At 42.2% G+C, this 144,179-nt stretch overlaps 1 protein-coding gene across 1 annotated transcript; it reads right to left on the reverse strand.

Moving 5' to 3' along the window:
• Positions 1 to 3,904: 3,904 nt before the first annotated feature.
• On the reverse strand, positions 3,905 to 74,514 carry EVX1 (even-skipped homeobox 1). Its single transcript, XM_063453128.1, is given in 6 exon segments — positions 3,905 to 4,666; positions 5,313 to 5,551; positions 8,682 to 9,245; positions 9,248 to 9,315; positions 9,317 to 9,387; positions 74,443 to 74,514. Coding segments are annotated over 6 exon segments (1,542 nt in total). The 3' UTR covers positions 3,905 to 4,138.
• Positions 74,515 to 144,179: the final 69,665 nt, after the last annotated feature.

The following is a 144,179-nucleotide window of genomic DNA, read 5'->3' on the forward strand; positions in this document are numbered from 1 at the left end:
CAGCTACAGTGATATACAGTGCACACTGCACCACATAGTATACATAGCTACAGTGATATATAGTAGAAACTGCACCACATAGTATACACAGCTACAGTGATATACAGTATAAACTGCACCACATAGTATACATAGCTACAGTGATAAACACACTGCACCACCTAGTATACACAGCTACAGTGATAAACACACTGCACCACATAGTATACATAGCTTCAGTGATATACAATGCACACTGCACCACATAGTATACATAGTTACAGTGATATACAGTGCACACTGCACCACATAGTATACATGGCTATAGTGATGTATAGTGCACACTGCACCCCATAGTATACATATCTACAGTGATATATAGTATAAACTGCATCACATAGTATATATAGCTGCAGTGATAAACACACTGCGCCACATAGTATACATAGCTGCAGTGATATACAGTATACACACCAATAGTATACATAGTTGCATTGTTGTACAGTACATTAAACACAAAGCAATGCCTGCATTATGGATAGTTCATACTACAACACACAATAAATAACCTCTAGACTGTAAGCTCTTTCGAGCAAGGTCCTATCAGCCTATTGTTCCTGTAACATTCTGTAATTGTCTCATTATTGTTAAATCTTACCCATTATAACAGAAGTAGCAGTCTCCTACAGGACACACTAATCCATATAGCCAATGCGGACAATATACACTAAATAAAAACTAGCAAAACCGAGACCTCAGAAGAAGTAACACATAGCTGTGTCTGTGCTACTGACAATACACTACAACAAACAACAATGAACATTAGGACACCATCGTAGCATTAGCCCAGAGTACAGCCCTGCCATACAGAGTAATGCATGTACTAGTGGGCAATGCACACTACAACACATAGTAATATATCTATTAATTTAATTATCACATAACAAGGTCTATAAAGCACAGTACACACTACACCTCACACACAGAGTGCTGTCTGATTAAACACTCCAACCAGTGTACACAGCAGCACAATCCCTACACTGCTGAGTACACAGAACCCAGTACACAATGTTCTGTCCCCATTCACTAACAGTGCCAAGCAGTGCACTCAGTGCTTAGCCCTGACTGTGACAGGCAGCAGATTGACTGCTGGGTTTATCCTGTAATGTGACATGTAGTTTGGGTAAAAGCTTGACTGATTATAGGCAGGGTATTTCCTGGACACAGTGTAAATTTAGTTAAAGCAGATTTCCACTGGGATGATAAATTATTAACCAGCTATTCTTACACCCCTCCCCCCCAAGTCTGACTTGGCTGTTAGCAAGAGCTTTATTCTAAACATGCACTTTGCAATCAGTTTGGTCACACTTACAAGAACACGCTTTAATAAGGCAATCAATCAACAGCTAACAACCAGGGGCTGACTGTGATGGAGCTGAGCTGTGCAGGGTAAAAGCTGGGATCATTGAGAAGATACAAGGATTCACCAAAATCTTCTCCAGCTCCCACTAGCCAAAATCTTCCCTCCATTAAGCTGGCACACAAAGCAGAGTAACAGTTCCCCACACCAAAAAAATAAATATGAATAGCTTAAATTTTATATATATAACCATATAACCCCCCCCCCCCCCCCCAACCTACATGCACCTTGTGATGCTAAGATCCTGTCCTCTATGTAACAAAAAAATCCTCTCCCAGCAAACCCATTAACCCTGTGCACGCTGGATGCAAATATTTAACAGCAATTCGTCCTTGTTTAAAATATTGTAATATGTTCCGCTTCTATTTGTAGCTGGTGGCTCAATTACCCAGAAAATACAGTCAATTAAAGGCTACTGATTGTACACTAGGGCTTAGCATTGATCGTGTTCATCCCAGGATTGCTGCAGACATCATACAACTCATTTTTGTCTTTGTTAAAGGGCATTAGTTCAACCTTCATATCTCCTTCAACCCAGTGTCTACTTATAACCTGCTATAGGTTATTTAGCTGCAGCATGACCCATGTGTGTGTTTGTATTTGTGTGCATAGTCACATTGAGTGTGTATATATATATATTGGGTACTATATCTACTATATTTATATATAGTATATTGGTGGGTACATTATATAGCTCGTGGAATCCAATTGTACAGCGCTGCTGTATATGTTGGCACTTACAGATAATAATAATAATAATAATAATAATAATAATAATAATAATAATAATAACACAAAATAATAATATTAATAATAATATTGCGTGTGGTTCTATTTGATTGTACAACCGATGTGTGTACGTACACTCGCCATTTCCTATATGTGTGTTTGGTTTAAACACCAAATCTTACATTGTCACCCTTTACCATAGTGGAAACTGATAGTGAGTTGCCTTCTCGCGAACATATTATTGTAATATATGATAAAATATGCAAATACAAAAATGAAATTATTGAGAAATGTTTTGGTGTATCTCCCCCTCGGATTTAAGATGATATTATTTACTTATTTTAGACAATTGATATATTTTCCTATAACATTGCAATTTTCTTGCAAAAACGCAATTAAATCCATTAAAGTCATAAAAAAAATATCGAAAATGTCAGATAAAAGATCTGCTAGTAGAACATATAAATATTTAAATGTGTTGCGTTTATAATATGAATTGCTCGTTATAAAATATCTGGACAGAATACATACTAATATTTACCAATTACCTGACACACAAATGAGGGCTGTTATAGATAGCCTGCCATTGAGAACGACTGAAAACCTTACTTCATCTAGCCTCATATGTAATTCAAATTATCAAAAAAATAATAATCATTTTGTTTTTAAACCATTTACAAAAATACAAATATTATCATTTTTCTTTTTTTTTTTTTTACAAGAAAACATTGTAACGATTTTTTATTTTATTTATTTTTTATTAATTTATTTATGGTTTTTTTTTAGACTGTGTTCATTATTTTCACAAACGACGCAAATTGCAAAGATTTTACAAACCCAGTCATGATCGGTTTTAAAATAAAGGCAAGTTTTTTTGTTTCTACAGAATCCCAGGTAGACGAATTAAAATCTAGCCCTGCGTGTGCAACAAAAGCAGAACAAAAAATATAAATAGTGTCAAATATTTCAAAATGTAAACAAGTTCCCTGAAACAAATGCGATAACAAAAGAAATGTAGAACAAAACAAACAAAAATTTAAAAAAATTCAAAAGATCATTTTTTTGTACACAGAAGAGAATACAAGGGGAAGAAAGGATTTAGGCGTGTATTCTAATTTGCAAAGAGGTGGCATAGAGCAGGGATTTGGCAAATATAATCTTTTTCCCTGTAGCCTTGTTAAATTCTGGCAGAGGGTTTACACCCTGAGAAAATTATTATACATTCAAAAAGTCTTCCTTACAGATACATCTCTAGATAATTTAATCACTGTGTGTGCTGTTCAGTAGCTGAAGATACACCACTTGCATTAATTGTACAATTTTTATAATTCCTCATTTAGCTCAGATTTTCACCCAAAATCCCAGTGTTTAATCCTAACATATTGTGAAAACGAAATCAAGGGGATGTGACAATTTGTTGAAGAAAAGAAAAATACAAATAAAATATTTAAAAAGTAAATATTACAGTAATTATGTCAAAGTAGAACTGCACAGCTAATGTATAATAATATGTTCGTGTTATAGAGCAATTTAAGAAATGGATAATACTGGTTGCAGTTGTTCTAGAGATTGTTCCACCTCTTACATGAAATGCACTCCTGCACTTTCTTATATATGACATTTCATTTTTTTCCCCTTTTTTTGTTATATATATGTATTTATAAGTTTTAGTCAATACAACATTCAAGTATTCCAGACTGGCATTTTTTTTTTTTTTTTTTTAGTCCTATGCATTTCATTTAAACCCAAATTGAAATAAATGGAGAAATGGTTTGCCCTAAAAAAGAATCCCTTTTTAAAAAGTAGTCCTATTTGTGGTGTAGTATCCTAGACATTCCATTCACTGCTTCCATAGCTTTCTTGGTTGCTCTGGTGAAGATATAACTTATGGCCTGGTACATTTCAATGCCACCATTCATCAAAAACTGGCATACTGGATTAAGACATCAACATGACGAAATCAGTTATACGATTGCGAAACTGACGCATGTAGGACAAGAATTATGTTTTTTATCTGGTCAGTGGGACCTCTTCTCTCTGGTCTAGCGAAACCGTGGAGGCCTTACTCAAGACTGAGGGAGTGAAGGTGATGAAGGAGTCTGATCTAGATGTGGAAGAGCAGTTAAAGTCAGAAGCTGAAGGTCTCTGTGCCAATCCATTGGCAGAGCTAGTGTGGCATGCCAAGCAGGAGCAGGGGTTCCCTCCAGCAGCAAGTCCATGGGCAGGGGAGGCATACAGAGAGGGGTGTCTGAATGCACACAGAAGTTCTGGCCTGGGGTAGGGATGGGAGAGGACTCTGAAAGTGTCCAGTGGTCTCAGAGGTGAGCTGAAGGGGGTGCCTGATGAGGCTGATGTTGTGCCAATTCCCATGTGAGAGTAGTAAGGAAGAGGTAGGTGAGATGGGAAAGGGTAAGGTAAGTTGCCAGTGGCAGCTGCGTGGCTCATCATGTAGGTATAGAATGCAGGGTCAGCTGGATGGGGCCAAGTCATGGCCAGGCGCTGTCTCTTGTCCTTCATCCTCCTGTTCTGGAACCATACCTTGCAGAACAAGAATGAGAGCTAGGTTAGCAAGGAAATGGGTCTAGAACTTCAAATGACTAGACAAAGACATCATGAAATTAAACCGAGAGAATTAATTGTTTTCTCTCTCAGTTCTAACTCAGTCCATTCCATGCATTAGGAGATAACTTCAAAGCATGGGGTAAGTAAAAACAATCACTTACAGTTAACATAAATTAACGTTTCTACCAGCAGTCTGGCTTTCATCAGCAAACATTTAACCTGACACTCTATAGGAGACCTCTGTCTGGGATGGCCCCTGTTTCCAAGACAGACCATGGTTTATAGTGTCTTCAAACCCATCTAACTGTGCTACTAATCCCTAAACTCATTACCTATACACCTCCCCCAAACACCACACTGTGAGCTGTATTCACTTAACTGCCAATTGCACAGATTTGAGGCCAAAATATTCAAAGTGGAGAAATAAATAATGAATTTGCGAATGTTCTCACATTTTCCCTACAATTTGCATTTCTTGGGTTATTTCACTACACATCCTAGTTTGGTTGGGGGGGGGGGGGGGGGTCCATTATGTGTGGTTCAGAAGCCAGTTAGCCCGTTTGTGCTAAAAATAAAAGACTAAAAATCTAAGCAGCCTTTTGGCACTTTGACAGGTACCTACCTTGATGGTGGTCTCTGGTAGGTTGAGGGCTGCAGCCAGTTCACACCGTCTAGGCCTTGATACATAATTTTCCCGATAGAATTCTTTTTCCAGCCTTGCAATCTGCTCCCTGGTGAAGGCTGTTCTGTACCTGCGCATCTGGTCCCCAGCACAGGACATGGAGCTCTGGGATGCACCGCTTCCTTTTGATAAATCGCTTTCATTCACAGGGCTGCTGCTCATAACCTCAGGGCAGTGACCTGTGTATATAAGAGTCAAGTACTAGCATTAGATCAGTACACGGTGGGTGAGTGGAGAACATGAAATATAACAAACCAGCACACAAATAATAGAAATTCCTAAAAAAAAAAAAAAAAAACCTTCATGAAACCATGATGGGTTATATGGATAAAGAGAAATTGTATCCAAGGTTCTAAAAGCAAATCCGTCGCCATGGAAACTAATAGAACGTTCCTGCTGATTGTTCCACTTTAGAACGTTGCCCCATAATTCTGCTTAATGCATATGACTTAATGTACTAAATGAATTCAAAATGCACTTAATGGATATTGGGATTAAAATTTACACCAAAACATATTTATGTCTCCTTTTCTGAAGGCTAAAACCTCCATGGGAGCCATATTTAACATGTTTTGTCCATTACCGTAAACTGGAAACTGGATTGTATTTTAAATCAAGACCTCAAGTATCTTCAATAAATACCTTGTCATAACATGTCTTTAATTTGTAGGGAAAATGGCTATATATATAATAATCTGAAAAAAATGCAACGTTATACTTACGATCAGCATACAGCAATTTAAGCTAGTTAATTTACATTTCATATGTGGTTGAAGTTCTCCATTTAAGTTAATCTTCCTCATTACAGTTTTTGTCACATTGCTTGCTTCCTTTGCAAATAGGATGACCTCTCATAAACGGTCAAGACTATGAGAGCAATCAGTTGACCTTCAAGGAGTTACTACCAGCACTGTCAGGGATGGAGCTTTGCACTGAGGTCCAAGTAATAACAAAATAAATCTTAGAACTCTGAGGGCATCTCACCTGAAACAGGCCAGCAGAGATATAAGGAACTATATATTTCCCACCCCAGGGTCACACTAATATTCACTCACATTGCAATAAATTCTAGGATATGGGAGAACAGCAGTTAGACTATATCGTTTTTCTATTGCTCCAAGTATATCTATTATTGCAATAATTAAGTAAAATAAATAAATAGATGTGCAAAAGTGGTTTATCTACAGAACTGGACCAATAGATATTGTCTTAAAAAGTGTTTTTATAAATTAAAAAAAAAAAATAATAAACACTTGAATGAGCAGATCTAAAGAATCCTGGCAGGTCCTACCGAAATGGAGGTCTGGCATGGCTGTGTCCTGTGGTCTGAGCTTGGTCCTTGCAAAGGACAGTTGTCTAATGTTCTACTAATGTGTCCAACCTGACTCTGAACCAGAAACATCTCAAATGCAAAGACAAGGGGCCCAAAGGCGGGTTACTATAAGATTCTATCGCTTGTATCCATTCATATTCAACCAGGGCTCTTTGTGAGGGACACCAAAGGACTTTTTTTTTTACAGATACAATTTCCTAGCTGGCGCCAGGGATGTAGAAAAGTGAGAAGATCATTTGGACCTACAACCAACATGCAAAGGAGCTCCCTGGCCGCACCTAGGCTAGCAGGAGCCTCCAGTCCCCTAGCCATTGTTTTATGGTCATCCAGGCGCTATCTGAGTCCTGCTTCCTCAACAAAATCTTTGATCTTGAGCAAAGGGGAAAGGTGTCAACCTCCCTACTGTGCTGATCACAGGGGAGAGAAAGGTAGACTCATTCATATAGCAATGTACAAAGACAGAGGTTTAACTGAGTCCCAGAAAGAGGAGTTTCATTTTACAGATACCAATACTAGGACTATGTGTGCAATAAAAGCATCTCCAAATAGTGATCTGAATTATTATATATACAAATAATAATAATTTAGCAGGCTAACCATCAAAACATGCACACATACACACACAAAAGCATATTTCCAATTGTCTGTACTGTTCTGTTGTCAATTGATATTAGGAACATCATCTAATGAATGCACAAATATTGTCTAGTAAATAGAACAATCCGGAGACATTCACGCTTTGTTTTTTATATACAGTAATCTACACAATGAAATATTCACGTATTACTCATTAAATAAATGGTCTGTGCATTCATTAAAATAACCATTCATTCATTAAGACCTTGTTATAGTTTAGTAAACTCAATGAGCTGATCACTGAGATATCTCAATATTAAAATGTTTTACATTATATAATGCATGGCGTTATTTAGCCATTGCTGTGTCTCTGCCTTCCTTATTATTTATTGTATCAAAAGAGAAATGTCATCTCGCTTAACAAATAAACCATTTTCCATAATATGTTTTAAATAGTACACAAAAGGAGATCTCCTCTTATCGAGTAGCAAATAAAAGTTGATGCATCCATATTGTTCATTAAATAAAAGGACTATCCTTATTTTTTTTTATAAACAAAAGCAGATCTCCCCATATTGTTTAATAAACAAAAGCAGATCTCCCCATATTGTTTAGTTAATAAGGCGATGTGGGCACTAAGCTCTGATAGTGATGTTTGCTGAATAGAGTGAGTGAGATGGAAGCTAGGTGACAAGCTGGCAGTGAGGAATGAGTGCCAAGGTAACTATGATTGCAGGGTGGCATGGTTACGACGAGTACAGGGTGTCATGATCGCAGTGAGTGCAGATTGGCATAGTAACTGCGAGTGCAGGGTGGCATACTGGCAGTGAGTGCAGGGTAGAATACTGGCAGTGAGTGCAGGGTAGAATACTGGCAGTGAGTGCAGGATAGTGTGCCGGCAGTGAGTGCAGGATGGCATGCTGTCAGTGACTGCATGGTGGCATACTGGCAGTGAGTGCAGGATGGCATGCTGGCAGTGAGTGCAGGGTGGAATACTGGCAGTGAGTGCAGGATGGCATGCTGGCAGTGAGTGCAGGGTAGAATACTGGCAGTGAGTGCAGGATGGCATGCTGGCAGTGAGTGCAGGATGGCAAGCTGGCAGTGAGTGGAGGGTAGTGTGCTGGCAGTGAGTGCAGGGTAGTGTGCTGGCAGTGAGTGCAGGGTGGAATACTGGCAGTGAGTGCAGGATGGCATGCTGGCAGTGAGTGCAGGGTAGAATACTGGCAATGAGTACAGGATGGCATGCTGGCAGTGAGTGCAGGGTAGTGTGCTGGCAGTGAGTGCAGGGTAGAATACTGGCAGTGAGTGCAGGGTGGCATGCTGGCAGTGAGTGGAGGGTAGTGTGCTGGCAGTGAGTGCAGGGCATGCCATGCCCGGGGGAGTAGGGGGCTGCCTGGTACCTTTGCTGTGCTGGTAGTCGGGGCCGCCTGGGTTGCAGTCCGGGGTGCAGCTGACTTCAATTTCCTCGTAAAAATCCGACTCGGTGTCCGAGCTGCTGTGCTGCCCCTTGGCAGACAGGGAGTCTGAGTGAGGAGCTGGGTGAGTGGGCGAGATCCTGCTGTCCGGCCCTGCTGCCATGTCCCCCTCCTCCTGGACCCTCTCCCGGGGTGTCAGAGGAACAGACCTGGGGCTCAGGCAGTTTCTAGAAATCATCTTGTCCTGCGGCTCCTGAATGGGGCTTCCCACTGTGTCCGACAAATTAGACAGCCTCTTGCCAACTAGAGTGCCAAGCTGACCTCCCTCCAGGAACATGACCATCTCCTTCCTGGTCTCCATTGTGTGTGAGTGAAGAAGCCAGCAAAAGACCCAGTGCAGGGGGCTGAGACAGGCAGATGAGCAGTGTGGAGATACAGGGTGATCCTGCGATGCATTCAGTGCTCAGAGCTGGACTGGCTCTGGGAGGGATCACCATTGCCCTCTTCTTTCTAAACTGTCATCCTTAATGGTGCAATCGTCATTACAGTACACTGGTGACGCCACTCATTGATTGCTAGGGGATAAATAGCAACCTCGCCACCTTCAAGATGAAAGGAAAGCCAGAGTTAATGGTTTATGGTGCTGATGCCCCAGATGAACACGGATGATGAAGAAAGTGTGAAGACAGATCTACATCAGGCAGCAAAACAGGGGCTTCTGATACATTGTATCACTCAGGGTTCCAAAGGGAACTCTCTGACAATTTTACAGCTATCTCCATTTCTAGGACCTGATGATCATTAGGAGAGCTTTTAGTTTTACTCTGCTTTGCCAGAGAACTTTGTTCCATAATAGATCACAAGATAATGGATGCTTTGCCTGCCTGGTTTTTGTGTATTTTTTTTTTTAAGTGTGAATATCTCTTGAAGCATTTGCACTTAACGTCCTTTTTATTTATTTTTTTATTTTATTTTTTATTTTTGGGGTATTTTTTTTAAGACACTAAAAACATCAACAGCAAAAAAAAAAGAAACACATTTTTAAAAATCTTGCAAACTTTGGTTTGGGGACAGAAATATAAGCAGGTCTCCCGATCTGATTTTAAAATATATCATTATTTTTTATTTTATTTTTTTAGTAAGAAGCCCAGGGATTTCATTCATAATAGTTAAAGCGGTTTTGTTTTGTTTCAGATTTCTGTGTGGACTGCTGGATCATCAAGGACTTGTCATCTCTCATGTCACTGAGACTTCAGCCTTTGAGGTAATGAGCTGATACCGTATTTTTAACGATGGGGTTCATTGTATCACTAAGTGCACCTCGAGTTGAACATTCCGTGTGCAATAATATAATATATATATAAATATACACATATACAGTGATTGATACCTTTATAGCACTATGTGTATGGAGAAGATTTTGATATATTTTATCCTAATTATAAAATATTTCAAATACAGTTTAGACACTGTTACACTTGCATATTTTATATTTTAGGATGTTTTATAATTATATTTATAGGATGTTTTATAATACATTATTGTATTTATGTGTGTAGATGTATATATACAGTAATATAATGCATAATAGTAATATATAAATATATAATATATTTCCTTCTCCCATAATTTGCCAGCAATAGACAGGATCTCAATGACAAGCTCCAGTACAATAAAAGGACAGGTAGAGAAATTAGAATTCCTTTTTTATCTCTGGGGATAGGAGAGTAACCTTTAATGGGTTTTACTATATCCGGCGGGTGTCATCTGGGTAATAGGGGAAGCAGATCTCTCCTGGTGAGTAAGGGGCAGCTGTAATATTTAATAAGGGGTATAAAATGACAGAGGAAACGAAATTAAAGCTGATGAAAAGAACTAAACAAGAATATATTATTCTTAAATATTATTAATAAATACTATTGTTTTTAGAGGAAGCTAGTTTAAATATTATTAATTAATATTAATATTACATTTTGTCAGCAGTTAGAGGAGACTATATTAATACATTTTTAAATATTATTAATACAAAGCTTTCTAAATTAGTATTATTTATGATTTTTTTTAGAGGAGTCTATGTTGAATAATAATTTAAATTAATAATAATAATAATAATAATAATAATAATAATAACAACAACAATAATATTTGCATTATTAATAATTATAATAATAATAATTCAACTAGCCATTAGTTTGGTAGTAATACAGTCAGCCCAGCTTCAGTTGCCTGGAGGAGATTTTAGGAACAGAGTTACAGAATGACCCCTGTGCTTTTTAAACAAGGTGTGCTTTTCCTAGTAACAGACATTTTAACACCTTATTAGCACAGGGCTGGATGTCTGGTGTTCCTCAAGCAGGTAATACATGTCTGCTTGCTCCTCATTGTTCTGGATTTTAAAGGGAATCTAAGTGGATCACGTGTTAATTGACTCATCTACAGCTGTATAGCATTTCTTGGGCTCCAGTTCCAACTTCCCCTATCCAGCTTGGTGTGATGAGAGTGTCAGTACTAGTAGATCGAAAATAAAGAAATACCAAGAAAGTCTGGATGTAATTGGAGCCAGATCAGTGTGTAAATAGAATGGGTTAATAAAGGCCAATAATCAGTAATAGACATTCTCTCCAACTCCACATACTGTGCATCTCCAGAGAACATGTGGCTGCCTGAGTGTGATTAGAGTTGTAGAATAAGGATATATGGGTATTTGGGTGAAAGCATCCTTCATTACAATATTTTTCTATTTACTAAAATGTCTTAACATTAACTATACATTTCCTAAAGTCTCATATCTGTTGGTACTCAGACAGATTAAAAGTTCATGTTTTTATATTTTTGTTGTTTTTGTTTTATTTATTTTTTTTACAATTTTCTCAGCTGCATCTGTTCTGATTCACACCCTCTTTTTAATTATTGCATTGTAAGTCCCAGTGCTACAATTAAGTGGTTTAATTGGCACCATACAGCAGTTTGCCTGTGATATGCCGAGCACAGAAAATGGAACATTCGTGCTAATTTTATGTTTTTGGAATTATTGGATGTATGGCAGAGAGAATATTAGAGCACACAGTAAAGCAGTGTTTGCAGTGAAATGACCAAATGAAAGAGCACTGACACCACACCATTTACTGGGAGTCAATGGGAACAGATGACCAGGACATTAGCACTCTGGATGCTCTGCTATTCCAGGTCTGTGGGGTGTATTCACTGAACTGCGAATTGTGGAGAATTGATAACGATAAATGCCCATTTTAGGTTATAATTTACAAGGTGGAAAAATAACCGGAGCTCAGTTTAATAAAACGAGCATTTCACATGTTAAGGCCGAAATAATCGAATTGGAAAAATTCTCCAAGTCATCTATGATGATTATTTACAGACCTGAGAATTCGACGTGAATTTCCAATTGAAGGCCAGAAAAGCCGAACTGAAAGCAGTGCTGATTGAGAGAATGATTCCAGTGCAGATAATTTGACTTTAATTTTGAAATTCACTTCAAGATCTCTATTTAACCATAATATGGCCTAAAATCTTATTTTTAAATATGAGTCAATTTCAATTAGTTTGTTGTATACCTGTGTACACATGATGTTCCATTTGTTGGCCAACATCTAATATTTTTTAATCGCAAGCTATGGTGACCAGTCATTTGTAAATCCTTTGTTTCAGTACATAATCACTGTATGCCATTTTATTCTACCAGTTTGCCATCCTATCTGCAGTGCTGCTTTCTGAAAAGTGATAACAATATAGACACAAATACCTAAATATATTAGTGGTTTGTATCCACAAATTCTAAAAATGTCTTATAAACTAATAAATATGGATCTTGTTTGCAGTCCAATCATTAGTAAAGATCCTAGCAGTTGGAGGGCCAAGACTGGACACCTCTGCTGTATATGAAGGAGCTCTCCTCCTGGATATGAAGGTAAATAATAGTATAATCTATTATATATGTGTGTTATATTAAGATATTGTTAAATCCAAGAGAACCATAAATTACTCCAGTATCTCTGTATTACACCCAAAGCTGTACATGCACATATATAGATAGATGGAATTTCTATGAAATGGGAAATACATTTCAGCAAGACAGGGTTTATGTTAGACATTGTATATTTATACTTGGAAGGTTCTATGTTCCAGATGACGGCTGTCTGTGAATTAACTCTTTGTGTGCCAAAGGAATGGAGATGTTTGGTTTGGTTTAGGGGTCTGTTCGCCAAACAGAAATTTATTTTGATCTGCGACTTGAGAAATTAAGATCAGAATAGCAGAGGTGGAATATATATTTATATATATATTGCTGATTTGTTTTTGTTTTTCTTATTCTCCCCAACTCGTATATACAATATTTTGGTTGTCAACTAATCACAGTGCGCTGTTTAGGCAAAATTATTTATCAATGTGCTCAGTATTAGACTATTAGTTTAAAGAGTCAATTAAGTCGTTGAAATAATTTAGTGATTCACAGCTATTAATGGATCTAATATGAGGGTGTTTTAAATAAACTGCTAGCTTGGTACCCATAGCTATAAGGTATCTATAGGTAAAACACTGCTGTGGATCTATGAGAATGGATCAGCCAGTGTTAATAAATCTGGTCTAATGCTAAGGCACCTCATTTAGGCCTGTAAAGTTCAACATGCCATAGCCACACAGGGCTGTGAACTATGTTGTTTTTACCGTTGTTATTATTATTATTATAGTCATAGCGCCAACGTTTACTGTAAAGCTGTACAATGGGTTCACTACAAATATAGATAACCAAGGTTGACCTAAAGGAACTGGAGTTAATGAGGGCCCTGCTCAAATGAGCTTGCAATCTAAAGGGATGAGCTCACAATGTAGACTGTGAATTGTTATAAATTCTAAATAATTTCACATTTCAGGCAAAAATCTAATAACAGCTGATTGGAGATTTTCCCCAGTTCTCATATTTTGGCTTAAAATGTAAAATCCGGGCTGTGATGGGAGTTATGCTATGGGATTCACTGAGCAAATAAAAACATTATATTTGACGTGAAATCCCTGTATTGGGATATGGCTAAATGTCCTATGATGCTCAGCCAAACAGTATATTGGCTGAGAGTTATGCAATGCTTCAGTAAGCCACTTATTCTACACTACATTAGCTGCACTAGGAGAGAGCAGTCACTAATTTGTTCGTATTTTTCACTAATCACAAAAACATTCAATTGAGTATACAATAAACCGGTTAATTGTAACAAAACACAAAGGTAGACAAGGAAACATAAACAGTGTTAAAAGGAAACAGGATAAATACTCTCAGTAAATGCACCCAGAGACCAACTTAGTCTAATCTCTGGACCCTTTGAAAGCAGCAGTTTACAGTCACCGATTAAGATAATCACTGCAATAGGATCTAAATTCCCCAGTTTCTACAATGTGGACTATTAACCATTTAAACGTCACACCCAGAGTGTATTTACTGAACAGAAAGTTGTGGTGAGCTGAGAATCCTCTTTAAACATTTATCCCAGCTGAACATTTTTTTTGTCTGTTTGTTTTTCCTATCCTGTTATTCTGAGCTCACATCATCACCCACTAATGTGAATTTACCTTTAAAGGTCAGGATGCTCATTGCTACCAACTGACCATTACAATGCCTCTCTGGGCAGTTGCCCTTTGCCAGGTTAACCTGTACACCCCTGATTTGTACCTGAATTATACCGAATGCCTAAATTATTGCAGTAAGTAGTTATACCTTTTATTGGACTAACAATACAGATAGAAAAACACGCTTTTATACATTTCCTGTCTTTCTCAGGAAAGAAGCAAAACTGTTTCTTTTATCAGGATTTACGTATAACTGAAGACGACAGGAAACCCTTGAAAGGTTGTCTTGTGATTAATATATTGATTAATTCACGATTTCTTTGCTTCTATTTAGAAACGATTTATTCTGTCAAAACTGTAGCAAGTAACTAGTATCTCGCCATCTGCTGGGGTGATGGGAGTTGCAGTTCACTGTAAACACAATCCCAAGGGTTAATATTATATCATCCCGATGCGCTGCTGTGCAGATTTTGTTTTTAAATAGTCCTATTTAATAAGTCAGTTCCATGCCATACACAGAGTTATGGGATTTTTGGGGGCCTGTCCCATTGCAAGCAATTAATAATTACCTGAAATTGCAGCGGTGGGTACTATTTGGCTGGATTATTTAATGCCCGTGGTTGTTGTGATCTGTTCATAGCAGTCTCATAGCAAAGTTTCTCTACCGGGACTGATATACAACCATTATGTTTGTAATGGCAGGGTTGTGTCTGCAAACACAGCCTTGCCATCTGGTACCCAGCAGGCATACAACAAGACTCCATGTACAGACGATAGGAACCTGTGGCAAGCAGATATGGGGTGTGCAAAACGCAGAGTGACGAATATAAAGTATTTTGTAATATATTTCAAATGATAAATGATAGCCTGATGTTTTAAAAGTAGTTTATATATATGATGAAACTGATTTTACTTCCTTATTTACTGACTTGTCTTCCAGCTGGCTCTGTTAAATGTGATTGATTGTGCATTTTTGAATATGAGGAAATAGATCATAATATTGATAATTAGACTAAAAAAAACTAAATTGGAAAAAAAAATATGAAAGTACCATCCATCCACTGATTTTCCTTGATTTGCTCTTTCAATGAGAAAATGTATTTTTCTTATGTGATATATAGTTCCTTGTATTTTCTAATGTGTGCTGATTGCTAATGATTGTTTTTATTTCTAAGCGGCATTGTGACAATAACAATTCTAGCGCAACGTTCTAAAAGTGGAACAGTCTCCATGGAAACAATGGAATGTTTGTCCTGACTGCTCCAAATTTGGAAGTTTTCCACAGAATTGCTGGTTAAGTAAGACTCTATTCTGATTCAATTCAGGTTATAGTGACAAACTGTTTACTAAATACATGTTATCACTTTAATGGAAACAGTGAGTCAAAATTGGATGTATCATTCATGTTAAGTTTGATGGGAGTGGGAGTCATATGAATGCGGATGGTCAAGATCATTTAACCGTGATGGCTAACATCATATAATTGCCCCCACGAAGAGTGTCTCATTTAAAGGGAAAGCAACAGTCTTCTACTTCCTCAGTGTAGACTCCAATCCCTTTCATATTCCGTTAATATACACTGGCTGAGCGTGATGGGCCTTTCTGTCATCATACAATCATTGCGTCAATTTGTCTGTGAAGAAGAAGGAACTTTGTGAAACTATCCATGACAGAATCTCTGTGATAAAGTATCAATATTAATTGTACTAATGTGTTAGCTTTGGAAATGTATTAGAAACAAATACAATGCCACATGGTCTATCTACCTCTGCCTGTCTGTCCGTCTATACAGGAGTGAAGCAAATTCCTTCTCGTGAATTAGTACTTGTTTGTTTTATTCTTTGCTTGTTCGCCAAATATACACCTACATACATACACAATATGCTTCTTGTATTTGGTTACATCATGTATGCATGACTGTGCGTATTCACCTATAGATACATCAAACATTGCATCATGTAATAATGCTTTTTTGGCTGGCTATTTTAAAGTGGGCTTTACAGTTCTAGAGGACCAATAATTAATCAAATCAAAAGCAATATTAATTGTGTACAGTGCAGTTCCATCTATCGCAGTGTAACTGTAAGGTATGACTTTACATTACTGTAAATAAATTAAATAGCACATACCCCCAGGGGTATATTTGCTGGATACTGCGTGAATGATCCGTTTTAACGACCTTTATGTCATCTGAATATTCATTCAATATCCATTCTCTGGATGTAAGTAAAAATGCAAATATAAAGAGAGAAAATAAGGGAATATATATATAGCACAATGTGTCTTCTATAAAGTCCAGGGAGATGGCCTTCATTATTATTAACTCTACTAGCAGGGCCTACTTCAGCTATTTTTTTTCCTGTTAATATTTTGTCATTTACTTATAGTCAGATGCCTGCATTCTATGATTGGCGCTACATAAATAATAATAATAATAATACTGATAATAATAATAACAGCAGCAATCATTGCAATAGTGTTACAAATCACAGGATAAGACTGTATGCCACTAGTGGCTAATCCTGGCACTGCAAATATTGGTGGACTCCATTTCCCAGCTGACTAGATGAGCATCACGGGAAATGTAGTCCCCAGATTCTTGCTGTGCCAGGTTAGCAGTCACAGATCTATCTATATATACAGGTGTGTGGTTATTTGAGTATCGGTTTACAAAACAGCCGAGTTGGAACAAATTGTATTTTAGCAAGTCGGTAGTCATTTGTTTGCGTTACTGTTTCAAAAACACCCAGAATGTAATATTTTGTTATTTTTCAGTGTATACAGATACAGTGTGGATGCATTTACACACTGAACTTTAGATTCTTTTTTTTTTTGTACCTAAATATATTTTTTAATATTGTAGCTATATTATGGGGGCAACTCAACAAGTCAAATAATATCTTTTTAAAAAAGGATCCTGTCTGCAAAGAGTTTCAAAACAATAGACTGAATATTACTGATGAAAAATGGTCATTTTAAATACGAACATTCGGCATATTGTGATAATTGTAATGATTGTTCAGTAGAATAAAACTAATATATAGAGAAGTTAATATATATATTTTTTTGCGTTGAATTAATATGATGATATTTTAAATATGATACAGAAAAATGCCACAGCGAATTATGATATGAATATGATATAAATCACTTCTTTGATTCATTGTTGCCTGTTGCATTTTTTTTCTATTTAGATATTTCTATCTGGGGGGATATGTGATTCACAAATAGATTGTCTGATACGTTGACATATCACTCCTACCCCTTCCCTAGTACAGTTCCTCCCCATATATAACAGATTCTCCAAGATTTATATATGGGGGGGTGAGCACCCCCTAGAGACGCCAGTGTACTATAACAGCCTCCTCTGTCCCTACTAAAACGATACCTCCCTCTCCAGAAGACAGACTAATAACAAAATAGACCTCTATTTTATATTATACCTTAAGGCACAAAAAGTAGCCAAGTCATTTGCCAGAATAAGTCAATTTTCATTGTGGTCAGTAAGCAAAAATAAATGTGTTTTAGAGAGACTTATGGACCTATTATACCTCTACAGTTATAGAGGTGACATGTCTGGATGGGGAGGGGGCGTCCCTCACCCCCTAAACAGAATTAAAAAGCAACCTAGTTATTCTACAGAGAACTCTGTATTATATTTAAACATGTTATTTATTTATTTATTTTTGCTACACTTCCAATTTATGTAAATTTAAATCCGAATTGTTGAAATAGCCAAGCCCTGACTTAATATATTCTTAATATATTTTTGCCCACAGTTTGCAATATGACTTTTAATTCGCAGTTCAGTGAATACACTATAGTGATATCGCCAAGGCAACACCGTTGACTTGTGTTTGTATAATTGTGTAAAAGGTGCACCGGTATATGCTTGCTTCTCATTTGGAATTTGAATCGCATTTATAAGTACGAAACACAAAGGTTATGGATCCTAAAAGTGTGTCTTCTTCTAAATTATATATTGTAATAGACGAAATACATTTTGTCGATTTTTTTTCCTTCTAATATTTAATTTATTTATTACCTGTTTTAATAGTTCAAATGTTCCATGTTATATAAGAAAAAACACTGTATCACTGACAGCATTACACGCAGGCAGTTTATGTTAAAAGCAATAGATTCGGATTTTAAACCGATATTTCCAGAAAAAAACCTTTTACGTAACAAAACATTGTATATAGGTTTTATTATATCTTATTATTATGTTATTAAAATAATAATTAAAACGTAATATGTAGTATATAGATATATATGTATATATACATGTTTTGTTACGTTTATAGTTTTTTTTTTTAAATGAACTAGCATTTTATTGTTTTTATAATATAACTTTATTTTATTTATTTTAATTAAAAAAATATCCACCCTGAGGATCACATGTGTCAATCTTAAATCGTGGAACTGCTGTTAGATTAGCGCTGATATTATAAAGGACACAGACAAACAGAGCAGACATCTAACAAGCTAATTATACAGACAGAAAGCATGAGAAAAAATAATGGAGTTAAACATTTTTTTCCTTTAATTTTTTTTAAATTAAAAACATAACAACATAATAAGCAGATTTTTTAATAAGTATTTGGGAACAGAGTTAATTAATTATTTTTAATACTTGGAACATGAGACAATATAACATGTTTTGAACATAAGAACAATAATAAACAATACAGACCATATTCTCTGTTATTATTGTTTTGTTATTAACCTCAATAATAAACAACACATACTATGTTATTTATTTATTTTTTTACTACTTATTCTGAATATACTGTCATTACGTTTGTGTTTTTACTATTTTCTATGACTTTTGTATTTTTGTAGTTACAAAATAGAAATCTATCTACTTGAAGTGTTTTCGTAAAAAAACAATGAGTTTGGGGAGAAATGATGCCTCTAGGAAGGAGATAGGTTTTAGAGCACATAGTCCATGTATATAATTGTTAACATTTTATTATGTGCTCTGAATAAAAGTTCCTTATAATCGATATTTTTTAATTTTCTTTTGCATGAATGGAAAAAAAATATTTTGAAAGTAAAAATATTTTGACAGTGAAAGTAAAATAAAGAAAATTACGTTTTCTCTGTGGGTGAGGCGGAAGAGTTTTTATAAAGTGTACAGTAAGTTTCAATCATAAAACTATACAGAGAAATGATTGCATTGTGCAGCCTTCACTTACTGGACTCAGAGAATGTCTTTTATTGCATAAAACAATGTTATCACATATTAACTTTCTCTAATCTTCTCTGCAAACTTGGACACAGCTAAGGTAATTCATTTTCATATCTTATGAAGAATAATCAAACATTTCACAATCACTTTTCCATCACCTGTTTGCCAGGGTGTGCCTTTACCCCTCATGTTTACATTAACACCTCTGAGTTGTATGTAGTTAAAGGAAACTATTGGTTAGCAAGGCAAATAAGCTCACAGTCTGCCACCTTTCTGGGGCATTAAATAAGTTATGAGTAAGTGTAAAAATTGCTGCCAGCCACTCTCTGTTAGACTTACAGTTGGTAAGTGGATTAACTGTAATCAGTTCTTGGAAGAGTGGTGTTTTTTTATATCTAACAATATTTTATATATTGGTAACAACCGGATACGTCTAAAGGAAGGAGGATCTAAAACAGGTATTGTTTGTGAAATGCCAAAGGTGTACTGAGCATGCAGTAACATTTAATGAAGTAGATTTGTTTATTGTAAATTGAGGATATGAAGCAGTTGTAAAAGTGGAACTATCACCATGGAAACCAATAATCAATTATAAGTTTACACTGATTTGCCCCAGAATCACTTTTGATAAATGTAAAAATGTGCCTTAAATGTATTTGTGTATATATATATATATATATATATAGAGAGAGAGAGAGAGAGAGAGAGAGAGAGAGAGAGATGACTTGCTATCAAACACAAAAACAAGTTGTTATGCACACACATGTCCACACATACAGATTTACAAACATACCTACTTACACACAGTCATGGGTCATGCTGAATGTCCTATAGCTGCTAAATAGGTAAATAAAGAATGTCTATTCACTAAACATATGTTGTGTACCAACCGTTTTGCAACAGTTTCTTCCAATTTATTCCAATTAAAGGTAATGTTGTCTTGTTTATGCAGTGTTTACATTACAGCCTTTATGTATGACGTGGCAATGCATGTAATACTAAATATGAGACAGAAATCTAAATATATTATACACATATATTACATAAATTCTCTCTTCTGGGTATATAACAAACCATACCTATAATAGGGTTATTTACTAAAAGGGAATTTCACGATGTAAGTTGTCGATTTGAAATAAATTCTCCAACTCAGCTATTCTTCAAGTCTGTTTTGGACTAAAAATCAGCTTGAGTTTACTGAATTCTTACTTTAGTGCATATGTCTTAAAGGGTTTCTTGGCCAGTGTATGAAAAACGCAAATTCGTAGATACATTAGTTATTTCTTCTTCCAAATATAAAATAAACCCACACTATTACCCAGACCGACAGACAGACATATATAATACCCAGCCCAAAAGACAGACACATATAATACCCGGACCGACAGACAGGCATATATAATACCCAGACCGACAGACAGACATATATAATGCCTAGACCGACAGGCAGACACATATAATACCCAGACCGACCGACAGACAGACATATATAATACCCAGCCCAAAAGACAGACACATATAATACCCGGACCGACAGACAGACATATATAATAGCCAGACCGACAGACAGACATATATAATGCCTAGACCGACAGGCAGACAGACATATATAATAGCCAGACCGACAGACAGACATATATAATAGCCAGAACGACAGACATATATAATACAAAGCCCAAAAGACAGACATATTTAATACCCAGACCGACAGACAGACACATATAATACCCAGACCGACCGACAGACAGACATATATAATAGCCAGACCGACAGACAGACATATATAATAGTCAGAACGACAGACATATATAATACAAAGCCCAAAAGACAGACATATATAATACCCAGACCGACAGACAGACACATATAATACCCAGACCGACAGACAGACATATATAATACTCAGCCCAAAAGACAGACACATATAAGTCAGTCAGACCGACAGACAGATGTAAGACACACTTGCTGTACATAAAACAATAAAAGTGTCTTTAATCCGATATATACTGAAAATGTGCCGTAACATCAGTAACCAAGGCTGGAACAGATTGGATATGATTTACTGTTTCGAGATTTATTTAATACAGTTAATAAATATGAATTCTGTGTTTATACATAGTACCCGTACTCTGTACATAGTGCATAGTATTCGTATATAAATACAAATATACAGGTAATCTGTCCATATAGCCTTTTGGCTGGCTGAGCTTCATGGGTTGGCAGAATATACACTCTAGCCGCGTGGGAGCAGAGCCTATCAATAAACAAGGCAATGATCTCTTTATATTCCCAGAATGGTACACATATTAGCAATGACTGTTACTTTGTGTACACCCCTCTATTACCCTCTCTGTGCTCACAGACTGTAAGATCTTCTGAGAAATGAACATTCTAAAGTAAAGCATGACCTGTCTGCCTGTGTGTTACCAGTAATATCCAGCCATTCCCAGCCTATTGTTGTTTAAGCCTCCTTTGGTCAGAGAGAGATGAACAATTTGCTGTCTTCTTGCGCCCCCCATCGCTGGTTCCTGTCATCAGGAGGGACGCCAGGTGAGACACTGAATCTGCTGGCTGTGTATGGAACAGCAATGTGGATTACTGCCTGCTTACTCACGTGTGCTTTATCTTTAACTCAACTGGGTTTTATTTTCCGTTCTTGTTTGGTTAAACTTTGCATTGTGATTTTTCCCTCAAAAGGATATTTGTGAAGAACACAGAATAAAAAAAATATAACATCCCTTAGAGGCCTTTCTTCCAGGCACACAGTTTTGTACAGACAAACTTGATACACTATGAAAAGACAGGGCATGAATGTCATTCTCAATTAGAGTGAATTATTGTAATGTTTTTTGTGTTCTGGGTACTAGACATGAGATTTTCTTTTTCTTTACATGTGTTTGGAAAATAAAGAAATCATTTTTTCCATCCTACTTAAACAACCCAAATTTACATTTCTAACAAATAAATATATAAAGGGGGATAAGATGGGGTTAACTCCCTTCCTGCTTTGTACATCCATGGGTAATTTACTTTTTATTGATTTAGTTCCCTCCAGGTGAACTAGCTATTTTAATGTAAAGCAATCTAACATGCTACATATATGTAACACTCTATCCCCATGGGCGTCCGTAGGAATTTTTCCGGGAGGGCGGGCATAATTGTAATGACATTCATGCTTGGTCCCTTTTTGACAGTGTCATGAAAGGGAAGGGGCATAGTCATTATCACATAAATCCAGGGTGAATAGCGTTTTCACAACTATGGTGTCAGGAATACATGTAATTAATTAAAGGACCACTCTAGGCACCCAGACCACTTCAGCTTAATGAAGTGGTCTGGGTGCCAGGTCCAGCTAGCTTTTACCCTTTTTTTTTTATAAACATAGCAGTTTCAGAGAAACTGCTATGTTTATTCTGAGGGTTAAGCCAGCCTCCAGAGCCTCTAGTGGCTGTCTCACTGACAGCCGCTAGAGGCGCTTGCGTGCTTCTCACTGTGAAAATCACAGTGAGAGCACGCAAGCGTCCATAGGAAAGCATTTTGAATGCTTTCCTATGCGACCGGCTGAATGCGAGCGCGGCTCCTGCTGCGCATGCGCATTCAGCCGATGACGTCGCGAGGAAGAAGAGGAGGAGGAGTAGAGCTCCCCGCCCGGCGCTGGAGAAAGAGGTAAGTTTAACCCCTTCCTCCCCCCAGAGCCCGGCGGGAGTGGGTCCCTGAGGGTGGGGGCACCCTCAGGGCACTCTAGTGCCAGGAAAACGAGTATGTTTTCCTGGCACTAGAGTGGTCCTTTAAGCAGGTTGGCTAGATTGGTCAGCTGACGCTCTAAGCCAATCGCTCTAAGCCAATTCTCTTCTCCTTGGCTCCTTTACCTTTCAGCTTCTTTTGCGCCCTTCTGCTCCTTGCAGATCCTTTCTGCTCATTCTCTTAGTTTACCTTTGTGCTCCTTGCTGTCCCTTCCTTTTCCTTCTCCTACTTTACCTTTGCGCTCCTTCTGCCCCTTCCAGCTCCTTGTTACCAATTTCTGCTCTTTCTCCTACTTTATCTTTGTGCTCCTGATTCTTTCTGCTCCGTTACCTCTGTGCTCCTTCTGTCCCTTCTTGCTCCTTGCTGCCCCTTTCTGCTCCTTGCAGACCGTTCCTGCTCCTTGCTGCCCCTTCCTGCTCATTTCTGCTCCTAATCCTACTTTACTTTTGTGCTCCTTCTGCCCCTTCCAGCTCATTGCTGACCCTTTCTGCTCCTTGATGTCCCTTCCTGCTCATTTCTGTTCCTTCACATTTCTGCTCCTTAATGTCCCTTCTTGCTTGTTTCTGTTCCTTCTCCTTTCTGCTCCTTCTCCTACTTTACCTATGTGCTCCTTCTATCCCTTCCTGCTCTGTGCTGACCCTTTCTGCTCCTTGCTGCCCCGTTCTGCACCTTCTCCTCCTTTACCGTTGTGCTTTTTCTGCCCGTTCCAGCTCCTTGCTGTCCCTTCCTGTTTCTTTCTGCTTCTTCTCCTACTTTACCTTTGTGCTCCTTCTGATTCTTTCTGCTCCTTCACCTTTGTGCTCCTTCTATCTTTTCCAGTTCCTGCTGCCCCTTTCTGTTCATTGCAGACCCTTTCTGCTTCTTGCCTACCCTTCCTGCTCATTTCTATTCCTTTCTGCTCCTTCTCCTACTTTACTTTTGCGCTCCTTGCTGCCCATTTCTGTTCCTTCTCCTACTTTATCGTTGTGCTCCTTCTGATTCTTTCTGTTCCTTCACCTTTTCCTGCTTCTGCTGCCCCTTCCTGCTCATTTGTATTCCTTTGTGCTCCTTCTCCTACTTTACCTTTGCGCTCCTTGCTGCCCTTTCCAGCTTCTTGCTGCCCATTTCTGATCCTTCTCCTACTTTATCGTTGTGCTCCTTCTGATTCTTTCTGCTCCTTTACCTTTGTGGTCCTTCTGTCCCTTTCGGCTCCTTGTAGACCCTTTCTTCTCTTTGTAGACCCTTCCTGCTCATTTCTGCTCCTTCTCCTACTTTACGTTTGTACTCCTTCTGCCCCTTCCAGCTCATTGCTGACCTTTTCTGCTCCTTGATGTCCCTTTCTGCTCATTTCTGCTCCTTCTCCTACTTTACCTTTGTGCTCCTTGCTGTCATTTCCAGCTCTTTGCTGTCCCTTCCTACTCCTTGCTGCCCCTTCCTGCTCCTTGCTGCCCCTTCCTGCTTTTTGCTGACCCTTTCTGCTTTTTGCTGACCCTTTCTGCTCTTTGATGACCCTTTCTGCTCCGTGCTGACCCTTCCTTCTCCTTGCTGACCCTTCCTTCTCCTTGCTGACCCTTCCTGCTCCTTGCTGCCCCTTCCTACTCCTTGCTGCCCCTTCCTGCTCCTTGTCCCCCCCCCCTGCGGAAGCCCATGACTATCCCTAAATGTATCAGTCAGTAAACCTTAGGCAGTTTCCCATACAGTCATGCAATTGGGATTTACTTTAGAGTTGATGTTAGCATTTTGGGTCATGTTTCCCATGATGCTCAAGTTAGCTGACCATCGTAGGAAATTTAATTCAGATATACCTGTCAATTATCTGTCAGTAACAGTAAGTAATAGCTTTGTGTTCACTCTCAGACCTCAGATCAGGTTTAGACCAGGTCACCGTCTAGAAATTGTTGATGTCAATCATTGTCAGCATTAAGCCTTCTGGCATCCTGTGCAGAAAGTAGGAATGATCCCCCTACATTGCCCACACTCATCATTTTTATCATGAAACACTAACATTATAAATACACATATGAATACATTATTAATAATATAAGTCTTACCATGAGAAGCAATGAGGACTCCACTGTCTAGGCATGGCAAATGACACACTGTGCCAACAGGATTCTGTTCATAGAGAAGCATTATAATATCTAAGTATACCAAAATAATTATAATGCTTCTTTTTGGGGAGAGTTAACTGGGATTGGCACCAAATGTAAAGACTTTGAGTATTTTAAAGTTTTCTCTATGAAGTGGCTCTAGCTGGTTGACAGCCACTAGAGGCACACTGACTAACTAATGTATAGTCAAAGTGCAGGGACAGCATCTAGGCATTAATTTGTAGTGGTTTTGGTGCTGGGCGTGTCTCTGTAATAGTAAAAGAAATGTATTAATATATATATATATTTATTGTAAGAGTGTCTTACTGGGTCTGTGTGTGTGACTTTATTTCATAAATCATTTTTGTAATATTACCAATTTAATATTGAAAGATAATACAGAAAACTTCCTCACAGGTGCAGTCAGACTCTATGATAGACAATTGGGAAAAAAATAAGGAAAATATATGAGCCAAGTCTTCAGCTAAAAAGGTGCAGTAACTTCAAGGACAGACAGTTTTTCAAAAACACTATTACAAAGGACTCAGAGGACCAAAAGGGCATTCTTAAAACAAACACACGCAAAAATAGAAGACACACGCAAACTTCCAGACATGTTAAGGCATACTCCAGCAGACAAACTCACAGACACAGTTATGTCCTTTAACAGAGACTGACACAGACTCATAAGGACAAACACAGTAATGCTGCAAGGGGGACACATATCATTGTGGAGGGAATTCAAACTTTAAATATAACTTTTGGTTTAAGCATCAATTGTTTTTACAAACCAAGGAAACATTATGGGCACCAGGTTCGACCCCAGATTCAGATACCTGGGGAGTGTCGGAAGAAGAATATTTTTGCCTAGAGCAAACGTGGAATGCAAACTTGACATGTATGATATATTATGGAGTCTTTTTTTCCCCTAGATTAACACAAACCAAATAAGTATGCTATTGACTATTAATTTCAGCATAACCAAGATAGATTTTTTTTTTAATTTCAGCATGTATATACAAGGGATTCTTTAAAACAAAAAAAGTTTCAAAGAAGTGGATGGCAAAATTTAATGCGAAGTTCATGCGAATCATGCATAAATATTGGACTTTTTGAGAAGTGCCGGCTCCTACAAGGTTTGGCAGGAAATTTATTTAATTTTATCACTTTTTTTAGGGTGCATTGAGCCTATAGAAACATAGAATGTGACGGCAGATAAGAACCATTCAGCCCATCTAGTCTTCCCAATTTTCTAAATACTCTTATAAGTCCCTTGCTTTATCTTATAACTAGGATAACCTTATGCCTATCCCACGCATGCTTAAACTTCTTCACTGTGTTAACCTCTACCACTTCAGCTGGAAGGCTATTCCATGCATCCACTACCCTCTCAGTAAATTAATACTTCCTGATATTATTTTTAACCCTTTGCCTCTCTAATGTAAGACTATGTCCTCTTGTTGTGGTAGTTTCTCTTCTTTTAGAAAAACAGATATTGCAACTATTTCTTTATCCACACAAGCAGGTTTTTATCAATGCAAAAACGGCATTTCGTGGAAACAATTGAAAGAATATAACAATAAGCAGTTCAAAAAATTCCAGGGACATAAGAAAGCGATCTTAAAACTACAAAAAATTGCAAAAAAAAAGTTGATATACATTTAGGATTGCCCATGTATCCCTAAATATGTAGGAAGAACAGCACTGTTTGTAAGTGTAAGAATTTAGGAATACATCAGATACATTATCGAGTTATACATGTTTCACAGTGTTTTAGTCCATTTCCAATTATGTCATCATGCAGCTATGCTTTAAATCTGGGATAAAAAAAAGTAAGCCAGAGCTGGAGTGGTGTCATTTTTATGCAGAGGTTAGGATAGGAAGAAAATTAAAACTGATCTGCATATTACATTATTCATTTGTGCTGCAACAAGCATAAATTAATATTAGTTTTGAGTTACATAATTTTGATAAAGCTAATTTATACAATTTTCCTTATATGGCTTACTTTTACGTTGCTTCACATCTTATAGCTTATCAATTCACCTTTTGTACATTTTTTAAATCAACATTTATATTGAAATGTTTTTGATTTTTCATGCTGATATCTAAGATTTAACTTTGAGGGACAATTACAAGTTGAATACTTAAATATTTACTACAAGACGGTGAATATTATGTACAAAAGTAGCATTTTAAGTATTATAACTAAGTAAATTGTACAGATGAAATAGAGACCTAGTAGGAATCCTTGTCTAATAGATCATCTCACTAGATGTCTGCAATTGTATGCACAAATGAAGGATATGAATATTCGGCATAATTAATCATAATAATTCGCAATTTTAATTTAATGCCTAGGTAGCAATAAAGCTATAAATGCATTGTTATTAAATCCATATATATTATGTACAAAGAAACGGTTTATATACATAGTCATTCATTTTACCTGCCGTTGTTTTATCACTGTATGCTAAATTGATTATCTATAACGGTATTTGGACTTGGAAGGTGTAATGTACTGAGATTTTAATAATACTCACTTTTACAATGCCAGCTTTTCAGCCAAGTAATCAGGTAGGCATTTTGGGCCTATGTATCAGTTTCCTTTTTGAATCTCGACAATTGTACAAACAGGAACGAGGAAATGAATGTTCTGCACTATAAAATACATATAAATGCTTGTTAATCATCATTTTTGAATTTACGTTTTAAATATTGACCTACACCTTTATAAATAAAAAAAAACTTATAATGTTGGTTTGTTCAGCTATTAAAATAAAAAAGTAACGTTTTGACACACTAGGTGCCTTTCTCAAGACCTATTTCTTTATTAACCTGTGCCTTGTTATAATTAGAATATTGTGAAAGTCTCTATGTGAGATGAAACAAGTCTAGTTTCAATGATATACAATGGGGACTCTGCCTTTGGAACTTTACTGGAGAGACAGTCTGTGTGTACACCATATCTCTCAGAAAAGGATTAAGATCCTACAGGGCCCTAGACAGGTTATAATTTTACCATCCAACTTTACTCTTTACCAGGGGTGGTTAATGGAGCCAAGCATGCTCAAGTATCTTAATTGCACCCTGGCCCTCTCTCTCCTGGGACCTAGGTTGTCTTATGGTTGATCTGGCTATGGCGGTGGTATGTGAGATATTTCATTTTATCTTGTAGGCCCTTTTTATTTTAAATATATGGATACACGTACACATGCAAAAATCCAGATGTAAAGACATAGTGCCCATTGTATTGCAAGCAAGCATAAATAAATGCCATGTGGCCTTGGGTAATACTTGTAGGATCATAGTACATATGAAAGCAAAGCTAGACAAGGTGAAGGATGTCAAAGGGTATTGCCTAAGTCCATCTCCATGGAGGGTATTGTAAATATAGACACTAAAGTAAATAAGCAATATACCTCTTCTACTTGATACCTGCATGGTCCAACATCTTGTTAACAATATGTATATCAAAAATGGTATTTGTCTTATTTTTATTTTAATTATTGGAAAAAAATGTCTCCAGGAAGTGTAGCATTAAGCAATTAGCATGACAAAAAAGGACGCCGATCGGATCAGCTGGCAGCCGTTGTGATTAGAAGGGGATCGGCATGGACACCGGAAATGTTTATATGCTTGTTCTCCGTTGCACCAAAGTTTTATTTTTGTTTTTATTGTATGCTTTACTCTGAATAGCAATTAATGGGAAGTCCCTGAAGAAGTCCGAGTGTTGAAACGTTTAGGGCATGGCCAGAACGTTTATCCAGAAGATTGGTTGACTTTATCTACTGTATACTATGGTGAAAATCTTTGGATACAAGTTTAATTCAATCCAATCCATTTTTTTTTTTGATATGGGATACAGAATGCTCTGCACCATCTTTTGTATACTTTATTTTGAGTGTGACATCAGGATACATACTGATTTGACATCACAATAAGAGGACTTGAAAATTTTTATGCCTGTCCCACCTAGTGGTTTGTGATTCCTATTGTGTTCTATTGCCTAGGCAGTGCTATACTATATCGTTTTGTTTGTTCTTTTATAGGTTGGCTGTATCTCGTGCAAAATTACGGTTGTGTGTTAGCAACAATAGTGAACTTAGAAACGGCAACACATGTGGGCTCCCATTCATCATGAACTAATGAGCTTTCTACTTGAGCATGGCCCTAAACCCCTCTGTTCCTGTGTGTCGAACTAATTTTGTTACAATTACGTGTTTGTTAGTCCACCCATTGTACAGCTCTATAGATGTTGTTGGTACTTTATATATATATATTAAGGTACAACCTCCATCTTTGGTTTGGAACACTGAAGCAAGAATTCCATCTCATATCTTGGAGGGTGTAGCGGTACTTACCCTCTCCAGGGGCCGGCCGGGGTCCTCTCTTCTCGCCGCGCGCGGTCCTGCTCCTGCACGAGCCGCGCGCGGCTCAGCCAACGAGATAATCAGTCAGGCGGGCAGTGACCGCGAGAAGCGGTCACGTGTCCCGCCCGACACTAAGAGCGCGCCGCGCGTCTCGGGCGCGCTCTTAAAGGGACAGTGGGAGACTAAATTAGAATCAGTCTCCCATTGGCCCCTGTCAGGCCACATTCCCCATACACTCACATTTTGGGGGCGTGGATATGACAGGGGCCAATCAAAGTGAACCTTAGGGTATTTATACTCACCTGTTTCCCTTGCTCCTTGCCCTATCGTGGTTTCTGTCCAGTTTCCCTTTAGTGCTTGTATCGTTCAGTTGGTTTTTTGGTGCTTGACCTTGGCTTTGTTCCTGACTCCGCTCTCTCTTTATCCTTGCTTGCTTATCCGCTATTTTGTCCTCTGTGTACCAGTCCTCGGCTTGTTCTACGTTACGCTGTCTCTCTGTTCCCTTGACCTCGGCTTGTTCTAGACTCTGTCTTGCTTTTTCTCGTCAAGTCCGGCCATTCTAAGGTCCGGTAAGACGAACCCTGGTTTCTTGTCTCCTGACTATCTGTACTATTCCTGCGTGTTGGGGTATATTACCGTGACATTACGATAGGGCCATGGACCCCGCAGGTTTAGGTCAACAGATGGCCACTCATGAGGCTAGATTCGCAGAACAGGATCACCGTATGGATCAAATGGCTCAAGCCATCCAGACACTGTTATCCAGATCAGCTCCGGTACCTGTACCTACGCCTCCTGTAAACCCTATACCGGACACAGCTAATATGCCTAATGCTTCTGCACATCTAACCCCGCCACCTAGGTATGGAGGGGACGCTAAGACATGTAGGGGATTCCTTAATCAAGTGGAATTCCACTTTGAAATGTACCCACGTTCATTTCCCACTGATAGATCTTATAGATATGATAGGTTTTCTTATGCACCAGCTTACGGATAAGGCACTAGAATGGGCAAATCCTATTTGGGAGGCTAATGGGCCTATGGTACACGACTTCAATAGCTTCCTCACAGCGTTCCGTAGAACATTTGACACGACTAAAAGGTCAAAAAATGCCGCCAGGGCATTAATGAGAATAAAGCAAGGATCTAAATCTGTAGCCGATTATGCTATTCAGTTCCGGACCCTTGCCTCACAGGTAGATTGGACTAATAATGGGCTTACTACCGCGTTTATGGAAGGTCTGTCTGATACTATGTTGGATGAGGTAGCAGCTAAGGACCTCCCTGTACCCCTGGAGGACCTGATTGACTATCTTATCGATATAGATAACAGGATCCGTGACAGGTTATATACCAGGTCCAGAAATAGACATTTTGTTCCCTTTAACTCCCCTAGAGCTGAGACTCCCGAGGGATCTAAGGGTTCTGAGGAGGAACCTATGCAGTTAGGGGTTGCCAAACTTACTGACGCTGAAAAGCTTTATAGGAGAAAGGAGGGACTTTGTCTTTATTGTGGTAGGAGGGGTCATATGAGACAAGACTGTCCCGTGCGTCCGGGAAACTATCGCACCTAAGACCTTATAGAGGACTGGCCTTGGGTGTGACATCACAGTCCTCACATTTGCCTCTTAATAAACTACTTCTTCATGTTTCCCTGCACCTTGATAATAACTGCATAGCAGGGAATATACTAGCCCTGGTTGATTCCGGAGCGGCCGAAAACTTTATTGATTCCAGTTTTGTCAAGGAGAATAACATACCCACCAGAGAGAAGGAGACACCCTTGGCCGTTGAGGCCATAGATGGTAGACCATTATGCTCTCCAGTTATCACACATGAAACTGTTCCACTACATATGTCTACAGGGGTGTTACACTCTGAGACCATTCGGTTTCAGATCATTACTTCTCCTTCCTCTCACCTCGTGTTAGGGTATCCTTGGTTACGTACTCATAATCCCACCATTGATTGGGAGTCAGGACAAATAGTTTCTTGGAGTGATTCTTGCCAAGAGTCTTGTATTGTTAAAGTCACCCCTTTGAATTCTACTAATATTCCTCCCGTGCCTACGGTCATACCCTCTCAGTACCTGTCTCTTAAATCTGTTTTTGATAAAAGGGAGGCTGAAAGATTGCCACCTCACAGGCCTTACGATTGTGCAATTAATTTGTTACCTGGTGCAATGCCTCCCAAAGGGAGAATATATCCTTTATCTCCTCAAGAGAATCTGGTTATGGAGGAATATATTAAGGAATCTCTAGAGAAGGGATTTATAAGAAGATCCTCTTCCCCGGCAGGGGCGGGTTTCTTCTTTGTATCTAAGAAAGATGGCGAATTAAGGCCTTGTATTGACTATAGGGGCCTAAATAAAATCACCGTCAAAAATGCGTACCCCATACCTTTGATCACAGAACTATTTGATAGGCTTAAACAGGCCACAGTTTTTACTAAATTGGACCTTAGGGGTGCTTACAATCTCATACGTATCAAAAAGGATCACGAGTGGAAGACCGCTTTCAATACCAGGAGTGGCCACTACGAGTACACTGTGATGCCCTTTGGTCTTTGTAACGCCCCAGCAGTTTTTCAGGAATTTATTAATGATGTCCTACGTCAATTTATACATACATTCGTTATAGTATACTTGGACGACATATTGATTTATTCTACTGATTTACAGACTCATCACATGCATGTTAAATTAGTGTTGAGAACTCTTCTGGTTAACGGTCTCTATTGCAAACTCGAAAAATGTTCATTTGATCAATCTGAAGTCCAATTCTTGGGTTATATAATCTCGGCCAAGGGTTTTCGTATGGATCCCAAGAAACTGTCTGCCATTATGGAATGGCCTCTACCCCAGGGGTTGAAAGCCATTCAGCGTTTTCTGGGGTTCTCTAATTATTATAGGCGTTTTATTAAAGGGTTTTCTGCCATTGTTGCGCCTATAACCAGAATGACCAAGAAGGATGGTAATACTCATGTCTGGAAACCAGAAGCACTCGAGGCCTTTGAATTCTTGAAGGCTACATTTGCCTCTGCTCCTGTTTTACAGCATCCTGTCCCTTCACTGCCCTTTATTCTTGAAGTTGATGCTTCTGAGATAGGGGTAGGTGCTATCTTGTCTCAAAGAGATTCACCTGAAAAGCCGTTACACCCTTGTGGCTTCTTTTCCAGACAGATGTCCAAAGCAGAGAGGAATTATGATGTAGGCAATCGTGAACTCCTTGCTATCATTTTGGCGCTCAAGGAATGGAGACATCTGCTAGAGGGTACTAGGGATCCCATCCTCATTTTAACGGATCACAAAAACCTCTCTTACCTTAGTGAAGCAAAAAGATTGTCTTCCAGGCAGGCCAGGTGGTCTCTGTTTTTGTCTCGTTTTAATTACATAATCACTTACAGACCGGGTGACCGTAATACTAAAGCTGACGCTCTGTCCAGACAATTCGAGACTACTGACAAACTCGAGGTCGATGTTACCCCTGTCATTCCGCCTGACAGAATAATAGCGACTACTGTTCTTTCCATTTCGTCTTCTCTCTTACAAGCTATTCAGGCTAAACAACACTTGGCTCCTGGGGAGAGGCCTGCTGATAAGCTATTCGTTGATATACCGGAGAGACGAGACATCTTGTCATTATATCATGACACTAGAACTGCTGGACACCCTGGTATTTCTAAGACATTCTCAGCAGTTTCTAGATATTTCTGGTGGGCTTCCTTGCGCAAGGACGTCACCGATTACGTTAATGCCTGTAGCACTTGTGCCAGTATGAAGTCCTCCCACAGAGTTCCTTGTGGGTTGTTACATCCGTTGCCCATACCCGAGAGACCGTGGTCCAATATATCCATGGATTTCATTGTTGAATTGCCTCCCTCTAATGGTAAAACTGTCATCCTAATGATTGTGGATCGTTTTTCTAAGATGGCTCATTTTGTGTCTCTTGTCAAATTACCCTCATCCAGGGAACTTGCCTCTATCTTTGCCAGGGAGGTGTTTCGGTTGCATGGTATTCCCACTTCGATCGTGTCCGATAGGGGTAGCCAGTTTATCTCCAGATTCTGGAGATCGTTTTGTACAGAGATGGGTATCTCCCTCTCGTTTTCCTCAGCCTACCACCCCCAGTCTAATGGAGCTGCTGAACGTGCCAACCAATCTCTAGAGCAGTATCTTCGTTGTTTCGTGTCCCACCATCAGAACAATTGGGCTGACCTTCTTCCTTGGGCTGAGTTTGCTCGTAATAATGCTGCTCATGAATCCTCCGCTAACAGCCCTTTTTACGTTGTTTATGGCCGGCATCCCGTGGTTCTTCCAGCTGCATTCTCCTTACAGGGCATGCCAGCTCTGGACGAACATTTGGCTAGTCTACGTAATACTTGGGAGCAGGTTCAGTGTTCTTTGGTGGCCTCAGCTGCTCGTCAGAAGGTTCAGGCAGACAAGCATCGCAGGGCGGCTCCATCCTATGCTGTGGGAGACCGGGTTTGGCTTTCTACTCGCAATATTCGTCTTCGTGTGCCTTCTATGAAGTTGGCCCCTCGTTTTATTGGTCCTTTTCGTATCTTGCATGTGGTTAATCCTGTCTCGTATGCATTGGATCTTCCAAAAAATTTACGCATTCCTAACGTGTTTCATACCTCCTTGTTAAAACCCCTCCTGTGCAACCGTTATACTCGGCATGTCCCTCCTCCTCCTCCGGTTTCTGTGGAGGGCCATGAGGAGTTTGAAGTGGCGGCTGTAATTGACTCTCGTTTGCTTCGGGGTCGCCTCCAATATCTGGTACATTGGAAGGGCTATGGGCCTGAGGAACGCAGTTGGATTTCCGCTGACGCTGTTCACGCTCCTCGCCTTGTGCGTTCTTTCCACGCTCGTTTTCCTGCCAGGCCTGCTCCTCCCCGCCCGGTGGGCGTGTCTTCAGGGGGGGGTACTGTAGCGGTACTTACCCTCTCCAGGGGCCGGCCGGGGTCCTCTCTTCTCGCCGCGCGCGGTCCTGCTCCTGCACGAGCCGCGCGCGGCTCAGCCAACGAGATAATCAGTCAGGCGGGCAGTGACCGCGAGAAGCGGTCACGTGTCCCGCCCGACACTAAGAGCGCGCCGCGCGTCTCGGGCGCGCTCTTAAAGGGACAGTGGGAGACTAAATTAGAATCAGTCTCCCATTGGCCCCTGTCAGGCCACATTCCCCATACACTCACATTTTGGGGGCGTGGATATGACAGGGGCCAATCAAAGTGAACCTTAGGGTATTTATACTCACCTGTTTCCCTTGCTCCTTGCCCTATCGTGGTTTCTGTCCAGTTTCCCTTTAGTGCTTGTATCGTTCAGTTGGTTTTTTGGTGCTTGACCTTGGCTTTGTTCCTGACTCCGCTCTCTCTTTATCCTTGCTTGCTTATCCGCTATTTTGTCCTCTGTGTACCAGTCCTCGGCTTGTTCTACGTTACATTGTCTCTCTGTTCCCTTGACCTCGGCTTGTTCTAGACTCTGTCTTGCTTTTTCTCGTCAAGTCCGGCCATTCTAAGGTCCGGTAAGACGAACCCTGGTTTCTTGTCTCCTGACTATCTGTACTATTCCTGCGTGTTGGGGTATATTACCGTGACAGAGGGATCATACATAATGCCCTCTAAATAGTGCCAGGAAATGCCCATAAACAAATCTTGCTCCCTTTATATCTCCTGATGCACGCAGGCTTTGTCTCAGATTACATCACTGCACAAAATCCATGTAAAATAAACAATTTTAATGCTTACTAGCAAACGTCCTAATGAAATGATAAAAAAAACATTTGCATTAGCCTTGCTCTCAAGGTCCAAGCCCTCTTGGGTGTCTGCATTAGCTGTAGTATACAATCCCAATGTATATACGAAACAAACCATAAAAGCCGGAGACATGCAGCGTCTGTGCCTTTATGAATTTGTGTATAGCACCAGTGTGTATGAGTGCATGGCTTTGTAAAGTGCATGATTCCCCCCCAAAAACAATTTTTATTGTGAATACATGATACAAAAATACGGCACGAATGACAGCAACAACTTCCAGGACTGCCAGATAGCTTTGCATCCTTACCTCATGTGTACATAATCATTTAGTAGAGTAGCTAAATCTCTCTCCTGAGATGCAACATATGTTTTCTCTCCCACATCTTTCAAAAATGTCTCGAGTAAGTGATATCCAACATCTTTTTCTGTGTACACAATCATTTTACTTAACATTTATAGTTTTGTTTTCCTTATTAGCTGTGAGTGGTATGTGCAACTGTGTGAGTAGCCATGAGTGATAAGTTTGGGCCACTGTGAGTTATGTGTGTGGAAATGTGTGAGGTGTGGGAAATACATATGGGAAGTAGAGGAATTTTCATTTAGTACAAGATGGGAAGGGAGACACAGTGTTAGCTCCCCTTCAGCCAGTATAGCTGGGGGGGCAGGAACGGGTGCTGTATTGAGGGTTTAAAGGCAGCAGTCAGAGATAGAGGCTGTAGTGATGGCATAGGGGCAGTAGTGGATGTCAGAGGCTGAGGGGGGGAAGGTCAGGGCCTTCAACCCTGCAACCCTCACTGCAGTCTGTGTGTATTCAGCAGATTGTGTGTATTTAGCAGTCTGTGTGTGTGTGTGTGTGTGTGTGCAGGGCCGCCATCAGGGGGTGACAATCATAACGGTTGTCACGGGCCCGGCGGCCCTGGGGGGCCCAGCCACCCGGGCCCCATGTGTGGGGCCCATCGGGTGGCCCACACACTTAGGGCCACCAGATGGGCCCCCTCCTTCAGGGGCCCGGTCAGCGGTGTGGCCATGGTATAGCGCGACCGGGCCCCTTTAAAAAAAAAAAAAAAGGTGATCCAAGAGGTGACATCAAATAAGTTAGATCACACACCGAAAACACTTCTTCTCAAAGCCTTTCCGGACCATATCCCTAAATCTATGCGCAAATTAATTTTTTTATTACTATCTATAGTGTCAATTCTTATAGCTAGAAATTGGAAAACTACAATCTTACCTACAATAGATGAAATCAAAACATTAATGTCCCTGACTACAGATTATGAGCTTACCATGTGGAACCAGACTAAAATTGGGAAACTAAGTTTAAAAGTAGCTAGCTGTTGGAAAACTTAGAGACAAAGATAATAACCGAATAAGCTTAACAGACATATGGGGTATATATTTAGAATAGGATGTGAGAAATTAAACCTATTCTTTTAGTTATTACCAGAACATAACTCAGAATATAACTGAGTAGGAATTAATGAAATTTAATAATAACCATTAAAATTTTGGCTTAGCCCCTTGTGGATCGATCTCTTGGAATGAAAGCGAGTTGAGACATATCACATATCATGAGTGCCGATGAGGGGTTAACTGAGTCTTCACTATTGGCCTAGGTCAAGCTTTAACACAATTCAAGATATATACAACTAACAGGACACATAATTTATCCCTTTTCTTAATATTACGCAACCAAACCAAATATAAGTTCTTACTGGCAGACTAGTTTAAATATATGAATGTCTAGGAGAGACTTTTCTCCTTTTATTTATTTTTTTTTATATATTTTTTTTTTTCTCCCTTTCTCTCTTCTTCAGTAGTTGTTAACATATCCTGAGGGGAATCTTAGAGTGGACATATTGGTATCCAATAGGGTATATGTAATAAATTTGGACAGGATTTATATATTATATATATTACTTAAAGGCAATATGACTAATGCATAATATTGTATAATAAGTGTATGACTAAAATGATCTAACACTACTGACTGTACCCCAATCCCTTTTTTTCTTTCTGTACCCCTTGTTTGGTTTCTGTTTTTTTTTTTTTTCTCCTCTTGAAATCTTTTGAAAAATAAAGTAAAAATACAAATTGTAAAAAAAAAAAAAAAAAGCAGCCGCAAGTGCTGCTGGGAGGAAGTGGTCACTTCCTCCCAGCTCACTCCGCACGGGAGGAGCGCGCGCCCAGTCGTGAAGAGGGAGAGCCAGGCAGTGAAGAGGGAGCCGCGCCGACTCCCATCATCCCCAGCCACCCGCCTGGAAAGAAAAGGTAAGAGACAGGAGGGTGGCTGGAAAATGAGCTGTGTGTGTGTGTATGTGTGTCTGTATGCATGTATGTCTATGTATGTATGTCTATGTATGTGTATGTCTGTATACCTGTTTGTATGTATGCCTGTATGTCTGTCTGTCTGTATGTCTATATGCATGTATGTCTATGTATGTATGTCTGTCTGTATGTATGTCTATGTATGTCTGTCTGCATGTATGTCTATGTCTGTCTGTCTGTATGTGTATGTATGTATGTCTGTGTGTCTATGTATGCGTATGTCTGTATGCATGTCTGTCTATGTATGTATGTCTGTATGTATGTCTGTATGTATGCCTGTATGTCTGTCTGTCTGTATGTATGTATGTATGTATGTCTGTCGGTATGTCTGTCTGTCTGTATGTATATGTATGTCTGTCTGTCTGTCTGTATGCATGTATGTCTATGTATGTCTGTCTGTATGTCTATGTATGTATGTATGTATGTTTGTCTATGTCTGTCTGTATGTCTGTGTATGTCTGTATGCATGTCTGTATGTATGCATGTATGTATGTATGTCTGTATGCATGTCTGTCTATGTATGTATGTATGTCTATGTATGTATGTCTGGATGCATGCATGTATGTATGTCTGTGTGTATGTCTATGTATGTCTGTCTGACTGCATGCATGTATGTATGTCTATGGATGTATGTATGTATGCATGCATGTTTGTCTATGTATGTATATATGTATGTCTGTATGTCATTATATATGTATGTCAGTATGAATGTATGTCTGCATATCATTATGAACGTATGTCTGTTAGTATGTGTGTATGTCTGTCAGTATGTCTGTATATATGCATGTATGTATGTATGTCTGTGTGCCATTATGAATGTATGTCTGTGTATATCTGTATGCCATTATGAATGTATGTGTGTATGGATGTCCGTGTCTGTATGTCTGTCAGTATGTCTGTATGTATGTGTGTGTGTGTATGCATGTATGTATGTCGGTGTCTGTATGTATGTATGTATGTGTCTTTATGTCCTCATGCATGTGTGTCTGTATGTATGTTAGTATTTGTCTGTCTGTCACTATGTATGCATGTGTGTATGTCTCAGTATGTGTGTGTCAGTATGTATGCCTGTATGCCTGTATGCATGTATGCCTGTTTCAGTATGTGTGTCTGATAGTATGCATCTGTGTCCTTTTGTATCAGTGTGTGTGTTTGTGTCTGTGTGTGTATTCCTGTGGGCGGTATTTGGAGGCGGACCCAGCGGGCGGTATTTGGAGGCGGGCCCCAGACCCTGAGCTGAGTTAGGGGCCTCAAAATTTCTGGTGGTGGCCCTGTGTGTGTGTATATAGCAGTCTTTATGTATTCAGCCGTGTTTGTGGGTGTATATTCAGCAGTCTGTATGTATTCAGCAGTGTTTGTGTGTGTATATTCAGCAGTCTGTTTGTATTTACCAGTCGCTGTGTGTGTATTTTCAACAGTCTGTGTGTGTGTTGGTGTGTGTGTATGTATTACGCAGTTTGTCTGTGTGTACTCAGCAGTCTGTGTTTGCGTATTCAGCAGTCTGTGTGTGAATGTGTTCATCAGTCAATGACTGTATTCAACAGTCTGTGTGTATGTATTGTATGTATGCATTGCATTTATTGGAGGTGGCAATAAATATAAGGTTAATTTTATCGATAATTTACATTTTTATTCCTGTGACTTGTTGTGTAGGCAAGGCCCCAGCGTACTGCTTTGCTCGGGGGCCCATAATGCTGTTAAGATGGCAAGGGGGTAAGGGGCAGTAGTGAAGGTCAGAGGCTGAAGTGGGGGGATGTCAGGTCCTGTAGTAGGGCTTCATGACATGTAGTGGGGGCTCAGGAGCAGTTGTGGGTGATCAGAGGCAGCAGTGCGGGGTTAGGGGCTGTATTGGGGGCTCACGGCCTGTAGTACGGGATCAGAACCTGTGGTGGGGGTTCAGGACCTCTGGTGGGGGGTGATGGACTGTAGGGGAGGGTCAGGACCTGTAGTGGAGGGGTCAGAACTTGTAGTGGGGGGGGGGGGTCAGGCACCATAGTGGGGATCAGAGGCAATCGTGGGGGGGTTGGGGCTGTAATGGGGGTTAGGGGCTGTAGTGGGTGATTAGGAGCAATAGTGTTGGGTTAGGGCCTGTAGTGGGTGGTTAAAGGAAATAGTGGTGGGTTAGGAGATGTAGTGGGGTTTAGAACTTGTAGAGTGGGGTTGGGGCAATAGTGTGGGGTTAGGACCAGGAGAGCACTGGACTGTGGCTCTGCCTAAAGCTGAACATAGCCTGGTTCGCTAAACAGTGTACTGGACTATGTTAAACTAATAGCTGATGTGGTACTTGCTATCAAGTGTTTAGAGCAGTTTCAGTTATTTTAAATATATATACAGAATGTGAGTATCTCACACACCTGTCTTTGTGTCTCTGTTACCCCTTAGTTCAGGGTCGTCCTGTGCATTGATCTCGATGGAGCTGCCTCATGTCTCCCAGCCCCTAGCATGGTGCTGCTCACACGGTGTCTGCTGCCCCTGTTAGCAGTATCAGGGGCTGTCAAAATGCAGAAGATGCCCACACACAGGGCCGGTGCTAGGATTTTTAGTTACACAGGCGAAGATGCATTTTGGCGCCCCCCAACCCTCATTAAAAAAAAAATGCATCTTCACCTGTGTGTCTTTCCTCCCAAGCCACAGGCACACAGGCATAATTTTTCAGTCACACAGTCAAAGTCATACAGGTACACTGTCATACAAAGACAGAAATAATCATACAGAGACATACAGACACATACAGTCAGAGACATACAAGCAGAGATATACATGCATACAGAGACATGCAGGCATATAAAGACATACATGCATACAGAGGCATACCGTCATACAGACACATACATACAGACAGGCATACAGAAACATACATACAAAGACATTCAGGCACATACATACAGACATACAGGCATAAAGAAACATACATACAGAGACATACAGGCATGCAGACACATACATACATACAGAGGCATACCGTCATACAGACACATACAGAGGTATACCGTCATACAGACACATACATACATACAGAAACATGCATACAAAGACATACAGGCATACAGAGACACACACATACATACATACAGAGACATAAAGGCATACAGTTACATGCATGCATACAGAGACATATATACAGACATTCAGAGACAAACATACATCCAGTTACATACATGCATACAGAGACATACAGAAACATACGTACAAGACATACAGACACATACATACATACAGAGGCATACCGTCATACAGATACATACATACAGACAGGCTTACAGAAAAATACATACTCACACACACACACAAACTCACAGACACATACTCGAACACACACACACTGACAGACACACACACACTCACTGACAGACACAGACACACACACACTGACAGACACACACACACACACTCACTGACAGACACACACACACACACACTCACTGACAGACACACACACTGACAGACACACACACACACTCACACACACACACTCACACACTCACTGACAGACACACACACACTCACTCACACACACACTGACAGACACACACACACACACTGACAGACACACACACACACACTCACTGACAGACACACACACACTCACTGACAGACACACACACACACACACACACACACACTGACAGACACACACACACTCACTCACACACACACACTGACAGACACACACACACACACACTGACAGACACACACACACACACACACACACACACACAGATACACACACAGTAATTAATTATCTAAATTAAATTTAAATTTCCCACCCAGCCTCCGTACCTGGAGTGCTGGCGTGGGTCTTTCATTGGTGGTCCAGTGGGGCTGCTGAAGTTGATTAGGAGGCGGCGAGGGAGCTCTCTGATCTCTCTGACCGGCTCCCTCGCAGGCTGTTTTCTGATGCCGCGGGAGCCGGAATATGACGTCATATTCCGGCTCCCGCGGCATCAGCAAAAGGCGCGCGAGGGAGCCGATCAGAGCTCCCTCGCCGCCTCCTAATGAACTTCAGCGCCGCTCCGGGGATCCAGGAGGTGACCAGGCAGGAGGGAGCACTTCCCTCCTGCCGGTCACTGGAATTTTGCGCCCCCAGAGCCGGTGCGCCCTAAGGCGGCCGCCTGTGCCACCTTATGGACGCGCCGGCCCTGCCCACACAGCCCTCCCCGGCGGAGCCTGGAGTGGGCGGAGCGTGTGACATCACATCCCTAGACCCTGCTAGAGGATCACCGAGCAGGCAGAGCAGAGAGAGGCCAGATCATCCCTTGTCAGCCACTTACACCACTAATGGTAAGCAGCAATGCTTTATTTATTAATTGTATATGTAGCACAGAGCTCAATCATATATTTTATGTGGAGCTCTGTGCTTTATTTCTGCCACCGTGCCACCTTATTTTCTATCCCCCTTGTGCTTTCCTCTCTCTACCCCCATCACTATCAGCCATTCCCATATCTGTCTATCACTAGCAGCCATCCCCCTCTATCACTAGCAACCATCCCCCTCTATCACTAGCAACCACCCCCCTATATCCCTATCACTAGCAGCCAGCCCCCTCTATCACTAGCAGCCATCTCCCTCTATCACTAGCAGCCACCCCCCTCTATCCCTATCACTAGCAGCCATCCACTTTATCCCTATCACTAGCAGCAATCCCCCTTTATCCCTATCACTAGCAGCCACCCACCCATCACTAGAAGCCACTCCCCTCTATTACTAGCAGCCATCCCCTCTATCCCTATCATTAGCAGCCACCCCCTTTCTCTTTCACTAGCAGCCATCCCTCTTTCTCCCTATCAGTAGCAGCAATGTCACTCTCTCTCCCTATCACTAGCAGCCATTCACCTTTCTCTCCCTTCCCTATCACTGGCAGCCATCCCCTTTCTCGCTCTGTTACTAGCAACCATCCTCCCTCTCCTTATCACTAACAGCCACAACCTCTCTCCCTATCTCTAGCAGCCATTTCCCCATCACTAACAGCCACCCCTCTCTCTCCCTATAACTAGCAGTCATCCCTCTTTTTCCCCTACCACTAGCAGCACTAACATGCACACTTTCTCGGCTATTATACATTAGTAAGAAACATAAATGGTCTATAAAAAAGCACACATTGGCAATTTCACAGTTTTCTTTATATAGCCCATACCCTCAAACACAGGCCCTATCTCACCCACATCACAGCTCCTATTTTATTAATTCCCATATTTAAAGGACAAAAATACATGAATCATACACAATTCTGAAGAAGCTGCAGGCAAAACGCGTTAAAGGAGCACTATATGGTCAGGAACACAAACATGTATTCCTGACCCTATGGGGTTAAAACCACCATCTAGCCACCCTGGTCCCCTCATGCCTCCCTAAATATAGTAAAATCTTACTAGGATTCAAGTCTGGAGCTGCTTGCTTTGTAACTGATTCCTTTTGACCTGCACACTGCCTGCTGACATCATCAGAAGTGGTTGCCTGATCCAATCACAATGATTCCCCATAGGATTGGCTGAGACTGACAAAGAGGCAGATCAGAGGCAGAGCCAGCATGATTCAAACACAGCCCTGGCCAATCAGCATCTCCTCATAGAGATTAATTGAATCAATGAATCTATACGAGGAAAGTTCAGTGTCTGCATGCAGAGGGAGGAGACACTGAATGTTTGGATGCATTTTAGGCAGCCATGACCCAGGAAGGATCTCTAACAGCTATCTGAGGAGTGGCCGGTGAAGTTATCACTAGGCTGTAATGTAAACACTGCTTTTTCTCTGAAAAGACTGTGTTTACAGCAAAAAGCCTGAAGGTAATGATTCTACTCACTAGAATAAATTCAATAAGCTATAGTTGTTCTGGTGATTTTAGTGTACCTGTACGTGTTTTTTTGGGAGGGTAACGGGGGCCAGCATTTCATCCTTGCAACCGGGCAGCACAATGTCTTGGGCTCTGCCTTATTTGGTCACCATCACTCCACTTCCTTCTCTCCTCATCCCCCCAGCTGTACCTATGCCTCAATTAACCATTTATTAACCTCTTCTTCCTCAATCCCACCATTTTCTGCTCTAACTTACCTCTCGCCTGTGTCTCTTCTCTCTCTCCATCAGCCCATGAGCAGCATGCCTCTGCAGTAATCAAATCCACAGAGTTTCCTCCTGCAGGCAGCTCCTCCCAACAAAGTTTACCACACTGCTGGGGGCACTCAGCATGTGAGTAGATCAGTGTTAATTTTAAGTTAATTTTGTCAACTAACAATTATAGTCAAAGTTAGTCGACAAAACCTTTTGAGATTTAGTCGACTAAAACTAAAACAATTCAGATGACTAAAATATGACTACAACTAAAATGACTTTTTAGTCAAAAGACTATGACTAAAACTAAATTGAAATTTGCCGCCAAAATTAACACTGCACAGAGGGGTTGTGGAAGGCGCAACAGAGACAGACCAGGGCTTGGGAGAGAGAGAGACACCTAGAGAGGCTGTGAGAACACAAAGAGACACAGAAGGGCTGGGGAAGGTGCAAAAGAGACAGATAGAGGCTTTAACAAAACCCATTTTTAGTCGTGTCGACTAAAATCTACTGGAGATTTAGTCGACTAAAACGAAAACAATTGAGATGACTAAAAGAACACTAAAACTTAAATGGCTTTTTAGTCAAAAGACTATGACTAAAAGTAAAATGAAATTTGCCGCCAAAATTAACACTGGAGTAGATAGAGGAGGGTATGTGATATCACTACCCCTTCCTCTTTATTCACACTGAGCACTCCTCCCTGCACACAGAAAGCTAGACTTGGTAGGAAGACGTCTAATACTGCCAGGTCTAGCACTATAAAGGGACAGAGAGGGGCCGGACGACAACTTGCCAGTCAGGGAGATCTTTTGATCTCCCTGCTTGCTCGTTCAGCAGCAGCCTCTCCTCTGCAGCGCCCCCAGTGAGCTGGCGAGGGGAGCTCTATGCTGTGCTGCTCTCCTCCAGCCAATCTGTGTAGCGTGGCCCAGCGGACTGCAGTCTGACAGGAAGTACTCACTGAAGAGCATTTTCTGTCAGACAGGGTTCCGCGGCGAGCAGGTACAGGAGAGGAGGGTTGAGAGACATATTGAGGGGTGGGGGAAAGGGAATGAGAAACATGGAGGGGCTGGGGGGAGAGGGAATGAGAAACATGGAGGGGATTGGGGGAAAGGGAATGAGAAACATGGAGGGGATGGGGGGAAAGGGAATGAGAAACATGGAGGGGATGGGGGGGAGGGAATGAGACACATAGATGGACTGGGGGAGAGAGAAGGAGACACATGGAAGGACCGGAGGGCAAATGAAACACATGAAGGGGTGAGGGGATGAGACATATGGAGGGTCTGGGGGGAAGGATGAGACACCTGGAGGGGTTTGGGGGAGGAAATGAGAAACATGGAAGGGCTGGGGGGAGAATGAGACACATGGGGGGTCCCCAGGGCAATTTTCACACCAGGGTTGTGCCGCTAGTTTCTAGTTATGCCTCTGGGCGAGACACCATCTCACCATCTTTAGCAGCAGGCATTACATTTAAATTATGACAGTTAGTTCCCCCAGCAATCTGCAGACCCGCCCCTTTCTGTGATGTCACTCAGGCAGTCATCACATCTCCCCCTTTTTAATAACAACAATTTTTTTAAATTTTTTTTTACAGACAAAACAAATAAACAGAAAAAGAAATAACTATGCTATAATAACTATACTATCTTGGACATCAGGGAAGACTACCCTAGTCCACAGTAACTAGACACTGTGCTAATCTTGGTAGCATGCTGGAAGCTTCACAACTCTACCATTCGAAGTCATTTTGCATGGCCTTCCCAAAGTCTAGTGGAGTGTGTGACGGACTGCCTGGCACCCCGACTGTGTACCTCCGTCAATCGATGCTCCTAGTGCTCACCGAGGGCTCCAAGCACTCCACCAGACACCATAAGCACTGTAGACCCCACAAACTGCCGCAGCTTGGTTGGAGTCTCGCTGTCTTCCACCCACCCTGGACCCAAGACCAGGATTTAGCTTCCAGTGGGTAGACCTCTCCTAGTCCAGAGAGCATAGCATAAACAGCTCTTATAAGAGCTAATTATTATACTCCGGGGAGTATTGTGATATAGCAATCCCTAGAGTGTATGTAGTTCTCCAATCCCCCAAACATGAGCCACGACTTCATGAAGGGGTAAAGCATTCTCTCTTTAATGGAGCCACACTTGACTTTTTATGACAATCCCCATGCAAGGTGTACGCCCACAGGTACCTTGTTGGGGACTCTAACACAAAGACACAGACCAATAAGAGCAGTGATTAAATGCACGACACTCCCATACACAGCACACAATCTCTCCCATCTGATTGGGAGATAATTGGATCCGTAACTGTACTAATTCTAATCCAATTATTTCCAAGCACAGAAAAAACACACTTTTTAAAAACACCCCAAAAGTAGCCTTAGAATACATAAAACCCCACAAATGTTACATCCCCTGATAGCCCTGATCTGGGTGACCAACATAGCCAACAATCACCTAGATCAGTTCGGGGGTTCAGGAATTTCCTGGAAGTCTTATTTTTGACCCACAGTGCACAAGGTCCCATGCCCAAAACAGTTCCAGAGAATTAGGGCTAACACTCGGTCTCTCTGTCTGGAGTACAAAAGTACATACTTCACATGAACAGAGCCTTTTAAAGTGGATTGAGCAAGGTATATTGCAGGGCCCATAATCCTGAGGCAAGAGGCTGGCCAATAGGCCCCTCAAAGAACCAGTGACTAGGCTACTTTCGTCACAGAGTGGTTGTGAGGCAGCACTGTATCCACACTGGACTCTTGTCTCGAAGGAGGTACACTTCTCATGACCGGGGATTCCACCGGCTGTGGTTCCTAATTCTCAGCACCTAACTCCTCAGGGACTGGTTGAATGTGCATTCTATTGCAGCACGCAACAGTCCTGGTGTCTTCCACCTCTTTTCGACAACCAACCTGACTTGGACACTGTGGCCCGGGTACAGCTCAGGCAATGGGGTGCAGAGTGTCTTCTATTGTAAAAGAATCTGTAATTCTGGTTTGCCTCCTCATCCTTCGTCCAAATGTCCTCTGGAAGACTATGGAAGGCATGTTGAAAAGCCCCCATAGAAGGCAACGTGGTACGAATCTGTCACCTTAACATGAGCTGTGCAGGGCTACATCCTGTGGCTTTAATTGACATTGTCCTGTAGACTTGGTGGTTTGAACCAATCTCTCAGCCATCCCATTGGCCTGTGGGTAATGCAGACTGGAAGTAGAGTGAAGGAAATCATACTCTCTACTGAAAAATCTGAACTCCAAGGAAGTGAACTGCATCCCATAGTCACTCACCAACTCCCATTATATATCTCACCTGGCAAACATGCTTTTAAGATGGGTGATGACAGCCATGCTTGTTGCCTCATGGAGTAGTAGTCTACAACAATCATATATTTCTTACCATTGAGTTCACACAAATATGCAGCAATATTCTGCAGGCAGTGTAGTAGATTAGAGACTTCTCTCCTCTGTGTAGGCCAACATTCGCGGCAAGACAAACATCTTGATATGTATTTTGCAATGTCAGTGCTGATTCCAGGTCCACCCACCGCCATGACTCTACACTTTTCGACTTAACATTTCTCGCCGTATACTGGCAGGTATGACAGTACTTTCTTAAAACAGCACTAAACCATCCAGTTCTGTGAAATGCACTCACTCTGACTCTCAGCGGCATCCACACTGCTCGACTCTCAGGCCAGCCACTCTCTATGTAGCTAATAAGAGATCATTATCCAGAAGTGTCTCTTAATCTATTCCAGTTTTCCAGACGAGATGGACTTGGATTCCAAAATTGAATCCACGTACACCTTTACATCTGATTCTGTTGACGACTCTTCCGCGGGGAGCAACCACCAGTTGCTTACCTGGCACATTCATTGCCCAAACAATGAATCTTAGTAGTCTCATCAAAAGTTTCTGGCATCTCAGAGGTGCCTTGTTAATGTCATGCGTGTTCATCAATGGAGCTAGTGGTTTGTGGTTAGTCTCCAGAGTGAACCTTTCCTAGCCCACCAGATAGCACTAGAAGCGCTCACAGGCTTAAACTCCATCCAGACACTCCTTATCAATCTGAGCAGATCTTGTTTCTGCCGCTGTCAGTGTATGAGAGCAGTAGACAATGGGCTATAGTTTGCCTTCATTCGTTGCAACAGGACCTCTCCAAGGCCATAATTGGTAGCATCTGTGCTAACCCCTGTCTTTTTAAAAGTGTCATAAAATCATAGCGAAGGTGCAGACCCTGACATTAACCTGACCAGTGCAAAGGCCTCCTTCTGTGAAAAAAAGAAAAATGACAGTTCCCCCAGCCACCTCTGACTCCCGCCTCACCACCTTTCTATAATGTCAGTCAGGCTCTCATCACACATACCTTTGCCATAAACACAATATACAAAGACCACAAGCAACCACCCTAAACACCCCACACACCGCAAGCAGCTACCCCACACACATATGGTCCCAGAAACAAACATACACATGCTCACAGAGACATACATTCACATACAAGAATACTCAGTCAGAAACACACTCTCAGGCATATTCCCAGGTAGACAATGCCAGACGACTCAGAAATACACACAGCTAGATACACATTGTGACTGTATTTGTCAATGCAATGTGTGTGTCTCTGTGCATCAGTGTGTGTGGGTGTGTATGCATTTGCATGCATCAGTGTGTATATGTGTTTGTGTATGTGTGTGTGTGTAACAGTGTATGTGTGCATGCATTAGAGTGTGTCTATGGCTGCAATGTGAGGGTGGTATGGTATGGGCAATGTAAAGGTAAAGAGGGAACATATAATATACAAAACAAGGAGAAACAAGTAAAAGATAATATAAATGTAAAAAGATTATACAATGTGTAGGATAAATGTCCATGGCACTGTTATCTTATTTGTAACTTTATTATTTGGTATGTATGTGACACTGATAGTTTTGTTGCATAACCTTTTAAATCCACCTCACGCCTAAAGTGTAGGTGGTTTAAAAAAATAACCCTCTCAGTCTCATTATAGATTTTGCCGTGTAGCTGAAAACAGCAAGTTGAATTGTTACTGTAGGACATACCTAAGAGGTTTTGCCTTGACGCGGCAGATGAGCTTACACTTAAACTCCAGTTATTTAAAGGTACATAGGGTACATTATTATTATTTTATTATTTATACAGCACCAGCAAACTCCGTAGCGCTGTTCAATGGGGATACGGGATACTGCGCAAATAAAATTTTTCTTTGGATTTTAATGTGTAAAGTCTATACATATTACTTTAGGCGTGAGGTGGGTTTAAAAAATTACGCAACTATCAGTGTCACACACTTCATGGAGACAAGGCGGGTATGGAAGGAAGACCACTAAAGTCACCCAGACCATTTTATCTAAATTAAGTGCCCTTGGTGCATTGGTCCTGTATGTTTAACCTTTCAACGTAAAACATTGCCATTTTGTAGAAAGAGCAATGTTTACCTTGAAGGATTGAAAATAACTCAAATGACTGTTATACTAACAGCCACTAGAGGCATTTCTGCTGTCATTTCTAATATGCAGCCCCATCTCAACAACACATATTGTTTTTATTTCAGTTTTTGGTACACTTAGTTGATTTTTTATTTTCTCCTCCAATTTATTAGCAGCACCTCCTGTGCACTCTACCTTTAATAGTAGCACTTACCGTGCACCCTTCCAGGATGAAACAAGTCTGGTTTATTGGCTTCATTGTCACACTTTTATACCTGGGTCCCCAACAGGGGTCACCAGGAGCACAATGGCACAATACCTGGCACCTAGGTGTCTGTACCTGATCAGATTACTTTATTAGCGGCCAGACACCTTGGCACTGAATAACATTTTTACTGGGTTCCTGTGCCTGCATCTCCAAACAAATGCCATCCAAAGCACTTAGATAGTAGGTGTCTAGCCCGAGTTATTTGGATGTACATTTTTGACCGAACCGCCAGTATCCTCCAATCTGGCCCAGAGTTCCACAGCTGTGTGGGAAGTCCAGGTCACTTTTAATGATGGTGCTTTCTATTGGTACATGGAGCACCTTCAAGTCCTTGGTACCTTTCAATGCCTCACCACCTCCTCTGTCACCCCTCCAAAAAGTGCCCTGTTTGGTGACCCTCGGACTGAGTGAAACCTTTGGGAAGTTTACAGGATCGCTGCAACTCCATGATCCAATTAGTACTTTCAGGGTGTATGTGGGTGGCTCCCTGTCATGCACAATGTGCCTCTATGGGTTTCCTTCCGGTCACTGGCATCTCTTGAACTGTTGGAAAGGACACTGGGTTGGCAAGAACAATCTGAGGGGCATAGTAAGTGATCACTGTGCTTTTTAGGGGGAGGTGTGCTTGGCAGTACAACAGCATGTACTGCATAATATGTATATAGTTGGCACAGTAGAGTCTGTTTGTATATGCATATGAACTTGTTGGTAGACTTACAGGAAGGAAGTTCTTAGTTTTTCACTTGCTCTTTGTCTCTCTTCCTTTTACATTTCACCCTGCTGGCTGCTTTTTCAAGTAACTTATATGTTCTAAATGTTTACTATTTTATCCACACAAGTAAAGCTTCATATTGCTTCATCACAATCTACCAGTGTCTCTTTTGATGCATAACCAACATGGTGGTGGCTGGAGCCATGTACAAGTCCTTGGTAAGCGGGTGGTCTGTCATATCGCAGCACCTGCCATGCACTGTACCCTTAATATCAGCACCTCCTGCCCACTGTACTCTTAATAGCAGCACTGTACCCACTTCTGGTCTCAGCTCTCCCTCACCTCTATCCTGTGTATATATTCAGAGCTTGACATATTGACCCAAATGCAACCCTAATGTTCCTCATCACAATTATTCTTTACTCTGAGACTCTTTCCAAAATACATCTCACCCATCCATGTCCTCATTTGTAAACCCGAGCTATATTATATTAATTCATCTCCTGTTCATTTCCCGCAATCATATTTCTTCAAGTAATCTCCCCACGGTCATGTATTCCTTCAGACCATGTCCCCACAGACACATATACTCCCCCTTTCATCTCTTAGCAATTCCATCTTCAACTCCAGTTCATCAATTAGTATACAAAATCAGAAAACCGTCATACAATGGTATAAAAGCGCTCAGTGGAGGTTGTTAAATGAAAGGTAAGATTACCTTACTTTGTTTTTAAGTGCTTTTGTAACCGATTCTGGCATGTAGAGCATCTGACTAGTGTGAGCATCTGACTAGTGCCTTTGACTGATCATAAATACAATATTGAAACACCAATGAAAAATACTGGAGTGTATACATATTGTTTTCTTCTGTTAGAAATACACTGCATTACAACCATTATTGTAATTGTGACCATAGTATGTTAATTATATCTAAATTATTCCCTGTGAGCACCCCCAATGTCCCGGGATATTAGTGACCGTTCTGAAACGGGATTACTGTCATGCTTCTCCTCTGAACTGGGTCCATGAACTCCGCTGTTGGTTGGCATGTAGAGCTGATTGTCAACCTGGTATACATGATTTTGCATCACTGAAACACCCATACACCCGGATCTTTTTACCACCCCCTCCAATGCTGATGTCACATCTTTCAATAGGCTTTTTTTCATACACCAATCATTAATGGAGTTGTAAACCCCTAAAAGTACTGTTTGTGTTGTTTTTTTATTGATAGTTTTTAATGCAATTTGATTAATTTGTAAAAAAATCTATTTTCATTTTCCAGCAAGGAGTGCTGTGCTATGTCCAGGTACTGTCACTAGAGAGCTATAAATATAAGCAGCTTAGCATATACAAATATACATAGGTGACATACTTTCACCACTAGAATGCAGCACCGGAGCACTGTCCATTGATGGATGTAAGCAGTCAGCTATCTAAAGGATCATTCACTAAAGTATGAATTGCTTCAATGTGAATACAAAGTGAGTTTTAAGTTTTATGCCAAAATAACCAAATCTGAATAATTTCCAAGCCAGCTATGTTTTCATTTCAGCTACGTTGCCCCAAAAAATCGAAACGTACAAGTTACTTTGAATTCCCAACAATTCCCAAACTAGTGAATAACTCTGATTGTGTGTTTGAATGCAGTGTGCAGGACGAGAGTCTGCATGTTTAGGGCACAGTGTTTGCCAACTCACCAATGTGGGCTCGGAGAATTAATGATTTCTTTAGCTGACTAAAAAGAGTCAAAAAAAGAAAATGGAAAAAAAAATTAAATAAAGAAAATAAAAATCTTAAAGTGGTTCTGTCAACCCTTCCACTCCCCATTCTCTCCTCCCAGGTCGATGTAGCGACAGGAGCTGAAGACCGAAGATGGTTTTGACTGCGGGGGACAGGTAGATGAATATAACTCACCATAGTTGCAGCCCAGGGTCACGGCACCTAAAGCGACAATGTCACCATCGAGGGTCTTTACAAAATACACATAAGACCCCAGAAAGTGACAGAGCTGCTTTATTCTCACAGATTCAAGTTTTGCTCTTGGCATGAAGCAAATTAATGGTCATCAGAAGGATAACTGCCATCATCATCTGGCATGAACAAAATACATATAGCAAAAGCCCTAACCTTATAAAAACTTAACTGGGTAAAAACAATCAGACAATAACTCCCTGCATAGCATGTTTTAGAAATGGTAGACTTTAATTTAAGAAATCATGAAAAATGTCAAGTAACACCAAAAACAAAGGTAGAAAGGTAGGCAGACAGCTGTCTGTGCTTGCGGCCGCAGGGAGAGTTGTGCTGTCTCTGCTCTGTTTCCCAGCGTGCAGCTTAATGAGACCGGGGCCGGAATATGACATCATATTCCGGCCCCGGTCTCATTAAGTAGCGCACGAGGGCGGGGGAGCAGAGCAGAGACAGCACAGCTCCCCCTGCAGCCCGCCATCACAGCTTCCCCTGCGGCCACCAGCACAGACAGCTTTCAGCCTGGCCCTAGGTGCCAACGACCAGGAAATTTCCCAGTATCACGGTGGGCCAGTCCAGCCCTGGATATCAGCTTCTTAATCACCCAGCCATCCAGGCCTAAATTGGTGGATCTAATGGTAGATACACCAAGCGGATCCACATCATCAAGAGGAGGATGACCCAGAACCAGAGGAGCTTCAGCCACAACCCCGAAGTGGCAGAGTGGTTCCCCAATGGCAGCCTGACCCGCAGTGGGCCACAAAAGCAGACATCACCGCGATGATGACGGAGATCAAGGCCTACATTGCATCGGAAATGGCGGTCCTGAAAACAAACCTCAGCACTCTGGCAGGCAGGATGAACTCCATGGAGGAAACTGTCCACAGCCTCGGCATCAAACAAGACACCACAACAGCATATTGTGGCAAAGAATATATATAATTTATAAAAAATTAAAAAATTTTATAAATTTTTTATATTTTAAAATAATTAATTTTTTATAAATTATATATATTCTTTTTTTGTTTTTTGATCCTTTTTTTAAAAATATATTTTCCTTATATATTTTTTTTTATATATTCTCTTCTTTACATTCATTCATTTTATTTATATATTTTATATCCAATTATGGTTTATATACATACTTATTCGTAAGGTATCTTTTTTTATGTATTTATTTGCATTTTTATATATTCAGTTGTCCTACTCTTTGATATCATGTTCCCCACCTCATACACATATATTGTGCTATGTATACTTATTTGTTATATCTCTGTATATACACATCTCCTTTTATGTATGTGTCTCCCATTTCTCCATAAGGACTATTTGTGAATATTTTGCATGCCTTGATACTAATTATGTGATATACCAAAGACTGCACACTATTACTATCCTGTATGGTATATATTTCTTTAAATAGATTAAAGCTTGTTATAATTCGATCAATTTATATTGCCAATTTATAGCTCCTTAGCTTCTTTAATAACCATTTTTTATATTCACTTGTAATTTTAATATAAACCCGTATGCAAAATTGTTTGCATTCCATGGATGGAACGCATAATTAGACATATCCATACACTTGCGTTCCACAGTTGGAACGCATATAGTCAGATTGATTTCCGTAGTGCCGCGTCACTTCCGGCGTGCCATTTACTGTCCCCCATTCAGACTGATATTTAAGACTATGCATGCTCGTTTATACTTTTTAATATATGTAATATATGTAACCTGTTATATTCTATTACCCATCTCCACCGGAACGCAGTGCTGCCATTCTGGTAGCATTTGCGTTCCATTGGTGGAACGCATAGCAAATTTCGATGTCTCCATGCCGCGTCACTTCCGGTGTGACGCGTGCGGTTCACCAATGGATACAGGAAACAGGAAACTTCAATCAAGACACACCAGGACGGAATTTACATTTAAGAATGTCATATATAAACGGACTCTTTCAGGACATACCCACACTTCTGAAGAAGCCTTTGTGATAGGCGAAACGCGTTAAGTGGACTTTGAAAGACTTTTTATAGTATATCTTTTTATCTACTTTTATCTTTTTTGTTAAATAAATTCTTTGTACTTTTACATTTGAATTTTATTTCATCCATCCTGGTTATCATCCTGTTCCTTGGTGGGGACTATACCACCTATGCCAAAAAAACTAGAGCAAGTTCTGCTCTAGTAAATGTGAGTATTGATTTTATATTATTTTATTCACCTTCTATTTTATTATTCATATTGCACTATCCGGATTCTCCTGTCTCCCCACATATTATTTCATCGGAGACGACTGGGACCACCACCACTTCGCATATATCCTTAGACGGGGATTGTTCCGTCCAGGCGTACTAACAGCAGAGCTCTAAGTTAGCTCTGGTATATGTAAGTGGATAACTATTAGCACTATCTATTTATATATCTATTGTACCAAACATACTACACTATTATTTTGTGTATATCCCTTTTATTTCGGAGGTCATATGGTATAAAAGAATCATCACTACCAGTTTCGGCCACCATCCTGCTCCTTGGTGGGGACTATACCACCTACGCTATAAAAACTAGAGCAAGTTCTGCTCTAGTGAATGTGAGTATTGATTTTATATCACTTTATTCACTCCTCATTTTATCAATACATATTGCACTATCGAGATCCTTCTGTCTCTCCACATATTATTCCACCTGAGACGCTCGAGACTACGACCACCTCACACATATCCACAGACGGGGATTATTCCGTCCAGGCGCACTAACGGCAGAGCTCTAGGCTAGCTCTGGGATATGTGAGTGGCAAATTGCTATTACTCTTCACCTATATACTCATTGTACTAAACATATTGCACTATTATCCTATGTATGTTCCTTCTTTTTGAGGTCATATTGTATAAGAAGACCACTACTTCCAATACTGTGTACGTATATATTTTTTTCTAGATATTCACTTAGTTCTGTACACCTAAGGCGCGGTTTCCTACCCCCTCTTTTTCACGTTACTCTCTCACAAGGTTAGGGTCCTTGTATTGGTTACTGCGGCCTATTATTTCATATAGTGAGCGCCTAATCCATCCATCTTTTTATCCAAGATATTTGAAGCTGCTGGTGCCTCTGGAGTCCCACAGACATCAAGGTGTAGAGTCCTCCAGAGTCTTGCAACTGTGCATAAACCTTCTATTCGGCCACCACTAACCAATGCTCACAAGCAGAAACGGCTGCATTGGGCAGAAAAATACATGAAGACTAATTTTCAAACAGTCCTGTTCACTGATGAGTGCCATGCAACCCTGGATGGTCCAGATGGATGGAGTAGTGGATGGTTGGTGGACGGCCACCCTGTTCCAACAAGGCTGCGACGTCAGCAAGGCAGTGGTGGAGTCATGTTTTAGTCCGGAATCATGGGAAGAGAGCTGGTTGGCCCCTTTAGGGTCTCAGAAGGTGTAAAGGTGACCTCTGCAAAGTATGTGGAGTTTCTGACTGACCACTTTCTTCCCTGGTACAGAAGGAAGAACTATGCTTTCCGTAATAAAATCATCTTCATGCATGACAATGCACCATCTCATGCTGCAAAGAATACCTCTGCATCAATGGCTGCTATGGGGATAAAAGGAGAGAAAGTCATGGTGTGGCCTCCATCCTCCCCTGACCTCAATCCTATTGAGAACCTTTGGAGCATCCTCAAGCAAAAGATCTATGAGGGTGGAGGCAGTTTACATCCAAACAACAGCTCTGGTAGGCTATCCTGACATCAAATAAGGGGTCCTATGTTAAAATGTAATGTGACCTGTTAAAATGTTTAAAAAGTTAAAATGCTGTTATAAGTTAGATTGAAATAGCTTTTGATTTCAGTAAATATGCTGCAAACACAACAAATGACAATTTTCAGTTCTTTACAACATATAAAGTGTTTTGAAACTTACTGTGCGTAATAATTTGGAACAGTGCATTGTAATTGTAGACAGCCACTAGAGGTGGAGTTAACCCTGCAATGTAATTATTGCAGTTGATGAAAAACTGCAATAATTACACTTGTAGGGTTAAGGGTAGTGGGAGTTGGCACCCAGACCACTCCAATGAGCAGAAGTGGTCTGGGTGCCTGGAGTGTCCCTTTAATAGTTGATAACACGAGAATTATGCTGACTGTTATTTACATCAATTATTTAGGTAAATGAGAAAAATATAATTTGCATAATAATTTGGAACAGGGTGTAGTGCTTGTGAATTAGAGCACAGTACATCTTAGTTTGTATTACTGTTATTGAACTCCTTACCTTCAATCAATGATATATATAATCTCTTATGCAGGTTACCTCGTGTTTAGACCACAAGTAACAATATAAAAATTGGGAGTTAATGCTAGACAGAAATGTTAGCTTCCTCTCTAATGCGTATATATATTTTTGTCTATATTTACTATGCTGTTCTACCACACCTGCAAAAATAGAGAATTGTAAAAAAATAAAATAAAGTGTCAGATTAGCATCACATAATAAGTTACACATTTTAAAATAATAGCAGGAAACAGCACATTAAGAGTATAATCGTATGCAATACCATAAAATAGTAAGATTGGACATATAGTCGATCATACTAGCATGTGATATAAACCCATAGGGAGTTCTAATGGTACTGGTAAAGCTTTTAAATCAAAATTTCAAGACTTCAAATTATTATTATAACACCCTAGTGAAGGGCTAACATGGCACAAACAGCGAAGAATCAGCCTATGCCCAGTCTATTTAATGATATAGCACCCATGTGAGATCCAAGTATCAGAACGCAGCAGCGGAGCTCAGAGAAAACATAATGGCAGCCCTAGGCCTGTGTGTGAGCCCGCAACATATCACCATTGACCCTGTAGCAGTTATTGTCCAAGTCCTTCTTCACAATGGGGTTGTACAGAATCCTAGGAAGCAGACCTTTTGCATCTCCATCGGATCCTCCCGCCGGCCTTCCGTATACGTGTGGGTAGTACTAATGGGGCTAGCTCTTTAGAATAACTCTGTGTGAGATGGTGACTTTGCCCGGACAAGCCTCCAAGACTTCCTGCTGCCTGGACACATTGCCCCGTCCAAGGGGTAAGTATTCAGCTGAACCCGAACCAGTCACTGAGTCAGCCGAGCCCAAAACTGCGCACAGAGGTAAGCACAGACGTATTCCCATAGACTTTGTGCTTGTGGACGTTAAATAGGATTCAATATTTATTTAAATAGCTGAGGAGCTCTCTGACTATGTGACATTCCAGCTTGGCAGTCATGCTCTACCCCTCAATTATATAATATTTAATATGTGGGGTAACAGCTTGTTGATCCAAGGAGAAAACTGACTGCTATTTTAAAGTCAACAAAGATATCCAATTTGTGGCAAATAGGTTTGTTCACATTTTTCTAGATCAGCAGCAGAAACAAATATATGTAGAGGCTGAACTTGAAGGACATGAGTCTGTCTTTCTTTCAGCCAATAATACTACATAACTATATTATTATTATCGCCATTTATGTAGCGCCAACAAATTTCTTATATAACTACATAAGCAATTCTGGAGGCCTCAGATCTTTACATCAGAGACCTGGGTGCATAGCCTGAACACAATGGGAGGAGACAAATGAACATGTGGGTTTGAAAAAAAGAAGGTCCAGAATACCTACTTCTTCAAAATAATTCTGGACTTTCTACCTTGTATACTGATAAGGATGGGCATAGTTCATATGAGACTTCACTCTAATATACCATTTGATTCACCCTAAATGTATAACTTAGCACAGATGTAATTGCTCACTAACAATAGATATGTGTTAAAGCATTGCCATCTTAACAACATTATGGGTCCCCGGGCAAAGTTGTGCACTGGGGCCCTGCCTACACAACCAGTCACAGGAATAAAAATTTTAATTATCGATAAAATTACGCTTATATTTATTGGTACCTCCAACAAATGCAATACATTCATGCAATACAAAGACACAGACTGCTGAATACACACAAACACACACACACAATGCAGAATACACACAGGCGGCTGTATACACACACAGCTTGCTAAATACATACACACAGACAGGTAAATACATAAACACAGACTGCTGAATACACTCACGGACTGCTGATTACACACACACACAATGCAGAATACAAACACACACACAGAATGCAGAATACACACAGGCTGCTGTATACACACACAGACTGCTGAATACACACAGACTGCTGAATACACACACACATACTGCTGAATACACACACACAGACTGCAGAATACACATAGACTGCTGTATACGCACACACGGACTGCTGAATACACACACACAGAATACTGAATACATACACACAGAATACTGAATACATACACACAGACTGCTTCTGAAACTGTAGTATAACCCGCACGCACATTTCTTGATATTTTCCATTGTCTCAGTTCCTTATCACAGCTAGTTGGATATTGCCTGTTTTTTCTTTCCTCCCTTACCCTCTAACCTAATTGTTCTTATTTTACTTATACTATAATAACCCTGCTGTAAATTGCCTATACTCAGGTTTATTACTGCTACCTCTAGGAAATAATGTTTTTCTTTATGATTCTTTGCAGAGTTTAAATATTTTTAAATCCTATCCTGTATTGCACAATTCACACTTTAACTTTGGCACTCAATGGGCCTTCTGTTTAAACTTTGATTTCTTCTGAACTTACCTTTCTAAATCCTGTGTTGTTACATATTAACCATCTCAATTATTACCAAGTTCCTGCTTATCATACCATTATACCTGTAATATGCTTGCACTCTTACATTTCTTGCTAGCTTCCTTCACTTGACCTTGCTGCAGCCCTTTCCCTTATGGGAAGATACTTGGAACTTCATTATTTAAAGGGACACTATAGGCACCAAAACCACTTTAGCTTAATAGAGAGGATTTGGTTTATAATTCATGTCCCTGCAGTCTCTGTGCTCAATTCTCGAGGTGGTTGGATGGGTAGTTAGGGTCAAAGTTGGGCTTTTTTAGAATCTAGCTTATGGTTAAATGCTTGAAGGATGAAGGAAATATGCCAGAGGAGAGGGAGAGATTGAATATTTTAGTGAGAGGCAGAGCAAGAGAGGGAGACCGAGTGCAAATGAGATGTGAAGGAATGGGATTGAGGGAACAAGGGGTGGGGGTGGGAGAACCAAAGAAAAGCAGAGACCTCTTCTGGTTTTGTGAGCATAGAACAGAGGAGGGAGTGGGGTAGGAGGAAGTATTGGTTGAGGTAGGAGAGTGATTAGCGATCACTTTCCTGATTGCGAAAACCTTATCAGTGAAGTGAGTTGCAAAGTTTGCAGTGGTATAGTTAGTAGGTGGAGCAGCAACAGGGCAGAGAAGAGTGTTAATAGTGTGAAAGAGAGGTGCTTGGGTTTTCGGATGAGCGTTGTTATGAGGGTATTAAAGTAGTTTACTTATGTAGAGGAAAGAGCCAGACTGCATGAGTGTAGCATAAATTTATAGTGGAGGAATACAGATGCAGAATGAGACTTCGTCTAGCAGCGTTCAGCAGTTCGGGAGCAATTTTGGAGGTATCGGGTTTGCTTGTGAGGACCACGGCCTCCTGATGGGTATAAACTGCATCAACATTTTCCCGTCCACGTGCCACTCACTCTCCCCCAAGGCCCTGATGCTATAGTTTTTTGGCAGAGGGCGTGAGGCCCAGTCAGTAGTGATGTCCCGAACGGTTCGCTGGCGAATAGTTCCTGGCGAATATAGCCCCCCATCATCATTAAAGGACCACTCTAGTGCCAGGAAAGCATACTCGTTTTCCTGGCACTAGAGTGCCCTGAGGGTGCCCCCACCCTCAGGGACCCCCTCCCGCCCGGCTCTGGAAAGGGGAAAAGGGGTAAAACTTACCTTTTTCCAGCGCTGGGCGGGGAGCTCTCCTCCTCCTCTCCGCCTCCGTTCCTCCCCGTCGGCTGAATGCGCACGCGCGGCAAGAGCTGCGCGCGCATTCAGCCGGTCACATAGGAAAGCATTCATAATGCTTTCCTATGGACGCTTGCGTGCTCTCACTGTGATTTTCACAGTGAGAATCACGCAAGCGCCTCTAGCGGCTGTCAGTGAGACAGCCGCTAGAGGCTTTGGGGGAAGGCTTAACTAATTGATAAACATAGCAGTTTCTCTGAAACTGCTATGTTTATAAAACAATTAGTTAACCCTAGCTGGACCTGGCACCCAGACCACTTCATTAAGCTGAAGTGGTCTGGGTGCCTAGAGTGGTCCTTTAAGTAAACTATGACCCTGTACCTCACAGTCAGCAGACACATTCCAGCCAATCAGCAGCAGACCCTCCCTCCCAGATCCTCCCACCTCCTAGACAGCATACAATTTAGATTAATTCTGAAGCTGCATTCTTTTTTTTTATTCTTTTTTTTTTTTTTTTAACAGAAGTGTGTTATATTTGAGCATGCTAGGCTGAACGTGCGTATATCATGGCTAGTTGCACTGGGGGTATGAGTATGTAGCAGTACATTGTTGTGAAAGATGGCTGTCATGTTTAGGGTGTAGCTTGCACGTCAGAGGCGGCTCTCTAATTAGGCGGTTTAGGCGGCCGCCTAAGACCTCGCGCTGGCTGGGGCCTCGGGGCCGCCTAAACCGCCTGTGGGCAGACTGTGTCAGGTCCTCGCTCACTGACCGAGGACCTGACACCAGGAGGGGGCCCGGCGGCTTGCCCGGTATGCCGCCGGGTGCGAGGCCCCTCCTGGCTGCCCGGCCAGCCACCGCAGACACAGGTCTATAGCTCCGCAGTGAGCAGAGCTGCAGACCATGTGTCTCGCGAAAACCAGCCAATCAGAGCGTTGCCGCGGGTTGCCACAGCAACGCTCTGATGGTCTCGCGAGATTACATGGTCTGCAGCTCTGCGGAGCTGCAGACCGGGAGCAGTGACCACCGGACCACTAGGGAGCCCACTGGACCACCAGGGACTAAAGGTAGGCTCTCTCACCCCCCACCACACTCAGCCTCCCTACCACCCTCCCCACCACCCTCAGCCTCATCACCCTCCCTACCACCCTCAGCCAGCCTCCCCACCCTCCCGACCACCCTCAGCCTCCCCACCCTCCCCACCACCCTCAGCCTCCCCACCCTCCCCACCACCCTCAGCCTCACCACCCTCAGCCTCCCTACCACCTTCAGCCTCACCACCCTCCCCACCACCTTCAGCCTCACCACCCTCCCCACCACCCTCAGCCTCCCCACCACCTTCAGCCTCACCACCCTCATCACCCCACAATCCTCAGCCTCAGCACCCCCCACCACCCTCATCCTCAGCACCCCCACCACCCTCAGCCTCACCACCCCACCACCCTCAGCCTCCCCACCCTCCCCAATACCCTCAGCCTCACCACCCTCCCTACCACCCTCAGCCAGCCTCACCACCCTCCCGACCACCCTCAGCCTCCCCACCACCCTCAGCATCATCACCCTCCCTACCACCCTCAGCCTCCTCACCCTCAGCCTTCCCACCCCCCTCAGCCTCCCTACCACCCTCAGCCTCACCACCCTCAGCCTCACCACCCTCAGCCTCCCTACCACCTTCAGCCTCACCACCCTCACCACCACCTTCAGCCTCCCCACCCTCCCCACCACCCTCAGCCTCCCCACCCTCCCCACCACCTTCAGCCTCACCACCCTCATCACCCCTCAACCCTCAGCCTCAGCACCCCCCACCACCCTCAGCCTCAGCACCACCCTCAGCCTCACCACCCCCACCACCCTCAGCCCCCCCATCCTCCCCAATACCCTCAGCCTCACCACCCTCACCACCACCCTCAGCCTCACCACCCCACCAGCCTGAGCACCCCCCACCACCCTCAGCCTCAGCACCCCCGACCACCCTTAGCCTCAGCACCCTCAGCCTCACCACCACCCTCAGCCTCACCACCCCCCACCACCCTCAGCCTCACCACCCCACCACCCTCAGCATCACCCTCCCTCACCACCCTCAGCATCACCACCCTCAGCATAACCCCCCCACCCCAACCACCCGCAGCATCACCCCCTCACCATCCTCAGCATCACCCCCCTCAGCCTCACCCCTCACCACCCTCAGCCTCTCCCCCCACCCTCCTCAGCCTCACCCCCCTCAGCCTCACCCTCTCACCACCCTCAGCCTCACCACCCTCACCATCAACCCCCCTCCTTCACACATCACCCCCTCCTTCTCACATCACATCACCCTCCTCACTCTCACATCACCCCCCTCACTCTCACATCACTCCCCCTCACTCTCACATCAACCCCCCCTCACTCTCACATCAACACCCCTCCTTCTCACATCACCCCCCTCCTTCTCACATCACCCCCGCTCACTCTCACCATCACCCCGATCTCCCTTTCACCATCACCCCCTTTCCCTCTCACCATCACCCCCCTCACACCATCACCCACCATACACACAACACACTTCAGTCTCAGACAAAAATGCAAACATGCTCACAGAGACATACATTCTCACACACAAGGATACTCTCTGTCAGACACACTCTCAGGCACATACACAGGTAAACTGTGCATCAATGTGTATATGTGACACTTTTTTGTTATTGGGGCCTCATGTTTCAGTTTTGCCTAAGGCCTCATAAAGTCTAGAGCCGCCTCTGTTGCACGTTATCAACTGTGTATTTATATCAGCAGCTCCACCACTAGTTATAAATCAAGTGTGAGTCGCCCCATGAGATGAGACTAGTGAATAACATAATACATGAACGGTTAAGGTAAAGGCATGTAAGGAACTACGACAATAAACTCTTTAGGAGGTGAAATAATGACATGTTTAAACGCTTGCTACTTTACGATTAGTTAATGTGCAGAGAGCAGTTCATGTGATCAAAGGCATGGTGTGGAGGTGTCAGGGTACCTGTGGTCTCTACCTCCGAAAGAGGTAGAGACTTAGCTGTTCCTCCATCCAGACGGTCTGATGGCTCCCTTCCCCGCGGTCTATCCGGTCATGCTAGGCCGGCCGCGAGGGAGTGACTGCCTTTTACAGCATCTAGGCAGGAAGTAGTCATCAGGACACTCCCCCGGAACGACCTGTCAGTCAATTGCTGCAGGACCAATCAGGACGCCTCGGAGGCGTGGTTACTGCTCTGAACAGGGTATTTAACAGAGCTTCTTTCATTAGCTCATTGCCCTGTCGTGGTTCTAGCTTGTTCTAGTCACTCAGTGCTTGTGTATTCTATTATCCCTTTTGGTTTTGACCCGGCTTGTTTACCTTACTCTGCTTATCTCTGTTACCCTTGATTCGGCTTGTCTCTCGCTTACCTGTCTTCTGTTACCCTCGACCTCGGCTTGTCTTTGACCATTCTATACTGTACTACTTACGTTAGTCCGGCCATTCTAAGGTCCGGTATACGTATCTGGCTACTGTTTGTACTCTGCGTGTTGGATCCCTGTCCCGATCCTGACATTACGACAGGGCCAATGGATCCTGCAAGTACAAACAGTCAGCTGGCTGCTCCTGATCCTAGGTTTGAAGCCATGGATCACAGAATGGATCAGATGGCGCTTGCGCTACAGGCTCTATTAGCTTGTGCCAATAACCCACCAGAGGAGATACGTAATACCCCTGTTTCTCCTGTCAGTTCAGGTCTAGAGGTAGCCACAGTGGGTGCTTCTTCTCGCATTACCCCCCCAGTACGCTATGGTGGGGCTCCTGAGAAGTGTCGTGGTTTTTTAAACCAAATTAGTATCCACTTTGAATTGCAACCTCGCTCTTATCCTACAGATAGGGCAAAAGTAGGATTTATTATCACACTACTAATTGAGAAAGCTCTGAGATGGGCCAACCCACTATGGGAGAACAATAACCCATTAGTTTATAACTATAACGCATTTGTAGCTGCTTTTAGAAGAACATTTGACCCTCCAGGTAGAAAGGTTAATGCAGCCAGATTACTGTTGCGCCTGAGACAGGAGAACCGAACACTGGTGGATTATGCACTAGAGTTCAGGTCTCTGGCGGCAGAAATCAAGTGGAATGAGCAGGCGTATATGGATGTATTTTTGAATGGCCTATCTGATGTAATCCTTGATGAGGTTGCTACCAGAGAACTCCCTGAGAATTTAGAGGATTTAATTTCGTTCATCTCTCGTATAGATGAACGTCTAAGAGAGAGACAGAACACTCGAGAGAGGAACCAGAGACCTTCTTTTAGGTTAGCTCCTGTTTTTCCAAGTCCTGACTCCACGATATCTTTGCTTACTGAACCTATGCAGATAGGGTATACCCGCCTCTCTGAGGAGGAAAGACAGCACAGGAGAAGAGAGGGTTTGTGTATGTATTGTGGAGCCAAGGGTCATTTACTCTCGAACTGTTCTAACCGCCCGGGAAACGCTCGCACCTAAGTCTCTCTAGAGGACAGGCCTTGGGTGTTTCTATTTTGTCCTCTACTCCTAATTATAAAGATCACAGGCTTCTGCTACCAGTTTCCTTAACTTGGGGGAAGGAAGTAGTAAGGGCTATGGCATTGATAGATTCCGGTGCTGCTGAGAATTTTATCGACCAAGCCTTTGCTAGTAAGAACAATTTCCCATCCCAGCTAACGGAGACACCTTTGGCCGTTGAGGCCATAGATGGTAGACCACTACTAGACCCTGTTATCTTTCGTGAGACCATACCCATTGATTTAAATGTTGGTATCCTACACGTGGAGAATTTATCTCTTATGCTCATTTCGTCTCCTTCCGTTCCCATAGTTCTGGGGTACCCATGGTTGAAAAAACATAACCCTATTATCGATTGGGAGTTAGGAGAGATACTCTCGTGGGGCCAGGGCTGCCAGGATCGGTGTTTGTGCAAGCTTTCTCCATTAGCTAATATTAACATACCGGAGAATCCTACTCAGTCCACAGAAAGACAAATACCAGACCTTTACCTAGACTTAAGGGCAGTGTTTGACAAGAAGAATGCCGATTCTTTGCCTCCACACAGGTCATTTGACTGTAAGATTAAGCTTCTACCCGGCACTATGCCTCCGAGGGGCCATGTATATCCTTTGTCTGTTCAGGAAAACTCGGTTCTAGAGGAGTATATTCGGGAGAATTTAGAAAAGGGATTCATCAGGAGGTCTTCTTCTCCGGCCGGGGCTGGGTTCTTTTTCATTAAGAAGAAGGATGGCACGCTGAGACCTTGTATCGATTACCGAGGCTTGAATAAAATAACTGTCAGAAATGCCTATCCTATCCCACTGATTACCGAGTTATTTGATCGTCTTAAGGGCTCCAAAATCTTCACCAAGTTAGATCTCAGAGGGGCTTACAATTTGGTGAGAATCCAGCAAGGTCACGAGTGGATGACGGCATTCAATACCCGGTATGGCCATTACGAATACACTGTTATGCCATTTGGACTATGCAATGCTCCTGCAGTATTTCAAGATTTGATTAATGAGGTACTTAGGGAGTTTCAGCACGATTGTGTTATTGTTTACCTGGACGACATACTAATACACTCTAAGGAGATTGAGACTCACCATAGACAGGTCAGAAAGGTATTACACAAGCTGCTGCAACATGGTCTATATTGCAAATTGGAGAAGTGCAGTTTTGATCAGTCTCAGGTAGACTTTCTTGGATACGTGATTTCTGGGGAAGGTTTTAAAATGGATCCTGTAAAACTCCAATCTATTTTAGACTGGCCCTTGCCCAAAGGACTCAAGGCTATCCAAAGGTTTATTGGTTTTTCCAACTACTATAGGCGTTTCATTAAAGGATACTCCTCTATCATTGCGCCTATTACCAATATGACCAAACAAGGGGCTGATACTAAGTTCTGGTCTAAGGAAGCTCTTGGTGCTTTCAAGACTCTCAAGGAACTTTTTGCCTCGGCTCCCATTCTAGTCCATCCTGATACGACTCTGCCTTTCTTGCTCGAGGTCGATGCCTCTGAGACAGCAGTTGGGGCTGTTCTGTCTCAAAGGTTAGGGGTGGATAAACCGTTACACCCTTGTGGTTTCTTCTCTAAGAAATTTTCTGGGCCTGAGAGCAGATATGACATCGGGGAAAGGGAACTGTTAGCAGTCATTAAAGCCTTAAAGGAGTGGAGACATTTGTTGTAGGGGACCCTACACCCTATTACGATTTTGATGGACCACAAAAACTTGTCCTATATTGGGGAGGCTAAGCGCTTATCCTCTAGACAAGCTCGTTGGTCCTTATTCCTGACTCACTTCAATTATGTACTGACTTACAGACCTGGTTCTAAAAACTCTAAAGCCGATGCATTATCTCGCCAATATGAACCTTCTACTGTACCTGAACCAGTTCTTTCTAATATAGTTCCGAAATGCAATATCATTGCTAATACGAATCTCAGGATTCATTCTCCATTACTGGCCGAGATCATTAAGTTGCAACATCTAGCACCTAAACAGACTCCTGCGGGCCGTCATTTCGTTCCTCCTGCTCTTCAACTGGAACTTTTACAGTGTTTACATATTAGCAAGATGGCGGGACATCCTGGTATTCGCAAAACTTACGCGTTGATCTCTAAGGACTTCTGGTGGCCTGCTTTACGGAGGGATATTGAGGAGTTCATCGCTGCATGTGAAGTTTGTACTAAAACCAAACAACCCCATACCCTTCCATGTGGATTCCTGCACCCCTTGGAGGTTCCAGAAAAACCATGGTCCTGTTTGGCCATGGACTTTATTGTCGATCTACCTATCTCTAAAAGACAGACTGTTATCCTCACCGTGGTTGACAGGTTTACTAAGATGGCACACTTCATTCCCCTGCCTAAACTCCCGTCTTCTCCCGAATTGGCAGAGATATTCGCTAAGGAGATTTTTCGCCTACATGGGATACCCTCTCAAATTGTATCGGACAGAGGCTCCCAATTTGTTTCCCGCTTTTGGAGGTCCTTCTGCTCTCAACTTGGTATTAAATTAAACTTTTCTTCTGCCTATCATCCTCAGTCTAACGGAGCTGCTGAACGTACCAACCAGAAAATTGAACAATATTTACGATGCTTTGTTTCTGAACACCAGGATGATTGGGTCGGTTTGATTCCTTGGGCGGAGTTTGCACACAACAATCTCGTTTGCGATTCTACTCATTCAAGCCCCTTCTTCATGAATTATGGTTTTCATCCGTCTATTCTTCCTTCGGATTCTCCTTCCCAGGGGGTGCCGTCGGTTGATGTTCATGTTGCCAATTTGAGGAAGTTGTGGGATCAAACTCGACAAATCCTTGTGCACAACTCTATGTTGGTCAAGAAACACGCTGATAAACGCAGAAGGGCGGCTCCGGTCTTTGTTCCAGGTGATAGGGTATGGCTGAGCACGAGGAACATCCGTTTAAAAGTGCCCTCCATGAAGTTCGCTCCTCGTTATATTGGACCCTACAGGGTGCTGACCCGTATCAATCCAGTTGCGTATCGTTTAGCTCTTCCTAATACCTTACGCATTCCGAACTCGTTTCACGTTTCATTGCTGAAACCACTCATATGTAACAGATTTTCCTCCACAATAGCCCCTCCTCGCTCCGTTCAGGTGGAGGGTCAGGAGGAGTATGAGGTTAACTCTATTATTGATTCTCGAATCTCCCGGGGGAGAGTACAATATCTGGTTGATTGGAAGGGATATGGTCCTGAGGAGAGGAGTTGGGTACCTCAGGAGGATGTTCATGCTCCCCGTCTCCGCAGGGTGCATCACTCTCACTTCCCATCTCGTCCCGGTTCATTCCGCCCGGTGGGCGTATCTGAGAGGGGGGGTACTGTCAGGGTACCTGTGGTCTCTACCTCCGAAAGAGGTAGAGACTTAGCTGTTCCTCCATCCAGACGGTCTGATGGCTCCCTTCCCCGCGGTCTATCCGGTCATGCTAGGCCGGCCGCGAGGGAGTGACTGCCTTTTACAGCATCTAGGCAGGAAGTAGTCATCAGGACACTCCCCCGGAACGACCTGTCAGTCAATTGCTGCAGGACCAATCAGGACGCCTCAGAGGCGTGGTTACTGCTCTGAACAGGGTATTTAACAGAGCTTCTTTCATTAGCTCATTGCCCTGTCATGGTTCTAGCTTGTTCTAGTCACTCAGTGCTTGTGTATTCTATTATCCCTTTTGGTTTTGACCCGGCTTGTTTACCTTACTCTGCTTATCTCTGTTACCCTTGATTCGGCTTGTCTCTCGCTTACCTGTCTTCTGTTACCCTCGACCTCGGCTTGTCTTTGACCATTCTATACTGTACTACTTACGTTAGTCCGGCCATTCTAAGGTCCGGTATACGTATCTGGCTACTGTTTGTACTCTGCGTGTTGGATCCCTGTCCCGATCCTGACAGGAGGATCGGCTATAGTGGGACATGCTTGGCAGGCTGCTGTTTACTGCTTGTGCTCATCCGATCCCTTCTGGGCGCCAGGTGCAGACCCTGGGAGTCCCTGATACCTGGAACAACAAAGGCAAGTCTCTGGCTGAGTGCCGGGTTTGCGGCTTGAGGTGGTGGAAGCTTGTTTTGTTGGGTGGTTGGATCTGTCCCTGTGGTGCTTCACGTCCGGTGCGGGATTGTGGTGGCTTAAGGTGGAGGCGAGTGCTTGACGTGGGGCAGGCTCTGCATTTCTGTTTGTGCCTCCGGTCCCGTCTTCGACGCCTTTTGCGTTGGTGGATTTTAATGGGGACTGCTTCGCTTAGCTGTGGTGGAGCTTGTTGGGGCTGTGGTGGAGCTTTTTGGGGCTTCCTGCTTGTTATTTGCTTCCAAAATTGATTAAAGAGTCTGTCCAGCTTAGACTCAATATCCTGCCATGCTTTGCTGGTATCAGGAGGACACGCGGCTGCCGCCATATTGGGAGAGTCGCAGATGAGTATGTCAGCCTGGGCGGCTGTGCTCTGTGCGTCCATTAGCTCCAGACAGCCTCTCAGGGGTGGACCGGGATAACCCCCACCGGTCCGAGGGGCAGGGTAACGGAGCTCCTGTCGGGAAGTAGCTGCTCCTGGGCATCCCAAGATTAGGAGATCGGCCGCCTCTCCCGCCCGGTGAGCACCAGGGCACACTTGCCACGCTTGCCAGAGGTAAGTAAGACTCTGTCGAGTTGCTGACCGCTATTAAGCATGTCGGGTCGGTCAGGTAGGAGCAACATTGCTGGGTCATCCCCTTCTGGGGTGAAATTCGCTTGTTGATAGCTGCTTAAAGTGAGATATTGAGGGAGCTCACACGAAGTGCGTCTTTCCTCTATGACAGCTAGGCCCCGCCCCCCGGAGGCTGCATTCTTAGTGAGAGGAGGGACAATGTAGCTGCTGCTGATTTAATAGGGAAATCGATAGCTAGGCTAGTGTATTCAGTGTCCACTACAGTCCTGAAGGACTCATCTGATCTCTGCTATAAGGACAGCACCCCAAAAAGCCCTTTTTAGGGCTAGAACATCAGTCTGCTTTTTTTTTTTTTTTTGTGTAGTCTTATTGCAGTTGCCTGCCTGCCAGCGTGTGTGTCAGGCTCACAGCGTATACTGTGCCCACTTGCCCAGTGCCACCACTCATATCTGGTGTCACAATAGCTTGCATTTAAAAAAAAAAAAAACTTTTTTGACTGTAATATAATAGCAGTCAGTTTCCGTCACACGTGTGCCTTTCAGGGCCTGCCAGGGCACAGTGTCACACCAGTGCAACTCATATCTGGTGTAACAGTAGTGTACATTTAAAAAAAAAAAAACTAGAGGGGGCGGGGCCTGGGCTTCATGGCAGCTGGACGTGCTTCGTGTGAGCTCCAAGCTCAATCCTCCCATGCAGCCTGATTAACTGCACACCAGCCAGCCCGGACCCTCACAAACGCCAGAACCAAGTCTTACCTACCCCAGGAACCAGCCAAAGTGCCCCGGGTCTGCCGCCCGCGGGTGCACGGAGCGCCTATCGAGGGTGACGGGAGTGAGGCCTAGCAGCATCGCCGGACGGGTGAGACGGCCGATCCCCCGCTCTGTGCGACCTAGTGCCCTCCCAAGCTTGCAACACAGCCCTGTTCCCCCCCCTCTGGACCAGCGGGGGTTATCCCGGTCCGCACTAGCCTGCACCCGGCATCAAACTCACTCAGACTTACTGAGACACTGCCCCAGCAGAACTCCACAAAATGGCGGCCAGACTAGCCCTGAAAGGCGCCAACTCCCAGCAACCCGAGCCGGAGCCTCTAAACTCAGCACAGATCACCCAAAGGAGGCTGGATGAAATCTTCACCCACTTCTGGGCCAGGTTGGAGGCACGACTAAACGCACCAAAGCTCCAACATCAGGAGGACGACCGGGAGGCTGAAGGCCGGATGGTGAGTGGGCCCCCTCCGATCACCCAAGTCCCCAAACCACACAAACCTCTCCACAAGAGATCACCTAGGCCGAGGGCCACCTGGGGCAGAATCCCGCGGCACCGTCCACACAGGCGGAGGATCAAGCGCTACAAGCGGCCACCTACCACCACAACCTCCTGCCTACCCCCCCAGAGGGGAGGACTGGGACACCAAGAGTCCCCAAGTCCGTGGCATGAAGATGCCGGCCTATCAACCGGCCTGGGGCTGGAAGGATACCCATCAGAGCCGTCAGAACGCTGCAGCCACCCTCGTCCTCAACACACAGGACTCACGGTTCCCACCCTTAGGGATAGGCTGAAATCAAGCTTGCTGCCTAAAGCTGAAATGCCATTATGGGACTAATCACGGACAACAGTCACCACTGCTGATCCCTGACACAGAGAACATAATGTAGTATACTCACATGTTTTTTGCCTATAATGTGGACTCTACGTATATCTTAAGCTTTACAATGCTCAACCTGCATGGCTAATGTTACCAGGTTATATTGTTTATTCTTCTCTGACAACAGCTGAAGTTTGCACATTCTTGCTAGCCTAAGTTTTCTCTGTCCTTTTTCATTATTTAAATTCACATTACTTTAGCTGGCACTAAGTTTCCCATGCCTGCATTGTTATAATTAGGCTGTATCCGGTATATCGCCCAGCTGGCAGCCATAGCATGCTTGTAAAAGGCCTCATATGCTACTAAGCCTACCTACGCTGCAGCAAACGTGTACTTAATATTAGAAAATGACTACAATAGGCTTAACCAACATGTTTAAAGCTCCTTTAGTTCACTGCTGCTTTGCCCTAATTGCAAGGGGACATGTCTCACCGCACTAGCTTTATCTACAAATTAGCATTTTGATACAACATTTATTGTACTGTTACAAGCGTTGCCTCAGTATTGTTTCAATGATGATTTGTGGTTACATAAGCGAAAATCTACACTGTTGAAATATTCTTAAAAACTTCAAAATGTGCCTGACTAACGTATGTCACAACTTGTATTGCAAATGTTTTTCAACTTACCCTGATATCGCTGTTGTGGCGCACCAGGGCTACCTGTTACATTTGTGCACAACAAAAATAAAGAATAAAAAAAAAAAAAAAAACTAGAAATTTGACTGTGAAATAATAGCAGTCAGTTTCCTTCACACGTGTGCGTTTCCGGGCCTGCCAGGGCACAGTGTCACACCAGTGCAACTCATATCTGGTGTAACAGTAGTGTACATTTAAAAAAAAAATACAGGGGGCTTGTTGTCACCTTTCGGGGCCCTTGGTGTTGTACGTGGCTGGGTGGAGGAAGAGACCTTCAATGACATCAGTGAGGACAAGGAACAGGACATGGCTAGCTTGGTATCCAACCTTGTGCAAATGGGGAGTTTGCGGTTGTGCAAATGGACTGTTTGCGGTTGTTTGCGGTGCGTTAAACGGGGAGTTTGGTCTGTCACTGTGAAGCGGGCGTAACCCTTACACTACCTGATCGATACAACATCATACCTGATGTTTTAAAGCACGTTATTCGAAACAATTTAGGAATGTTAGGTGATTTATGCCCTTTATGGATTAAAACCAGACTCTGCATCAACTATGTAATTTTCCATGGGAGTTTTGCCATGGATCCCCCTCCGGCATGCCACAGTCCAGGTGTTAGCCCCCTTGAAACAACTTTTCCATCACTATTGTGGCCAGTAAGAGTCCCTGTGGATTTTAAAATTCGCCTGCCTATTGAAGTCTATGGCGGTTCGCCCTGTTCGCCCGTTCCCGAACATTTGCGGAAGTTTGCGTTCGCCGTTTGCGAACGGAAAATTTTAAGTTCGCGACATCACTACCAGTCAGCACTCCGTCACCCTCTTACCGTAGAGCTAGGTGATTCTCCGGCTGCTCCTCCTGTGCCGCAGACCTCAGAGACTCGCTCATTAGGCCACCTATGCTGCCTCCTAATTAGAGAGCTTCAGTATTTGATTTTGTTTGTGCCCACAAGTCGGCTGCTGGTGGAGGTGAATGGGGAGAGAGGAGGGAGACACTTTTTTTTAATTCTTTATTTTTTGTTTGTCGTCGCTTTCATTGCACATATAACAGTACAAAACACTAATGCATTCAGATTACATAGCATGGTTACATATATGAGGTTATACAATAGTTGGTATTGGTTCTTTCATCTTATTGTTGCCTGATGAGTTGGCTTCCCCTCAGTCTATGCATCAGTATATTGTGCCGACAAGTTTTTCATTTTGTTGTTTTAATAACATGAACGAACATAATAAACATTTCCCTTACACAGCTTGTTTGGGAGCTGCTGGATATAGGGGGAGAAAAATGTGGGAATGGACAGGTGGTTCATGTGTGGGGAGGTTCCTGGTTCAGAGGTCATGGTGGTTGCCTGCATCAGAAGCAGGGGTCGACATTAGTATATATAAGGGGTACCCCAGGATTGGCCAGTTCCCGAAGTACCACTGTCCCTCCAAGCTTCCGGTCCCCTAATCCCCCCAGTCTCCCGCCATCCACAGTTCTTAAATTTTTTCATATGCTTTCACTGTGCCCCTAATTTGTGCAGTCAGGTTGTCCATAAGTCGTGTGTCTTTGATTTTATGGATAACCATGTTTATGGAGGGGATATCAGGTTATTGGAGCTCAGGTGGGCATAAACTAATGTAATGCCCCCTTTAGAGGTTTTTTTTTTAGGCAAAGCTGAGGCCAAGCCTTAGGAAAAGCCAGTGAGCGCCTTATGGGCTGCTTCTTTCACTAAGTTTTGTTAGGCAAAGTCCCTTATCTGGAGGTACCTGAAGAAATCAGGAGGTTTTTGTGAGCCCTTCTCTTTCAGTGCCTTGAAAGTAATGATCTGGTCACCGTCATAGAGAAGAATAGCACTCTGTAACCCCTGTATATTCTATGTTTTTTTACACATGTGCTTTCATGCCTGGGGAATGCCCTTTTTCTCAATATTGACATCAATGGCGATGGTGAGGAGGTCAACCCGTATTTCAGTGCTGTTTTGTCCCAGAATCGGAGGAAGTTCAAAATCGCTTGGCATTGTGTGCGTATAAGTGCTCTATGTTCCATGGGTAACCAAATATAACATTGAGGTAGGTCAGCTCCCATCATGCTAGATTCCAGATCTGCCCATCTGCGCTCGTCCGGTGTAGAGTGCTACATCGCTATCTGGGCTAACTGTAACAGGTTAGGAAGGTCTAGGCCACCCCCTCTTTAGGTCTGTAAAGGACATTCTGCAAGACTCTGTGTCTCTTGTTCTGTCAGATAAAGTCTCCTATCGCTTTTTGTAGAGGTGCCAAATCAGACTTGGTGATAGGTATCGGTAGGGCCTGAAAATTAAATAGCAGTCTGGGCGATATGTTCATCTTTATCGAATAGACCCTTCTGATCCATGAGATTGACTTGTCTACCCACCTATCAAGATCTCCCTGTAAGGTCCCGAAGAGGGGTACATAGTTAGTGGCGTACATCAGCTTGGGGTCGGCTGTCAACTGAATACCTAGATATTTTATTGCCTTATGTTTTATGTGTATACAATATTTGTCGCCGATGTGTGCTGTGTCTGCCACCGACAAAGCTATGGGAAGTGCACTGGATTTATTCAGGATTGACCTTGTAGCCCGAGAGCGCACCATATTCTTTTAGTTCATATGCCAAGGCTTCCATTGATTCCTTGGGGTGTGTGAGGGTGAGCAGAACATTGTCCGCATAACTCGACACCGTGAATCTCTGTCTACCCACCGTGATACCCTATATCAGTTGGTTTGTGCGTATGGCGTGCAATAGTGGTTCGAGGGAGAGGATGAATAGTAGCAGGGACAGAGGGCATTCTTGTTGTGTCCAATTGCTTAGTGAGAAGGGCGTGTTAGGGGCTCCTGTGATCCTGATTTGTGCTGTGACATTAGTATACATGGCTCTAATGGTTGTGATGTATGTCTACTGGGAATTTTAGGTGTGTCAGTAATTGAACATATACGTCCATTTTACCCTGTCGAAGGCATTTTCAGCGTCCAGGTACAAGATGAGAGTCAGTTTCTGGGTGGAGGCCTGTTTCCACATGAGGTCTATATTCTGTCTGGTGTTTTCAAAGAGCTGGCGCCACGGTACAAAACCCACCTGGTCTGCGTGTATCGGTCCCGTCAGGAGGGGGTAGAGTCGTTCAGCTAGCACTTTGGCAAGTATTTTGGTATAGTAGTTTATTAACGATATGGGCCTGAAATGTTTCCGGACGGGAGGCGTCTCTTCCCGGCTTCGGGAGTAGCACTATGTTAGCCAATGACATGTCTGGATCTGGCATCCCCCCCCCCCCCCCCCATCAGGTTATTAAATCAACTTGTCATGTGTGGTACTATGTCGTCACGAAATGTCTTATAATATCATTCCTCGAATCCGTCAGGCCCCAGGGCTTTATGTCCTTTTAAAGTTGATCTAGCTCTGTCTATTTCATCTATGGTAATTTCGCCGCCCAAGGTTGCCCCATCGGCCGGGTCTAGTTTCGGTAATGTTAGCTTGTATAGGTATGTTTGTATGGCTTCTGTAATGTCTATTGGATTGTCATCTTCCTGGGCAGTGTGGTTGTACAGGGCCTTATAGAACTCCGTGAATACCTTTGCTATATCGGTTGGTGTTGTCATAGATTTACCTCTGTGGTCTTTGATAGTGGTGATGTGAGGCTGATGGGGGCGTGGGTGCAGTGTTCTGGCCAGCATAGTGTCCATTTTGTTTGCGTGTTCGTAGGAAGTTCGTTTAGACCAAACCATGGCTCTGGCGGTGTCGTCAAAGAGTGTTTCCCTTATGAGATGTCGCAATGTCTTTAAGTCATGGAGCTTGTCAGGGGATGGGTCCATCTGTTGTCCGATGGTTGTGCCGCTGTTCAGACTTTTTTAAGGTCACTGAGGAGGTTTTTTAATTTTCGGGTTTTGTCTTTCTTTTTCCTAGTTGCTTCCCTGATTAGGGCTCCCCGAATTATCTTTTTGTGTGCGGCCCATATAGTCACGGTATCAGTTCGGCCGAGGAATTTAATTGGAAGTATTCCTTAATTTATTTTTGGATAGTTGCTGTAAAGTTCGGGACTTTAAGCAATGATGTGTTTAGTTGTCACGTCCATGGAGACATTGTGCATAGGTTATCAAGCTCTATAGTTATGTCAGCGTGGTCTGACCTTGTGATGAATCCTATCGATGACCTTGTTATCTTATTTCCAGCTTGGTCATTTACTAGGAAATAGTCAATGCGCGAATATGTGTCGTGTGTTGCCAAGTAGTATGTGTAATCCGTGTCGCCTGTATAGTGCGCCCTCCAGACATCTATCAGCCCTGTTGAGTGTATAAATTTATGTGCCAATTTGTCTTGGCTGCCTCTGCCTTGGGAGCGTATTTGTCTACTTCTCGTGCTCCTGTCGACGGCCGGACACGGCAAAGCATTAAAGTCCCCCCCTGCGACGACCATACCATAAGGTAATCTCTTTAGTGTGGCTTTGAGATGGTCCCAGAATTCCGGAGTCGGCTCGTTAGGTGCATATATGTTAATGAGGTGTATAGCTTTCCCGAAACGATTATATACTGTCCCTCTGAGTCTGGTTCTACACGCGTCACGTTAATGGGTCACAATTTGGGAATAAGTATTGCTACCCCATTCCTTTTACAATGTGTTTTGGCTTCATGGCTATTGGTGTATACGTTTAGGGAGGTGATTTTTATAGGCATCTTAGATACGTGGCAAATGAGCTATAACCGTTACCTTCTATGGCCTGTCCCCGTCTCTTCCTATTTGTCAGCCCTCGACAGTTGCATCCGGTACCCCTCACCATCTGCAGTTGTCTCGTCCATTTTGTCACACTGTCCCCAACATCCAGCGAGAAAGTATCAAAGCATATAAGGGATAAAGTAAAGAAAAAAAGAACAAGTGAACTATAACACTAACAATTTCTGGGCTTACTAATTGCCAGACTTTGTTGGAGCACATGCACCAGAATGCCCTACCCGATCGAGTACGGGTTGGGGTACATTTTGTTTAGATGTATCTCCTTGTAAAACCTGCAATGTAATGTTTATACTGTTATTTTATACTATCCTCATTTGTACATGTCCCAATGTCCTGTGTTATTAGGAAACTTTCCCTTGTGTTTATATACATATTGATAACAAATATCTCTCTTTATATGTATTTATACACACAAAAAGAAACATTGAGCTCATGATGTACTATATGACACTTTTGGGCTTCTGGTTATTTTTAACATTAATTTCAGGTATTCAGACAAGTCATAATTTTTTAATAACTAGACCTTTCAATATCAGAAAATTTTATTTGATTGGTGATGTGCCGAGGTATCTCAAGAAGCCACAACCCAGAATTAGTAATTATTATTTGAACTTGAATGATACTTTCTCACTGAGATATATTTTAAAATTGGAGCAATTGGATTCGTAATGAATCTTTTATTACCTCCTGAAGGAAGTGAAAGAGACTTACGAAACACTTGAGAATTTATTGTTTCATTGTAATTAGTTTATGACACTGCCAAGTTAACAGCTACTACTGTGAGATACTGAGAACTGATTTCGATGCTTTATGTCTGTAATTTAACTACACAGTAGAAGTTTAGTAAGAACATAAATACAAGTGTTACTATAAAGTAGATCAACGTTTTTAGATCTAGTCATTTTTGCATTTAGCAGTTTTGTGCTGCTATTCACTGGCCAAGCTAGAACTATTCTGCCCCCTGGTCTTATTAATCAATTTTTTCATTGTACCTGTGTGCATCTTCTGTGACCCTATGATCTGACTCAAATCTGTTGTTTTGTTCTGCCATCTTTTTCCTAGAGGCCACTTCTCGTGTTCGTTCTTAGAGTCTATCATAATGTTTAAGTAACTAAACAGTGCAACAGATGTTTGAGATCCCACATTGGAGGATGTACTGACCGAATAGCCTTTAGTGAGGGCGACTGGGCGAGTGGCAAATCAAGCCCTCTTTAATGAAGATGGTACTGTTCAAAACATTTCAGCAGTGCAAGTGTCACTTAAAACACATGTAGACTTCAATTATACTCTATCGGACAAAAACAGCTGATATTTTTTTCTGCCATGTTTGGCCTAGTTCCTAATAGGATACAAGGGGTACATCCTGTTACCCACATATGTTGTGCTGCCCTTTTCTCCAATTGTACAGTGGTGTGGGCTATGTTGGAGCTTTATAAATGCCAGTAATAATAATAATATGTTAAAAGCATTTTATTACGTTCATGATGTTTTACACTAGAACAGAACTTTGGTATACTGGGACATTTTGTGTATGGGGGATGATATGTGCACTTAATGTATCTTCAAACTATATGAAATTCTCAAGCCACCTATAAAGCAGAACTAGGAAACAAGCACTCTGGTTCTGCCTATCACCAGACCACTTATATCCTGGAGTGCTGCCTGTTTTTCTATTCTTCTTATAAAACAGAACTGTCATGGTGACCCTTTCTACTTACATTATGGCACCCAGCACTACAGTGTCATGTCACAAGGGGTAATCCAATGAAAATGTTGGAATTAGGAGTGGGTAAATGTGGAATGTGGGGTCGCTGGTGGATAGTAACTTCTAGGCCTGGCTTGTAGTTCAGGACATTTGAACAATGCTTACGATATAGCCAAGTGTGGCAAAGGTTAGTTGGAAATGCTTGCAGATGTTGTGCAAAAAGAGAAAAGCCCCCAGTTAAGTAAGCATAATTTTCCGAACCAAGGCTTGATTATCCAGTCATTGTTGCTATGTTCCTCATTCCAACTTGTTCTAAGGAGACACCTGGAATTTGTTGATGTATTTTAACCCAACTTATTAGGTGTTTCATAATCCATTGAATCAATTAGATTGCAGAGAGAGGAAGTATAGATGGATCAGACCAGGGGCCCAATGACAGAACCTGGTGGTTCTCCCAGCAACAGATGCTAGTGGGGAGGAAGAAGTGCCTGAGAATGAAACAAAACAATAATTTGAGAAATTTGATACTAGCCAGTAAAGGGCAGTACCAGAGAAGTCCCAATCCCCAAAGGAGTGAAGAATTTGCAAATGTACTGGGTAGTCTACAGTGTCAAAGGCATCAGACAGGCCCAGAAGGAAGTGGAGTAGAGAGGAGTGGTGCTTAGATTTTGAAATTTTGATTTGACAAGTCATTCTTTTTATTTTTGTCAGTGCACTTTCAGTGGTTTGTTGGAGACAGAAGCCACACTGCACGGAGTCTAGTAGGAATATGACAGAAAGTGGCATAGGTGATTTTAGACTAGCCTTTCCAGTAACCTTAAAGCTATTGAGAGTAGAGATATAGTGAATGGAGCTGTAGTTGTCTATTGAGGACTTCTTTAGAATGGTGCAGGTGTATACTCAGTGGTAAATATGCAGTGGAAATAGACATGTGGAAGATGTGCGTTAATGTAGGGTTAGGACACTAGAGCGAAAAGCAAGCAGGTGCGAGGCAATAAGGTCAAGTGGACAGCTTGTGTGGTTGTAAGAACGGAGAAGAGAAGACCTTATCTTTAGTGACAGGACTAAAACAGCTTAGTGTGATTGTGCATGTGGAGATGGTATCTCTTTTACTTTTGCATGGGAGCATATTTTGCCTGATTGTGTCACTTTTAGTCTTGCCAATGCAGTGGAATTAGTCTATAGAAGAAGTACTGGATGAGAGAGTCAAGATGAGACTTTTGGAATCGCGAGCAAAAGAAGCAATAATTAAGGTGAAGAATGTTTGATTTGATGTTTGTTTTAAAGGGCGCAAAGCAGAGGTGAGCGAGTGAGTATTTACTTTTATGGGAGAAAATCTTCTAGAGAATGCAACTTCTTCCAAAGTTGCTCAGCATGAGAGAATAGCATTTTAAGGAGGATTTAAGGGGATGTCATAAAGCTGCAGAATAGAAGGTTTCAATCAGTAAGAAGGAAAAGAAGTTTGGAGCTGAGAGATAGCAAAAACGTTTGGAAGATGAGATCTGTAAAGTTACCATCTCTGTGTTTTGGGGGTGATATGCACTATGTGAGGCCAAATAAGCTGGGGAAAGAAAGATTACGGTACATGTCATCTTTACATATGCGAGTTGCAGTGAATTTGAGGAAGAGTGAAAACATTATGGAAACGTTGCGTGTATGTTTATTGGATGGTTAGAACAGTGGTAACCTCACTGCTTTATATCCAGAAAATGCAGGTTCAAATCCTGGGCTAGACTACTTTACCAGTAATTGTCCCTTGCATATCTATCAATATATAGCTGCCTACATTGTAAGCTTGTTTGTGCAGAGCCTCCTCCACCACTTCCCTTTTCTATAACTGCAAATTGCTACAGAGTTTGTTTGGCGCTAAATTACATTCTTATAAAAGATAATTTTTTTAAAAGTAAGTGCCTGCTTAAAATCCCAAATTGAGATGGTGCTCATGACTGGTTGCTGTTGTCTTTTGGTTTCCTCACATTTCAAGGGACACGACAGTCACCCAGACCACTTCATTTCAATGAAGTGGCCTAGGTGCAGTAGTTTTAACCCTGTTTGCAGGATTAGGGCAATCTCTAGTATCCGTCATACTGTCTGTGTCAGCCTCCAGTGTGTAATTAAAGTTCAAATTCAATTCAGAATAATGAGGATTAGGTTGGAAACGACTATTTAAAATGGCCTCTGCCAAGTCTGCTTCCTAGCTGCGTTCATGGAACCTGGAGCACTTTAGACCCAGTAAGCAGGTTGAATGGGGTAGCTGAAGACCTATCCCACCCTACACCAGACTACAGTGACTTTAGCTCTGGAGACCCTCTCCCCTATAGAGCAGTGATTATAGCTTTCATATAGAGTCTTTTCCCACACACATTAGATGATTCTGAAGGTAGAACAGATCTTTATTGCAAGCACATAGATATTTATAGGATGCCATGTTGACGCTCCCTGCAGGGGGTCTTTCATGCAATACAATGTACTGCACAATTGTCTTTACCTTAATCACATTATGCCCAGCTAACACAATAGGCTCCCTGCTGAGCCCTCACAGTCCTAAGGCACAGTATACAAAACGCCCACACAATATATATATCCCAAGGAAGCTTGTCACCGAGCACCCTTGCTGTCCAAATAGCATCCTGATAGGAGAATCTGCGCCTGAGATATAGGATATCAATGTTTTACCAGGTCGCGGCTGTTGTCCGATCTGGTGATGAGTTCCAGGCATTGGTAACTGAAACTCTGGGGAGGGGGGTGCTCTCAAGCACTCTCAAGAATCAGATTGATTCTTGGATCAACAATTACTATATTTATAAATATTCTGTTTTTGTTTAACACTCTGAACAGAATATGAAATAAAATGTCTTCAGGCAAATAATTCCACATCTTTATTGTTGCCACTGTAAACAACCCTTTCCTCTTCTTTAAGCTAAATCGTCTTTATTTTTAAGTGTCTAAATGTGTAACGGAACAGAATAGTGTTAGGAATACAAACCTGTCCCTCGTTGTATCAATGCCCCCCCCCCCCACCACCATTTGCCATAAAAATTAAGAAAATAAAGGATTTACTCACCATTTTCCAGTGACCAGGTTCTCTTTGAGCTGCTTGCCTTACCACCTCCCGTTATGGTATGGTTTCCTTGGCGATGGTCCTATCTAATGCTTTTCATAGAGGAGGAGCATTGGAGACCTAACGCGCATGTGCTACGAGCACCATGCGTGCATTCATGCTTCCTCAGAGGAAAGCGTTGAATTCAATGTTTACCTATGGGCTTCAGCATTATGTGACCAAGTTTTATTCGGTCAGAGCAGCGGAAGTTCTTCTAGTGACTGTCAGTTTAATAAAACGGCAGTGTTTTACATTGCAGGGTTAAAAGAACAGTGACACTGCACTCTGAACACTTATTTGCGATGAACAGTTTACCAGAATGCTGTTTCAAGTGTGCCTGTGTATATTTCATTCTATTCCTATCTCAATCCCTTTTTCCTCACTTTCCAATCTCATAATTTCATTCCTGTACTCCTCTCTCGTCATCCTGTCCTCTCTGCCCACCTGATACTTTATATTTTTTGCACACCTGTTTATTTCCCACCTGTGCCAACTTCCTAATGTATTTTATTTCTTGTGCGTTATATAATCTCACTTCCCACTGCACTCAACTTTCAGTGCTTTTTCACACTGTTCAAAGCATGGATTTAAAAAAAAAAAAAGTATGGGTGTTGGTCTGATGAACCAGTGCATGTGCAAAAATTACTTTATAACTGGAAATATCCCACAGAGTTGCCCGTTTTCCCCAATGTAAGCATTTGCTAGTATTTAGAGTGCCGGTGCTTTTAATAATCTTAGATTGCTGAGTCAGCTCTTCTTCAGGACACAAAATAGCTGGGATGTCTGAGAAAGTTATGCAAGTGGTTACAAATTACTTTCAGTACTCGACTATTTATGATTTGGGAGGACCGTGCACAGAGCAATGAATATAACATTCCTACGAGGAAAGCATTAGATAAGCAATGACTAGAGTGGATGGGTTAGTAGACTTAGATATTATTAATAGTATTAGTAGGCTTGCAAATTTACAATCTAGAGCAGCATTTCCCAAACCAGTCCTCAAGACCCACCAACAGTCCAGGTTTTGTTAGTATCTCCATTGGAATAAAACAGGGAAATACATAAATCCTGGACTGTTGGTGGGCCACGAGGACTGGTTTGGGAACCACTGATCTAGAGGAACAAGGAAATAAGACAAAGAGTTGCAGGGGGATTTTAAATTGATGACCAGTATAATGAGCAATTACTTTAGTTAAACATGAGAGAAATTGGCTTTTATTTTAAAACTTTAGTATTTATGATTACATGTTTCCCTTTATACATTAATATGGATATTTCTGCTTAACTGACCCTTTTCTCTGCAGGAAATCAGTTTTAGATTGTTGGATCTCCCATTTATGTTCTAAGGGAGTTTCCTGAAGAAACAGGCCATGCTAATTTAAAAAATAAATAAAATAATTTTTTTGCAAATACACATTTTGTGATTGTGTGTGTTTTATTTGTGTTTGGTGGTATTTCTCTTTTTGGTGACAAATTTCACTGACACCTGCAAGAAACAGAAAATTGGGCAGCCGTTCAACTTCCAGTGTCAAAATTCCTCACACTTGAGGTCAGATCATAATAAACAGTTCAGCTTTGACTCAAAATATAAAGATGGCAAAAAATATAATGCATTCATGCAATCTATAACCCAACACATTCAATATAAGCTATAGCAATCCCAAGTTCATTGTAGACAAATCTCAAATAAAAATAAGTGATGAATTCTGCCCCATTGACATAAACAACTTTTTATATGACCTTCATAACATAAGTTTTATATACTCAGTATTTACCATTATACGGTCAATACATTGTAAATGTATTTGGCCTGCAAACCTCTTGTTGTATATAAACCATCATTATCCACCCTCTATTATCATATTGCCATTCCTAATGTCCTCTAACATGTACCTAACTTTTGCACAGATTTTAAAAATAAAACCTGGTTTATCACATTGTGAAAAAGTAAAAAACGCCAGTAAATATGTTGCATACTCGGATATAAACAGGGTCACTAAAGTGTGAACTGTTCAATTCAAAATATATTCAAAGTGAATTTGAAATGTTGTAGGTCTGTAGCTGAAAAGGAAAAAATATCTAAGTCAGCTATGTGTTTAGCTTCAAGAAAAGGTGTAACTGGAGCAAACATTGTGCAAGATACAATGTGATAACTGCAATCGACATAAGGTGTCAGTGCATATAAGATTGGTGTACTTCTACCTTAAGAAACAGCACATTTTCACAGAAGCCTAAAAAGAAAAAGAAAAAGGCATATATAGTGTAGCATTTTTTAATGATTTAAAATAAGATACAAAAGACAATGGACTCCTACTCACAAGAATGAAGCACAATACAAAATTGTGCAAACTGCGTTTTGGCCCCGAGGACAATAAGCTTCTAGATAATCCCTCAGAAAACCCAACACCGCTTTGTAAACTTTGTAACATCAACGTGAGTATTGATGTTACAATTACTAAAATTAGTAATACACATTCTATTCATTTCAGAAAGATGAAAGACTGAATTCACCCTGAGGCTAAAATGGGTACTCCATATAGACAACGTGGTTTGGTTTTGAATGTGCATTTTCCTGTTGGCCTCCTGCTTGCAGACATACAAGTTATCTGCTGTTACCAAAACGGCTGCCTTTGCAAATTGAGCCTCTGGATATTGGCAGCTAACTGTAGCATGGGGCCAAACAAGAGTCTAAAACATAGAATTTAATGTCACCAATGAAACACGGACTAGAATAAGTACTGGAATACTTTAATGTGTCTAGCAATTAATTCAATCATGAGATATCCCTTGGACAATAGATTCACAGGAGACCTTGAATAAAATACACAAAAAAATTGGAATAACCACAAAAGGTCCTGCTTCAAATCTCTCAAGTCTATTTGAATATGCCTATCAAAAATGGACACAACATTTGGCATATTGTGCAATGTCAACCACAGTGTCAAAATGTAACTATCAATGGCTCTAGAGTGGACCTTTGATAAAATGAGACCCTTTACCGCCATGTGCGTGCGTATTGATGGTCCCACAGTGTGATTAAAATTATTTTATTTACATTTTGTGAACTGAGTATATAGAAAAGGCAATGTTCAGCCTCCAAATTTTGGTACCTGTGCCATTGTGCCTTTAGTCAAAGTCCCTGCTCCAAGAGTTCCACAATGTACCCAAAGCAATAAGAATGTAGCACTCTAAGTAGCACTCATGGTAATTCAAACCATGGCTTGATAAAGACACATATCATGTCAACATTTTGCCTGTTTATTTGGATGACTCTGTAAACCCACATTTCACCTTAATTTCCAATTGCTGCAGTTTTATTTCTTTCCATTTTAGAGAGACAAAATGGACCAAAGCAACACTTGGATTCTGAGAAAGCATGCAAAATACTAAATATGTTTAGCAATTTAATTTCTGCTGGGACATATCAGCCAAAATGTGTTTTCAGATCCCTAAATTGGGTGAATAAAGATTTTTCTTTTGGAATACATTGGATACATTTATTCTGTGTCTGCCAACAGCAAATTACTCCTTTTATAAAACTGCACTGTGGCCCTAACATCGCAGGAGCCACTTATAGGAAAAGCCAGACTCACGTTACTATAATTATACTTTACTTCCGGTTCACTTGTTAAGAAAATGACTTAATCAGCACAAAAGGCAAACTATTTTTGAATAAGTGCCAGCATTAATATCTGGATTCCTTTATGTCAATTAATAATATCTAGTAAGGCAGCTTAGTTAGAAGTATGCATATCTCTCTAGTAGAGCTGCAAGTTAATGTGATATTTATAAGCTGACAGTGAATGCTAAAGAAATGGGGGTTTTCTTTTATCCAATTGAAGGAAGCCTTAGTTCAGAAAAGGTTAAGAAACCAGTGCACATGCTAAAGATTCTTGTGGGTTTGGAGGCTGGGTGATATAAACTCCTCCACATGGCTTCTTTAAAGAGGAAGAGCGCAAAATACTGAGGCAAAAGCGCTGCATTCCTGACCTCTGCATATCCATCAGGGTTATTCAGTGAAGTGAGAATTGTTGGGAGTTCAAAGTAAATTCATAGTAAATTTCAAATTAATGCCAAAATGACCAATTTAGAAAAAATTCTCCAAGTCAGCGATGATTTAGTTACGTTTTCTTGGCCATTAGTGAATAACCATGTGCATGTGTTTGTATATGGCTGTTTTGAATTCTGGAATATGTTTGCAGCCACTTTCTGCTCTTGATGGGAGTGACAGTCATAGAGTTGTCAAATACACTGACAGGGATACACAGGCACACGTAGGAACACAGGTGCAGAGTCAAACAGGCACGCACAGTCACACACAGGTACAGTTAGGTACACACAGGCACACAAGGACACCAACAGGCAAGTACACAGGGGCAGAGAAGCAGAGACAGGCAGACACACACACACACACACAGGCACGGATAGGTACACAGAGACAGACAGACAGTCACAAGTACGCACACACAGGCACATATAGGTACACTGAGGAACACAAAGACACAGACAGGTACACACAGGCATAGACAGACACAGGTATGCATACACAGGCGCACGCACAGAGATAGGCACATACAGGTGATAAAAAAGTGAGCAGTTTGGATTAAAGAATGGTCTGGTTATAGATCATTAATATTCAGTGTTATAATAGAGAACCTCTGCTGAGAGTTGCTTTGTCCCCAGAATCCCTTAGCTACCAAAGAAAGAGATACACTAGAGTGTCCTTGGCTGAATTCTCTGAGTGCTGGAACAGGGCGAGCAGACAACACTGCAGGGGAGTCCAAGGAGAGCAGGCAGCCATGTTCTCAGCATGCCCGGCAGGCTGCACTTCTGCCGCCATTGCTATCAGTGACTCCTACAAGAGAAGCGGTTACGCAGAGCGAGCTGCTCTGTGCTTCCTGCCTGCCGCTCATGGTCTCCTCAGTAAGACTCAGCCGGGAGCTTTGTGATAGAGACACTGCACTGCTTAGAGACACTATCTCTATCACTGCTTTACTTCCTCTCCCGGGACGGCTCCAAGACTCACAGAGGAGACTGGAAACAGGCAGGGAGAGCAGAGCAGATAGGGAAAAAAGGTCCAAAACTGTTGACCCCCCTCATTCGACACCGCTGCTCTTTTCCAATAAACATATCTTTACCACCCACAAACTTAAAGGGACACTATAGTCACCAGAACAACTACAGCTTAATGTTGTTGTAGTGGTGAGTAGAGTCAGTCCCTGCAGGCATTATCATGTAAACACTGCCTTTTCAGAGAAAGGGCAGTGTTTACATTGCCCCCCTAGGGATAACTCCATTGGCCACTCCACGCTCTGCATAGAGATACTGAACTTTCCTCATAGAGATGCATTAAATGTTTTGAATCTCTATGAGGAGGTGCTGATTTGGCCCAGCCCCCTTGACAATCTCTACAAGAAAAGCATTCCATTGTCTGAAATCATCAATTCTGACCCAAGCTGCCTTTGAAATAAGTTAAGTTTTTTTACCTTTTAAGGAGGGAAAGGGGAGGGCAAGTGACCTAAACGGTGGTTTTAACACCATAGGGTCAGGAATATATATTTGTGTTCCTGACTCTATACTGTTCCTTTAAATTCCTCCTCAACTAGGCTTATAAGGATTAACTATATAGCATCATCTGATTGTAATCTAGAAACTGGATACTATCTAAATGTTTCTTTAATAGGACACTCAGGAGCCCTTACATACTTTAGCTTGCTCAAGTGCTTTATGTGTGAAGTGTCCTCTTTTCTTTTTTAATTGTAGATTATACTAGCTTTAGTGCAACTATAATCTTAATTTTATTAATGACAGGAGGCGAATATTTGCTTAAGTCTCTCTTTACTAGAACTCCACAGCAGCACATTAACAGAGAGATAAACACCAAAGACAAAAACATAAAGGTATCTATATAAGGCTCCTCCTAAGCCACCATTTCCTCTTTCACGCTGCGACAACGTAACGTACACAACAATGACAATAACTAAATAAAGAAAAATTCACAACATAACGATGAATGTCATCTGGAAAAACTTCGGATAATGGATGAACTTGATCTTTATCCCGCCAAACGGCCGATCCTATGAACTGAAGTCGAACCATTAAACTGAAACGAAATAAACAGAATCGAAAACACTGATTAGTGAACGAAATGTACTGATAAAACATAAATCCCACGATCCAGTACTGATAGAATAAAGACACAAAATCCATACTAATGACCGTCAATACAGTATAACATGCACTTCCCACAACATCACCCCAGACTAACCAACCTAGCCCAGATAATCAGACAAATCAACAGAAATACAATCAATGCAATCCATCCAAAATAAGGGGGGGGAAAAAAAATCAAATTGGGTGGGAAATATTCGCCTCCTGTCATTAATAAAATTAAGATTATAGTTACACTAAAGCTAGTATAATCTACAATTTTATAGCATGACAGGAGGCTTCATATTTGCTGTTTTAACGTTCCGACAGCAAAGCAAAAGAAGCATGTTCCGACGGTCTAAAGTAAAATAGGCGAAAAAACTCTACACGGGACCCGTCCGCCGAACGCAGAATGTCCTGAAGGGAAGCGCTCGCCAAAAAAGCTCCGGAAGCTGCGGCGCCCCTAACCAAAAGCGCTCCGAAGGTCGCATCCACGCCCGCCAGAGCCAAAAGACATCTTATCCATCGCGCCAGTACCTTCGCTACACGAAGCTTAGGCGAGTCCTAGAAGTAAGGGCATGATACAACCGTCGATTCCGGCTTGGTACGTCTAAGCACCTTGACGGAGACCCCCTCTGGAGAAAAACGAGAAAGCGCCGACATCGAAGGCCCGGACATCCGAAACACGTCTGACCGAGACCAGACACAACAAGAGGGCAAATTTCGCTGAAAGCTGGCAAAGAGAAAGGTCCTGGTTATCAGGCCAATTCCGAAAGAACGCCAAAACCAAACGCACGTCCCAGAGGGAAGAATACTTGGGCGCCGGAGGGCGCACCAGTCTCATTCCACGCAGGAGCCTGCAGACTAGCGGATCCTGGCCGATGGGGAAAAAACCCGAAGCGGGACATGTGCCGTCGAGATGGCTGATCTAACCACGATAACCGAGCGATATGACCGACCCAGGTCAAAGAGATGAGACAAGAAATTCAGCACGCTAGATACCGGACCCGTAAAGGGATCGGTATCCCGTTCCAAGCACCACCGACACCAGGAGCTCCATGTTGGGAGATAACACCTCTAGTGCTCGAAACCGAGTGGTTGATGTATTGCACCGCCGAACCATTGTCCATCCGAAGGAGCACGCATCAGTCCGACAGATGCTTCGCCAGGCTCCGAATTGCCAACGAACCTGCAATCAACCCCAGGCAATTGATGCGGGATTCCGATCTATTGTCCGACCACGGGCCCCCCGTGGACCTAGTCGTGCACGAGGCACCCCAGTCCCAAAGACTCGCATCCGATTCCTACACGAGATCCAGGGTCATCCCGAATATCGCCTTGCTGTTCCAGGCGGATATATGCAGGCGGCACCAGCTCAATCCGGCCTGCACGTCCGAGGCCAGGGAGATCTGGCGTAGAGAGTGCGCCTTCAGCCGCTGCATGGCCCTGTAATGTAGTGGGCCCGGGTAGAACGCCTGTATCGAGGCCAAGAGGAGACCCGCCACGCGAGCCAACCTCCGGAGGGGAGTTCGGTCTTGTCGAAAACACGTCTGATCTCCTTCCGAATGGCCGTTATCTTCGCCACAGGCAGGCGGAGAATGCCGTCTTGCGCAACGACTACGAAAGCCAAGAATTCCACCGTCTGCGCAGGCTCCAAGGCAGATTTCTTCAGAATGACCACGAACCCCAGGCATTCCAACGAGGAAAACGCAGAGCGCGTCCGAAATCTGAGCCCGGCGGGGTCCTCGCAAAGATAAGCAAGTGACATAACTCCGCACTGTCCCAAGGACCCATACGTCTGAAGGTAACCGTGGGCGGAAGACCTTCCCGATCGAAGACTTTGCTTTATCCCGGGAGGTAAACAGAATAACCTGTTTCTGCAGTTCCTCAACGAAAGGCTCCCTGAACAGCAGACCTTTAGCCAGGGGACCCACATCTTCGGCTCCCAAATCCGACAGCTTGTTGTCCATATGGAAGAGTGCCGTCTTCCTGGGTTCCGTGCAAAGGGCCACAGTGGCATTGCCCAGCAGGCAAATGGAACGAAGTGCCCAGTCCCTCATGGTGGCTGGGTCCAGAGCCCTACCTTCTGTGAAGGCCTCGTCTGTTAGGGCCAACATCCAGGGTAACCGCCACCCTGTCCGGCAGTACCGGTCTGGGGCATTGCGCCAGCAGCTTCTTGCAGGCCTCACTTCCAAGGGGTCTACAGACCCAGTAGCGCACAAATTGTGCCAAGTGGTCGGGCAGTGACTAGTCCGAGGACCTGGGGCCTCGGATAGATTGAGGCTCTAACAGAGGTTCTCCAGTAGTGCCCAAAAGGGTATCGTCCCCCAACATTGTCGTGGGGGCCCTAGTCGGTGGCGCGTCTTCCTCTTCCCAGCGGCCACCGGGACCCTCGCCAAGGTCCTCAACCCAAACATCTTCTCCATCTGAGGGAGGCTGGTCTGCCCGCCACACATCCAGCGCGGCCAAGGTGGGGGGGTAAGGAGGCCTCCTCCCCTGCGCCCGATAGGCGGTGGCGCCTGGCCGGCGAGGTTATCAACCTCAAACCACATCACTTCGCCGGAGTCTAGCCCGTCCGGGAGCGTGGTTCAGGGTCTTCACCCTTTCAATAGCGCGTTTGCGCACTTGCCTGCTCTCGCACCTGAGAGTCTGACTCATCCGAGTCTTCTGCCAACTGAGGGGTTCCACACACACCCCTGTCCGTATGTGGTTGAGGGAGGGCCCTAGCCAGGGCTATTTCAACAGATGCGGTCACAGCCGCATTAAGTAAAGCCTGCAAATTCTGCTCCTGTGCAGAGGCGTCCATAAAGTCTGAGTCTATGATACTTGATACCTACGAAGCTAGAAAACAGGTATCATTAGCAGGCAAAAGGGGCAGCACCCCTAGTGTTGGCAGAGGCAAGTAATCATGCATGCAGGCTCAACAAATCGTTATCCAGGGTATGGAGCCACCAGACCAATAGCATGCATAGTATGGCACAGACAAAGCAGGCCAATCATGGGGCACAGACAAAGCAGGCCAATCAAGGGGCACAGACAAAGCAGGCCAATTATAAAGGCACAGACAAGGCAGGCCAGTATAAGGGTACGGGCGGTACCGACCCAGAGGTATAATGCAGGCGGAAACCTAGATCCTTTAGACATGTAGTAGAATCTTGACTATTAGGGTGCAGGGTAGAGACGAAGCTGGGTCCTTATAGGCAAGGTTCTTCAAGATAGCGAAACACTTTAGTTTTGATATGGTTGTGCCTAATCCATTAGGCCACATAATACGAGTGCCATGCTCAACCACTTTGGACGCCAGTGCTACCTCCATCAGGAAACTGAGGCTTGATTAGAGCAGTCCTAGTTCAATAACGGGTAAGGACACCAGGCAGGGACACCTGCAGGAGGCACGCAGTGCCATGTGGAAGTCAGGAAAACCAGTAAACCGTAAAACCATGTCCATAGAAAAACATGCAGGGCAAGCACACATGCAAAGATTCGAAAACTAAAGTCTATTCTTAGTTACTTGGAGAGGTGAGGGGGATTGAATCTGCGACCCTCATATATGGGGCATAATTTATGATGCAAGGGCTCACAGAGCTGCCTCACATGGACAGAAAAGAAAGCTGTCACCAAAAAATACGCACCCCCAAACCGCCCAGGAGATGGGGAAACACACCGGACCAGCTAGTCACTGTACCTTTAATAAGGCAGTGACGCGCGCGGCAAACTCAGAGGAGAGCCGCGCACCCGCTGCCCGACCACGCGGTCGCGGGGAGGGTGACCGGGAGCGGAGGCTCCCGCGGCAAATGAGTAGATCCCTGCTCCGTCCCCACTCTGACAAGTGTTAGCGAGTGAGTGGGGACGCGGGCAGGGTAAAGAACAAAACGGGGATTCCCGCTCGGCGGACGAAGCCGGTGGGCGGGAATCAAAGGCAACACACGAGGGACCGCAGGAGTCTTTCTCCGCGGTCCCGGCGGTCGGCACGGGGAGCGGTCGGAAGACCGCTTCTCGGTGACCACCACGGCCAATAAGCCAGAGGAAACCGAACAAACAATAAAGCCAACAGGGTAAAACAAAACTCCCAAGGAGAAAACAGGCACAAAGAAATAAACACATGGCAAACTACCAGAATCTGAATAACTAACCACATGGCAAAACTACCAGTAGTCTGTATAACTAACCACATGGCAAAACTACCAGTAGTCTGTATAACTAACCACATGGCAAAACTACCAGTAGTCTGTATAACTAACCACATGGCAAAACTACCAGTAATCTGTATAACTAACCACATGGCAAAACTACCAGTAGTCTGTATAACTAACCACATGGCAAAACTACCAGTAGTCTGTATAACTAACCACATGGCAAAACTACCAGTAGTCTGTATAACTAACCACATGGCAAAACTACCAGTAGTCTGTATAACTAACCACATGGCAAAACTACCAGTAGTCTGTATAACTAACCACATGGCAAAACTACCAGTAATCTGTATAACTAACCACATGGCAAAACTACCAGTAATCTGTATAACTAACCACATGGCAAAACTACCAGTAATCTGTATAACTAACCACATGGCAAAACTACCAGTAATCTGTATAACTAACCACATGGCAAAACTACCAGTAATCTGTATAACTAACCACATGGCAAAACTACCAGTAATCTGTATAACTAACCACATGGCAAAACTACCAGTAATCTGTATAACTAACCACATGGCAAAACTACCAGTAATCTGTATAACTAACCACATGGCAAAACTACCAGTAATCTGTATAACTAACCACATGGCAAAACTACCAGTAATCTGTATAACTAACCACATGGCAAAACTACCAGTAATCTGTATAACTAACCACATGGCAAAACTACCAGTAATCTGTATAACTAACCACATGGCAAAACTACCAGTAATCTGTATAACTAACCACATGGCAAAACTACCAGTAATCTGTATAACTAACCACATGGCAAAACTACCAGTAATCTGTATAACTAAGCACATGGCAAAACTACCAGTAATCTGTATAACTAAGCACATGGCAAAACTACCAGTAATCTGTATAACTAAGCACATGGCAAAACTACCAGTAATCTGTATAACTAAGCACATGGCAAAACTACCAGTAATCTGTATAACTAAGCACATGGCAAAACTACCAGTAATCTGTATAACTAAGCACATGGCAAAACTACCAGTAATCTGTATAACTAAGCACATGGCAAAACTACCAGTAATCTGTATAACTAAGCACATGGCAAAACTACCAGTAATCTGTATAACTAAGCACATGGCAAAACTACCAGTAATCTGTATAACTAAGCACATGGCAAAACTACCAGTAATCTGTATAACTAAGCACATGGCAAAACTACCAGTAATCTGTATAACTAAGCACATGGCAAAACTACCAGTAATCTGTATAACTAAGCACATGGCAAAACTACCAGTAATCTGTATAACTAAGCACATGGCAAAACTACCAGTAATCTGTATAACTAAGCACATGGCAAAACTACCAGTAATCTGTATAACTAAGCACATGGCAAAACTACCAGTAATCTGTATAACTAAGCACATGGCAAAACTACCAGTAATCTGTATAAATAAGCACATGGCAAAACTACCAGTAATCTGTATAAATAAGCACATGGCAAAACTACCAGTAATCTGTATAAATAAGCACATGGCAAAACTACCAGTAATCTGTATAAATAAGCACATGGCAAAACTACCAGTAATCTGTATAAATAAGCACATGGCAAAACTACCAGTAATCTGTATAAATAAGCACATGGCAAAACTACCAGTAATCTGTATAAATAAGCACATGGCAAAACTACCAGTAATCTGTATAAATAAATACATGGCAAAACTACCAGTAATCTGTATAAATAAGCACATGGCAAAACTACCAGTAATCTGTATAAATAAGCACATGGCAAAACTACTGTGATGTAATTCCAGTAAAATACAAGTTTAGCAGGCTAAGATTGCCACAAGGCATATGTATGTATATGTGTTTGTAGTACACGTAGCTAAGATACTGTTATCACTGTACTGACCAGGTGCAGGAATGTAAGAACTGGAATTACGCGTCCCTCTCCTTTGTATCAGATGAGCCACGTGGTTAGACCGGATGGATGAGTTTAGACTCTATTTATTAAATAGGTTAAGGGTATGTGTGGGTGTAGTTAATTGTGGGAGGAGCTACAGTGCTATATAAGGAATGTACTCTATGTATTCAGTACTCAGACTTTGCTGTATTTTGGTGACGCTAGTCCCTCTGAGTCCCGATCGGTGATCCAATAAAGAATCTCTTCCTTCCTGAAGAAACCTGTGTCCATCTCTCTGTGCTTGGCTTCCGTCAGTTTCTCCGGTATCATTTGGTGCATTGGCCGGGAAGCTCATCGTTCAACGGTAGCTGAGAGGCAGAGGCGTGAGACGGTCTATCTTTGCCCACGTTCTCTACGGCTGCACCCCTGAACTTCTGCGTGGACCTCCCTTCGTCTCGGCGCCACTGGTCTGTTGTCCAGGAGATCATCGGCCTCTACGTGAGAAGTGCTGGGGTGTCCCCGTCGATGAGTGTGAACTCAGGTTCAGGAACGAGGAGGTAAGACAACTGCTGTTTTAGACGGCAGGACCCACTAGGGGTATACCGATTGTGCGGTAGGCCCAAAGGGGTTTTGAATCTGTGTATCTGCCCCCTCTGTCGGAGGGAAGGAGCGAAGGCGCACCGCTCGATCGAACGCTCTTTAGTCAGACCGTTTGATTTGGTTAGTCAGGCGGGGTCCTGGTGTAAATAGCCCTAGCCGGACACCGGTGTCTTGTCTAGACTAGCGTTCTAGGGTGTATATTACGTTCGCTAGGTCGGAGGGACCGGGAGACTAAGCGGCGCCTGTGTAAATTCGGTTCGCTAGTTCTCATCCTATCTGGGCTAAGTGGGAAGGCGTGTAAATTTGGAACCCACTAGACTTTTGATAGTGCGACTAAGAGGCGCCTGTGTAAATTCGGTTCTCTAGCTCGCTATATATGTGGTGATTGGGCAGTGTGGCTAACCAAATCGGGTGTATATAGTTTTAGGTAGTCCATTCAAGGTACTGGCCAATAGTTTAGTTGGGAATTGTAAATGTGTTAACGATTGTTTTAGTAAAGTGTATATCTTGTTAGATAGCGCGAGCTCAGCCGTCTAGCGAGAGTGTTAATAGTGTGTTGCTGTATTATAGTGCACGGTACCATAACCCTGTATATTTACTGACATTATATAATAAGTACTAATCATTGTCGTCCATTGCATGTTTAACACCATAACCACTAATAATTGTATTGTGACCTTAACTTGTGCTTTGACCTATGCTAACCGTACTGTAACCGCTATTTGTAAAAGACGATGTTACTGGGGTGTGTTATAGACGGGTAATTCGTATATAGAGAATTATAGCGTGGGTGACTGTATAGTTACGCCAAAGGGCATAATATTGATTATATAGTGACTGGTGTAACAGCTGTGTGTGTACGGGAATTCCCTGAGTGTTTATTGTTATTGTGTACGTTTCACTTGGTAACCGTACCACGTGGTGCTGTTGCCAGAGGAAACGGGTGTGACTGTTGAATAGTACGCGTGTATAGTATTCGTTGTCGACGACGTTCCATTGTTAAGTATGGGTGCGTCGCAGTCAACGATTCCGGATCCCTTAGGATGTATGGTTAAGAATTTTAAAAAGGGATTCAAAGTTTGTGATTTTGGGGTAAAGATGTCTCCTGTACGTTTGGTCACTTTGTGTACTAGGGAGTGGCCTACTTTGGTTGCGGCATGGCCGCCACGTGGCAGTTTGGATCCAACTCTGGTACAGCGCTTACACGTGGCTGTATCGGGTAGGCCTGAACTTTACGGCCAGTTTCCTTATATTGACTGTTGGAGACAGGCCGTAAATGACTCGCCAAAATGGCTCCAGACATGCCACGAGGAGCAGTGTCGCCTCATGGTAGCTAGGACTTGCTCGTCCACTAGGACTGGTGTTAGGCCCATTTTGGACACGCCCCCTGAGTCCGAGATCCCTTTGCCGCCCCCTTACTTTCCGTTAAGAAGAAGTGACGCAAACGCAGGAAGTCCTGCACCCCTCCCCTCATTACCCTCATCCACTTCCGCTTCCTCCTCCAGTACAGGATCCACCCCCCCTCGTACTAAATCTCCCCTTCCGGAACCAGAATCCACCCCCATTAGAAACGAATATCCTGATTTGGCGCCACTTCAGACTTCCGGTCAAGCTTCATCTAGCTCGGCTCGAAGTGTTTTATTTACGACCTTTTCCCAAAACCGACCTCCCACATCCCCATACCCTATCTCTCCCCGACCGGAACCCATGACTGACGCCTCTCTACGTAGCCCCATCCAAACCCGACAGTTGACTGATGCCCAACAATTAAAGCACTATCAGATGCCTCTTCGTCTGAATCCCGGGTCAGCTTATATCGATGCCGCAGGTCAAATGGCACACGCTGACCCAGTCTTCGTATATGTCCCATTTACCACAACCGATCTTTTAAACTGGAAGACCCATAATTCCTCGTATACTGAGAAACCACAAGCTATGACTGATCTGTTCACCTCAATAGTACAGACGCATAATCCGACATGGGCTGATTGCCAGCAGTTACTAATGACTTTATTTAACAATGAGGAAAGGACAAGAATAAATCAAGCAGCCATTAAAGCATTAGAGGATAGAGCCCGTGCTTTGAACCAAGCCAATCCAGCAGCATGGGCCGCGACACACTATCCCAACACCGATCCCGATTGGAACGTAAATGGTGCTGATATGGTTCAACTCAGAGCCTATAGAGACGCTATAATTGCTGGCATGAAAGCCGGAGGAAAGAAAGCCATTAACATGTCGAAGACAGTTGAGGTGATCCAGAAAAGCGATGAAGCGCCCAGTGTCTTTTATGACCGATTATTGGAGGCATACCGCTTGTATACCCCCTTTAATCCGGAAGACGCAGACAATTCCCGAATGGTTAACTCCGCCTTTGTCAGCCAAGCATACGGAGATATTAAGCGCAAGCTACAAAAGTTAGAAGGGTTTGCAGGTATGTCCATCACCTAACTAATGGAGGTAGCAAATAAGGTCTATATGAACAGGGATACAGAAAGTAAGAAAGAGGAAGAGCGCAAGATGCGTAAAAAGGCTGATATGCTAGCGGTAGCGATCGCAGGCGTAGATAAACGGGGCCCAGATAGAGGCAATAATAGATGGAGTAGGGAGCCTTTGAGTAGGGATCAATGCGCGTATTGCAAGGAAGAAGGGCATTGGAGGAACGAATGTCCGCAAAGAGAGCAGTACGAGAGAGACCAACCCAGGGCAGGCTACGGAAACTTTAGAGGTAGAGCGAGAGGTAGAGGAGGCCCCGGAGGGAGTAATGGTTATAGAGGGAGTAATGGGAACAGAGGAAGTGTTAGGGAAGACAGGTATATTCCAGCAGCGCAAAGGTCCCGCGATAGAGAAGGTAGGGACTTTGTAGGATTGGCTGACACTGTCATGGAGGACTATTGATACCGACCGGGCTCCATCCCCCTTGGTCGAGCGGAGCCTATGGTCGATGTATCAATAGGGGGGAAAAGGAGTGCGTTCATGATCGACACTGGTGCTGAACATTCAGTGGTGACTAATCTAGTTGCTCCTCCATCTGGAAGGACTATTACTGTGATAGGAGCAACTGGAAGAAGTGCTGAAAAACCGGTTCTTAAAAGTCGACTCTGTACATTGGGAGGCCACGTAGTAAAACACCAATTCCTTTATATGCCTGAATGTCCAGTCCAATTGCTGGGACGTGATATGCTATCAAAATTACAAGCGCAGATTACGTTCCTACCAAATGGAACAACATCCTTAAAGTTTAATGGACCTTCAGGTATTATGACTTTATCCGTACCAAAGGAAGAAGAGTGGCGACTTTATACAGTGTTGACTAGCCAAAACCCTAGGAGTGATGAGACATTGTTTAACATACCAGGAGTTTGGGCAGAGAACAACCCACCAGGACTGGCCCGCAATATTCCACCAATAAAAATTGAACTGAAACATGGGGTTTATCCAGTGAGCCTAAGACAATATCACATTCCGCAGAAGGCTAAGAAGAACATCCAATCCTATCTGGATAAGTTCATACGGTATGGTATCCTAAAATTCTGTACTTCCCCCTGGAACACCCCATTGCTGCCTGTTCAAAAGCCCGGTACAGATGAGTATCGACCTGTACAGGACTTAGGAGCAGTCAATGATGCGGTTGTTAGCATACATCCAGTTGTACCCAATCCATATAACCTGCTTGCTTTAATTCCGGGCGGGGCTACTTACTTCACAGTCTTAGATCTCAAAGATGCCTTCTTTTGCCTCCGAATTGCCGCAGAAAGCCAATGTATTTTCGCTTTCCAATGGGAGAACGCTGTAACGGGCTCAAAACGCCAAATGACTTGGACAAGACTGCCCCAAGGGTTTAAAAATTCACCTACCCTATTTGGTTCAGCTCTAAGTCAAGATCTACTGGATTTCGAGTCTATCCCAGGAGAATGTGTATTGTTACAATATGTAGATGACTTGTTGATAGCAGCAGATACAAAAGAAAAATGTCAGCAAGCAACGCACGATCTACTACATATTCTCTGGAAGGCAGGATACAAGGTGTCCAGGAAGAAGGCTCAGTTGTGTTTGCCAACTGTCAAGTATCTGGGATTCCATATCTCTGAAGGTCAAAGGATTATGGGGCCAGAGAGAAAAGAAGCTGTCTGCCAAATACCAATACCCAAGAATAGAAGACAAGTGCGAGAATTCTTGGGGGCAGCAGGCTTCTGTAGGATATGGATTCCCAGCTATGCGATACTGGCAAAACCTCTGTACGCAGCCATCAAAGGTACAGAGCACGACCCCTTCTTATGGACCCAAGAACAGCAAACGGCATTTGAAGATGTGAAGAAGGCTTTGATGAGTGCCCCAGCATTAGGTCTACCTGATCACACACGACCATTCTACTTATATGTACACGAGCAAAGAAGAATGGCTGTGGGAGTATTGACACAGTACTTGGGATCATGGCAAAGACCTGTTGCCTACATGTCTAAGCAACTGGATGCAGTGGCCAGCGGACTTCCACCTTGTCTAAGAGCCGTAGCTGCAGCCGCCCTGCTAGTAGCTGAAGCCGATAAACTCACTCTGGGTCAAGAACTTTATGTACGAGTCCCACATGCAGTACAGACGTTGTTGGATTACAAAGGAAATCATTGGTTTAGTAACAGCCGTATGACCAAGTATCAAGCAATGTTGTGTGAAAACCCAAGAGTGCATTTAGAGACTGTAAACACCTTAAATCCAGCTACCCTTTTGCCGCAACCTACTGAAAGTCAACATGATTGTTTGGAAGTAATGGATGAAGTATTTTCAAGTAGACCAGATCTTCGTGATTTTCCCATCCAGAACCCCGATGTTCAATATTACACCGACGGCAGTAGTTATGTGAAAGAAGGGATCCGCTATGCAGGATATGCAGTGACAACAATAGACAAGGTGATAGAAGCTCGGCCACTGGCGAAAGGAACATCAGCACAAAAGGCAGAATTAATAGCACTAACACGAGCGTTACAATTGGCTGAAGGTTTAAGAGTAAATATCTATACGGACTCTAAGTATGCGTTTTTAACCACTCATGCCCACGGAGCTTTGTATAAAGAAAGAGGACTACTGAATTCAGAAGGCAAAGAAATCAAGTACGCAGCTGAAATCCTACAACTATTGGAAGCAGTGTGGGAGCCGAAAGAAGTCGGTATCATACATTGTCGAGCGCATCTGAGAGGAGATGGTGATGTAACCAAGGGAAATCGGATGGCAGATAGTGCAGCTAAGCGTGCTGCTGAATCAGGAAGACAGGAGTATGTGGGGCATATAGCTGCTCTTATACCAACTCCACTGTCCCAATGGACTCCAGTTTATACAGCTCAAGAAGAGGAGTGGTTAAAGACTGAACCGGGAAAGTATTTGGAGAACAAGTGGTATCAGCTAGAAGATGGAAGAATAGTCATACCAGCATCACTAGCGGTAGAAATTGTCCAAAATTATCACAACGGGACACATTCTGGGAGAGACAGTACTGAAGAATCTCTCAGGAAACATTTCTACATACCAAGATTGTCCAACTTGACTCAGGCCATTGTACGCAGATGTGTAACGTGTGCTAAGAATAATGCAAGACAAGGACCAGTAAAGCCACCAGGAGTCCAGTTTATGGGGGGACTCCCCATGTCCGATCTACAAATAGACTTTACAGTAATGCCTAAATCGGGTGGACATCGTTACCTGTTGGTAATTGTGTGCACCTATTCAGGCTGGGTAGAAGCATGTCCTACTCGTACAGAGAAAGCAGGAGAAGTTGTAAGATTCCTGCTACGAGAAATAATACCCCGATATGGACTACCCTGTTCTATAGGATCGGACAATGGTCCAGCTTTTGTTCATCAGTGCCTACAACAACTGACTCATATGCTTGGTATAAAGTGGAGGCTTCATACTGCATATAGACCCCAGAGTTCTGGTAAGGTAGAGAGAATGAATAGAACTATTAAGAACCAGTTGGCTAAAATGTGTCAGGAAACCCAACTTAAGTGGAACGTTCTCTTACCCATAGCTTTATTGCGAATCCGCAGTACCCCTACCAGAAGGATGGGCCTCTCTCCTTTTGAAATCATGTATGGGCGACCACCTCCCGTACTTGGTAACTTAAGGGGGGACTTGAGTCAGTTGGGAGAAGGAATTACCCGGCAGCAGGTTGTAGAAGTTGGGTAAGACTATGGAGGAGGTACAGAAATGGGTACAAGATAGATTACCTGTGAATATTTATCCCCCTGTTCATAGTTATCATCCAGGAGACCAAGTGTGGATTAAAGAGTGGAATAATGTACCGTTAGGGCCCAAGTGGAGAGGTCCTTATGTTGTTCTTTTGTCTACCCCTACAGCGATAAAAGTAGCCGAAGTAACTCCGTGGATACATCACTCCAGGGTTAAACCAGCAGCAGTCGATTCTTGGCAAATTACAGCAGATCCAGAGAATCCCTGCAAGATCCGGTTGAAACGCACTACTCAGTCGGAGTAACGAGGAATTATTGTGGATTACAAATTTTATTGTTACAGGTGTGAGTGAGAAGGCCATAATAAAGCCTGTCCGCTTACCAACACATAGTGTATAAGCCAGGAAAGTCTCGAAGGGACACCTGTGAAGACGAGCAGAACTCCATTCCCTGCAGCCCTCACATCCTGGAAGCTGAGGTTCCATCGCACGGACGAAGACTGAGGATGACGGCGAAAGATGTGCTTTTGATTGTGTTTATTTATATGTGTTTTTATATTCAGGAAGGTAGAGGTACCGACACTCCTAGCTGTGAGGTATGCATTAAGACTACGAGAACAGGTAACCATATTTCCCAAACCCTAATTTGGCATTCACAATACGAATGTAAAGGAGAGGTATCAAGATGTAGATACCTAAATATAGACTATAGTGTGTGCCATTTAGGAGTAGGAGAACCTAAGTGCTTCAGTCCAGAGTATCAACCTCGTACAATTTGGTTGACTCTCAGGAATGGAGATCCTCAGGGGACCCTAATTAATAAGACGGTGTTAGAATCCGTACATTCTTCGGGTGTTCTGCTATTTGATGCATGTAAGGCGATATCAAGTGGTAGAAAACCGTGGAATGTATGTGGGGATCTTAGATGGGAGAGGACGTATGGGTCTAATGATAAATATATTTGTCCCAGTAGTAAAAATAAATATGTGAGTCCTAGATGCCCAAATAAAGACTATAACTTTTGTCCATATTGGTCTTGTGTGGGGTGGGCGACTTGGGGACAGACAGTAGATAAAGACATGATAGTGACTAAGTTGCCGACTAGCCCTTATTGTAAGTCTATGGAATGCAACCCAGTCCATATACTTATTAATAACCCCGACAAGTTCCTAGATAAGTATGGAAATTTATTTGGGTTTCAGATATACGGGACGGGTTTAGATCCTGGGACATTATTGTTTATAGGAATAGAGACTGATACGGTATCCTCCCAGACTCAAGTATACCATTCCTTTTATGAAGAGATGAGTATAGATAATAAGATCCCCCATAACGCTAAAAACCTGTTCATTGACCTAGCTGAAAGTATTGCCGGTAGTCTTAATGTTACCAACTGCTATGTGTGTGGAGGTACTAACATGGGAGACCAATGGCCTTGGGAAGCAAAGGAGGTAATGTCCGGTTCTGAGGCAGTTGACCAACTAATATCTACACAAGCCGATTATCATTTGAGTGTTAGAGGTAAATCTGAGTGGAGATTAAAGACCTCCATCATAGGTTATGTTTGCATAGCAAGGAAAGGAATAATGTATAATACTTCTGTAGGAGAATTAACTTGTCTAGGGCAAAAAGCTTATGATGATGATACTAAAAATACAACTTGGTGGTCGGCTTCAAATGTCTCACAACCATCTAACCCGTTTGCTAGATATGCCAGTTTAAAGGATGTGTGGTTTGATTTATCCATCACATCTACCTGGAGAGCCCCAGCAAATTTGTACTGGATCTGTGGTAAGAAAGCCTATTCGGAGTTGCCACAGGACTGGGAAGGGGCATGTGTGTTGGGTATGCTCAAACCATCCTTCTTCTTGTTACCGATTGAAACAGGTGAGACTTTAGGTGTTAAAGTGTATGATGTGAATCATAGGAAGAAAAGGGGACCCTTAGAGATAGGCACCTGGGAAGATAATGAATGGCCTCCCCAGCGTATCATAGATTATTATGGGCCAGCCACGTGGGCAGAAGATGGTACCTTTGGTTATAGAACCCCAATTTATATGCTCAACCGTATTATAAGATTACAGGCGGTGGTTGAGATTATTACTAATGAGACCTCACAAGCACTCAATCTTCTAGCGAAGCATAATACCAGGATGAGGACAGCAGTGTACCAAAATAGATTAGCCTTGGATTACCTTTTGGCAGTAGAGGGAGGTGTATGTGGGAAGTTTAACCTGAGCAATTGCTGTCTTCAAATAGATGACGAAGGGCAAGCAATAGCTGAGCTTACTAGCCATATGGTTAAACTAGTGCATGTGCCTACTCAGGTATGGAAAGGGTACAATCCAAGTAGTTGGTTTGGTAGCTGGTATGAGTGGTTTGGAGGGCTTAAGGCAGTGGTAGGTGGAGTCCTACTGATTTTACTGTTGTGTCTACTCCTACCGTGTCTTATACCCTTAGTAGTTAGGTCTGTGCAAAGCCTGATAGGAAGTATAGCAGAGAGGAAGGCTGCTGCACAGATAATGGCGATATATAAGTATAAGGCTCTAGATCAAGGAGAACCAATGCAGGAAGATGAGTGTTAAAAGATTCACATCATAAGATAAGTCTGGTCTGGTTCATGGTAACCTGAGGTATATGCAAACCAAGGTTAAGTGATGCCTCAAGTAATTGTGAAATATCAGAGGCATCAAAGGGGGGAATGTGATGTAATTCCAGTAAAATACAAGTTTAGCAGGCTAAGATTGCCACAAGGCATATGTATGTATATGTGTTTGTAGTACACGTAGCTAAGATACTGTTATCACTGTACTGACCAGGTGCAGGAATGTAAGAACTGGAATTACGCGTCCCTCTCCTTTGTATCAGATGAGCCACGTGGTTAGACCGGATGGATGAGTTTAGACTCTATTTATTAAATAGGTTAAGGGTATGTGTGGGTGTAGTTAATTGTGGGAGGAGCTACAGTGCTATATAAGGAATGTACTCTATGTATTCAGTACTCAGACTTTGCTGTATTTTGGTGACGCTAGTCCCTCTGAGTCCCGATCGGTGATCCAATAAAGAATCTCTTCCTTCCTGAAGAAACCTGTGTCCATCTCTCTGTGCTTGGCTTCCGTCAGTTTCTCCGGTATCACTACCAGTAATCTGTATAAATAAGCACATGGCAAAACTACCAGTAATCTGTATAAATAAGCACATGGCAAAACTACCAGTAATCTGTATAAATAAGCACATGGCAAAACTACCAGTAATCTGTATAAATAAGCACATGGCAAACTACCAGTAATCTGTATAAATAAATACATGGCAAACTGTCAGTAATCTGTATAAATAAGCACATGGCAAACTGTCAGTAATCTGTATAAATAAGCACATGGCAAACTGTCAGTAATCTGTATAAATAAGCACATGGCAAACTGTCAGTAATCTGTATAAATGAGCACATGGCAAACTGTCAGTAATCTGTATAAATGAGCACATGGCAAACTGTCAGTAATCTGTATAAATGAGCACATGGCAAACTGTCAGTAATCTGTATAAATGAGCACATGGCAAACTGTCAGTAATCTGTATAAATGAGCACATGGCAAACTGTCAGTAATCTGTATAAATGAGCACATGGCAAACTGTCAGTAATCTGTATAAATGAGCACATGGCAAACTGTCAGTAATCTGTATAAATAAGCACATGGCAAACTGTCAGTAATCTGTATAAATGAGCACATGGCAAACTATCAGTAATCTGTATAAATAAACACATGAAAAAAAAAAAAACTATCAGTATTGTAAAGGAAACATTCCCCAAAGAAAATAAAAGAGCCAGAAAGGCACATAAATCTCACAACCAAGCATAGTTCATAACAATCATAAATGAATCACACTAAATCCCAAAGCCACCCACTAGAAGCAGGAGGCAGTGGTACTCTGACCTGTACTGATGCAGAGCAGCAAAGAAAGAGGAAATGGTGGCTTAGGAGGAGCCTTATATAGATACCTTTATGTTTTTGTCTTTGGTGTTTATCTCTCTGTTAATGTGCTGCTGTGGAGTTCTAGTAAAGAGAGACTTAAGCAAATATGAAGCCTCCTGTCATGCTATAAAATTGTAAATTAACCTTGTTACACCTCCCTGGCTGTCAATCAGACAACTAGTGCTGTTACTTCCTGGTTGTTTAGCTGACAACTGAAGCTAAAGCTGATGTAGACAATTGCACAAAACACATGTCTGGCAAAAACATTTAATTGAGCTACATTGGAAAGTCTTTAACCCCTTCAGGACGGAGTCAATAGTGCACGTTCTGATCAAAACAAAACGTAAACAAAAACTGGAATTTGCGCTATGTGTCTGTTCACCCGTAGTTCCCCTCTTTCAAATTATATGCACCCACACTTATTATATATCATTTTGTTCAGGAGAAACAGGGCTTTAATCTATCATTAACTATTCATATATGGAACATCATTTATTATGAATAAAAGTAAAAAAAATGTGATAAAATAAGATTTTTTTTTTTAATTTGCATTTCCGTCTGACATTTTAACTGTGAATGTCATAATACTGTTAGGTTTTACTGCAAAAAAAATGCACATATTTGTAATCATTATCGATGTCTCACGAGTACAACAGTACCCCCCATTAACAGGTTTTATGTTGTTTTGGAAAGTTACAGGGTCAAATATAGAACATTACATTTTCAAATAGAAATTTGCCAGATTGGTAATGTTACCTTTGAGACGGTGTGGTAGCCCAGGAATGAGAATTACCCCCATAATGGCATACCATTTGAAAAAGTAGACAAGCCAAGGTATTGAAAGTGGGGTATGTTTAGTCTTTTTTAGTAGCCACTTAGTCACAAACACTGGCCAAAGTTAGCGTTCATATTTGTTTTTGTGTGAAAAAAGCAAAAAACTAATATTTGGCCAGTGTTTGTGACTAAGTGGCTACTAAGAAAGACTGGACATACCCCACTTGCAATACCTCGGGTTGTCTACTTTTGCAAATGGTATGCCATCATGGGGGTAATTCTCATTCCTGGGCTGCCATACGCTCTCAAAGGCAACATAACCAATCTGGCAAATTTCAATGTGAAAAAAATGAAATGCAAGCCTTATATGTGACTCTCTAACGTTCCAAAACACCATAAAACCTGTACATGGGGGGTACTGTTATTCTCGGGAGACTTCACTAAACACGAATATTAGTGTTTTAAAACAGTAAAACATATTACAACAATAATATAGACCATAAAAGTGCAGGTCGCTTGTAAAAAATGCAAAAAACTTCACTTTTACTTAAAATATCATCGTTGTAATACAATTTACCAGTTTGAAACATGAATATTTGAGTTCAGCGAAGTCTCCCGAGTAAAACAGTACCCCCTATGTACAGGTTTTATGGTGTCTTGGAGAGTTACAGGGTCAAATATAGTGCTTGCGAATTAAATTCTCTGCACTTTCTCCCTGTGTTGTCATGCATGTCAATCAAATTTTAATTAATCAAATCACATAATTACGTTAAAAGATTATTTAAATATACATGTAGAATTTTAATATATATGCATTTATAGGTATTTAAATTCTACGTGTATACTAATGTAATCTTTTATGTAATTATATGTATTTATCTATATATATATATAGATATATATAGAATGTCATTCTAAGTGTATTTTGTTACCGATATATATATATTAATAACAAAATACAGTTAGAATGAAATTACATATGCATATATAATTTATATTAAATTTTGTTTCAATATTTTATTTATTTATTTTATTATTTAATTTATTTATTATTTTAATTATACGTATTTATATATAATATATATATGTACATCTATTATATATAATATATATACATATTATATATATGTAACGTCATTCTAAGTGTATTTTAATATTAATATATATACTTATATTAATATTAAAATACACTTTGTATGACGTTACATATATATAATATGTATATATATTATATATATAATATATATACATATTATATATATATAAAAATATATGTAATTTATTTTTACACTTGTCTTTTATTTATTTTTTATACTTCCCACCAGCAGGGGGACTGTCTGATATTTCAAACAGTCCCCCTGCTGGCAGATCTACAGCCAGCTATAGGGGGCCATGGGATCGCTCTTTGAGAGCGATCACATGGCCCCCGGGGGCCTCATTTGCCGTGGGAGGGCTGCCTGGGCTGTGAGGCAGTCCTCCCGAAGCGGATCGCGGCGGAGGTAAGTATAACTTACCTCCTGGGGCTGCAAGCCGTTACGGCGTGCTATGCCGTCATAACGGCTTTAAAGCCCACTTAACCCGTGACGGCATAGCACGCCGTAACGGCGTTAAGGGGTTAATCGGACAGCCACCGAAAGTCTTCCGTTAATCACATTACTGTTTATAAAATAAATGTAGTTACTGTTGCTCTTAAAGGGGAGCTGTCACTGTTCTGGAATTTACACCATGGAATAAAACATTGAAAATAACCTATAACTTATGTTGATATATTTATTTTAATGACATGCTCTGTTCTGTTTTATATTAAATTTACATTAACAATTTTCTGAATTACACCATACCCCAGTTCAGACAAGCCAAATCCAGGGCAACCATTGCAAATGATGAGCTATGTGAACATTTTTTCATTTCTCCTATTCACTATGCTTGCTCTATGCTGACTGCTTGGTGGAAAGAACAAAGCTTTAAGCAATGATTGAAAGGGAGCTAGGATTGAGGATAAAGTTGAAGGATAAAGAGATGTGAATTTCGATTTATTTATTTTTACAAAAATATATATGTATATAATGGAATAAATAAACATAATATTACAATTCCTGAGACGTAACGTTCCCTTTTAAAAGACATGATCCAACTTCATTGAGGGAAAGACTATGTTAAAACAGGGATTGGCTTTAAAACAAAGAAATGACAGGGTGTATATAGCAAGTTAGCAAGTCAAAGGTCAGGTTATAGCAGTGTGAAAAGCACAAAAACAGGAAACAGGTTGGGCACTAAAACATTACAGGTCTGAAGTCCAAGATGTCAGGGAAATCGTCTTGCACTGTAAACATAGTAAGAAGCAAACATACCATGTACAGACAATATTCAGGGGTTTTGCACTAACAAATGACTCTTTTTAATCTTCATCAGCACTGATTTAACCAGACATCGCCTTGCTGTATATACCCAATCTGTAGGGATGCACCATGATTGGGTATATAACAGGTTTTTGCATCTTCGTGTTTAAAGGTCCAGCAACTGTAAACTAAGCAGAGTATTTGCTTAGTGTGGTCAGTATTTGTTTTTTGTCATACTTTAAAGAACACTCATCCAATGCTCAACCAGCTCAACTGCATTCTTTTTAAGTGCATTTCATGTTGATAATCAGAGATACATACTTTATCTGAACACGCAAATACATTATTCAAACTGAATTCTGGAACCAAATTCCCCTCGCTTTTTCCACCAAACGACAATGTTTTACATTGCATGGTAAATACAACAGGACCACTGTACCTAGACCACTTCTTTGAGATGAAGTCGTCTGGGCGACTTTAGTGGTGTTTTAAGTGTGCGTGACTACATGTTCGAAAAACCTTTTGTTGGAATTCTGTGAATATTCTTTCAGTCTGTTTCTTGCAAATGTGACCAACAAAGCTTATCCGCAACACAGATTCAATGCAAAAATGTCAGAGAACTGCATTTGCACATTGTCGCTCACGTTTGGTTCCATGTAGTTCTGCTCAGTCAATCAAGTATCTATATGTTGCGTTGTATGATTTGAAAATGTATTTATTGTGTTCTGCTATATTATGTATATACATTCATACATCAATGCAGGTATTATGTACGTATACACGTTCACACACACAAGAGGTTTATTGGCAAAACACTAGTGAACAAAAAACTTCAAAAATCATAAATTGTATATGGGTTTTATGGATGTGTTTGAACTATGTTGACTGAGCATTATAGACAATGTAGTCCATCACCACTACTTTTGCAACCATACTGTGCTTATCTTTGCATTTTGTGTATGTAAGGGACTTTCTAAGAGGAACACGTTCTAGAACAGACAATTGTCTCTGATATCTGCTGTTTGCTTTCTGTGCTCCGAGCACTTTAAGTAACATCATAACATCACATCTCCTTAAGATGCCATTCCTCAATGCACCGCTTTTCCTCCTTAAGCAAACAGGAGACAAGTTTAACTAGAACTCTATTTCTGGTGACAGGATGTCCCGCTGACCCATCAAAAATGTGTTTAATTTAGTTTTTTTTTTCCATTAAAAATATTATTATCATTTAGTTATCACTGACAGCACTTTACAATTTTAGTGATGGGTTACAACAAAAAGTGAATAAAAAACAAACTATTATGAGTGTAAACAAGAAAAAAGATTTTTATGAAGACCATCCTTGTATGAGCATACAATCTAGAGCAGTGTTTCCCAATTGGTGTCCGTGAAACCCTAGGGTTCCGCAAGAACAAAATTGATGTTCCGCAGCGATTTGCCCGTCAGGAAGACCAAGCATTTAGGGCCACCCGGTGGGTATCGCTAAATAGGGGTTCGGTCAGGTGCTGTGGTCATCTAACACCGTGACTGGACCCCTCTAGTACTGTATGCTGGGAGGAAGTAACAGCACATTCTCCCAGACAGAGCGCGCCACCTGGAGGGGGAGAGGGAGCAGCGGGGACTGAGCAGCACACCAACCTCAGCCAGCAGCACTGAAGATCCTCCTGCAGAAAAAAGGTAAGCGAACAGCACATTTAAACATATGTGTGTGTCTATGTGTCTATGTGTGTGTGTGTATATCCCAATGTGTGTGAATTTGTGTGTGTGTGTGTGTGTACCTGTGTCAGTGTGTGTATCTGCCAATGTGTCTGAATCTGTGTACGTATTTAGTGTGTGTATACCTGTATCAGTATGTGTATCTGCCAATGTGTGTTAATCTGTGTGTGTGTACCTGTGTCAGTGTGTGTATCTGCCAACATGTGTGAATCTGTGTGTGTATGTGCCAGTTTGTGTATCTCTGTGTCAAGGTGTGTGTATCTGCGTCTGTGTGTTTCTTTATGTGACAATGTGTGTATCATTGTGCCAATCTGTGTATCTGTGTGCCAGTGTTTGTGTATCTGTGTGCCAAGGTGTGTGTGTGTATCTGTCAGTATGTGTATCTGTGTATCATTGTTTCTGTCAGTGTGTGTATCTGTGTGTCACTATGTGCCAGTTTGTGTGTCTGTGTGTCAGATACATACACACACACAGATTCACACTGGCTAGTGTGTATCTGTGTGTCATATTAGCTGTCAGTGCGTATATGTGTCAGTGTATCTGTCAGTGTGTATGTGTATGTGCCAAAGTGTTTATCATTGTGCCAGTGTGTGTGTATCTGTGTGCCAAGGTGTGTGTATCTGGCAATGTGTATTAATCTGTGTGTGTGTGTGTGTGTGTGTGTGTGTGTATGTGTACCTGTGTCAGTGTGTGTATCTGCCAACATGTGTGAATCTGTGTGTGTATGTGCCAGTTTGTGTATTTCTGGGTCAAGGTGTGTGTGTCAATGTGTGTATCTGTGTCTGTGTGTTTGTTTATGTGCCAATGTGTGTATCATTGTGCCAGTCTGTGTATCTGTGTGCCAGTGTTTGTGTATCTGTGTGGCAAGGTGTGTGTGTGTATCTGTCAGTATGTGCATCTGTGTGTCAGTGTTTCTGTCAGTGTGTGTATCTGTGTGTCACTATGTGCCAGTGTGTGTATCTGTCTGTCAGATACATACACACACACAGATTCACACTGACACACAGATACACACACCAGCACATACAAACAGATACACAACATCTGATATACACTGGCACACACACAGAGATACACACTGGCAGATACACACAGGCACACAGATACACACACTGACACACAGATACGCACACCATGACACACAGATACATACACACACAAATACACACTGTGTGTCAAGGTTTGTTTATCTGTGTCCAGGGCCAGACTGGCCCACCGGGATACCGGGACTTTTCCTGGTGGGCCACGGCACCTGGGGCCGACAGGAAGCCCCAATGTTTTATTCCCTTTTGGGTATTCAGGAGGCAGGTGCTGGGGGCTGGTGTGGCCGCATTAAGGCTGGTGACGGCCAGAGGGAGCACTGAGTCTCCCTTCCAGATTCCCAGCATCTTCCTTAGCACTTATTACCTGGCCCAGCATGGAAGCTCCACCCCCCGCATAGTAGCTCCACCTCGTGCGGAAGCCCCACCTACACACATAAGCTCCGCCTCCCGCACTCAAGCAGTGGACCTTGCTGCAGGAACAGGCCTGAAAGTGGCCTCCCAGCGATAACGTCATCTCCCACAGCCTCCAGTGCCAGGTAGGGTTTAAATACTGTGTCTATAGTGAGTGTGTGTAGTAAGTGTGTGTGTGTGTCTGTAGTGAGTGTAGTAAGTGTGTGCGTGTGTCTGTAGTGAGTGTGTGTAGTGAGTGTGTGTGTGTGAGTGTGTGTGTAGTAAGTGTGTGTGTCTGCAGTGAGTGTGTGTAGTGAGTGAGTGTGTATAGTAAGTGTGTGTCTGCAGTGAGTGTGTGTAGTGAGTGAGTGAGTGTGTGTGTGTCTGTAGTGAGTGTGTGTGTCAGTGATCTTGTGTGTAGTGAGCATGTGTGTTTCAATGATCTTATGTTTCAGTGAGCTGAGGGAGGGGGTGATGATGGTGTGAAGGATGGGGGTATTGATGGAGTGGGGGTATTGATGGAGTGAGGGGGGTGATAATGGTGTGAAGGATGGCGGTTTTGATGGAGTGAGGGGAGATATTGATGGAGTGGGGGTATTAATGGAGTGAGGGGGGGTAATAATGTTGGGAGGGAGGGGGTGCTGGTAAGGGATTAAATACCTTTTTTTAGCTCCCTGGCGGTCCGATGTCCATAATATCTGGTCTGCAGCTCCGCAGAGCTGCAGACTATATATATAGTGAGATCCACTCAGAGCATTGCCATGGTAACCTGTGGCAACGCTCTGATTGGTCAGATCTTGCGAGACACATAGTCTGCAGCTCTGCACATTGCGGAGCTGCAGACCTGTGTCTGCAATTGGCGCTCTCCAGCCGGGCAGACTGGAGGCGCCTCACACCCAGCGGCATACAGAGCATATATAAAATAGTTTTTCTATCACAGCTGAATACGATTTTTGGTTAAATAATTTCATCATGTTGAAAAGTTCCAGTGATGATAGAATCCTGGCATTGTTAGTCCACCTCGTGTTCTGAGTCTTTAGTTAGACCAGAGAGTCACAAACCAGTTCTCACAAACCAGTACAGGTATTGTCAGTATCTCCATTGGAATAAAAAAGGGAAAAACATAAATCCTGGCTTATTGGTGGGCCATGAGGACTGGTTTGGGAACCATTGAGTTAGGCAATGAGAAGGAAAGAACACATGCCCTACTAAAGTGTCTATCTTTACATGTCTGTTCTTTTTTTTTTTGACATTCTTTATTTAACGTTTTTTCATGTTTTAGATCAAGTGGGGGGTACAGAAAAAAAAATAAAGGATGGGGGTTAAAGAAGGTTACAGAACACGCAATAGTTATGCTTGACAGATACATGCTCGTATGGAGTTACACAGTAGGTTCTTGTTGATTACATGAGGTTGTCTGAGGGTGGAGGACCAGAGTAGTATTCAGTGTTTGTTTCGGCATGTCGTAGTAACTCATATTATTTATGCATTTATTTATTTATTATTTGATTGTGGTTCTGTTGCATTTGGCAGGTGTATGTGGCAGGTGTATGTGGCAGGTGTGAGGGCTTAGGTGGGTCGGGCGGGCTGTGAGCTACAGTCGCGCGTGGGGTGGGGCCTGGCCTACTTCGTGTACCCCTGTATTGGGTACAGGCAAGCTACCTGGGCCGCTAGGTCTGATCCGTTCACTGCTGATCGGTCGCTATGTGTGACGTTCCCTCAATCCTAGGTACTACTGCTTAGATCGTCGTGTCGCTTTTTTAGGTGTGTCTATCATGTCGGGATGTTGCCTACGTGTGGAGTGACCGGTCGGAGGTGCCCGTGTACACAGGCCTATCGCAGCGCCTGCTGTGAGTCTGGTCATGAGCTATGGAGTATCGTAAGGCGACTTGGGGGCTGGCGGTGCCTCATCCAGTCCGCGTGGGGTTCCGTCTACCGGCTGTTTCTTTGTCTGTGTATAATCCATTACTCAATGCGTGTTCCAGTCCAGTTCTGGGTATGGTTCAGTCGAGTCTGTCTTGGTTCCGAGGAGGGGATGGGGGGGGGGGAAGGAGAGAAGGGAGTGAAGCGAGGGAGGGGGGGAATAGCTGAGAAAGAGGTGGGTGAGGGAGTGTGGGGGTGCGGGGCGGATGAGGGCTAAGGTATGAGCTTAGGTCTCAGGGGGTTGTCCTGTCTCCAGTTATGTACAGAAGCCAGGGGGTCCACGTCAGGTTGCATTTCTCTGTGCGACCTTGGAGAGAAGCCGTCATTGCTTCCATGTTGCGAATTTCTCCCACCCTATCCACCCATTGTTGGAAGGTGGGGGCGGCGGCCTTTTTCCATAGAGTGGGTATCAGGGACTTTGCTGCTGTCAGCAGGTGTTTTGTCAGGGATTTCTTGTATGTTTTTAGTGACATGGTCGTGTGGTGTAGCAACATGGGGAGTGGTTGGAGCGGGAGCTCCGGGTCCGATATTTCCCGGATGTTGGTGTTAACCATCTCCCAAAAGGGGGTGATGGCCGAGCATGACCACCAAATATGAAGCATAGTGCCTCTCTCCTCCCCGCATCGCCAGCAAGTCTCCTCGATGTCCGGGTTCCTGTGGTGCAACACATCCGGGGTTCTGTACCAGGTTATCAGCAGCTTGTAGCTCATCTCCTGGTACTTTGAGCTGATGGAGCTTTTATGAGTGAGCTGGAATATTTGATCCCATTCTTGGGCAGTCAGGGTTACCCCAGCCTCTCTCTCCCATCTGGCGATGAATTTCGGTGGTGGTCTGTTGTCTCCTTCCATAAGCATTGTGTATAGCGTAGAGTTTCCCCGTTCCAGGTGGCGACCGGCCGTGCAGTATTTCTCAAAGGGTGTGAGATCCCGGTGGAATTGTCGTTTGGCTACTGATGTGGAGTAGTAAGATTTGACCTGTAGGTATCGGAACCGATCAAGGGTCGTCGGGGTGGTGTCCGGGAGCAGGTCTGTCAGGGATTTGAGGGTACCACTGCCGCACCATTGGCGCATGTAGACCCAGTCCGACCGTGTGAAGTTTTTCAGGTCCGCCGGTGTTAGACCTTCCCCAATGTCTGGATTGTAAGTAAGGGGTGCTAGCGGGCTGGTGTGGGTGGTCAGCTGTTGTGGGTATCTCAGGGCGCACCAAGTCTTCAGGGTTGCGTCGATCAGGGGGTTACCCGTCTTGAGGGCACTAAACGGGGTTCCCGTTCTCCACAGTTGCGAGGGGATTTTCCCCCCTGCCTGGGTCACCTCGGCTCTCACCCAGAGCTTTTCCGTCGTTTGAACGTGCCAGCAGGTGGCGAGCTCGATAGTACCCCAGTACCGAGGGGAGCCCTGCCCCCCCCCCCCCAGGCTACATGTCTGTTCTTATACAAGCAAAGCCCCTATGAAAGCTGAAGTGGGTACGTTTGGTTTTCTCTCATCCAGCTTCATCCTGAGTTACAAATTGCAAATACAGCATTTGAGTATAAGAACTTGGGAATCTGGCTTTTTACCGTTTAAAACCCTTGCTTTTCTGGAAAAGTCTTCTTTTGCAATAAAATCATATCAAGCATTATGTCACTTTCTATAGTTTGTGCTGTCTGGTAATTTTTATTTTAACCTATATATAGACTTCTTTTACATTTTCGGAGCTTGTAAATGAATTGCAATTTCTTTTAAACTTTCAATAACATACAAGTTTTAAAAGTGTCTTGTAAATCTTTGGTTATGATCCAGAACCTTTTCTAGGAGGTAATGGCTTTGATAAGTCTTTTCGATACTGCTTGTTGATCATTTGCCAAAAATCCTTGGGGGCTTAAACACCCAACAAGGAATTGTGGTGAATAAAGAAAACCTAAGTTGCAAAACTTAGGGCAAAATATCCAGGCTAGAAAATGGAACTGTAGATTTTTTTCAAGATCATCTATTTTTGGGACATCATTTTTCAAGTATATTTTTCACTATCAAAGACTTTCACATTTATATATCTAGTGAAAATCTAGGCTGTCCTAAATATTGTCAACTATATGAGCAGAAGGAGTATTGCAAATATTATTTTATTTATAAAGCCCTAACAAAATTACTTCACTGTACAATAATAATTCATTAGACACAACAACAACAAAAAAAATTTGCTTGCAGTTCAGGAGAAATATTTTTATTACATTATTTAATATGTGTTGTAAACAATCATTAAAAAGTGCAATGCATGAAATCTAGCACATGTATTATCACTCAGTTAGATGTGGAGTAGCGTGTTTTTTTTCTCCACAAATATTTTTTATTAAGTTATACAATTAATGAAGGTAAAAACAAAAACCATACAATATTAACTACTGATTAACCCCTGTACAAGAATTGCCAACGAAAGTCAAAGTGGTATAGGGGTTTCCCCATTATGCCTACTTCTTGCTGTATACCTTCCACACCTATTATAGACCACACAAAAAACAAACCCCCGATTGAAATAAATGTACCCATGTTCATAGGTTAAAATATGCGGAAACCACTGATGACACCCCTGCATACTTGGTTAATCTGTATAATTGTCACAATGATACTATGTGCAGTTGCAAGAAAAAGTATGATCAGATCACATTTTATGACCAATTTGTGCAAAAATCCATATCATTCCAAAGGGTTCACATACTTTTTCTTGCAACTGCATGTTAAGCGATGTATGTATTATAAACTTTTACCCCCAGATGTTTTTTCTGTACCCCTCCCCCATAAAACAAGATCTTCAAAATAAAGAATTTATTTAAAAAATAATAATAATAAATTAACAAAAAATAAAAAGGATATTACATCCAGTCTAATAGCAATGACTCCAGTTATGCTCATTGAAGTGGTCTGGGTGCAGTGCACCTGTCAGTTTATTGGATAAACTGCAAAAATTACTTTGCAGGGTTGCCTCCACTTCTAATGGCTGTCTACCAGACAGCCACTAGAGGCACTCCCAGGTCATTAGGCAACTTTTGGTCGCCTAACTAAAGTTGGACATCCTCACGTACTACATGAAGACATCCAGCGTCAGCTAAAACCCCATAGAACATCATTTATTCATGCTTTTCTATGGGGTAGTCCTAATGCGAGCGCTGTTGATTTCGGGGAAGAAGGAGCATAGTCAGAGCCAGGACCAGATCCAAGGGACATTGGCGCTGGATTGAGGTAAGTGACAGAAGGGTTTTTAACCGATTCGAAGCTGCAGGGGGGGAGGGGCGACAAGTGGGGCACTATAGGGTACTAGTGCTAGGAATACAACTTACAATTGTATTCCTAACAATATAGTTTCCCTTTAATATCAACCAAGCCATCAGTATGACATCACATAGCTACTGTAGAGTAAGTGTGTATTACAATGTGACGAAAGCACCTTCGTCACATCAGTATGACATCACATAGCTACTGTAGAGTAAGTGTGTATTACAATGTGACGAAAGCACCTTCGTCACTGGGATAATTGTCACAATGATACTATGTACAGTTGCAAGAAAAAGTATGATCAGATCACATTTAAGACCAATTTGTGCAGAAATCCATATCATTCCAAAGGGTTCACATACTTTTTCTTGCAACTGTATGTTAAGCGATGTATGTATTATAAACTTTTACCCCCAGATTTTTTTTCTGTACCCCTCCCCCATAAAACAAGATCTTCAAAATAAAGAATTTATTTAAAAAATAATAATAATAAATTAGGCTTGCCAGCCTCTTGCCCTGAGACTATGGCCCCTGGGATGTATTGCCCTTTAAGAACCTTTATTGTACCTATTGGGACTTTAAACATTGTTTTTTCAAACTCCCGAACAGTTGAAGTGGCCGCCATTCGATATTCGAACACGTGGTGGCCGCCATCTTGTTCGCATGGGCTAAAACCACGAATAGACTTCAGGGGGACTTAGCCGCGAATGCCCTGGTACTATTTTCTGCATGAAAACCTTGCGGTTCCCGATCGATCCTCCAGAGGCACTTAGCCGCAAATCTATAGTACTGTTTTGGTCATTAAATCCTGGGTTCGCCTGGGCAGAAATATGACTTACATAAAATTTCTGAACCCCTCATCTGATCTAGGTGAATTTTGGATATGTTGTTCACCCAGATCAGGGATATCAGTGGATGTAAGATGGGGGATATGTTATGTTTTGGGGTACTTATGGGACTTTATAAAAATGTGTGTTTTTTCTGCCTGTGGATAATTAAATTAATATATTAGCTACTTTAATTATATCACAGGCAGAGGGGAGGGATTGTTTACTGTATGTGGGAGTGTCGGACATTGTTGTATTGTTCTGATTGGTTTATGTCCTTTGTGTGCCTGTGTTCCATCAGGTCCAGGGGGGGTGCCTCTGGCCTGAGGAAATGTATATAAGCAAACCTGTGTCAATAAAGTCTCAGACTTGTTCTACACTTCATAAAGTTTTGGCTCATGTTTGGGGAATTGGAGAACTACCTACACTCTGGGGATTGCTATAATCACTATACTCCCCAGAGTAAGCTCTTGTAAGAGCTTGTTCCTCTTCCTGCTCTCTGGATTTAGGAAAGGTCCACCTACTGGAAGCTGGTCCCTGGTCTTGGGCCCAGAGTAGCAGGAAGACGGCGAGATCCAAACCAAGCTGCGGCGGTTCGTGGGGTCTGCGGTGGTTATGGCATCTAGTGGAGTGCTTGGAGCCCTCGGGAAGCACTAGGAGCATCCGTCAACGGAAGGTACCCAGTCGGGGTGCCAGGCGATCCGTTACATACAACACATCCATTGTCAGATACAGTCGCCCATGGGGAGATATCCTTTAATGTTACATAGTATAACAACACTCTATGAATCGAGATACAATTGGAAATAACCTGAATTAAAAAGCATATGACTTTCAAATCTCATAGGTCTAGGTGTTAGCATTTGTTTTTTTATATATACAGGGACAGTAAGTTTTTTTTTTTTTTGTTAATTTATTAACTTCTCTGGTTTCCACAATACACTCTATTCTATTGACAAGCCATGGTTTGATAATATGCAACCAGAATTAATGAATGCACTAACTTGTGATCTTATTCCGTCATGAGTAGTAATGCATGAATACAAGAGTTGAATGACCAATTGGAAAGGTTATTCGGAAAACCATATAGCTTCTCAAGCTGCAGGGTGAACTTTTTAGTTGGAACCATGTCAGCAAGGTTTACTCCACTTGAAATCAGTGATTTATTATAACACTGCTTTTGGTTAGAATAACCCTTTAAATGGGTTGCAAGGCATTTAAAGGGTTAGTCCAACCAACATGACAACTTCTGCTTTTAGAAGTGGTGATGGTGGTAAAAATCTGCACGGGAATAGCTGCACTTTCCGAGATTAATTGTACTCTTGCACTGAGGGCTGGTTGCATCCATGGCACATATGACTTGACAGAGTTCTGGACTGCCTAATGTCAATTCTGTGTCAAAATGACGTCTGTCAGCAGCAAGCACTTAGCTTGATATCCTTTCCCTCCCTCCATGCACTCCGTGATTTGGTGAGGTGACTTTCATGGGGATCTAAAGTTATTAAAATGTATTTTGGATGTTTTTTTTTTAAATATTGTAGATTTGTCTGTACCTGAGAGATAATTGAGTTATAGTTTTTACTCATGCAATTATCTCTCAGGAACAGAGGATCTTGGGAAGAAAAGTCATTGTGACTAGGAAATCCCATGCTAGGGGCAATGTGTAAAAGCCACGTGTGGCAGTAATAAAACCAGTTGTACTCCCAGAACTGTGTGTTGTGAGGTGGGATATCTACTTGGTGTTTTCTTGTTCCTGATTTTACTCTTTGGTGACCCAGAAGAGAGAAAGTCCCTGCTAGGACTAGGGCTCTGCTACATTGGTTGGCAGCATCGGGATCCAAAGCTCACCGAGGAACAAGAGCCACAGTTGATGGATAGCAGCAAGGAATAAGAGGAAGGCCACCCTCATTGCTGAACTAATGGCAGAATACCGAACCAACGGCGCTTCGGATCAGCGCGAACAGGAAAGAAACAAATTTCAAAGGGAATTACAATTTTGTTTGTCTTTCTATGGTGAGACAGAGATTTTTGCACAAACCATGTCAAAAGTCCATGAGTTCGTGTTGAAAAGGAGCAAACGACATTAACTATAGCGCAAAAGGTTAAGCACAAAATACCCTATGGAGCACTTAAAAACTTTGTGGAAGCAGAGGAAGATATTGATGCCTTCCTCTATGACTTTGAAAGACAGTGTACATTGCATAAGATGAGTCTGGAAGATTGGGTCCCACTTCTGGCTAGCCGACTGTTGGGAAGAGCAGCCGAAGTCTACCGAACAGTCCCAGACGAGGAAATATGGGACTATGTTCGGGTCAAAGCCGTTATATTAGCCAGGTATGCCAGTACTCTGGAGGCATACTACAGGCAGTTCACTGAACTCAGGAAAGCTGAGAAAGACTCTCATGCCGAGTGGGCATACCGGCTACACAGAGCCGCCCTGGGACAGATCCAAGCACACCAAGTGAGCACCATAGAAGGACTTTTGCAGATGGTGCTCGTGGAGCAATTTTTCAATAGATTGGCTTCAGAGATACAAAAGTGGGTGCAGGCCGCAACCCACACAATCCATCAGTGCAAACAGTTGGGACACTACCAGAGAAACTGCCCAGAGAAGGAATCATGCTTCATGGATTTGAACAGGGCTCCACTACAGCAGGTTTGAACAGTGGTCAAATCACCACCTGGGAATTGTGAGCCCAGTTTTGAGTTCCTACCTGAAATCCTCATAGATTGTAAACTCTTTCTTCAATTTTTCCCCTTTCTATAATTTTAAAATGCTGTAAAATATTTAGTTGCTATATAAATACTAATAATATCATATTCCCTGTATCAACGAGGACAGTCTTCCTGCTATCTTCACCCTTCCCTCTGTGTACACCACACATTTTTGTTCCCTTTGCAAAGGGCGATGATTATGAAAGTTTTATATTGGTGTGTGTGTATATACTGAGAGCGTTTACATTACTGATGAGAACATTTATTGCCTCATTTATGACATAATTATATTTGCAGGAACTGGGTTCATATTTAGGTGTAAGCATGGGTCTTTATATCATTTTAAAATACCAAACACAACATTCAATCAGATATTATAGACTGGATGAACAGCGGCTCATCATAGTAATGTCAAATATAAATTAAAATACAGCCACTTTATTTTAACTCCAACCACTACAAATATGTCATGCACATTATTTTATTTATTCAAGAGTGAACATTTTTACAGCCAAGTCATAAAGTTTTTAACAGGAGGTAAGATTTGGAATGTTAAGAATAGAAACGCAAAAATATGTATGTATCTACGAATACAGCTATCAACATTACAGTGTCAAATTCATGCAATATATATCATGGAATGAAGGTCCAATTAGGACTGGATTTTATGAAAGAGGATAGATTGTGTATGGTTTGAACGAGATTAGAATAGAGGGAAATAAATGTGTTAAAATTTAAAGAGGGATATAAGCTATTTATTAACCTACCAAGGATCATACACAACCCTAAGAGCCAAGGGCCTGTAGCTTCGAAATCACCTTGAGGCCACATTGTGTATCATTTACAGTTTACTACACAATACTGTATTTTTATAGTCCGCATCTGCATGCTCTACATAAATAATCGATGGCTTGTGGTTTTTGGTTCTCTTTTGGTGGTTTGTTGTTAATGCAGGAAAGTTATAAAATGTACATTAATAATGCCAAATACCACAAACCAAAGTCCACCTACGTGTGCTGCAGTCACTAGCAGAAACTCAGAGATCTAAACAGGATTCCGTGTTTTCTCTAAATTGGTTTAGAGTGATGTTAAGTGGAATCATATGTATGCACAGTACATTCTAATGGTGTTCACATATCTCATTTTTAAATTATTTTGTTGAAGAGGACTTTCTTGACAATATATAGAGCGCAAGGAAAAAGAAACAGTGAGGTATATAAACATGGACTGAAGTGCATTATTTAGTACTAATATAACAATCAATTCACAGTGCAGAAAGTGAAGATACCAACCTTAAATAATAAACACATACATATACACATGTACATACATGCACAGATACATACACACATACGTACATTTTGTATAATCTGTTTTACTGCCCTAAAGAACGTTTCATACATGAAATAAATCGTTGGCCTTGCCTTTGATGCAATTAAAGAAAAAAAAGTTTATTTGTAAAAAACAAGAATTGGGGCATTGCTAGGTATAAGAAACACTTAGGGCTTGAGCCCGAATGAAACTCGATGATCTCTACCCTAACAAAGAGGTGAGGATATGTCATGGCAGTTCCCCACCTTTCTATATTTGGTCCACTCTTCTTTTATTTTTAATTTTTTTTGTATTTTTGCTATTCATAAGGACATTACAAACACGCTTGAGGTGCCCTAACAGCAGTCCTCATGCTAATTGTCCCGCATAACAGTTGGGGTATTGAGAAAAACATGCACATTTTTTGTATAATTAGTACAGGCTAAGCAGTATACGTCTAGGTTGACTTTTAAGAGAGAGTTATGAAGAAAAGCGTAGACATGTTAATAAAAGTAGGATGCAATTACCGAGTGTAAGACTCAATAACCTTCAGGCTGATCATGCATGTCTAAGCAGTAGGTTGTGGTTAGCTTGTCTACGGAGAAAAGTATCTAGACAAACAGGCTAATATTCCTAAAATAATATGTCATAGCTTAGACTCATGTCGTTTGCTAGCTATTGCTAAAGATCATAACTGGCACAAAATGAAACATATCTAGGATAACGAGTTAAACCACTGAATTGAGCCCTCCATGCTCCCCCCTATATTACCCATGTATTTAGAGTAGAATGAGGAAAACATGATAAATAAACACTAAAATGAGCATATATCTAAAACATAAAGAGGGGGGAGGTAATTAGCGCTCTCAGAAAGGATTAGATGTTACCTTTATACATACAGATTTGAATCAAATGATCTGGTAATCTGGTAACCTACAAATAAGTACACATAACAGACATAGTGTAATCTGCATATATAATCTGAGTGAGAAAAGAGATGTACATCCAACTCACAATTTTCAGAGCCTTTTTTTTTAAAGTTGGCTCTAAACTTTAATACCTCAGGGTCTTAATATTGATTTTGAAATTAATAATATTTTATGAGTATTTTGCTTATTAACATTTTCATAATTTTATCATCCATTCTTGTTTCATTATATTACTTTATATGGAATTTTACAAGTTTTGGCTATATTTTAAAATATGTTTTAACTTCATCAATATATATTAGGTTTAAATGGGTTCTGGACTATCTTTCTGCACTTGTTCTGTTTTCTCCCTGTTCTAATTAACACAGTGGTTACACAACCTAGAATTACTACTAAATATGTCACAAAGTAGATATAATCCAATATGGTAATATATGTAGACATCTAGCCAGTGTGTAATGTCTCATTATGTTTTTATTTTTTTCCCTTTGCTTGGTTTTCATGTATTTGGACATTAATATAAAGAACTATGGGCATTTTGCCCTATCTTCAGCGGACTCAACTTCTCTTCCGCTCATGTGATTCCCCTGCCCACGTGATGCTATGGACATCACGACTGTTATCCACGTGATCCGGACAAGTACAGCAACCGGTATGTCGGCGGATATGACCTATCGGAATGAAAAGCCGGAAGAAAATGAAGAAATAGAATCATGGACCTACTGATACAGCGGACATCTTTTGGGAGGTCAGTAGGGAATGACTCATAGCCGGATGTGCAGCCATCTTTTTGGTGGTCTCTACACTTCCGGCTATGACCATATATGGAAGTGGGTGGCCTGTTTAAACACATATGGTTTCACTTGTTTTAATTTGTAGCTTGTTACTGTTTGATATAAATGCAGGTTCAAGCTCAGTCTTTAGTTAGATGCACTTGAGAAAGACCTTGAATGGTTGAAACGCGTTGTGCAATATTTCTTTGTATTTTAAATATATTTTTATTTTGATAAATACATTTACTTTTTCATACCTATGTTGGAGTTTGCTGCTAAATTATCAGCTACAAGTTCCTGAGGACTGATCCAACGTATCTTCACTTTGTGTCTCAAGGAGGAGACGATATGCTTCATAAAGTTTAGAGCCAACTTTTTTAAAAAATGCTCTGAAAATTGTGAGTTGGATGTACATCTCTTTTCTCACTCAGATTATATATGCAGATTACACTATGTCTGTTACGTGTACTTATTTGTAGGTTACCAGATTACCAGATCATTTGATTCAAATCTGTATGTATAAAGGTAACATCTAATCCTTTCTGAGAGCGCTAATTACCTCCCCCCTCTTTATCTCTTATCACATCTATAAGTATACTAGGTGTCACTACACTTGGGTAATTTTTAGCTGCACCAGGTTTAAGGAATCTTAAGCGCCGTAGTCCTTTATATTTTTTCTTTCTTATATCTAAAACAGGTCGCTCGGGGAGTATTGCACCAGGCAAATGGTGTCTGTCAGCATATAATCGAGCCTTTCATCTTCTGTGGGTCCATTTCTCCAATCATCCGATCCCTGTAGGTGGCAAGGTTGGTGCTAAATGAGGAGAAAGTCCACAGACCACATCGTTTTGCCAGAGCTGTCATATTAATGAAGAGTGCAAGATGGCTGAGATTCTGTGCATGTGACAACAAAACATTTAATCCATTAGCATGTCTTGGAACGGAGGGGCCAGAGTAGCCAGACAGGAAGCGGTAGGTAGAGTCGTGTGAAAAGCCTGCAAGCGGAAACGAGACATGTGATCAGCAGACATATTAGTGACCCCGGGACATGGAACCCCAAAGCCGCATCTGTCCAGAGGTTCGGGGAATTGTCAGAAATTGGAGGAATAAACATGGACTTCCTATTCCATGTAGTAAGGAAAGTGCACCACATCAGCAAGTCACATGTCATGTGTGGGTCTAGAGTGATGATGCAGCTATTGTCTGAAGGATGGTCAGGGAACAAACTGAGAAGTCGGGAAATAAAAAAGACTTACCTTGTGGGAAAAGGCAAAATTGAGCGAACCAAGCAGAGACTGTAATTCTTTGCGGTTGCAAGAACCCAATAACAAGTATAAATCCATACTTGACAAGATGCGCTCAATCTTGTCATGATCAAGACAGGACTGCATAGCAACAGAATCTAATTGAATATCCAGGATATGTATGACCGTGTCTTGCCCTTCTGTTTTTTTGGGGTGGACTGGTGCACCCAAGGCTTCAAAAAGACTGATTGCTGCTGTGAGACTGCATGGGGGGTAAGAGTTGTCTTCAATTGTGAAAAAATCGTGCAGGTAATGAATGATAGTCGGGCATCTGCACTCATTAAGTAGCAATCAACAAAGGGTTTCTACAAAAATATCAAATATCTTGCTTTTGGACCCGAATGTGAGTCGGGAAATAAAATAATATAAACCCCGCCACTTAATGCTGTGCAGATGCCAAAGTGAAGGGTGAATGGGAAGCAGTTTAAACACATTTACAATATCTGTTACTGAGTCAAGCTTCTATGCCAGCTGATTGTAGGGAGAATTCATCTGAGGGTATCAGACAATTTACACTAGGTGCGGAGGTGGAATGTGGGGCTGATATATTTATGAATAATCTGTGCTTATGAGAAGATTTGCCGGTGACCACCCCAATAGGATTCATTCTCCAAGATGTAAATGGTAGGGACCTAAAAGGCCTCAAAACAAATCCCTATTCTAATTCAATCTTGATCAATTTGTCAATCGTCTCTGGATCTGCTAGCGCTGTCTGCAAGTTTTTGCCTTCCAACATACCAGATGGCATGTGTATAATGCCAGTGTGAAATCATCGTCAGTGAGAAAACTTACCAAGTGTTGTGAGGGGCCAAACACATAACATTTATACATGTGAGGTAAGGTTCAGGGAACATTTTATTTGTGCACATGGACTTTGCATGAGCCCTGAAACAATAGGAGCAAACATGTAACAGTCAACAAGAGCTAAACCACACATGCCAGCAATAATATTACATATCTAGGACATGACAAGAACTATGTCCCTTCCCAGCTTGTCCTTAATGACCTTATCAGGTCTAGAGGTAGGGTATGGGACTGAATGACCCTGAGAAACTTCAGCCGTGCTAGGGCATATGTTAGTCGAATGTGAAATGGACAAGCAGACTGCACAAGCCGGTGTCCTGAGGCCTGCAAAGTGTCTGCAGAATAACTCAGTATACAGTTTACTCCAATCTGTACTTAAGTTGTATTGAATCAGAGCTGCAGAGACTTTTGCCGAAAATTAATGAAAGTAATCATGGTAGACCGTACCTCCTTACTTGTGCCCCAGATCCACCAGCTTGTGCAAATACACGTCCAGGACCTCCCTTCTATCAGGGTAAACAGAGCACCATACATCCCTATAAATCCCAAAGGTCAATACTAATTCCGGTATAGACAACTTTTTTTTTCTTTTTTTTCTTTTCAATTTTATTTTATTCTCTTGCTTTTAGTACCACTGAAATATCCCCAGACGCATAGAGTCTATTCTCAATGACATCCTGGGAGGCAATTAGAAGCGAGACAAGGTTAACATCCTTGCCCCCCAGGCAGGGCCAGATTAAGAGCCTGGTGCTGACAATTATGATGGGCCTAGTTACAGAATTTTATAGACCAAAAACACTAAAGCACTCCCAAGCGACATGTATCTGATGGAGATGGTGCTGGAGGGAAAGAAAACAGCAGATATAAGAAAACACATACCCTATGCTAATCTCTCTCTAATTTATGTTTTCATCTTTCAAGTAAATCCATACCCCCTAACAGCAGTGTCCAGTGAAACAGGAAGACAATGGGCGGGGTAAAAGGGTGTGCCACTGGTGAAAATCACGTAACCTGCCAAAAGGGGCGAACATGGCCAAAAAGGGGGCATGTCTGCCCAAAGAATTGGAAGGCTAGCCTGGCATAAATGCATGTCAGGCTGCCTGCCAATCATGCAAGCTGGCCAACTAAGGTAATAATATGCAGACAGCACCCTGAGCTTGGCATAAATGCGTCTAATGATGTGTTCACTCAATAAATGCGTCTAATGATGTGTTCACTCAACTGTCCCCCAGCATTCACTGGTCCACTTGTCTCCTTACCTTCTTACTAGCAGGCAGAAGCTCCTGGTATATAGTCTGGGACAGAGAAAAGCTGTATGTAGTGAGTGTAGAAGAAAGGGAACATGATACAGTGTTAGACCAAAGTCAGCATTACCTTAACTAATTTCATTGTAAGCCAGTCCACACAAGTTTTGTTCCCATACATCCCTCTTAAGTTTCCATATTTAAGCAAGAGTATGTGAAAACTAGTCAGGGTTGCCACCTTTCTTGGAAAAAGATACCGGTCTTACTAATTTGCATAATAGAATATGTATGGGTGACATCACATGGTGTAAATCACAAGGAGTGACATAAGAGAAAATGCTATAAAATCACAAAAAAACTACTTACAGTTTGATTCTGCTGTATAGATGGATTGCTCCCAGTGTCTCCCTGTCCCCAAGTGTCTCAAGTCTCCCACTGTCTCAGTGTCCCTATGTATCAGTTTCCCCATGTCTCCCAATGTCCCCATGTCGCCCAGTGTCTCAGTGTCCCCTAGTCTCCAAGTGCCTTCATGTCTCCCAGTGCCCTCATGACTCAGTGTCCCCATGTATCGATTACCCCAGATCTCACAGTGTCCCTATGTATCACAGTGTCTCAATGCTCCATGCTATCCCAGTGTCCCGTAGTCTCCCAGTGTCCTCTAGTGTCATGTCCCCAGGTTTCCCAGTGACCCAATGTATCACAGTGTCCCTTTGTATCACAGTGTCTCAATGCCCCATATCTCCCAGTGTCCTCTTTTGTCTCCATCTTGCCCAGTATCCCCATATATCCCTGTGTCCCCAAGTATTCCCATGTCTCTCAGTGTCCCCTAGTGTCTATGTCTCTGTGTCTCCCAGTGTCCCCTAGTGTCTATGTCCCCATGTCTCCCAGGGTTCCCATGTCACTAGGACACTAAGAACACAGAGACATGGGGAGCTGCATGTCCTCAAATCTTCAATCAATGTAAATATAATATAATATTCACCCTATATATTATATTTAAAGTAATCAAATAGACCCAAGCCGAGATTACACAGTAGGATGCGACTAAGGCGTGACGGTTGGGCCTATAGCTTACAGTTCAGCGGACACTTCCAGGTCAGTCTCTGTGCAAGCTGGAGGAGAAAGCGCTCTGGAATGTTCGGAAAGAGTTCAGGTAAGCAGGAACAATGACTACACAATGGACAGCAAGCCAGGAAGGATCTCGAGGATACAGGTAAGTTCATCAAGAAGGCGACTTGTGAGTGTCCGTAAGTCGTCACATTCAACTCGTCAGACCAAAAACGGTATGTGAGAGATGATTGGTGGCCCTTAAAAGGGGAACCAAGTCCCTCCAACAACTACAGGCCCAGCTTTTCATATATATTATATTGTTATTTTGTAACATTATTTGGGAGTCTATTGAATGTGAATCTGTGATTACATGCATTTTGTTTTTGTTTTAATGACTGTCATACTAAAAGAAACCATTTTTTTTTAAATGAAATTGATATGTATTGCATAAATATATATATATATATATATATATATATATATATATACATATATATATATATATATATATGTGTGTGTGTGTGTGTGTGTATTTCATTCCTATAAGTATTTCTGTTTATATCTCCCCACCCCAACAAACACATTTAACCTGATGGTATAGTGGTGATAACAGACCCAGATTTGCCATAAGGCCACCAGAAGCACTATAAGGGTGGCACTGCCTGGTGTGAGCAGACCACTTTAAATGCTACCTTCCCATATTTGCAGATTTGAGGAGCAGCATGGCGTCCACAATAACTACTGTGAGCAGGACCAGTAGAGGAATTGGGAAATTCCCATGTCTTCTTTGAGATCTGTCAAGCTCCTGTTACCAACTTTCTTCCTGCTTGCTGCGTGCACTCAGGGCTGCCACCAGAAATTTTGGGGCCCCTGACACAGCCTACGGTCTGGGCCCCCCGGGGCCCGCCCCCAAGTCAGTCCACATGACCCGCCCCAAGTCCGCCCACATAACCCGCCCCCAAATGCCCCCACAGGGCCCATCTTAAGTCTACCCACAAGGATGGGTGTCTGTGTACTGAATTTGTTTGTGTGTGTATAGTGGCTATAAAATGTGTGTAGTGGATAGAAAGTGCGTGAGTAAAGTGGATACGCTGTTTATAGTGGATTCAGATTGTATGTTTGTGTAGTGGACAGAGTGTGTATGTATAGTAAATGCAGAGTGTGTGTTTGTGTACTGGATGTAGTATGTGAATAGTGAATGCAGAGTGTGTGTTTATGTAGTGTGTGTGTATAGTTAATGCAGAGTGTATGTTTGTGTAGTGGAGGTATTGTGTGTGTATAGTGGATGTAGTGTGTATGTATAGTTAATGCAGAGTGTGTGTTTGTGTAGTGGATGTAGTGTGTGTATAGTGAATGCAGTGTGTGTTTGTGTAGTAGATGATGTGTGTGTGTGTAGTGGATTATGTGTGTAGTGAATGCAGTGTGTATTTGTGTAGTGGATGCTGTGTGTGTGTGTAGTGGATGATGTGTGTAGTGGATGCAGTTTGTGTGTTTATGTAGTGGATGATGTGTGTGGTTGTGTAGTGGATGATGTGTGTGGTTGTGCAGTGGATGCAGTGTGTGTGTTTATGTGGTGGATGATTTGTATGGTTGTGTAGTGGATGCAGTTTGTGTGTTTATGTGGTGGATGATGTGTGTGGTTGTGTAGTGGATGCATTGTGTGTGTGGATGATGTGTATGGTTCTGTAGTGGATGATGTGTATGGTTGCGTAGTGGATTATGTGTATGGCTGTGTAGTGGATGATGTGTATGGTTGTGTAGTGGATGCAGTTTGTGCGTTTATGTAGTGGATGCAGTTTGTGTGTTTATGTAGTGGATGATGTGTATGGTTGTGTAGTGGATGCATTGTGTGTGTGGATGATGTGTATGGTTCTGTAGTGGATGATGTGTATGGTTGCGTAGTGGATTATGTGTATGGCTGTGTAGTGGATGATGTGTATGGTTGTGTAGTGGATGCAGTTTGTGCGTTTATGTAGTGGATGATGTGTGTGGTTGTGTAGTGGATGATGTGTATGGTTGTGTAGTGTATGATGTGTGTGGTTGTGTAGTGGATGATGTGTATGGTTGCGTAGTGGATGATGTGTGTGGTTGCGTAGTGGATGATGTGTGTGGTTGTGTAGTGGATGATGTGTGTGTGGTTGTGTAGTGGATGATGTGTGTGTGGTTGTGTAGTGGATGATGTGTGTGTGGTTGTGTAGTGGATGATGTGTGTAGTTGTGTAGTGGATGATGTGTGTGGCTGTGTAGTGGATGATGTGTGTGGCTGTGTAGTGGATGATGTGTATGGTTGTGTGGTGGATGATGTGTATGGTTGTGTAGTGGATTATGTGTATGGTTGTGTAGTGGATGCAGTTTGTGTGTTTATGTAGTGGATGATGTGTGTGGTTGTGTAGTGTATGATGTGTGTGGTTGTGTAGTGGATGGTGTGTGTGGTTGTGTAGTGGATGATGTGTGTGGTTGCGTAGTGGATGATGTGTGTGGTTGTGTAGTGGATGATGTGTGTGTGGTTGTGTAGTGGATGATGTGTGTGTGGTTGTGTAGTGGATGATGTGTGTAGTTGTGTAGTGGATGATGTGTGTGGCTGTGTAGTGGATGATGTGTGTGGCTGTGTAGTGGATGATGTGTATGGTTGTGTGGTGGATGATGTGTATGGTTGTGTAGTGGATTATGTGTATGGTTGTGTAGTGGATGCAGTTTGTGTGTTTATGTAGTGGATGATGTGTGTGGTTGTGTAGTGTATGATGTGTGTGGTTGTGTAGTGGATGATGTGTATGGTTGCGTAGTGGATGATGTGTGTGGTTGCGTAGTGGATGATGTGTGTGGTTGTGTAGTGGATGATGTGTGTGTGGTTGTGTAGTGGATGATGTGTGTGTGGTTGTGTAGTGGATGATGTGTGTAGTTGTGTAGTGGATGATGTGTGTGGCTGTGTAGTGGATGATGTGTGTGGCTGTGTAGTGGATGATGTGTATGGTTGTGTGGTGGATGATGTGTATGGTTGTGTAGTGGATTATGTGTATGGTTGTGTAGTGGATGCAGTTTGTGTGTTTATGTAGTGGATGATGTGTGTGGTTGTGTAGGGGATGATGTGTGTGGTTGTGTAGTGGATGATGTGTGTGGTTGTGTGGTGGATGATGTGTGTGGTTGTGTGGTGGATGATGTGTGTGGTTGTGTGGTGGATGATGTGTGTGGTTGTGTAGTGGATTATGTGTATGGTTCTGTAGTGGATGCAGTTTGTCTGTTTAATGTAGTGGATGATGTGTGTGGTTGTGTAGTGGATGATGTGTGTGGTTGTGTAGTGGATGATGTGTATGGTTGTGTAGTGGATGCAGTTTGTCTGTTTGGTGTGTGTGTGTGTGTGTTGGATGTGTGACAAATGCTGCTGGGATTTTTTTTTTTTTTTTTTATGTAGAATTTGTATAATTAAAAAATATGTATTCCCCCTTCCCTGCCTCTTACCTGTAGCCAGGGAGGGGGGACACTGGATTCCCTGGTGGTCCGTTGGCTCCGCTTATTGGGGCAGCAAGGAGGAGCCCAGCAGACTCCCTCCATGTTCTCCCTCCTGCCAGCCACTGCTCTAGCCCAGCATGCATTGCGCGCCGCGGAGCGTTGTCATGACAACCCGCGGCAACGCTTTACTGCTGTGGCTTGCGAGAGTGCTGGAGGGGAGGTAAGTATATCCTGGGCCCTGCTTGGAAGCCAGCAGGGCCCGCAGAGGCATATATACATAGCGGTACTCGCTATGTATATATGCAAATTGAAGGGCTGGGGGCCCGGGCATGCAGAGGATTACCTGTGCAGTCCGGGCCCCCCAGGACCGCCGGGCCCGTGACAACCGTCATGGTTGTCACCCCCTGATGGCGGCCCTGCGTGCACTATATTCATGTCCTAATTTGCAAATGAAATAATTTTGCAATAAAAGAATTTCATTTCCAATTATGCAATTCATGTGTACATGGCTGGGGAATATGGATGCATACCCTGGCAATAGTTTTTACTTGGGCGCCGGTGTTAAGGGGTCACAATAGTGAACTGAAACCGTAATAACTTATTTATTTTTTTCATATTTCTGTTATCTTGACCTGAAAAAAAGAAACTCGCTTTCCATTCCTGGCAATTGTAGTGAATATCTCTAATAAGATTTGCTTTGTAGTATTCCCTTTAGTTGACATAGTATTTTTTTTTTTAAATCTTTATTTTTATTGTGCGCAAGATAACATAAAAGCTGACGATGCCACAACAGCATAGTACAAGCCCATTAAAGCAAGGTTATTCACATAGATGGCATAGGATTATTGGCACAATTTTGTATTTTTTGAGGATAAACATACATTGAGTTGTAAGCTACCAAAGTGACAAGCAGTAACATCAGGGAGCTCAACGTAGTAGGTTTTGTGAGAGTAACTCTATAAAATGCATATTCTAACAGCATGGCTAGTCTGAGTAGTGCTACACAGCTAACTGGTCTGAAATAGGACTTTCCAACTTTATATTCTACTGAGCTTACTAGTTGCCAAACTATGCTTAGAGGACCAATCTTACTAGGTTAGAGTTACAATATATAAGAGCTGTGGGCTCTGCCTGTGAAGTACGTGGGCAGCAGAGGGACGGGAGCCAAGGTATTGCCATGTTAGGCTCAGTCCAGGCAAGTGGCTTGGTGGCAGTCCCCATGATGTGTACTTGCGATTTGTAGTCCTGTGCTTGCCTCTGGTGGGAGCCAGGACCCTGCAGGTCCGAGCGTGTCGGCTGTCAGTCTGAGTGTGTCTGCCTCCGTGTGTTGCTCTGAGAGGCTCAGCTTACAGGGCTTCGTCGCTTGGGGAGCTCCTTCTGCGAGCTTGCTTAGGTGGTCTGGACCGATAGGTCGTTGCCGCCGGCCCCCGCCGGTCTTATGCATTGCCGCCAGCCCTGAGTCAGCGTGGTTCCGGCTGCTCATGCACCGTGTGGTTGGACCCGGAGTGGGTCTCAGCAGGTATGTGCTGCTTTCCTTGTGGCCTATGTTGGCTGTCTGTTGGTGTGAGGCAGGTACTTCCTTATTCCCTGTAGCTCGGGCTACTCGCCATGCGGTCTCCGCCATTTTATTGCGGCCTCCGAGTGTTAGGTCTGCATTGTCGCCGCCTGGCACGCTGGTGTGTCAATACGCTGGTGGGCCCAGGGTGGGGACCGGGATCACCCCCGCCGGCCCAGGGCGGGGGGAATAGGGCCGGACCCCTTTAGCTTAATGCTTCGTTCAGACCTCTGGTGGGCAGGATAGCAGGGTGGCGGCCGTCCACTCCACTCACCGCCCGAGTGCTCGCCATCGCCAAAGACAGAGTGCAGCCTGCCAAGGGACTAGAGCTGTGCAGCAAATCTCTCCTCGGAACCAGGGTGTCTGTTCATGCAGGACCGCTGATTTCAGTAACTTTTAGTAGGTATTTAATTAGTGTTTTTCGGACAAAACTGACAAAATTTGCAGGAGCCTTTCAGTTGTGCGACCTGCCAGCATGGCGGTCCGGCCCCGCCCTCCCCCCAAGCAGTAGATGAAGGTGTGTTGCAAGTGACTAGTAAATTTCACAACAAAATAGCCAAGATATATAATCAGTTGCATTAATGTTTGAGGGATACAACCCAAGGCTTTTAGCAGATATTTTTTCGGTCGAAGTCTGTGAATTTGGAACATGGTAAATCATAGCCAAGTATCAGTTTTTACAGGGGATTTATATATATATATAAATTCTTTATTTATTTCTATGTTTTGTTTTTTTCCCCGGTTTCGGGGTGTGGGTAGGGGTACATAAAAGAAATAACGTCTGGTGGGGGGGTACAAAAAAAGTTTACATTACGAGTCAGAATTGTTCACAGTGTTTTTCTCATGGTAATTACAGTGCGGAGAAAATTGTTATATACATAGATTAGAATTATTTATGTTGTAACCTGGGACATCGCTTTGTGACTCTTGTTTCCCGTGGGCATTTAGGTTTTTGTGTGTCTCGTGGGTGGGGGTGAACTTGTCGTCTTGCAGTCGTGTGTGTTTCCTGAACTTTATCATCGCTGTCCTGTTTTACAGGGGAATTTTTGATCACTAAACATGCAGGGATTTTTTCCGAGGTTAATACGTCACAGTGTATACAGGTGATATGATAGTGACACTTTAACTAGCTGCACTCCACCTTCAATAAACATCACTTTTAACCAAATGTATTCTACAACATGACAAAAACAAACATTTGAGGTATTTATGATAGATGTTTGAACTCTATTTAACATGATATTTTAAATATCAAAAATATCCCACCTTCTTCAAAAAACATGTACTTTTCCTTTTATGTTTGTTATTTTTTTAATTTTTGTATTGCACTTTTTTTTTGGCCTTGACAATTTTTATGTCTAAATGTCCCCCTCTCTTTATTTATGGAAACTCTAATCATGTGTTTGTTGGATTTCAGCTGGATTTAAAATCAACGAGGGGTTTAGATTTATTGTATCATTTGTACATAATAGTGGATAAGTCATAAACTTAAAATCATAAATATCTAATTATTTTATTAGCGCTCAAATTGTTATTATTATCATCGTTGAGCCGCCAGACTGTAAGAATAAGAGGCGTTTTCTATTTATCATTATATTCTGCTTGGTCAGGTTCCAAGGCCTTACATTAAAAGTAACTACAAATTCCAATTAGCTTGCCAGGACTGCTCTACAACTGGTTTCATTTGGGAAAGATCAAAGATTCTTTTACTTAGCTATTCTGTTCATTAACAATAGAATACTACGTTTTACAGCCGAGCCTGCTGTTTAGAGTCCTTGAGGATTAATCAAGGGGAAAGTTGGAAAAGATAAAACGTTTAAAGCACATCACAAAAACGAAGAATAGAATTTTGATATATTTTTCCACAAATTGTAATTGCCGAGGTATGTCTTCAACAAGTAATTTCCAAAATTATCTGTATGTCTGGTTTGAAGAAACTGCCGGTCGTCCAGATACGGACGAACCAGATAAAGCAAGTGCACCATGCTATTTTATTGAAAAGTAAAGAAAGATTATTAAAAAAACAAAACATATAACTTGGCAACTTACTAGTCTAAAATAAAAAAGATGTGTTTGCTTGGCCCACACAAGATTTTTACAATGCCTTATGTCTTAAAGGGACATTGTGAGCTAAAATGCAACTTTAATGCATTTGTTATGTTTTGGCCTCATTAATTTGATGCATTTTTTGCCTGCTCAAATCTTTATACTTTTTGCACAAAAACTATAAAGTTTTGAGAATGCGGCACCATAAGCCTGCCTACTTAGCCACGCCCCCTTACTTCAGAAAAAATACTTCCTTATCAAATGTATGCAGACAGCTCAGTCACTGACAGTACTGAATGATCTGAACTACAAAGCAACCTTCATTAGAAGGAAAGGACACCCAGGGAGGCATATAGTAAGGATATTACTACCTGTTTGTAGTTTCTGAGAATTAGGGACTGAGCTACATGCATTTTATAGGAAAGTATTTTTCTGGAGTGAGGGGGCGTGGCTAAAGAGGCAGGCTTATTCTGCCACATTCGGGGGGGGGGGAAAATGTCTTTGTCAAAAACTATAAAGATTTAAGCATGCAAAAAATACAGCACACAAGCTCTGCCATAGGTAACAGTTATGAGGAAATTCTAGACCCAGAGCACTACACATAAGCTACATGTTATGTCAAACTCCCACTTAAGATTGATACCTGGAGTTTCACTAAACAAGTACGCTGTTACTTTCAATGTTATAACAGAATTAAGCATATATGTTCCCTATAGTGGGGTGAGGTTAACTGGACCTACTTCCCGGAAAGTCGATGCGGACCTGCGTGTCCACTTGTTTCGTAAACGAACTGGCCAATGGGCCTGCAAAATGTATGTTTTTCTCATGGATCCCGAGTTTTCCTTACTTATATTATGCACGTATAATACACATGATTAGACCTGCGAGTCTTACTATTTCACTGTTGATAAACCTACCAACAAATAAATAAACAAATTTCCCCCCCCCCCCCAAAAAAAAATACAGCAATTTTAAGTGGCCAAAACTTTTTAAATGCATTAAAGATTAAAGTTGTATTGGTGCCCGTTGTGTCACTTTAAGATGTCTACAATGGACGGGGTGATCGTGTTAAGGACCATGTCAAATCTGCTCCTGACTACCCAGTCCGTCTATCTTCATTAATTCTGAGACTACCATGATTAGATGGAGAGAATGATGGGAAAAGGCGTGATTACTCAGAATCTTGGGATCCAGACACTTTTCACTAGGTTGATTGTTCCTTTTACTCTGGAACTTGGACACACTACAGGGCAAGATTTTTCTCTATCCCCACTGGAGTGCCGGATATCATCCACTTCCCAATCCTTCTTCCAGGCAGGTATTGGTTTCTCTTCATTCTCCCATCACCCTCTTTGCAAAGATGCTTTTTGGCTCACAGGTGATTAAACCTTCTTCCAACAGGTCCATAGTTTCTGTTCAACCGCTCCCTGAATAACACAGATGACTAGACTGTTTGAGGGATACAAGAATACCACAATATTTAATTCAATACTAGGACTAAACTTAACATCACTATATTCAACTTACAGTGACACACTAAAAACAATATATAAACATAGCAATGTAGGAAAAGAGATATTCATCAATAAGACCTAACTCCACAAATTAAGGGATTGACCAACTGATTTCTATACTTATACATGTTTTTTAGTATTGGCATTTTTACAGCACCAACTTATTCAGCACTTCAATATTAAACACATGGGGATATAAAAAAAAGTAATTAACAAAATAAGTGTTGACAGATGCAAGAGCTAGTTCTGCTCTAATTAGCTTGCAATCAAGGACAAAGTAGGTAAAAGAAGAAAGAACAGCATGCCAACTACACTGAGACATATATAAACTTACGTACAGCCATGTAGATATACTCAAAGGGTTCGCCTTAAGTGTGTGCTATCTGTGCTAATGTAGTAGCGTGGAGGTGAGTTGTGTGAGATGTTGCAGTGTCCCCCTGCTCTAGTGCAGTGATTGCTGTCACTGCCGGTACATTGCACCAGTTTATTGGCGTACGGGGAGGCTCGTCGCTGCTGGATAATAAAAGTGCCTATCTCAATGTGTTCTAGAAGACAACCTGAGCATATTCTATCCTCCTGCTGTTTAGAGTCTAATCATAGAGGTTGTTGGGATATGTGATGTGATATATGGAGATAAATGTATCAAAGCAAAATAGATTTATTTTGGATGGAAAGAGCTAAATGTTGAGATACATTATATTCTTTTCTGTTATACATTATATTCTAATTTAGCACTTTGGCCAATTTTTGGATAAGGATAAGTGCAGTGCTGATTCTTCATATGATCATGGTTGTTGGAGGTATCCTCATAGAAATAAAAATAGTAGTATACTGTAGTATATATGGGCTATGGAGCAGGGGTAGGTATAAATATAAAATCTGCACTCACATGTAATGGAGCCATAAGTATGGCTCCAAATTAGCGGATGAAGTAGTATGATCCCCTCTCAAGGATATGGGTGTAGACAATCTTTCTCCATGAAATCTTAAATTTATTTGATTCAATTCCACTAACATAGAAACATAGAATGTGACAGCAGATAAGAACCATTCGGCCCATCTAGTCTGGTCAATATTTTGAAATACTTTTAATTAGTACCTGGCCTTATCTTAAGTCTAGGAGAGCCTTATGCCTATCCCACGCATGCTTAAACTCCCTCACTGTGTTAACCTCTACCACTTCAGCTGGAAGGATATTCCATGCATCCACTACCCTCTCAGTAAAGTAATACTTCCTGATATTATTTTTAAACCTTTGCACCTCTAATTTAAGACTATGTCCTCTTGTTGTGGTAGTTTTTCTTCTTTTAAACATAGTCTCCTCCTTTACTGTGTTGATTCCCTTTATGTATTTAAATGTTTCTATCATATCCCCCCTGTCTCATCTTGCCTTCAAGCTATTCATGTTAAGATCCTTTAAACTTTTCTGGTAAGTTTTATCCTGCAATCCATGAACCAGTTTAGTAGCCCTTCTCTGAACTCTTTCTAGAATATCAATATCCTTCTAAAGATATGGTCTCCAGTACTGCGTAAAATACTCCAAGTGAGGTCTCACCAGTGTTCTGTACAATGGCATGAGCACTTCTCTCTTTCTACTGCTAATACCTCTCCCTATACAACCAAATATTCTGCTAGCATTTCCAGCTGCCCTATTACATTGTCTTCCTACCTTTAAGTCATCTGAAATATTTACTCCTAAATCCCTTTCCTCTGATGTTGAAGTTAGTAGGGTATCAAATATCCTATACTCTGCCCTTGGGTTTTTACGTCCAAGATGCATTATCTTGCACTTATCCACATTAAATGTCAGTTACCACAACTCTGACCATTTTTCTAGTTTACCTAAATCATTTGCAATTTGGCTTATCCCTCCTGGAACATCAATCCTGTTACATATCTTAGTATCAGCAAAAAGACATACCTTACCATTTTGACCTTCTACAATAGCACTAATAAAAATACTGAAGAGAATGGGTCCAAGTCCCTGATGTACCCCACTGGTAACTACACCTTGCTTTGAATATACTCCGTTGACAACAACCCTCTGTTGCCTAAATTGCCCAAAAAGTTGAAAAGTTGTTTTTCAACGTAAGCGTGTGAATTCTGTAGCACCAAAAAGGTTCATTGCTATTTCAATGCACCAAAATGCAAGGAAAATACCAAATCCCCCGATATCACAAGCCTCACAGACTCTCATAGCATGGCATAGTTATTCTCTACAGATATTTTTACTCCATTCAATGAAAGAGTGTACACATTAAATAAATAAGTAACTAAAAAGATCTTGGCAGCCCACGGTCGAGCTTAAAATTACTTTATGCCTGTAACAGAGGATGTGTTCTCCTGTGTTATAGCATAACAAGTGTAATCCTAAAATAATACATATTTTATTTTCTAACTGCTCCATCTTTTAAGCATACGGGGTGTCATTTTGCTTTGTGGGATTTAGTGGACGCAGCTGACGCTAGGGGACACTGTCCCTATCAATAAGTAAGGTCACCACAGGATGATGTCATGTCACTAAATTTTTTATTGCATTTATGTACAACAAACCAGCAATTCAACTTCTCTTTACGGTGCAATATATTTAATATGTAAAACAGTGACACAGAGTGAGTGCAGAATGTTGAGAGAAATAATATGACAGTGAGTTTGTGTACGTGTTGGTGGGTACATTTGTCTCCAGAACAGGGCCAGACTTGGACAAAAAATATGCCCGGGTATTTTGAAGTACAGCAGCCTTCTTTCAAGCTATGGGTCAAAGTCAGTTTCTGTAAATGGCCAAATATTACACTGAAGTCTGAATAATTGACTGAATTGAACCCACATATACATGTATATTAAAATGTTAATATGAACCCACAATACATATGTGTTTTTGCGTAAACACAGTGGCCAATTCTCATCCCACTCCCATCTCCCCAGTTTGTGTCTGCCTCCTTCCTCAAGTTTCAGATTGCCCCTATTCCCTCTCCAGTTTATGTAAACTTTCCTCGAGTTTGTGTTGGCTAATTCCCCCAAGTTCATGTCTGCTCCTAGCCCCTCCAATTTGTGTTTGGTCCTTCCCCCTCCAGTTTCATCTGCCCTTATTCCCTCCAGTTTGTGGTTACTCCTCAACCCCTCCAGTTTTGTCTGCCTCTATTCTCTTTAATTTGTGTTTGCTCCTTTCCTCCTCCCTGTCACTGTGGGAAGGGTGCGAGAATATGCTTGCACTCTGCCTCTAAGTTTTATTGATGCTTTAGATGTCTGAGCAGAGAGAGGAGCAACCATTGTGAACATGAGATCAATCACTTACCAGCTCCCCTTACAGTGGGTCATCCAACTGTGGAGATCCACTGGTCTTCCTACCCAGCGATCAGCCTGTGGTCATCACTGTCCGCCAAGAACTACTGAATATAGCCAGGGGATGAATATAGCTGGGGGTCAAATATGGTTGGGAAGGGTTCACAATGTGTAACTCTTTAGTTCAGTCAGTCTCTCTGCTTCCTGCGTTGCTGATGTTCAGACCTCTCTATCTTGTCCCGATGACCACTCTATCTTGCCCACTATATTGATAAGTAGGGGGCTGCTAGCCTTATTCATTTATTGAATATAGGAAAGCACTATTTAAAGGGGGTGGTTTGTTATCTAGTTTAGTGTTGCCTCAGTAAGTAAGGGGACCTGACAGAGGGAATCGCTATTCGTTAGACAATCATTCAAAACCAAATGCAGAAGTCTGTCAACTGAAGTAGAGCCTGAGGCACCAGTTTCATATCTTAATGAAGCTGATGAAAGTTCCCCTGCATGGTTGTAATGCATATCTCAAGTGCCTTGTAAGTATAACCTTGGTGAGTAGGACATTGTCCTTATACCCAGGCAGCAGAATATCTTCGGGTGACTCTGCCTTCATACTCCAATATATTTAGTAATATAAAGTAGAAGTGGTTTAAGGCTCCCCCACAGTGTCGGGAAGACTGGGCTTTGCAGAGCACAAATAAACAAGTGGCATTACTTTAGCTTGAAGCATGGCCAACCTGAACTGTATGTGGTGGTACAATTTCTACCTGAAGCTATTCACCAATAACTTGGGGGGTAGGGGCAGGCATGTTACATTCCATGAGAACGGAGTAACCCCTCAATAATATAAGTTTCACCGTATTAGGGAAAGAGCAAGTGGCCACAGGCAAATGAACCCATTCCATTACCAAAGCTAATACCCTGCCTCACTTCGTCTCTGTATTGGAGGAGCCTTGAGGCGCCCTTGCTAACCTGGTATCATTTATTTCCTGTCACACTACGAGAAGTAGGGTGAAAGCAGTAAATACGTGGAGAAGGGGGGAAAAGAACAGGATATGTCCAGTGGCAGGATTCATGATCATTAATGCAAGGTTCCCCAAGGCATCCTATAACCCATGGACTTCCTCATCTCACCACACAGATGCCGTGAGTAGGTGTGGGGAACCAGCAGTATCTGTTTCACAATTGTACTCACACTTTAACACTTTTGTGATGAACATGGTTGATTATTTATCAGCTTCATCTCACCAGAGCAGGATTAACCATAAGGCCACCATAGGCAAATTCTTGGGTCCAGGGGTTAGACCGGGGCCTCAGAACCATGACTTTTAATGACCTCATTAACCATTTCTATGTGAATAATGAAAATAAGGCAAACTGGCAACGTGTCAGGGGCTCCACGCGATCTTAATCCTTCTCTGCTTTTTACCACATAGGAGACTGGCTCGTGTCAATATACCGGCGATGAAGAGAAAGTAAAAGGAAGATGACGGACCCTTGATACATGAACTGGCAAGTTAGGCGTTCACTTGTAGAACCAGACCAGAGGGGCCACTCCTTACCTTCACAGGCCATTTGGGAAATATAAACAACTACCTGATTGACATTGCACTCCTTGCTGTTGGAAAGGAGTATGTGGTCTGGGCACTCCTCACTTTCTCAGTAAAGTTGATGGTCCCAGTGATGGTGAGGAGAAAGGAAGGCTGATGTGGGAGCTGCTTGGCTGTGCATTGCTCTGTGAACACTCAGCAGCCAGTGATGTGAGAGTGATATTGGGTTGAATACCAGCTGATTCCGAACCGAGATAGCTCAAAATAGCACCACAGGTAGTAAAAAGGGGGGAGGTTACAGAGGAGACTTTTTTTTAAAAATCTATATACAACAAAAGTGGGGGGGTTGGGAGGGATTAATTAAATTAAATAAATAAAACTTTTTAAAAATTATCAAAAGAAGATTGGTGGCAGGAGAAACTTGCAAAGAGACATAAGTAAAACAGAATGACCGTTAAAATACTTGCTCCAGTCACTTTCAGGGAATTATTGTTCTCACTTCACGGTTCATTGGGCGAACAGGTAGGGCTACGGGATGTGGTGATGTTTTCACATAATATTAGGTTCTTTTGTTTGTAGTTGGTTCATGGGATTTTTTTTTTATGACAATTTTTTTATACTCCAGCATCATGGATAGTGTGAGACAATAAGAAATGAGTTTGCTTTGTGCCTGTTTATTTAGTTATTTTAAATGGTTTTTTTTTATTATTGACTTTCAAATTGCATTGAGAAGGTGAGTTCAAAGCAAAATCAGGTCAAGTCATCTTTAAGAGGAGCTGACACTTCCCAAGGTTTTTATTATTCAGTTCACTTACCTTTTTATATTTAGCAAACATTTTATGGCCAGGTCTGAAAAATGTTATTAAATGTGGATATCCACACATCTATATATAAAAATATAATTAAAGGTGGATATCCACACATATATATAAAAATATAATTAAAGGTGGATATCCACACATCTTTCTTGGAACTGGGCACCTCCATCCTGTCAATCATTGTCATAAACGATCACTCTCTGCCACGGACCATAGATAATGGGCGAGGACAAAACACAACAAGGTTTTAACTTTCATCTCTCCACTTCCGCTTAAGTTAAGTTAACACAAGTTAAAAGTTATTTTCAATGTTTTATTCTTTAGTGTCATTTTTAGAGAACTGTCAGTTCCGCTTTAACTCATACTTCTTAGTCAGCTTAAAGGAGCACTCAAAACAACTAAAGCACCTAGCTTGATGAAGTACTCTCTGTGTGAAGGGTGTGTCCTTTTTTCATTTTACCAAACATGTCGATTTCAATAAAAATTGACACTTTTAACAATGAACCATTTTAGATTCCCCTGACTGTCAATTAGACATTACATTTTTTTACTTCCTGGTTTGCTAAGCTCAGTAGAGCTAAACTCAAGAGGCAGCAATTGCCCAGAGCACCTGTCTTCCTTAGACCTCTCATTGAGCTGCATTGGAAAGTCTGTAATTGGACAGTCACAGAAAGGCTGGGCGGAGTAAGAAAGAGAGGGCTTTCAGAGGCTGAAGACAAGAGACCTGCAACTTTTGCAAGCAGTTTTAAATTATTATTATTATTTTATTATTTAAGTAGAGCCAGCAAATTCCATAGCACTGTACAATGCGTGAACTAACAGACACGTAATTGTAACCAGACAAATGAACGCACAGGAACAGAGTGGTTGAGGGCCCTTCTCAATGAGCTTACATGCTAGAGGGAGTGGGGTAAAGTGACACAAAAGGTATAAGTATGGGTAATGAAATAGGTTGCTAGAAAAGTATTAGGTCATTTTTGACAGTTGCAGGAGAGGAGTCATGGGGGGAGGGGGGGATGAATGAAAACCCGCTAACAGTTTAAATGATATGCTTTCCTGAAGAAGTGTGTTTTCAAAGATTTTTTTGAAGGAGTGGAGGCTGGGTGAAAGTCTAACGGAGAAGGGAAGGGACTTCCACAGAAAAGGTGCAGCCCTGGAGAAGTCTTGAGGGTGAGCATCAGATGTGGGAGTATGGACAGAGGATAGACGTAGGTCTTCGGCAGAGCGCAGTGGCCTTGACAGGACATATTTTTGTATTAGGGAGGATCGGTAGGTTGGAGCAACATTGTGTAAGGACTTGTAAGCAAGCACCACAATCTTAAATTGAGCACTATATCTAACTGGAAGCCAATGTAGGGGGAAGGCGTGGGAGGTGCGGGCGGACAGGAAAATGAGCCTTGCCGGGATTGCAGTAGTCAAGGCAAGAAAGAACAACGGCATGGACCAGCGCCTTAGCCACGTCTGTTGTTAAATAGGGGCGGGTGCGACCTATGTTTTTGAGATAGAAGCGGCAGGATTTGGTGATCAACTGGACATGAGGGGTGAAGGAAAGGTCGGAGTCAAATAGAACACCCAGACAGCAAGCCTGCAAAGTAGAGGTGATGGTGGCGCTGTTGACTTGGAGAGAGACAGACACGGAAGTGAGGGGGGAAAGGCCAGAAGTTCCGTTTTGGACAGGTTGCGTTTAACCCCTTAAGGACACATGACATGTGTGACATGTCATTATTCCCTTTTATTCCAGAAGTTTTGTCCTGAAGGGGTTAAGGAAGTGAGCAGCCATCCAGTTAAAAATGGCAGAGAGGCAGTCAGAGACACGAGTCAATATGGGCGGAAAGAGATCAGGAGAGAACAGGTAGATTTGTGTGTCATCTGCCTATAAATGATAGTGGAAGCCAAAGTAGCTGATGAGTTTACCAAGGGAGGCAGTATAGATGGAGAACAGTAGGGGACCAACAGAGAGGGGTTGGGGAGAAGAGGCAGAGAAAGAAACACTGAAAAAGCACTGGAAGAGGTAGGAGGAGCATCAGGAGAGAGCAGTATCTTGTAGACCCCCTTATTATTACTAAATGTACCCCTTATTAAACACTGTGTAATTAAATGCATACATGTTTGCATTGGGAGAATATCTACTAAATAGGGATTTTATTTATTTTTATTTGGACAGTGGAATGTCCTTTAACTGGCCTCTCTACATCGAAAAAAAGAAGATCCAGATCTAAACATTCAAGCTGAAAGGAGAACTGTGATTGGAGCGCCACAGAAAGTCTGGCCTGGAGAAAAAGGGAGGGCTTACAAAGGCTATAAACAAGAGATCTGTAGCTTTTGCAAGCTGTTTTTAGATTTTAAAAAAAACATAATTTCATGCATGTTTTTAATGGGGTATATGTACTAAATTTTTCTTTTATTTATTTTTTATTTGGGCTGTGGAGTGTCCTTTTAAATGGATTCTATAGTTAAATGGATTCTATTATATATGGAATCTGTATTCCTTACACCCGATTCCAGCACCGATGTCCCTCGGCAGTAAGTTAGTTCTCCACCTCCTCCAACGTCATCGGACGGAGGGGGGCTACTGCGCATGAGCGGTGTACACTGCAAGCTCATTATACCCTTCTTATAGGAAAGCATTGCTTCAATGCTCTCCTATGGGGATTTTACTGTCCCTGGATGTCCTCATGCAGAGAGTGGGGACCTCTAGCATCAGTTAGGGGACCAAAAGTCAACCAGGAAGTGCCTGTAGTGACTGTCTGATTGACAGCCACTAGAGGCAGTCTTAATCATGCAATGTAATTATTGCAGTTTCTCAAAAACTGCAATGATTTACATTGCAGGACTAAGTGGACTGGGATACTGTACCCAGATCACCTTTAAGCTGTTATTTGTTCCCTATATAAGCTATGTATTATTTCCCATATCTCTCTTACTGAATAGCACAAATATCAAACAGGTACTTTGGACAGCCCTAATATTACCTTTTTCATTGGACTTTCCTCTAAATATCGTTTCAAAATTAGACTTCAGTGAATTAATTGCTAAATCTAAAAATTTATTTCTTAAAATTATGCAAACTCAACGAAACCTGATGAAATGCTCCTTCTGACTTTCCCAAAAATTGCTTTTTATACATGAACCCTAATTTTCTAGCTAAGGTCTTACCAGAACTCACTGGTTATATTTTATTATTTTTTTTAGGATCTTTTTTATTTCAATGTAATTTCATGTTTCCTTTTTATGCATTAACAAGATGGATACTGTTTTAAATGTGTTTTATATATCTATGAAAGGAATAATGTACAAATAATGGTGTATTTTAAATGTCACATGGGACTTTTTCATATTTTTATTATATGTATTTTATTGTATAACAAATGGTTGTTATTGTTTCAATGATAAACGTATATTTCATTGTTATTCTAAATTCACTACTCATCGTGAAACTACTGGGTGTGCAAATTTAGATGTGAATAAACTACTACAGTGTATCAATCGACCATTAAGCGCAATAAGTGTTCAAATGTATATAATGTTTTTCTCTCTCTCATTACTGTACTCGTTCCCACACATGGCAATGCTGTGTTTTACTGACAAATATTATATTCTTATTCATGTTT

This window comes from Pelobates fuscus, chromosome 4, assembly GCF_036172605.1.
Source record: "Pelobates fuscus isolate aPelFus1 chromosome 4, aPelFus1.pri, whole genome shotgun sequence".
Lineage (NCBI taxonomy): Eukaryota > Metazoa > Chordata > Amphibia > Anura > Pelobatidae > Pelobates > Pelobates fuscus.